The sequence below is a fragment of the Mus caroli genome, unplaced genomic scaffold, assembly GCF_978045245.1.
Source record: "Mus caroli unplaced genomic scaffold, Mus_caroli_1 scaffold_3, whole genome shotgun sequence".
NCBI classification, from domain to species: domain Eukaryota; kingdom Metazoa; phylum Chordata; class Mammalia; order Rodentia; family Muridae; genus Mus; species Mus caroli.
In genome coordinates this window covers 13,128,784-13,272,962 of record NW_028227258.1, presented here as the reverse complement: position 1 = coordinate 13,272,962, position 144,179 = coordinate 13,128,784, and the positions used below count along the sequence as shown (strand labels likewise).

The 144,179-nt window shown below is 40.9% G+C and overlaps 1 protein-coding gene across 4 annotated transcripts; it reads right to left on the bottom strand.

The window, feature by feature from the left end:
* Positions 1–26,216: 26,216 nt before the first annotated feature.
* Positions 26,217–107,300, bottom strand: Prkacb (protein kinase cAMP-activated catalytic subunit beta). Of its 4 annotated transcripts, none has more exons than XM_021157560.3 (10): positions 107,051–107,300; positions 54,209–54,270; positions 52,317–52,445; positions 47,830–47,928; positions 46,861–46,943; positions 44,272–44,398; positions 42,961–43,056; positions 41,729–41,851; positions 34,318–34,482; positions 26,217–29,352 (listed from the first exon to the last, which is right to left on the bottom strand). In XM_021157560.3, the coding sequence occupies exons 1-10, from the start codon at positions 107,094–107,096 to the stop codon at positions 29,227–29,229; spliced, it is 1,056 nt and encodes a 351-aa protein (XP_021013219.1). In that variant the 5' UTR covers positions 107,097–107,300; the 3' UTR covers positions 26,217–29,226. The 4 variants fall into 4 exon arrangements, with proteins under 4 accessions (XP_021013219.1, XP_029330793.1, XP_029330794.1 ...); XM_029474933.2 differs by lacking the exon at positions 107,051–107,300 and adding an exon at positions 78,115–78,360; XM_029474934.2 differs by lacking the exon at positions 107,051–107,300 and adding an exon at positions 67,386–67,512.
* Between the last annotated feature and the right edge of the window lie 36,879 nt (positions 107,301–144,179).

Here is a 144,179-nt window from a genome sequence, read left to right as displayed (position 1 = left end):
CCACAATAGCCTTAACAACGTGGCTGGAGATTATGGGCTTTGTGAGGCTGCTAGTCAAGATCTGAGGGGTGGGGGGCTGTGTTTGCTTATGCTGCTGTGAACTGAAATATCCATTTCTTGTTACAAGACCCTCTCCATAGATTCCATTGCAAGGATGGAGGCAGGAAGAAAGGAAGAAGGGAGAAACAGCAATCCCTTCAAGGAAACCCTTATTTCTGCCCTGGTATTTTTCACAAGTATATATGGAGGGACCACACAAAGGGGTGAGCACTACTGATCAGTGAGCATCTTACAAGCAGGTACTTGTTGCTGCCATGTCGGCCTAACATGGGAGACAAGCAAGGATAAAGCCAGCTTGGGAGGGGAGGGCCGGAACAAGTGACAACTCTTGTTACCCAAGGAACCTAGACATAATCTCTTTTTAGACAGGGTGCCTTTCTGAGGCTTAGTCATGGGAATGAATGACTAAGAACACTGGAGTAATTCAGTAGGCAGGAAGTGGGCCTCAGTAAAGTCAGTAATGTCAGGACAAATTCAGGGGATGGTATGGTGGCAAAGCAAGTAGAGGAGAGGCCCCAGGGAGCTGCTTTGAGATGGATGGAGAACATTAAATGAACCCACAGTGCTGGTGTGTTGTGAATAAGGATTAAGATGTCTGATTCTAATATGCTGTATTTCTAGAACTTTCAGCTTCAAATTACTGATGAAGGGAGTCTAGACTAAGTTCAGGAAGGACACTGAGGGGTCTGTTCGAAGGACCTGTGTCCTCTCACAGATGAGAACTCTACTTTGTGTTTTTTTTTTATGTTCCAATCTGTGCTGAATGATATTTTCTAGATAGTTTGTTTGTTTGTATTACTACCATCCCTGTAGCTACGTTCTCTACGTTCGCTCGTGATGAGCACAGCTTCTTATAGTGTTAGCCCTAAGCCCAGAGGAGATCATGTAAGTGAATATGAGAGTCATGAAAAGGTTTATAAACATGGAAAGGTTTGTGAACATACAATGATCCAACGTTAGTTCATAAGAAATGTGGAATGAACTGGAGATGTTTCTGGCAGCGTGCACCTGTGTCATACATGTAGATTCCCAACAGCCTTGCTGTTGACACACAAATGAACCTTCCATGCATGCCAGGCAGTGCAGCACTAGCGAACAGCACGTCTCGAACATCCCAGCTCAGACTGGAGACTATGTGTGAGAAGAACTTCAGTGTTTTTACTGGGCATGCCAAGTTCTCTGCTCGTATGGAAACAATGATTTAATTATGGACAACAACAACTTTTTAATATTCCCTACTGCCATTCTTTAGCTTGCATCAAATGAATCTGTCTTTGGATTGTATTGAGTTAGAGCGTTTGAGCTGCTGAGTTGGGTTGCATAAATAACTGTGAAATGAGTTCTGGCTTTGTAATAAGAAAGCATTTCCAATGATTTCTGAAATGTCCCTAAACATATGTTTGTCATCTTGTACTGTCTATTTATGTGGAGCGGGAATTCTCAGCACTGACAATTATAAAACCAAAATATCAATTAATGCTGAACATTTTTAAAGACACTTCCTGTCTTTCAGAGTCAAATATTCGGTCCCAAGTCAAGCCTTGGCATGAGAATAAATAAATAGATCTGTCTCTTCATCACAATGTAGATTTGGTTTTGATTTAATAAGTGGCAAAATTATATGTCTACCAAAGAACTGTTTTCAAATAAATGTCTTTCCATTTAGTGTCAGTAAGTGTTTGGTTTGTATACCTGGTTTAAAAGCTGATGGTGGCATGGTGGTATCTTGGACACGAAGGAGCCATGATGAGAAATGTCTGAGAAGCCCGCTGCAGAGCAGTCTGCACTTTGTATCATGTACTGATTGCTTTGGATCCTGTTCAAACCCAACCAGAAATTCGATGTTCTCCTTGCTCTACTGCCGACCAAGCAATGGGGAAAGGCACACGGTTTCTACTTTACAGATGTGTAGATGAGCGGTGAGCAGTGAGAACTTGAACTCAGAGTCACTCTGTGTGTAACTGATGATCACAGTTCTCAGTTCCCCATGCCCTTACTGGACAGCCACCTGCCGTAGCATCCTAGAGCAACAGAGACACTTCCGTGGTGGATCTGTGTTTTACGGGCTGATTATGTATTCGAGAGAGAAATACATGAAACAGGAGCATATTCCTGAATCCTTACCTTCGGGGAAGAGTCAAATGGCCTTTTCCTGCTACACACATACACACATCCACACATCCACATATTGGGAATGCTTAAATATACCCCCACCCTTAGAATTCTCCTCCTGTTTTTCCCATTTCTAAAAAAAAAAAAAAGTGAGGAACTGTTTTTATTTTCTTAAAGACTATGAAATTGTTCATTTTCCTGTCAAAGGAAAGCATTCTGCAGTAGCCAGACGGCCCTTCGGGCGTAGGATTCTTGCAAAGTGAGTTTTCCCACAGTGTTTTTTTGGTTTTTTTGTTTTTTTTTTTCTAACTAAGCGAAGAGAAAAAGGAGTAGGTGGATGAAAGCTGCTGGGGGCAGTTATGCCTTTTTCTCAAGGAAGGAGCTCATAATGACAATACATTATCTGGGAAAGCTTGTTATTTATGTGATACTCAAATTTTACATGGTTCTCCTGTCTGCGGCTGTGCAATGGAATATGAGAGAGCAAAGGAAAAGCAGACATGATCAGAGTTGTCTTCCGCCCCCAGGCTGGTCATTGTCCCAAAGAGCAGGACTCCCGAAGAGAAGCTCTGGAAAGGTCAGAATGTGAGGACACGGGGTCCTGCAGAGGCAGGAGGAACTTCACAGCCTCACGGAGGCTGTCTGAAACGTTTCAGAGGAAGCAAAAGGATGTGGATAAATATAGACTTTCACCTTGAAATGCCACAGAGGCAATCAAAGCAGCCATAGCGGGTGAGGATTGGCTGGTGTTCAGTGCTTCTCCTTCAGGCCTTATGTGAGTTTCCAAGCAACGGAGATGCTCAAATCTAGGGAAGGAAGGATGTGAGTGACAGGCAGGGCAGAGTCAGGTGCTGGATGTCCTAGCTTGCAAAGATAGCTCTGAACATGGCAAGTGCCTTTCCCTTGCCAGGGCTCTGTTTACAGCCACACCATTTCCCATTCTGTGTGATTTTGCCAGCTAGCCACCCTTTTCACCTCCTCCTCCTCCTCCTCCTCCTCCTCCTCCTCCTCCTCCTCCTCCTCCTCCTCCTCCTCTTCCTCTTCTCTGGACATTGTCATAAGTCTTACTCGCCTTATTTTGTCATTACTATGATTGAATACCACAAGGGTGCCTTGCAAAAAACCCAACGTTTACTCAGGTTTCTGGAGTTTGGAAGATGTAAAGTTAAAAGGCTACATTTGATGTGGAACTTCCTTTTTAAAATACTGACAATAATTTGTTTAAATGTCAAGACTGTGAGCTGGGGATTTTGGTGCCCCACTGCAGGGAGCCAACACCAGTAGATTATGGCTGAACTTACATATCTGTCAGCTTTTATGATGGTTGGAAATGCTTTTTAATTTTTTTCAACTTATTTTTGAGATTTTGATATATTGACAATGTTTCTCCCCTTCCTTTCTGTTGGCATTAGAAACGGCCAGGCTGGTCTTTGTTGTAGCTTGCTTGGTTCACAGCCAGGTAAGATTGTTGATGGCTTCTTTCCCAGGTCCTTGCATGGCACCCTCTGACTCTGTGCAACCTAAATGGTGGGGTGGAAGCTTCCGTGTCCTGTGACAAAAACGCGTGGCATCTTTAGCGATAGGGTCTTATTGTTGTGTTCTGGTGGGCAACCAAGAGCAATGGCAAATTCTTGTATTGTTTTTTAAGATTTTGGGGATCCCTTTGCTCAATAATGCAGATGGGGATATTACACATCTGGTGCTGGTATCTATGTCTTTCAGGAGGAAAAATACTAATCCTTCTCAAATATAAGGTAATTCCATTCAAACTCTTAAATACATTTATTCGGAAGCTTATGAAGGCGTAGGTTTCATGTGGATCTTTCTGGCGACTTTTGTGTTGCTTTGTCTTTTCTTCACCCCACCTTTCCTTGTCTCCCAATCCTTACCCCACTGAAATCTTCCCAACACATTATTTGCCTTTCTTCCTTCATAACAGGTCCTGTTACCCCTGCCCTTTGACAAAGGCTTCTTTCTACAGGCATTCCAAGTTAACCCACAATAGAGAAATATGTTCAAAAATTAATTGAGCATGTGTGCATGAATGAATGTATATGGGTGTTCACGAGTATGTAGAGTCACAAGACAACTTGAGGAAGTTGTTATTTCCTACCACAAGAGTCGCAGGGATCTACAATAGCTCAACAGACTTAGGAATAATTACTTTTACCCACTGAGCCACCTTGACACCCCAAAAGCAATGACCCATGAATTCATTAATTGGCTAAATTTAAGAGCTGCTGTCTTCATGACCCAATCAATTCCCAAAACCCTTACTCAAAAATACCGTTTATAAGTGACTTTGAGGATTAGGGTCACTTTCATTATCCAATTGCCACACAACTTAGTAGGGGAAAGTAGGTTGCATTTGCCACGTGTTGTCCTGACTAAGGAAGCATCAAGCAGGACTGAGCATCATTCATTTTGGGGAATACAATGCTCCTGGCTGCTTAAAGCATGGATCTTAACACAATTACTTGGTCTTGTTTGGGCTTTCTAATTAAAGTTGATTTAATTTAAACTCAGACACTAAGTTTTCTCTCTCAACACATAGTTCCTTTTATTGATCATTTTTTCCCATCTAGATGAAATGTAAATTAAATTAAAGAAAGAAGCTCCTGAGACTTCCCATCTGATTGTACCCAGTAAGGTGCTTAGGTACCTACTGGCTACTTGGCAGTACAAATGTCAACACGCACAACCTCATGGTTCTGTTTTCTTCTCTTTCTGTGATGAAAACACTATGACAAGAAAGCATCTTGGGGGTGACAGGTATGGAAGTGTAGCCAGGCAGACAAGAAAGCATGTCACTGCCCAGGAGAAACGGTCCTTGGGCTGCAGGGAGGCTCAGGCCGTGGTTGCCCGGCATGCCTGGGACATGGAGTCACCACTGCTGCTGTGGCCACTCATGCTGCTCACCCTGCTAGTGAGAGGGGAGCACATGGCAGCTGCCCATGGGCTGTGAGTGGGTACCAGGTATCAGTTACGAACAGTGTGTCCAACAAAGGCATTGAATGAAATTCCCAAATAATTAATACAAATATTATGTTGAGGGGAGGGGGAAACGACTGGGAAAGAAAGGGTTTATTTTGGCTTACAACTCCCGGATCACAACCCATCTCTGAGGGAAGTCAGGAAAATAACTCAAGTCAGGAACCTAGAAGCAGGAACTGATGCCAAGACGTTGGAGGAATGAGGCTTACAATGAGATCAAAGCAAAAGCAAAACGCGTTAGTGTAAATAGCTCAATATCCAAAGTCTACGACTCACTCCTGATTTCCTAGGCTCCTAATGTGTTGGGTAGCCCCGCCTCTCCAGCTCTGCCATTTGCAGCACATTGTACAACTTGTCTTGCAGACTCAGGGCTACTGATGGATAAGACAGTAACAGTCCCCAGTAGTAATCTTAGCTTCTAAATGCGTGAAGATTTATAGCATCCCAGGGTCCAGTCTGCACAGATTTAACGACTGTTCATCCGTGGCAAACCAGCCTAGGGCCAGAAGGAAGTCTGCAGGCAAATTCAGTCTTCACTTTGAAACTCATCCATCTGCCATAATCAAGAGATCCATTCTTCCAGGCTCTCAAGGGCCAGCACTTCTTAGTCATTACAAAATGTTGATTTAGCAATCTTAGGGACGATTTTCTATTTGCTAAAGTTGTCTACATTTTATATGGGCTCTGACTGCTTAAAATCCATTTGATGACATTAGTGAATGAGATGTCCTCTGAAAGGTTCTCAGAGGACTGAAAGTTTGTAAGTGTGTTTCGGGACAAACCACTAAAGGCTTATTATTTTGCCTCTACCCAGGGGCACAGCTAGTCCTAGAGGGTGCTCCTTATACGCATGGGTGGCAGGAATAATCATGCTGGCGCTATGTGTGCTGAGGTCCAAATGGACATGGTCCTATGCCCTCTAGTTTGGCTCTAACCTTCTCCTTCAATTTGTCCATTTGTTGGTTCATTCAGTTGAGAGCTGATTTTGGCTGACCAGCGCCTTCCATATTGCCTCTCTGTTTTGTTTCCTATTCTTTGATCTGACTGCTTCTTAAAAAAAAAAATCAGCCTTAGTAGCTCTCCCGCTCACCGAGTCTGTAATCCATCCAGAAAAATGACTCCTGAACCCTGCTGCCCCTACCAGGACCACTCAATGTTTCAGGGAATCCTTAGCGCTACCTGAAAGAATCTATGACTCTTCTGGTTATGAGGTATGAAATGAGACAAGATGGAGGGTAAGTGGAAGTCCTTCTGACCAGTGAGGCCCAGCAAAGCACACATATAAAGGTAGAGGCACTTTGCTCAGAAAATAGGGCGTGCTAATGGAGACATTTCAAGACCAATAGTGATTGTTCTATACTCCTATGCTATTTTCGAGGAAACATAAAATTTTGATGATTTATTGAGTTCTTATTTTTGTCAAATATAAATTTGACAAAATAATGACACATTGCACATGCACATTACTTTACTAGGGATTTAAAATTGGTATTAAGTGATGGCTTTCTAGAGATTATAATTTAGCATGTGCTGGTCTCTTTGAACACGGGATTACAAAGCACGGCACCAGAGTCTATGTTCACATATCTTAATTGGATCTTTTGTAGCTGAGTTGGCTCAGAAATCCACTTCCTTTTCATTTGCAGATTTTAAATATTCAACTTTTAAATTCTTTCCAGGGTGTTAATTATCAGAAATTTAACATTTAGAAAATACTGTAGGTTAAAGCATCAGGGAAGGTCTATTCACTGTATCCAGGTGGCTCTGCTCCAAGGATTCCCAGTTGCTATCCCACCCAAAAGACAGAAAACAAGAGTGCAAAGAGAAAGAACTAATAATGGGCATTTGCACTGTGCCCTTCAACCTGATGCAGCTGGCAATTTTCCAAGTCACCTCTCCCATCCTTTAATAGCAAAACCAAGTGCATATGCCTAGTGTGTATTTATTCAGAAAGCAAATGACTTATTTGGCTTCATTTGGGGGAACCTTCCCTGGTGGCAAGAGACTGGAAAAAATTTCCCATCAGCTGAGAGATGCTGAACCCTTTATGTTACTGTACACCATTCAGCAAGAAGATATTCCTGTGTAAGACCCTGTTGACTTCCTCTTAACAGAAGACAGCAGATGCGAAGCACTCAGCTCTCTCAAGACAGCAGAGACATCTCCACTGGTCTCTAGTTCTGCCTAGAAATGGACTTCACATGGCACAGTAGAAGTACCCTCCCTGGAAGAATCTGAGGTTGATTTGGGCTGCTCCAACTACATTGCCATGCTAGTGATTGCTGTGAATTCAGTTTCTTTCCTATAACATAGGAGAAGTAACATCATACTGGAAGGGCTTATGACAGGAATGACTAAGATGTTCTTTTTAAATTGAAACTGGTCTGAATATTTTACAGAGCATTATGGAGACCTCATTTTTCCAGGTACTCAGTTAGAAGGGCAAGGAGGGGAGTGGGTGACATTTGTAATGGATTTGAGTCTGAGCCGCTCCAGTGTCATAATGAGACTCCGAGCTCTGAGTAATGCCTTTTGAAAATTAATAACATTTTTCCTCCTGTGTGAACCTTGACCTTCCACTGTTTGCTTGAGTGCCTCCTTATGGGTCCTCCGTGTCCTCCTGGAAGGGACAATACTAGAATGAGTCAGAATGATTTTCCTTTGTGTCCACAGGGAGCTCAGAGTTCATTCTCAAAGGTCCTATCTCTAGGCTGGGAGCTAGCTGCCTGAGTGCCATCCAGACCCAAGTATTTGAAGCATGAGTATAGGGTCTTTAAAGCAAAAAGGAGTTCTTGCAGACGTTGATGGTGTATTTGAGGACCTCTAGAAATCTTTAGGTATTAAGTAATGATGTTTATTCACAACTGTACCAGGTGGTTTCATGACATAAAATAGAATCTTAGGACAAAGCCTTAATACCCCAGCCCCTCACCATGTGGGCACTCTGAGCATATTCATCAACATTGTGAGAACCCCCATCCTCCTTTGTAGCACAGGAGCGAAGATAACTATTTATGAATGTAATGAAACAGTAAGTGGGATGTCAGACTTAACATGCCCCTCCTTATGCAGTAGGAACCCCCACAGGACAGTTCTTTATAAGCCTGAGAACACATGGAGACAGCCACAAGGAATCAATCAGGCTACAGAACGTTTGCCAGAAGTGCAGCCTGCATGTCCTTCACCATTCACATGTGACAAACCAGGCTTTCTTACAGTACCAGTGGGTTTCCTGTCCATGGGGCCTGGCTACTTGAGATGTGAATAAGTGGTGTCACCTAAACCCTCCGGCAAAGAGACCCTCCTTTTGTTCCTCTTCAGCATCTTTTCTGAGATTCTTGCAAGTCTGTGCACAGAGCTTCCTGATTACAAAGCCAACAGAGAGGGATATGAAGAAGAAAGAGGGAATATGAAGAGGGAGAAGAAAAAGAAGAGAAGAAGGAGAAAGACATGATGAAAGAAGGGAAGGAGAGAGAAAGGCAGGCAGAGATAGGGAGAATATTGACTGTTTCTCTGAGGTACAGCCATGCCTGGAGGTTTCCATATGCATGGGTTGATCAGTTCTACTTTCTACTTTGGCTGGTTGGGTTTTCTGTTATTCACAACTAAGGAAGATAAAATTTACAGTGGCATCTGGACTTTATATGTCCCCAAGAAAGGACAATGCCTATGTGGTGTGTTGCCAGAGCTAAGAAGAGTCCCTGGTACAGGGTAAGTGATTGGGATTATTTATTGATTAATCCCACCTGGACTTGGGCTTGGTCACATTGCCTCGATCATCCCTGTCTTTGTTCCATTTATTTTCTGTTTTCTGTGTTTCAGGTCTCTTCCTTTCTTGGATAAGGTAATTGCTGAGTTCTCTTTAATCCTGGAAATAGAAGCAAGCAAATGACAACATAAAAAAAAAATCTTCCTTCATTATGCTGGTTGTTTCTAGCTTCTTGACCTACTTTTCCATCGTGTCTGAGATTTTCTAAGGCATGATATTAACCCATTGTAGCAAGACTTCTGTTGCAGCTCTTCTGAAGCTGTTCCAGTAGTTGGGACCTAACCTGGATGAGAGCGTGTGGCATGCTGCCAGCTTCATTTTCTTCCTTCCTCCCAGGCCAACGGACTCCCTTCTGCTTAGACAGCAGGACACGTCTCAGCTTCCCAGATCTTAGCTCTAAGATCTTCTGTGTGTCTGTAGCTCATCCTGGGATTCAAGGCACATGTTAACATGTAACTGAGGTTGTTTGTTTATTTGTGTTTTTCTCTTGCTTCAGAGTTTGATGGTACTACCTTCTCTCTCCTAGGCCTCAGTGGTTTTCCTCAAGTGCCAAAACACATCAATCCTCCATCAAACACCATGTCGAGGGGCCAGAAGATATCACATTATGACTTTGAAAATTATGGTTGCTACCTCAGCCTTTCCCTTTGATTAGTGCTCAGCTCCTGTCAGACCAGGCTCTGAGGAGAGCTCAGAACTGGGGATATGCTCTGCAGTAGTCACAATTAAGAGAGAGATGTATTTCATTTGACCTGGACTAGTGGGCTACTACTGTAGGAAGTTTCAGGAGAGGAAGTATGAAAGGGAGTTTGTCACACTGATTCAGACATCTCTTCATAGATTAATCCTGGCTGTTCTGATGCTCTAAGAAGCCGCAGAGGATTCCAGACATCTAAGTAGAGCTCCAGCCATATGAAAAATTGTTGTGTATAAGAAATCCAAGTTATTTAATTTGCATAGGCCTTAATGAATCTGCTCATTCTGTTAGCGTTAGAAAACATTACAGAATAAACAATGTCCATTCAATGTATCTAGCCATCAAATATTTAGCAAGCACCTCCATCCCACAAAGAGTTTATTATCTACATAGATGCAAAAAAAAAAAATCATGTAGATAAATAGAATGTGTGGCTTAACAGAAATATCACATGGTTTCCTGTGTGGAACAGCTCCACAGAGACTAAGGTGAGAGTCCAGGTAATAGGTGTGAGGGGTGTAGATAACTCATAAGACACCAGGTCATTGGCTTCATTGCTGACCAAACCTGGCTGCATGTCAGCATCTTGTACAGTAGCTTCCTTCATGTGACCCTTGGGGAATCATATTCTCCAAGGATGTGTCCTTGGTTTGATCATTGATAGGATTGCAACTTGCTTTCCTAACTGGACATGAAAGGTCACTGACTCCTGATAACATCTAGGGACTGAGCAGGTGGTGGTGGCTCCCTTCATATAGTGCTTGCCACAGTCACACAAGAACATGAATTTGGTATCCAGAACCCATGTAAAAAAGCTGGGTTTAGTAGCACTGGATTGTATTCCCAGTGCCGGGGAATGAGAGACAAATGGATCCCTAAGACTTCCTGGTTGTCCATTGTAGCCTAATCAACAACTCCAAATTCAGTAAGAAATCTTATCTTAAAAATCAAGGTAGACAGCTCCTGAGGAAAGATACTGGAAAAACTTGACCTCTCACTTCTATTTGAAAATGTATGATCAGCGGGAGCCATCTTGGTTACGGGACTCCGCTGAACTTAGTCTGCACAGGTGAGAGTGTGCACCACAGAAGCTGACAGCTTCTGGGACAGGCGGGAGCCACAGAGCTACTGAGGCAGCACCCTTTTCGGGCCCCAGACATCCGGCCACCTTCCTGGCTAGAGGACAGGTGTCCACACAGCCCATGAGGTTTTTGCCTCTAGATTGGCGGTAGCCATCTTGGTTCCGGGACTCCACCGAACATAGTCTGCACAGGATTCTGTGACCCGCCAAAACAACACAGCTTCTGGAAAGGTCCTGTTTTGGGCCTTCATCTTCGGCCAGGAGGAGGTCCAAACACCAGATATCTGTGCACCTTCCCTGTAAGAGGAGAGCTTGCCTGCAGAGAGTGCTCTGACCACGGAAACTCAGAGGAGAGAGCCTGTCTCCCAGGTCTGCTGATAGAGGCTAACAGAATCACCAGAAGAACAATCTCTAAACAGACAACTATAACAACTAACTCCAGAGATTACCAGATGGCGAAAGGTAAACGTAATAATCTTACTAACAGAAACCAAGACCACTCACCATCATCAGAACCCAGCACTCCCACTTCGCCCAGTACAGGGCACCCTAACACACCGGAAAAGCTAGACCCAGATATAAAAGCATATCTCATGATGATGGTAGAGGACATCAAGAAGGACTTTAATAACACACTTAAAGAAATACAGGAGAACACTGCTAAATAGGTAGAAGACATTAAAGAGGAAGCACAAAAATCCCTTAAAGAATTGCAGGAGAACACTGCTAAACAGGTAGAAGACATTAAAGAAGAAGCACAAAAATCCCTTAAAGAATTGCAGGAAAACCAGACCAAACAGGTGATGGAATTGAATAAAACCATCCAAGACCTAAAAATGGAAGTAGACACAATAAAGAAAACCCAAATTGAGGCAACGCTGGAGATAGAACCCTACGAAAGAAATCAGGAACCATAGATGCGAGCATCAGCAACAGAATACAAGAGATGGAAGAGAGAATCTCAGGTGCAGAAGACTCCATAGAGAACATCGGCACAACAATCAAAGAAAATACAAAATCCAAAAAGATCCTAACTCAAAACATCTAGGAAATCCAGGACACAATGAGAAGACCAAACCTATGGATAATAGGAGTAGATGAGAATGAAGATTTTCAACTCAAAGGACTGGCAAATGTCTTCAATAAAATTATAGAAGAAAATTTCCCAAATCTAAAGAAAGAGATGCCCATGAACATACAAGAAGCCTTCAGAACTCCAAATAGACTGGACCAGAAAAGAAATTCCTTCCGACACATAATAATCAGAACAACAAATGCACTAAATAAAGATAGAATACTAAAAGCAGTAAGGGAAAAAGGTCAAGTAACATACAAAGGCAAGCCTATCAGAATTACACCAGATTTTTCACCAGAGACTATGAAAGCCAGAAGGGCCTGGACAGATGTTATACAGAAACTAAGAGAACACAAATTCCAGCCCAGGCTACTATACCCAGCCAAACTCTCAATTAACATAGATGGAGAAACCAAAGTATTCCACGACAAAACCAAATTCACACATTATCTTTCCACGAATCCAGCCCTTCAAAGGATAATAACAGAAAAAAACCAATACAAGGATAGAAACCACGTCCTAGAAAAAGCAAGAAGGTAATCCCTCAACAAACCTAAAAGAAGACAGCCACAAGAACAGAATGCCAACTCTAACAACAAAAATAAAAGGAAGCAACAATTACTTTTCCTTAATATCTCTTAATATCAATGGACTCAATTCCCCAATAAAAAGACATAGACTAACAGACTGGCTACACAAACAGGACCCAACATTTTGCTGCTTACAGGAAACTCATCTCAGAGAAAAAGATAGACACTACCTCAGAATGAAAGGCTGGAAAACAATTTTCCAAGCAAATGGTAGGAAGAAACAAGCTGAAGTAGCCATCCTAATATCTAATAAAATCGACTTCCAACCCAAAGTGATCAAAAAAGACAAGGAAGGGTACTTCATACTCATCAAAGGTAAAATCCTCCAAGAGGAACTATCAATTCTGAATATCTATGCTCCAAATACAAGGGCAGCCACATTCATTAAAGATACTTTAGTAAAGCTCAAAGCACACATTGTACCTCACACAATAATAGTGGGAGACTTCAACACACCACTTTCACCAATGGACAGATCACAGAAGCAGAAACTAAACAGGGACACAGTGAAACTTACAGAGGTTATGAAACAAATGGATCTGACAGATATCTACAGAACATTTTATCCTAAAACAAAAGGATATACCTTCTTCTCAGCACCTCACAGTACCTTCTCCAAAATTGACCACATAATTGGTCACAAAACAAGCCTCAACATATACAAAAATATTGAAATTGTCCCATGCATCCTATCAGATCACCATGGACTAAGGCTGATCTTCAATAACAAAATAAATAATAGAAAGCCAACACACACGTAGAAACTAAACAACACTCTTCTCAATGATACCTTGGTCAAGGAAGGAATAAAGAAAGAAATTAAGGACTTTTTGGAGTTTAATGAAAATGAAGCCACAACATACCCAAACTTATGGGACACAATGAAAGCATTTCTAAGAGGGAAACTCATAGCTCTGAGTGCCTCCAAAAAGAAACTAGAGAGAGCACACATTAGCAGCTTAACAACACACCTAAAAGTGAATCAAATTCACTCAAGAGGAGTAGACAGCAGGAAATAATCAAACTCAGGGGTGAAATCAACCAAGTGGAAACAAGAACTATTCAAAGAATCAACCAATCAAGGAGCTGACTCTTTGAGAAAATCAACAAGATATATAAACCCTTAGCCAAACTCACTAGAGGGCACAGGGAAAGTATTCTAATTAACAAAATCAGAAATGAAAAGGGAGACATAACAACAGGTCCTGAAGAAATCCAAAACACCATCAGATCCTTCTACCAAAGGCTATACTCAACAAAACTGGGGAACCTGGATGAAATGGACAAGTTTCTAGACAGATACCAGGTACCAAAGTTAAATCAAGATCAGGTTAATGATCTAAACAGCCCCATATCCCCTAAAGAAATAGAAGCAGTCATTAATAGTCTCTCAACCAAAAAAAAGCCCAGGACCAGATGGGTTTAGTGCAGAGTTCTATCAGACCTTCAAAGAAGATCTAATCCCAGTTCTTCACAAACTATTCCACAAAATAGAAACAGAAGGTACTCTACTCAACCCATTCTATGAAGCCACAATTACTCTGATACCTAAACCACAAAAAGACCCAACAAAGATAGTGAACTTCAGACCAATTTCCCTTATGAATATCGATGCAAAAAATCCTCAATAAAGTTCTCGCTAACCGAATCCAAGAACACATCAAAACAATCATCCATCCTGACCAAGTAGGTTTCATCCCAGGGATGCAAGGATGGTTCAATATACGGAAATCTATCAATGTAATCCAGTATATAAACAAACTCAAAGAAAAAAACCACATGATCATCTCGTTAGATGCTTAGAAAGCATTTGACAAAATCCAACACCCATTCATGATAAAAGTCTTGGAAAGATCAGGAATTCAAGGCCCATACCTAACCATGATAAAAGCAATCTACAACAAACCAGTAGCCAACATCAAAGCAAATGGTGAGAAGCTGGAAGAAATCCCACTAAAATCAGGGACTAGACAAGGCTGTCCACTCTCTCCCTACCTATTCAACATTGTACTTGAAGTCCTAGCCAGAGCAATTCGACAACAAAAGGAGATCAAGGGGATACAAATTGGAAAAGAAGAAGTCAAAATATCACTCTTTGCAGATGATATGATAGTATACATAAGTGACCCTAAAAATTCCACCAGAGAACTCCTAAGCCTGATAAACAGCTTCAATGAAGTAGCTGGATATAAAATTAACTCAAGTAAGTCAATGGCCTTTCTGTACACAAAGGAAAAACAGGCTGAGAAGGAAATTAGGGAAACAACACCCGTCTCAATAGTCACAAACAATATAAAATACCTTGGCGTGACTCTAACTAAGGAAGTGAAAGATCTGTATGACAAGAACTTCAAGTCTCTGAAGAAAGAAATTAAAGAAGATCTCAGAAGATGGAAAGATCTCCCATGCTCATGGATTGGCAGGATCAACATTGTAAAAATGGCTATCTTGCCAAAAGCAATCTACAGATTCAATGCAATCCCCATCAAAGTTCCAACTCAATTCTTCAACGAATTAGAAAGTGCAATCTGTAAATTCATCTGGAACAACAAAAAACCTAGGATAGCAAAAACTCTTCTCAAGGATAAAAGAACCTCTGGTGGAATCACCATGCCTGACCTAAAGCTGTACTACAGAGAAATTGTGATTAAAAACTGCATGGTACTGGTATAACGACAGACAAGTAGACCAATGGAACAGAATTGAAGACCCTGAGACGAACCCACACACCTATGGTCACTTGATCTTTGACAAGGGAGCAAAAACCATCCAGTGGAAAAAAGACAGCATTTTCAACAAATGGTGCTGGCACAACTGGTGGTTATCATGTAGAAGAATGCGAATCGATCCATTCCTATCTCCTTGTACTAAGGTCAAATCTAAGTGGATTAAGGAACTCCACATAAAACCAGAGACACTGAAACTTATAGAGGAGAAAGTATGGAAAAGCCTCGAAGATATGGGTACAGGGGAAACATTCCTGAATAGAACAGCAAAGGCTTGCGCTGTAAGATCGAGAATCGATAAATGGGACCTTATAAAGTTGCAAAGCTTCTGCAAGGCAAAAGACACCGTCAATAAGACAAAAAGACCACCAACAGATTGGGAAAGGATCTTTACCTATCCTAAATCAGATAGGGGACTAATATCCAATATATATAAAGAACTCAAGAAGGTGGACTCCAGAAAATCAAATAACCCCATTAAAAAATGGGGCTCAGAACTGAACAAAGAATTCTCACCTGAGGAATACCGAATGGCAGAGAAGCACCTGAAAAAATGTTCAACATCCTTAATCATTAGGGAAATGCAACTCAAAACAACCCTGAGATTCTACCTCACACCAGTCAGAATGGCTAAGATCAAAAATTCAGGTGACAGCAGATGCTGGCGAGGATGTGGAGAAAGAGGAACACTCCTTTATTGTTGGTGGGATTGCAAGCTTGTACAACCACTCTGGAAATCAGTTTGGCGGTTCCTCAGGAAATTGGACATAGTACTACCGGAGGATCCAGCAATACCTCTCCTGGGCATATATCCAGAAGATGTCCCAACCGGTAAGAAGGACACATGCTCCACTATGTTCATAGCAGCCTTATTTATAATAGCCAGAAGCTGGAAAGAACCCAGATGCCCCTCAGCAGAGGAATGGATACAGAAAATGTGGTACATTTACACAATGGAGTACTACTCAGCTATTAAAAGGAATGAATTTATGAAATTCCTAGGCAAATGGATAGACCTGGAGGGCATCATCCTGAGTGAGGTAACACAATTACAAAGGAACTCACACAATATGTACTCACTGATAAGTGGATATTAAAATCTTAGGATACCCAAGATATAAGATACAATTTGTTAAACGCATGAAACTCAAGAAGAACGAAGACCAAAGTGTGGACACTGTGCCCCTTCTTAGAATTGGGAACAAAACACCCATGGAAAGAATTACAGAGATAAAGTTTGGAGCTGTGACGAAAGGATGGACCATCTAAAGACTGCCATATCCAGGGATCCATCCCATAATCAGCTTCCAAACGCTGACGCCATTGCATACACTAGCAAGATTTTGCTGAAAGGACCCAGATATAGCTGTCTCTTGTGAGACAAGGCCGGGGCCTAACAAACACAGAAATGGATGCTCACAGTCAGCTATTGGATGGATCACAGGGCCCTCAATGGAGGAGCTAGAGAAAGTACCCAAGGAGCTAAAGGGATCTGCAACCCTACAGGTGGAACATTATGAACTAACCAGTACCCCAGAGCTCTTGACTCTAGCTGCATATGTATCAAAAGATGGCCTAGTCAGCCATCACTGGAAAGAGAGGCCCATTGGACTTGCAAACTTTATATGCCCCAGTACAGGGGAACACCAGGGCCAAAAAGTGGGAGTGGGTGGGTAGGGGAGTGGGGGGGGGAGTGTATTGGGGACTTTTTGGATAGTATTGGAAATGTAAATGAGGAAAATACCTAATTAAAAAAAGGGGAAAAAAAAAAGAAAATGTATGCGCGCGCAAACACCCCCCCACCCCACTCCCCACACAAATGGGCCCTGTCTTGACTCTTTATGCATACTATCTGGCATTATCTTTAGATTATGTTTAGAAAGCCTCATTGAGTAAAGTTAACGTGTCTAGAGCTCTGTTCTGTGGGCTCCAGGGGACTCACTACCAGCCTCCAAGGTCAGGCCCTCCTCTATTTCACAGTAATTACTGGTCAGGTATCTCTCTCAATGTTTCAGTCCCACCATGCTTCTGACTACATTGCCCATGGGTCCTCCTTTCCTGCCTTCCTCTGCCATTTTTAAACATTCTTTTACTCCTCTATCTTCAATCAGGCCAAATCCTCCATGACTCCTAGTCTCCTCTTCCTCTTGTCTCCATCTTTCAAGGGTTAAGACTTCAGGGATTGGATTGGGTCACCAGGGGGAACTCTAGTCACTGTTTTAAAGACAGCTGATGAGGCATTTTAGTTCTCTGTCTGTTTACGTTCTCTTTGTCATTTATCGTCAGGCAGTGCACACAGCCATGTTTGGGAGCAACTCTCTCCCTGCAGGCCTTCTTACTGTTTTTTCTTTTTAACCCTCTCTTCGTAAGTTCAGGCTGTCTGATAGGCCAAGAGAGTGGAGCTGGAGGGAGGATAAAATATGGTGCTAGATTATGCCAGACAGAATCTGTCATACTGGAATGGGATCCCAGTTTTCCCAGATCTTTCTCTTTCAGAGAAGCAAAGTTCTCATTCTTTGCGACATCCTTTGACTTTAAAATTTTAACAATGGGCTTGTTAAATATGTCAAAGCTTTATGTAAGCAAATCAATCCTCCTGCATCCACGGCTATGTCTGGCCTTGGGACGTGCATTTGTAACCTCCCCTCCCTTTTCCCCTGGAAATGATCTCATCATGACCAAAGATTCAACCGTTAGCATGAACTATGCATGGTAGCCTGCAAGGATGTCTGTCCATCCAGATGTCTGTGATGAGCCGAGGCCATCCCAACTGCATACTGGACAGCTCTGTCAATTCAGACCTGCTTCTCAAACTGAGACCCCAGGCCCTCCTTCCCTAATGTGCTCTGCCATCATTCCCTCCAGCATACTCTGCAGCTGGTCTGAATTCCCTTCTTACTAGATTCTCACAAGACACTTAGTGCATCTTTTAGGATCCATGTTGTTCTCTGCTTCCAGCCTACTCCAACAAGATGCTATAAAGAACACCACAAAACAAAACCCCTAGGATTTCTGTCTTATAATTCTGAAGGCCAGGTGTCTCAGACTACGGTGCCTTCACTGTGGTGCTATGGCATCAAGGGGTGACTCCTGTGAATTGGTTCTTCCTCTATCATGTGCATTCCTGGGATTGAACTCTGGTTACCATGCTTGGAGGCACTACTCTCTACCTGCTGAGCCATCTCAAAGCCTTTATGACTCTTTTCTATTTAGCATCCTCCAATAGTTCCCAACAATCTGGAGGGTCAACCACACAATCCTTGTATCACTTGCTGGCTGCCTCTCATGATAGGATTGAATAGCCTTCTACCTTATCATTTCTTCGGTGCTTACTGCTATGGCCGAACCTTCATCATAGCTCCCTACACACCTAAGAGCATTGACCTGGAATGCCCTCCCCCACTGAGAGACTGGGGCCCCCTGGAGTCTTACAGTAAAGCAGAAGGTGCCTGTGTGTTGTAAGGTGTTCCTTGTATTTTTTCTGCAGTAGCTCTGAGCTTTCCTGATGTGATTTTCATCTTTTATGTCTCCTATGGTTTTATTTGTTCTCAGTTTTGTTTTGTATCAGTTTTGTGTCACAACTTCTCAGCTCAGAGTACACACACACACACACACACACACACACAGAGTAATATTTCTGAGGGAACAAATGAATGAACAAGGACTCATCGAGGCAGATGGCATCTGTCCTATTTACCATCAAAATTCCTCCCGAGGAGGTGTCATTCTTTGACGTGTTTCTTGTCCCTCTTTCCAAATCAGTTGCTGCCTTCCGCCAGCTGCAGAGCTCTTTGAATGATTTCAAATGTGGGATTCAAAATTGGCTGCCAAGAAATGCTACTTCATCTCTATTCTAGAGTAATATGATTTTTCCTCTGACCCAGGGAAAACATCAGTTCTAGGTAAGGGGATTTTTTTTTCCAGTGACAGAAAGGAGTTAACAGGAACAGACTTGAAATTTGCTCATTCCTTTGGTATTGCAAAGGTGTCCCGAGGCTGCTCTCTTGTTCAGAGTGCATAGGCAAAGGCCACAAGGTCAGGGTTTTAATTATATAGTGCCAGGAAGCGTCCGCATGGGTCAAAGTTGCAGACTTTTGCAATATTATTCCAGGTCTAGTCATGACATGACAATCACAATGCATTGCTTTTAGTCCCAGAGCAAATTGGTCATCCTTCCAAAGCTAGGAGGCACAGACACAAAGGGATAGGTCTACAGGCTTGTACCAGGGCCCAGTGACCAGGTGCTATATTTTTAAAATGTCTGAGCTTTCATCTAATTTTCATAGGCATTCTGGGGAAAGGAAAATAATGAACCTATGTATGACCTTAGACCATAATGTACTTCGGATGCTGCTTTGAAAAGAAACATACTAAAATATGAATTGTATTTTTTACAAGCGAGGAGGCAGAGAGCAACAGTCTTGGCAGATTTGACAGAAGCAGCGGAAGGTCTGGTTGGACTTGACTCTGGGAAGATACTACTTGGAAGTCTATGTTCATTATAGTTTCTGCTTCTGACGCAGACAACGGCCGGCCATAGAATCACAATTTTTGTGCTTCTGTGTCATAGTCAACAAATTCTTCCAGCTCATCCTCTACTTCTGATGACTCTTCCTTGGGCCAATGTGTCCAGAGTATTCTCAGCCCAACGACACTTTATGGAAGGTACATCCAGGTTGATAGAGAGGCCCAAGATCAGCCCTACCTGTCAGAACCACAGCCTGTCTGATAAGAGGAAGCCAGCAAGGAGACATACAGGAGCCACAGGACAGCACAAGAGCTCTCTCAGGTGACCAACTCAACAGTTCCTTAGGCTGGCACGATTCACATGATGGTGTGATCTGGTGTTCCATGCACACCCCTGGGTATCTGTGAGTTCAGAAGCATCACCCTTTGTTTGCTCATTTACAACGTGTGAGAATGTAGGTGATTGGGGGGACTGTTATTAAAGGCACCATTCAAATCTGCTGTAATGTTAAATCAAAATATATCCATCAGGATCTTGGGTGTCTGAGTTATTTGCAACTAAATACCAGCTGCTACATTACAACAGATGATGGTACACCCATGTGTTCAGAGTTATTGTGCCTGAGAATCACTGCATAGGAGGGACAGAGGCCAAAGCTGTTGTAAGGAGAGGGCTCATTGGAGGCTAGGCTAGGGAAGACCAGGCTGTCGCATGCATAATAGTGATGCCCAGACGAGTGTCTACCCTAATGTGATGCCTGACATAGGGACTCATGCCAGAGTTGCTCTCCAGTTACCACCCTAAGTCCAGTCAGTCTTTCCTTGATGAAATGAGGACAGAATGTCAAGCCCTTCCCTTCTTTTTATCGGGAGACCCATACATTGCCTCAGTTGTATGAACGATTAATTAAAAAATAGACTGTATTTTCTCTGTCCTGAGTTGGGTATGTGATATGGCCAGTCGTGGTTGTCATCTTGACCACATCTGGAATCATCTACAACTCAAGCTGCGGGGCCTGCCTGTGAGGCACTTTCTTAATTGGATCATTTCAAGTGGAAGGATCACCTTAAATGTAGGCTTTGCTTTCTGACGGCAGCCCACATAAAAGGACATGGAAGAAGGGCACTTTTGTTTTGACTGCTTGCCTTCAGTCTCCTGGTAAGCTCATTTCTCCCATGGCTAAGACATTCCTTCACTGGCATTAGACCCATACTCTTCTAGACTTCAACATGGATTGAAGACCAGCAGCTTTCTAGGAATCCACCAGGACTCCAGCACCAGTTTGGAACTGCTGAGACATCCAGTCTTGTAGACTGAACAACTGCCTGACTTGGCCTTTCTGTCAGGAGACATCTATTGTTGGATTATCAAGACCACAGCCTGTAATAATAATATTACTCTATAATAAAATAATACTCTAATAAATTATATGTGATTTATTATATACAGATATAAATATATTATGTATAAGGAATATATTTTTGATTTATATAATACTCATGCATGTGTGTTCACGTGTGAGTACACACATCGGCATGTGCACACACACACACACACACACACACACACTATCAGTTCTATTTCTTTAGAGAACCATGACTAATATAGTATAAGATAAATTTGTCACTTATTTGTGTTTGGATTTTCTGAATCTTTACATATTATTTGCTCTCATGACACTTTCTCCTCAGAGGGCGATGATTTCTCAGAACGGAGAAAGGTAAAAGGGGGAAAGAATAAAAACCATAAAACCCCAAAGAAGGATTTAGGAGAAGTAAACATTCCTTTGTTTCTCTTGTCCATAAATTTTTTAGAATAGATTAAGATAAAAGCATAATCTTTCCCCAGAGCATAATTAGTTTAGTACAAATTGATTATTAATATTTTCAGATAGGGTCTGCCTTGTAGCCTAGGCTATCCCAGGATGTTTATATAGCCAAGTAATTCTTCACTCTCCCAAGTGCTGGGATTATAAGCATGCCTGGCTGCAGTGATTACTGGGGTTCTTTCTAAAGATGTAGATGCTAGTGAGCATCAGTTCCTGTCCTGTTTCTGCTTTTCCATGCACACAGCTCTCCCAGACGCCTACTCATGGCATTTCTTTTCACAACCCAGGAGGCTTGGAAGCTGGAAGGCAGAGTCCTTGTTGGGCTTGCTCCAGTGCTCAAGAGGCCTCCATCTCCTCCCTCTTTGGAAATGCTATCGTAGAGTGTGGCTGCTGCTTTAATCTTCTGCCTCTGAAGAACGTTTACTGAAGATCAGTCAGTTCTGAGAAAATGGCTCAGAGGCAGGCAGGGGTGTAGGTCCGATGACATCCTCAGATCTTCTCATCCACTTAGAGAGAAGACAGCAAGTGGATTTGCTGCTGGTGTGTCCTGGCATCCCTGTCCTTACTAAATCTGCTTAGCACTGATTGATCCGTCTATGACCGGCCAGTGAGAGGTCTGGCCTTCTTGTAGCACTGTCACTGGGTTTAACATAGCAAAAAGCTGAAGTGGAAATCAAAACTGATAAAGTTCCCTTCCCTGTAAAAGATTTACAAAATCATAACAAACGCTTGTGCCATTGGAGTCACCTTTCAACCACAGGTTTAAATTTAGACAGTCTGCCATCCACAGCAAAGGAAGAAACTGGATGTTTCTAGTCCTCTCTCATTTCCTTCTTTTGTGGCCTTCAAGGTCTTCCTTCCTTCCTTCCTTCCTTCCTTCTTCCCCCCTCTCTTCCTTCCTGCTTTCTTTCTTTCTTTCTCTATGTTGTTTTTTTTTTAAAAAAAGTCTGTTTGCTAAAGTTTGAAGCACATCAGCTCTATAATTACAGTGACCACAGCTGCTTTGTTTACACTGAGTCATGGTCACCTGGTCCCCATCATTGCTAGTCACCCAGTTCTTTTTATCCACACCCGCTTGGATATGAAGGAAGGGTTGAAGAATTTCTCACTCTTCTGTTTACTTAAAGGAACCTGTCTTGTGACTTTTAAGTGCAGTACCATCTTAGCTGGGTATAATACTCTTGCCTCATACATTTCCATCCTGCACCAATGTAGCCACTGTATAGTTTGAGTATTAGTAAAGAGGCATCTGAAGACGCAAGTTCTTTCCTGCTCTTGTCTTGGACTAGCTTGACTGCTTGCTGGTTTGTTTGTTCATTTATATTTAGACAGTTTTACATATTCCAGGCTGGCTAAGGTCTTACTTATACAGCTGTGGATAACCTTGAACATATGCTCCTTCTCTTCCCATCCCTCCAGTGCTGGGAATACAGCTGTGTGACACTACTCAGTTTTTTATTCAGTGCTAGGAATTGACTATCATGCACAAAATTTTGTCACAATTAAAAATCTTCCAAAATATGGCTTAGTGTTGAGAGATCTACTTCTGCTCCAAGAAAAACAGAGTGCCCTTTCAATATGTAAACTGTTTTTCCTTTATTTTAAAGAAATGCTTCTACAAAACATTTGATACCCTTTCTAGATCCATTCAGTAGCTTCTCAATTGAGGAATGTCAACAGCAGATTGATCTTCATTTTCTGTATCATTTGGCACTTCTGCCAGTTCTTATCTTTTCCTGTTTGCTGTAAGGACTTCACTGTAGTCAGAATGTTTTCTCTGTGTTAGTTAAGTCTGTCCTTTGCCTTTTAAAAATCACTGTGTTTTCTATTGTGAAGGTCTGATCTGGGGAGTTGTTAATCTTGTTTTTATTGTGACTTCTGTACTTAAAGATGTTGAGAACATGCTCTGTCCTTGCCATGTGCTTTGGAAGAGACAGTGGAGGGAAAGAAGAAAGGTGTGAATGCCTTCACAGATCTGCCCAACAAGTATTCTCAGCTAAGTCTGAAAAGTAGTGTTTATCTCATGTCCCATTCCTAATGAACATGTAAACATATTTGGGGGTTTGTCTCTCTTTTTGTTTTCCATTCACACTTCTCAGACTCCTTTCCCCAAAACACAGTTGTAGGGCTCTAATAAGGATCTGTTCACAGAAAGCTCTTTCATCTGGAAGAATCATTGTTTTATCCTAGGTTTTTCCTTCACAGTGATGTCTGGTTATGGAGTACAGGGTAGTATAGGAATGGTGACCCTAGGAACAACAGTCAAGAAATCAGAAGCCCCTCTACTATTAAATAGATCAGAGAGATTACACATGGAAAGAAGAGACAGATTACACAGCCAGACAACCGAACTTTACAGGACAAAAGAATGAGTACACGTTACCTTCTAAACCTTCTGGCTTAGAAAGCCTACTAAAAATAGAATGGTGGATAAGGAAGTGACCCCAAGATGAGCATCAGCAGTGCTTTCTGTCAGTCCTAGGAGAAACAAAGAGACAGAGGCTGCAGAGATGAGGAGCTGCAACCCCACAGTAAAGTGGGAAGCCATGGTGGTGGGTATGAGCCGGGCAATGGAGAAGAGCCACAAGATGGTGCAGAAGCAGAGAGAGCCTTTGGTTACCTTTCTCCTATTCTTTAGTCTTTTATAATCATTCCACCAGTCAGGCCTCCCTGGACCACAGAGGGCTAGTCAGCACGGCATAGTCTCTCCACACTTGCTAACCAAGAGTTAGTTGCAGAGGTAACTTGAAAAAAAAAAAAGGCTTTGTTCACAACGTTGGCTCTCTACCTTCGGTTGTCTCAGGTTAATAAGAAATCACTCCTTCATAGATAATCTAATTAAGACTTCGTTGCAAGAATATTGCTTTTTGTTCTGTCTGGCAGGCTATGGGCCACTGATTCAGAGCTGAGCTCTTCTTATGTTGAGGATGTTTCATCTGTAAGTTCCTCACTGCTGCCATCTCTATATTCTCCTTTAGAACAATTAGTTATGCCCTAGAGTGAAATCAACATGCTTGCTCATATTTTCCATTGTTAGCATTCTCCCTGTGGAGTGGGAGAGACGACTTGTTAGTTAACTTTGCTGCTCTTGCAAAGGACCCAAACTTGGTTCCAAACACTCATACAGCAGCCCTCAACCACCTGTACCACCTGTACCTGTTTCACGTCTATACAGGCATCTGTACTTACCCGAGTATACCTTTCACAGGAACACAGACAATTCAAAATACAACTTACCCTCTTAAAGAGAATTACAGTAGTGGATGGACTTAAGGATGTTCAACTGGTCTCAAAAAATGGGACATGAGCCTGGGTTAGCTAGATAGGCCTCAGATGATCACAAGGCAGTGTTCTCCCTTGGAGTTGGGGACCAAACCCCAGGCCTTGTACACACAGGAAAAGTAAAACCTCTGAGGTGTACCACCAGCTCCATCGCTTTAGCCCAGTGAGCCTGCTGCGGATTATAGGCAGCTGCAAAGTAATGCACCTAGTAGCTTAAGTCACTCAATCTATAAAGATTGGTTAGAGCAGCAACAGAAAACCAATACCTTAAGGTCACTACCCCTTCTCCTGAGAAATACACAGGGAGGAGGATCCAGCTAGTTATGGGCAGCATCAGTTAATGGACGAGCTGACTCTAAGTTTAATGGAATTAATGTGCTGTGACTTTTCATGTTCAATTTGAACTGCTCTAAGAGATTAGCTTAATACTCAGTGACAATCTATCTGGGAATTAACAGGGATTTGAGTGTCCCAGTAGCTCTCCTAGAATCAGGAGAGAAGACACCTTGAGCTTCATGAATATACCTCTCTCTCCACCTTTTAAAAACACCAGTTCAGTCAGAGTATGGGCATTCGCAGTTAGTTCTGTGGGTGTTTGAATTTGCTAGCATCATCACATCAGAGCTCTGTGGACTGCTGGCACAAACTTCTTGCAGTTCTGGAGTCTGCAAGACCAAGATCTGGTGGACGTGACATCTGTGGAGACACCACGCTCATCAGCTGATCTCAGCACAGGCTTCATCATGTGTGCACCACCATGCTTGGCAACAGGTCAGTCCTGTCTATAGCGCAATTTAAATGGAGCCCCTCTGAGCACAGACTAGTAAGCACATATCCAGAAAAGCTAAAATGAAAACAAATGTTTATCTTTACATCCAACACTTGTGCATAAACAAAATTTATTAATTAGATCTCAAATAATAGTAGTGATAGGATAAAGACATGCCCAGACTTTTATGAGAAAGAGAGAATGGGAATTTGTATTAAGCCCTGATAATGACTAAAATACTTAGTACTGGAGACAGAAAGAATCATATTAGAAAATGCAGCAAGTGTTTGCAAAGACCATCAAACAGAATTGCAAGCTATTAAAACAATGACCTAAAACTGGTAATTTCTCAAGACAAACTGCTGCTGCAGCCATACATGGTGAACCATAAGGTTTACCTGTAAGGGTGGAAGTGAGCTCCCAAGAGGCCCTGAAGAATAAAGCCCAAGCTCCCAGCTCACTGCCAATGAGAGTGAGGGCCCTTGCAGCAGCAAATATATACACATGAGCATTCCCACTGTCATGAGTAATCTGAAGCCAAATGAAGTACGAAGACATCTTAGCAACACCAGGTTGTGTGTAGCAGTGTCACAATAAAGGTATAATTGGAATAGTCTATTGGTTATTCACAGTTACTTTGCTAGGATCTCAGCCCCAAATATCACCCCAAATATCTGAAAATTAGGAATCCATAACCATTTTTTTTTTTTACATCAGCAGGAAAGAAGCACAGGACAACGGGCATCGGACAGAAGACTCAATAGCTTTTATCCTTTGAAGATACTTTAATTTTGCGGTTATTGATGAATTAAAAAACACATTTTCAGCATTTCCTAGCTATAGTAGCGCATAGGAAATTGCACTCTAAACGAAGAACTAATTAATGAAATAACACACCTTACGTCTTACATTGAAAGCTTACAGTTTACAAGGTGCCTTTACATACATTATTTCATTTGATTCTTACAACAAGCAGAAGGAAAGAAAAACAGTCAGTGGGAAAAGATAACCATCTATTTTTAGGCTTACAATGAGCATTTTTTTTTTTTTCAGACCAAGGGGCAATCAGTACAGGTACACACCAAGAACAAGACAGCAATAACCGTAAGCCACAGCTTCTTTTTGGTAGGCTGACAGTTTGATATCAAGTGTCTATTTAGCATCAGTGAGGGAGGAAGGAAGGAATGGAACAGACAAGGCCTTCCTGATAGTCAAAGGGTTTTCAGCACACTGTGGAGGTAAGAGGGAGGACAAACAGAAACGTGTCGCTATCAAAGCTTACTTCACAGCGGGATACCCTTGAGAATATTGGCTGAGGAGGGAATCCTGACCTACCTCAGGGAGTCAGGGGGTCCCACAACGTGCCTGCTTCTGCCCTCTGTCTGCACAACGCCACTCCAACAAGTCTCCCTCAGTCCAGGGCTCTGTCCTATACAATGTCATCTCTTGATTTAATGGGCAAAACATCATTTCTTCTGTCTTACGTAATATACTTTGAATAAAATACTGGTTTTTGCCACTGACTTACTATTTCAAGTTTTTAAAGAAAGTCTTTTCAGCTGTGGCTAAAAATGGGAATTTTAGGCATGTTAAAAATACTCCAATTTAGTGTACTTGGTTAGTCAGAAACAGAGCCCTTGCCCCAGCTGATGGTTTGCTCATGCACTTCCAACAGAGACAATAAAATGGAATGGCTGAGAAGCCCCAGAAACCCAGGGCTCATCTACTTGGGTGGGTTCTAGCTGGGCACTAATAATTTTATAGAAAAAAATATTTTTAGGATTCATAGAAATCTGTTCATCAATTTTTGAAAACTAAATTATAATAATCAAATTGTCATCCCCACGATTTATTGAAATAATTTTACATTAATATACAACAACGCTACCAGAGAATTTGTAGCATACATAGAACACATGATTAGCATGTTCTTGGGTTTAAATGAAATACAAAAAAGTAAATAAAGTATTTTATACAAATGATGCTTTCAGTTTATTAACACGATGACAAATCCTTGTTACATAGAACTTGCTACAGCAGAGTGTTTCAATTTTTCTTGCACATTTTAAATACAGGTGGAGCAACTGAAATCATGATTTGTTACTGTGGGACATTGCCATGCAGAAACACTTGACAAACAAAACACATGCAGATAGGTGGAGAGAAGGTCTCCGAGAGGATTTTCAATGTCTTCAAGGGTTTGCTGAGGGTGTGTGTGCATATGACTAGGACTGCTGTCAATGACCTACCTGCACCAGTAAGGAGGCAGATAGAGAGGCTCTATATACAACAGGGTTTGTCTGACTTAAAACAATCTTATATCCTTGGAGATTCATCACGAAATGAAATATTTTAAACTATTTGGGTAAGTGGACTATTTAAGGTAGGTCACTGATACAGAGATAAAATGAGGTGAGAAAATTAAAAGTAATGAAAATATAGTAAAAAAAAAAGTGAAGCCATTTACTCACAAAGGAACACTGAACTAAATGTGCAAGAGTGCTTGAAATTTCCTCACGATGGCAACAGTGTTAAGTCAATTGGCAAAATATATAGAAAAATTAAGGAAAAGCCAAATATGAAAACTGTATCTGCACGATCATATACTCTGTCTATGGAGAGAAGGATGAGGTTAGCAATTCTGACGTACTTAAGGATATCACACCTCAGAATGAAATACAAATGTGGCAGTGTCTCAAGCTTTGCATTCTCCTGTCACTAGCCAGGCAGGGATACGGCAGAGCTGCAGCAGTGCCTGCCTGCTGTCTTCTTCCTTCAGAAGAGGACGCAACAGCAACTGCTTTGCTTGTTTTCTTACCTGGTATGAACCAAAGCAAACAGACAAGTTCCCTTAAAGGAGAGAACCTCTAAGCTGCAAGCAGGTATGAAGGCTTCTGCTGACTTAGCATTTATCCAAATCCATGTTTGCTCTTTTCCCTTAAGAGCCCACCGATGAGGACAGAGAAACCTCCCAAAGTGTCATTTATCAGTCACACTTTCCTCAAATACTGGCGGAAGCCCCCATGGAAGAGCGAAGGCTCAGAAACCTTAGTCCTCTATCCTAACCCACAGAGATGTCGGTACCAAGGGAGACAGCTGCAGCGAGGAGCCATGCCCCTCACTTATCTGTCTGGTCACTTACTATCTCACGAGAGAAGAGCACTAGAAGGCCCAGGGGAACGCAGCCTCTCGTCCAGGAGTCCTCACTGCTCTCTAGGCGCTCTGACTTACTGCTGCATCAGTGACCCCTGAGAAGTTATCCTTACTTATGCAGATTCCATGCTGACAAGACATTCCATCTTCAAAATTACTAAGAGTTTTGGCAAAACTGAATTCAAGCTACTCAAAATAAAAATAATCATTAGAGAGTTTATCTTCAAGCCACTGGTCAGCAAAAATATTGCTCAAAACTACAAAAAGCAACATGTAGCTTTCCTTTTAAATATCACACAGCCATAACACTGCCCATCTGAAACACCAGGAAAATAAAGGGAGCACTGGTCAGAGAAGTGAATGAGAAGGATGTAGGAGGGTGGAGAAAAACCAAACCAGGAGGACGTGGTGCACACCGTGTTATGGCAGACGATGCTGCGGAGCCGTGCCTGGGGACACAGGTGGTTGCAGAGCGAGCGCACACTGATGACGCAGGAAAGACCTCACGCAGTTGCTGGAATGAAGGGATTGGAACCCGCTCCAACAAGCAGGTCTCGGCTCCACCTTCCACCTCCACAGCGTGCAAGGGCTGAGTGTGAGCTCCAGGCTATCTTTCTCCTCCCTAAAATTCACAAAATTCCTTTCCACATTTTTCTGTTATAGACACACGGATTTCTTCTTCTTCATAGTCATCGAAGTTGCTGGTATCGCCAGAGCCTCTGAACTTTGGTATGAATGGAGCCTCAACCTGTAATCGACACCAGGAGGCAAGTGAGAGAAAGAACTCCTCAGACACTTCCAAACACCAAGAACAATGCTTTCCCAGCATAGCTCACACCGGCATCTTTAAACACAGGAAGTGCTTGAAGTGCGATCCACAGAAGTTAGCTAGAGCCTCACATTTTCACTGAGAACCACAAACACGAGTACAGACCAACCAGAGAACAGCATCAGAGTGTGGGCTCCAGGCTCGAGAGAACTACTCTCCATTTTATTTTATTTTTATCAATTTATTTCCAAGACTTTCAGTATTTTCTCCAACTTCCTTTCTTCTGTGGTTAATACACTTTATACTTTCATTGTCTTTTCTAATTGCTAAGCTTACTTAAAACCTCTGACTATGAAAAGTCTAAGTTAGAGACATCTCACAGAATCACAGAACTCAAATTCTAAACATTTTCTTTTTTTTTTTTTTTTTTGACTCTGAAAATCAAGTCTTTTTTTCCATATAATCTTCTGTATCCCTAATATATGTAAGGAAAACCTTTGAGAGCTGACATGACTGCAGCGTTACGCCACAGCCACTGGATTGACAATCACACACAGCTGTCCCCATGTCCACTTCCCCACACTGCAAGGAAGCCAAAGCAACCATTTTCATTCCTGTTTTAACGATTACAAAACAGAGCTGACTGAATTTATATCACTAATAAATGACTGAAGCAGGGATCAAACTCTCAAGGGTTTTTTCTTCTGTGTACAGCAGTGATCTCATTAAGTATTTTCTAGTATATCATTACATGGATATTTATTTACTTATTTATTTATTTTTTCATGACTTTTAATCAATATATCTTAGGTTATAGATAACACAGACACATGAGCTGGGCGTGGTGGCGCACGCCTTTAATCCCAGCACTAGGAAGGCAGAGGTAGGGGATTTCTGAGTTAGAGGCCAGCCTGGTCTACAAGGTGAGTTCCAGGACAGCCAGGGCTATGCAGAGAAACAAACACCTCCTCAACCCCCAGCCCTGCCAAACTAAGAAATCACAACCCATGTCACAGAACTATATACTTTAGTACAGCACTGACTAACAATAAACATAATAATAAAGATGATAAAAACAATAACTTTACAGAAAAATGTCAGTTTCTAAAACTGGCTGGAGAAAAGTAAGTACTTTCCCCCCCTAAAATTTACAAGGGACAAATACACATAATCCTGTAAGGACAGCTGCAGCCACACGGGGACCTTCACACTGCCCAGTGCCAGGGAACATTGGAATAAAGACAGAGGCATGGGATGTTTACAAATAGAGTCAAATGTACAATGGTTTAGCACTTGTAATTACTCAATAATGCTAATAATAATGTAACAATAAAAACATTAGATCTCTCAGTCCAGGAAGGAACAGGTATCAAGCAGACTCTTTCCCAGTGTTCTGCCGTGTATAGTAAGGCACTGAGTGGGAAGTATGCCAAGCAGCAAATGTGAGGGAAGACTGAAGCTTGCCACTGAGCTCACAGCCAGGTGGACTGCAGGGATGAGAAGGAAGGAAGGAGCTGGAAGACACCTAGTGTCAACACAGGTCCCCTCACCAAGTTATCTGGATAGGAACCAGGACCTACTGATCTAGTCTTTCTCAACATTCCGAGATCCCTGTTGAATTCTCCACCTTCCCTGGCACTTTAAAGGAATAAAGCTTATGCTTACATAGTTTACAGTGAGCTCAAGGTCATACTGCAATGCACTTGATCTGACTCAGGCTCACAGCTCCCCAGGTCTCTCTCCTCATCTCTCTCCCCCTCCACTCCTCTTCTCTTTCTCTCCCCCCCCCCTTCTTTCTCCTTCCTGTAGAAATAGCCTTCCTCTTTCCCAAATGCTCAAAGCTACAAGGTAACAGGTGCCCTGTAAAATCTGAATGTTTTATGAAATATGGTATTTAATGCTCTGTACCTTCCTATAATTCCAGCACCTGGGAAGCCAAGGCCAGATGATTCCCCACGACACCCAGCAGGGGTGTTAAGAATATGCCTATGTAGTTCCAAACCAACTTGAGTTAGAGAGTGAGAATCTGTGTCACGCAAATGACCCCCACAAAACCCAGAAAAAAAAGAGGGGGAAGATTTTCAAATAGCAATGTGCTGAAATTTGAACCTGGTGAAGCTGGGATCAAATTGAGACGCTATGTGGTAGCACTGATATTTAAAACAGTTATCCTATTTGGGGGTCATGTTTCTAATTAGTAAAATGAAAACATAATAAAACAAAACATGCATTCTCCTTTTAACAGGAAAACCTCAAAGACTGATCAAAACCCTTCTATTAACCATGAGGAACTGTCTTCATTCGAGCAAATCTAGAAGGGGCACGCAGCATGCTTTATAAGCTGGACAGGCTGTTTTAGTCACAGGGTCCTTATTTGTGGCTACTGAAAAGTGCTGAGCTAAAGGCACTCAGCACAATTCTTCATCTTGGCTGAGCCTTGGGACTCTGTGGGGCACAGTGCCTGTACTTACTGTTTTGTTTTGGCCTTGCTATGCTATTAGATGAATTTTAAAATTTTATAACTTTGTTTTTACAATCTTTTAAACTTTTAATGAATTACTAAAACTGTTTTCAATATAAAATGGCATTTTAAATTATTTTTCCTCAGGAAATGTGGTCTGTAGTTGTTCATTATGAAATGTGGCAAGACTCTGAGACATCAGACGCTGTGGGTTTTGTGGAGGTGGGGAGGGAGGAAGCTAAATATATACGCTGCACCCGAGTTATCTTTAACTTAGCGTCCGAGAGGGAAAGGGGAGAGAAAGTTAATGGAACACAGTCTTTTCTCCAATTCCCCAGTTTATTGCCATGGTGGAGTAATTACTACTAAGTAGCACACTGGTGTTACTGCGGCCCTTTGCACTGAGAGCCTGGGAAGTGCAGCCAGTCTCTTCAAAACACTGCTGCTCAGCCAGTAGTCCTCTATTTCATCATGTGCTACATTAGCGGTAGAGAGGCACTAAGGCTGCATTCACACCTATGGTTCACATCGCTTGACCTTCTAACATTTAAGAGTCTTCTGGGAAGCAAGCAAGCAGATAAGACCATCTAGACACTCAGGTACAAAGCACTCACTAGATTCCTCCCAAATTTATTAGCAGCACAACAGGCTGATTTGCCTTCCAGTTCTTGAACTCTGAGGTCTAAGCTGGAGGAGTAAGGCAGACTTCACTAATCACTTAGCACTTTGAAGAGTACCTAGAACCAGCACAGGGTCCAGGCTACTATTTGGAAGAATGTTAAGCAATTCAATAAAAAGTGGAGGACACACATGAAGAACAGTTACATGTGTGTAAAAACAGTGGAGGACAGTTGCATGTGTGTAAGACAGTGGGGGACAGTTGCACTTGTGTAAGACGGTGGGAGTCACTTGCCTGTCTATAAGACAGAGGGGGACAGTTGCACTTGTGTAAGAGACTGGAGGACAGTTGCATGTTTGTAAAGACAGTGGAAGACAGTTGCAATGTGTAAAGGAAGAGGACAGTTGCATGTGTATAAGACAGTGGAGGACAGCTGCACATGTGTAAGACAGTGAAGGACAGCTGCATGTGTGTAAAGACAGAGTGGGACAGCTGCACATGTGTAAGACAGTGGAGGACAGTTGCACTTGTGTAAAGACAGTGGAGGACAGCTGCACGTGTGTAAGACAGTGGAGGACAGCTGCATGTGTGTAAAGACAGAGTGGGACAGCTGCACATGTGTAAAACAGTGGAGGACAGTTGCACTTGTGTAAAGACAGTGGAGGACAGCTGCACGTGTGTAAGACAGTGGGGGACAGCTGCACATGTATAAGACAGCGAGGGACAGTTGCACGTGTGTAAAGACAGAGTGGGACAGCTGCACATGTGTAAGACAGTGGGGAACAGCTGCACGTGTGTAAGACAGTGGGGGACAGTTGCACGTGTGTAAGACAGTGGGGGACAGTTGCACTTGTGTAAGACAGTGGGGGACAGTTGCACATGTATAAGACAGTGGGGGACAGCTGCATTTGTGTAAGACAGTGGAGGACAGCTGCACGTGTGTAAGACAGTGGAGGACAGCTGCATGTGTGTAAAGACAGAGTGGGACAGCTGCACGTGTGTAAGACGGTGGAGGACAGCTGCACGTGTGTAAGACAGTGGAGGACAGCTGCACGTGTGTAAGACAGTAGAGGACAGCTGCACGTGTGTAAGACAGTGGGGGACAGCTGCACGTGTGTAAGACAGTGGAGGACAGCTGCACGTGTGTAAGACAGTGGGGGACAGTTGCATGTGCAGAACAATGAGGAGCTGAGCAACATGCAGGCACAAGCACCAGTGGCTGTTGCCTGGGAAAGGGTATAAAACAAGGAAGGTAAAGTTTCTATTCTCATGAAATATTTGAAAATGAGAGAGAGTATACAGAATAGCAAGGAAGGACTAGCTTCAGAGAAAATATCAGCGAAGTAATAATTGAGTTCTTAAGCACTCAGTGGACTCTGGAGGATCAGCAAAATGGGGAACGCCTCTGGGAGTGGAGAGGCAGACATGCAGGATCTGTGGAAAGCTTGAATCTTTCTAGGGAAACTCTGTAGAGAAGTTGCAATTTTAGTAAATGTCCACAGCAAGGCTAAAATGAGAGAAAACATTCCCAGAACTTAAGTTGATTTCTGTGTGGCTATGTGCTGAATTTGGATTATATTCATTTATATACTATCATTTAAATGTGGCTTTTATCAGTTCTGAAAAGCAAGCCTGTAGAATACTGTCTAAAATCCTATTTCCACAGTATTGTCAAGATTCAGTATGAACAGTAAAAATCGACAAGGGAAGCCATATATGTGTTCTCTTTTATCTAAGAGAAGTTCCTTTGAGATCCTGCAGAGATTAGTTTAAAATAATTATAAATATGCTAAAGTTGAAAGCATCTCTGCTACATGATAAATCACACCTTCTCAAAGGCATTAAACGAGGAACAGAACCACACCTTTCTCTGATAAATAGCAATCCAGTCAGTTGTGGCAAACCACTTGTGGGTCTTTATGTCACTCACGCCGTTCTTCAGGTTCCCGAATCGCTTTGTCAGATCCACCTGCAGCAGGTTCCGCAGAAGGTCCTTGAGATCGGAGCTGAAGTGTGATGGGAACCGGACCTGCAAGAACACGGCAGGGGGTGAAGCACAATCACGGCTGCTGGACATTTCTGTTCTGATTGCATATAGGCTTTATTCAGTGACTGATCGTTATGAAAACAGAAGGTAGTGGTGACCGCCAAACACTTTTCATGACAAACCAGTGTCTGCAGTTATCTTAAAGCATGAACATGATTTAGGTAAAGAACTAAAACTTCCCTGAAAGCCTTGCTTCAGTTGTATTAGGAACACAAAGTGGTCTCCAGAAGCATAAAGCACACATGGAGTCAACACTATCAGAAGGCTCAGCCATTTTCAAAAGAGATGCCCTTGGACCTCAATACAAACACTTTCCGAGATGTACAATTTAACTTTGTAATCTACGTGGAACATGTAGCATATGTTTGAGAAGAGGTCCTCCAAGGAAGACTCTGAAAAGGGTTGTAAACACCCACACTGCCTTTCCCAGCATAGGGATCCATTACAGTTAGACATGAAACAAAAACTTTTAAGCAGAATTTTGCTATTGGGAAATAACACAGCAATGCTAGGAATACATACCCAGGAGACACAATATTAAAAATGCAGGTTTTGCGGGGGAGGGGGTAGGTAGGCTATGGTGCCCACTTTACAGGCACAGGTAAAGCAACTGATATGTATGATGACCAAATTGCTTAAGACTGCAGACCCAGGCGGTAGAGCTGCATTTGCTAACAGATGTTCCAACATCAGCACAAACCCTTCTCATTGCCCTGCCTCACCGTCATGACTAACAGACTAAAATGGTATCCAGAGCTGTTGAGAAGGCTGAAAGGTTAGACTTAAAAATGTTCTGTAACGTTCATCTTTCCTACTAGAAGCAATTACTACAAGATGAGGAGTATCTACTCTCTATTGTAAAAACAGCAAGACAGCTTATGAAATGAACAAGAAGTTCTTGAAAGATAAAACACAAAGGGAGTGGTGAGGACACGTAGCAGTGCTGGCGAGCATGACAAGCAGAGGGACCTTACACTGCGGGATGGACACGACTCAGCCACTACGAAGCAGCAAGGAGGCTCCGCAGTAGCAAACTACAGCTACTCCAAAGCTCAGCTGTATCACCCATGGGGAGTGGGGATCTGGCAAAGGAACCAAGTCAGGATAGCCCCAGAGGTCCTTGCATATTCCTATCTGCTCAAGCACCGCAGTCACCTAGGAGTCAGTCAACAGGTAGAATTGCCTAAGGAAAACAGGACCCATGAGCCCCACTTGAAAATATGTTTTCTCTCGGTGGATCCTAGATTTTTCTATCACTCCTCACAGACTTTTATTCTGAAGACTATGGAAATCAAGGAAAAGATTTTTCCTTTATCACTTTGGTTTTGGCTCTGGGGACTGAACCCAGGGCCTGAAGCATGCTGAGATGGAATGTAACCTTAGACTGTGACTGCAGCCTTCCATCACAGGGTTTTGTAGAAGTGACAGGATGGGACTTGTTTTCAAGGAACCAACTGCTCTAGTGGCTTATGTAAGATAACAGTGGTGGCAGTAGACAGGTAAAAAGTATATTCAAAAGCATAGCCAACCGTTTCCCCTGTATGGGGGACACAGAGTCACAAGTTACAAAAGCTATCAAGCTATTTCTTTTATGTTCTCAATTCCTGACTGCAAAGGTAGGCTCATGTGATGCTGCCCAGAATGGCCGTGTGCACCCTGCCTCAATCTCCTGAGCAGCAAGGGTGACAGAAATCTACAGTACTCGGGTCAGAAGAACCACCCTGACTTTCAGGCTCAACTTGAATGATATACATAGTCTATGGCCTATAGAAAACCCGTTTACCCTTTTTAGTTTCAATCTGTCCAATTATAATAGGAGGAAATATATTTTACTTGACAGTATGAAAAAGCATAACATTTATAAAAGCAACTTTTGTTATGCCCAATAGTAATGCACTTCCCATATCTTTAAGGGTTTCCATTAGATACCACTTTAATCAAAGAAGAAGCCTAGATGATAGAAAATCATAATTTAATGTTTCCAAAATACTGAAATACAGTCATGTCAAAACTTTGATAGAATAGGAGAAAATGGCTGACCCTAACCATGTTTTATAGGATCAGCGCTGTGCATTCAGCTGATATCCTAAGTGACTTGTAACACATTCCATGGAACACTCAGCTTGGGATGAGCAGACCTGACAGATTCTTGTGCTCTTGGAACCAATTACAGTCTCATGCTTTTCAATTTTAAAATAATCATTATTTTCTACAAATTTAAATATGTAAATTTATTTCTCAAAGGTGAAGTAACATTTAAAAAGCAAGTCATTGCATGTTGTCATGGTATCTATAACTTATATTCACTAATTAGTCTTACTGACCCTGCTCCCATCTAGCAATAAAGTAATTCTGAATCAAATTTGTCTTCACAGACTATCAGAAGTTATAAAAGGGATTTCTGGCGCATGGAGGGGCATCTTGTTAGTATTCTACAGTTATTGGCACGGGGGAAAGATTATATAACTGGCAGATTTCTGTGCTCTGAATAGACTTGCTGGGGTTAAGGCGTCTCATCGAAGAGCTTCCACAGGGCACCAAGTGGCACTCTATTAACTTCCGGTCACAGCACACTAGATTACGTTTTAAGAAACCATTTCTCTGAATCAGCTATTGCAATCTCAATAAAGGATTTATTTAGCAGGGAAAAAAGTTATACATTAATTAAATTCTCAAAGATAAAGCATTTTCATACCCTAGGCCTTCTATACATGTGTCAATATTCACATCCCTGTGGTCCTCAGGGGAAAGTGAATCAGCCTGCACCCGTCAGTGGAACGAGGGCTGGGGCAGGAAAGCACAGCTGTAGACGCAGTGCCATGGCTGTGGTGTCTCTAAGGGAATACAGCAAATCTACAGATGGGCGCAGAGGGCTACTGGTCACTCCTCAATCCTTTTCCTCCCCCAAAACAGTCAGTGTTATAAGTGTCTGCTCAGCAGAGCAGTACAAGACTATCTGGAAGCCAGTCCTGACAGATCAGGAAGTCACCAGAACACAACGGGAAAAACGGCCTGGGTTTTATGAAGAGAGCACAACTGCTTTTTATTTCACAAACCCACCATTTAGGGGCCAGGGACGTGGCTCAGCTGTAGAGCGCTTTTCTAGAATGCATGAAGCCCTAGGTTTAACCTTGCTTCCAAGTTCTGTGTTTGTCAGGACCTCGAGTGAGTGGTACCAGTGGTACTGTAGGAAACTGCCCTCAAGTACAGTTGGCTCTTGGTGCACAGATCTACAGACACATGGTTTGTCTGAATGTGAGCTGTCACTCTCAGAGCCCAGGAAGGCATTGTGTGGTAAGGAGAGGGTACGTGGGTGACAAGCTGCCAGTGAGAACGCTGAGTCTCCCATGGCTGGCACTGATATGTGACACTTCACATGTATGAGCTTTGGTGAGTTGATGCTGAGGCAGGAAAATGCATCCCTGCGGTCACAGGTGGCCCCTGGAGACCTACCAGTCTACCTCATGACTGTCACAAATCTAAACCCAATTACCATATGTGCTGGGCCTTCTGAGTCCTCCCAGAGTTACTGAACCTGGAGAGAGATTTTGGGATCCATTAGCAGAGGGAATGACCTTTGGGCTACTAATCAGTTATCTATCATGTGAATGCTAATGTCCCTTCAGCAAGTATTCATGAACTCCCTGATCAGTATACATTGACGTGCATGCTTCTACATTTCCTGCGGTATCTTGCTGCTCATGAAGAACAGACAAATATTTACAAAAATTATATATAGTAAACCTCAGCTATTTTCCAGTACGTAAGTCAGGCTCTAGAATTAGGTTTTCTGTAACAGCTGTTACTTGATTATTCTGTTCTCACATACCATTTTTGAACACAATATTGATTTTTATATTCCCATTAGCAACACAGCCAGATAGGATTGCCATGGAAACCATACATGACTCTCATTATACACTACTGGCATGCAGGCATCAAATATAAAGACTATATACAGAAACACAGTGCATGCATTGCTAGGATGGGCACAGTCAGTGCAGGATTGCAAATCCTTTCTCTTAACTGCATTTCCCTGAATCTTAATAGTCATGAATAATCTGACATTTAAATGCCACCTCCTCTGTTTTTCAAAGGCAAAATATGTGCAGGTGAGAGTATAAAAGCTGACCATCTATCATTCTGTGCATTTAAAAATACTAGTTTGGGTTAAAATACTGTAATAGAAAAATTGCTTAACAATTCAATATTCAAATGTATGTATATAAGTGAATTGATCACTTAATAATTTTTGTTTTAAAATTTTAACATTGCACCTATTTTATAACAGGGTTTCAGGCTAGGATGGAATATTATCATATTGAGTAATTTGCTGCTATTCCTTTTGTTCCTTTCTGCTGTCTCCACACTGAGCCCAGTTTGCTCTTAAGCTCCTTAACATCTTCCCTGTTCTCCCAAAGTTAAGAGCACAGGAGCACACCACCTTTCCTGGCATAAAAACCAAATTGAAATTAAAACTACAAATATAGAATACCCAAATATAAGACTAAAATTGGATTTTAATGAGATGAGCTATGAAAATTAAAAGCTAGTTAACATCCAATTTGGATTTTGTGTACTAATAGAGGCAGTAACAGTCTTGCAGTATGGACAGACAGCCTTCTGCTTGGATCTGAAGTTGAAACAGCATTGTGGGAGAACTGGGGACTATGACTTGTATGTTACATCGTACAGATTCTAAAAGGATGAGGTGGTAACATGGCATGTGACCTCAGGCAGGGAAACGGTAGAAACTAACAGGGGAGAGGATCAGACCTTCAGCTAAATACGACAGCATCGACCATCCACTCGCTATACTTCCAAATACATGATGAACACCATCCTACAATGATGTCATATATTATGCTATTTTAAAAGTGTGATTACACTTTACATGGTTATCTATTTAGAACATATTCACTTATTGAATACAAAATATTAAAATTAGACATGAAATGAAAAAATTCACAAACAGCCGAAATCATATTACCCAAGGGAAAATGCCCATTAAACTGAGGCCAATCATACCAAGACACATGCATTTGTTTTAACTGGAGCTACTGTTCTAAGTAAACATAAATTTACTTTACATAGCATGTTTGTTATAATTTGATTTCTTTTATGAAGAAGAAATAAAAGTTGTATAGTAAAGGTTCAGAAATTTTATAATTACCTCCATTAAATTATTTAAAACATTCCCATAATTTCCAAATTTCTGTTCTGGCTATATTTCTATTCTAGATTAATAAAATACCCTCCTCTTATAGTTTTATATATTTCAGTTTTCTCAACTGTCTTCATGATCTTGGGCTCTTATTCTCTTCTGAATAGTATTTACTTTTCACATTCTTTCTTTTTAAAGATTTACTTACTTATTCTTTTTATGCACACGTGTGTACCTGCATGACTTTATCTGTACCTTGTGTGCAGAAGCCTGTGGAGGTCAGGATAGAGCATCAGATTCCCCCAGAACTTAAGTTACCAGAGGCCCTGAGCTGCCATGTGGATGCTGGGAACCACGCCCTGGAGCTCTGCAAGTCCAGTGAGGTGAGCAGTGTCTCTTGCCCAGCCTTCTTCAAACAGCGTCACTTCCTTCTCTACCAGCTTTCCCACCATGCTTCCCTTCATGCACACTAAATGATCTGACGGTGACTTTCATGCTCTGAGATAACCACCGTGATGGTTGAGAGCCCTGAGGTACAGAGGTTCAAGTGTAACTAGAGCAGCAGAGCTTCAGTCCCTCAGAAGAAAGGCTGCAATCCGCTGCCTGCATCATGCCAACGCTGTTCCTCTTTGAACACTAGTCTCAGCTTATTTACTTGCAAGAGGTATCTGCTTTTTACCTGTGACAAAGTTAAGGTTAATGCCAATTGTAAGCCCACTAATTTGTAAATTCTATTCTGGCATCAAAGCATCTCAAGAAAATGTAATAAAATACCAGGAAAAAATTCTCCTAACTCTCCTAGAGAGCATCCACACTGTGAGATTTGGAAATGACAATGCTATGTAGGGCAGCAATCCCCAGTTGCTGGATAGACAGTCTACTGAGTCTTTCCTAGCAGTCTCATTGTGGCTGCAATTAATTTAAGTTTGGATCCTAGCATAAAGGATAAATTACTACGTTATTGGATATTCATGGTAACTTGTGAATATTTAACATTGTAAAATTTAAACTCATTGATGCTAAGCTCAGCTTTCCGAAATGTGGATCTGGTTGGTTAGAAAGAAATGGAGATTTTACTTCCAGGCTGATCAGATTTATCTCTGCCTACGAGAGTTATAAAATACAACAATAACCAAAACGGTAAATGTATGCACCCCAGGGCAATATTAGTTAGAGCTACAGGTCCATTCTTCAATAAAAACAAAAGGGTGAGTGAGGGGTGTGGAGTAAGTGCTAAACAGGGTGCCTCCTCCTGTGAATCCAGAAGTTAATTACATGGCCTTCTTTCTGTGGGGGAGGGCACATGAGTGCCTTCCAGAGGACAATGCACAAGAACTGACTGCCAGAATCCTTCTGTCTGTGAACTCAGGCTTAGAGAAGCTGCCCTTCCTTCCCTGCAGAGCGATCTCTCAACTCCCAAAGCTTCCAATGCTTGTTTTCCTTCTCTACTGATAATGGCAGTAGTAATTTCAGAAAAGTCTCAAGCATGAGCTAAGGTGAGAAGGAATGACTTTAAGCAAATACTTTTGGAAGAAAAATTAGAGACTAAAAATGCACAAGAAAAGTTTATGGAATAATTTTGGACAGTGTTACATGCTCAGTCCACTCATGATCAAGGATCATTATTTCCTACTTGCTAAAAATCAGCCCCAACTATAATCCCATTAAACATAAGCAATTCTGTTGAACTCAATTCTGTGAATTCTTCTTTGAAAAGGCCCATCCAGGTTATTTTGACTTTTAATTTTGATGTAATTCAAATAAGACACCTATTTTTAGAACAGTTACATAAAGACAGCTCCTAAAACTCTAAGTATAAATTAACGTGAGATTACTTCTGGTTTACAGGAATACTGAGAATGATTACAATCACAGGTAGCTGGCTTCTTCTTCTGACCCTGCTGACCTGGTTGCACAGTAGCTTTTTAGTCTAGAGGAGCAGCAATACAGAGTCTCTATCTCCCAGCAGCTTGGGGCAGTGACCTGACATCATGATATGGCTCGAATCTGCAGCTTTAACTTCACGCACACACCACCAAGGGGGGGAGAAGTAATGAGACTTACCTTTCCAGAAACAATCTTCTCATAGATCTGAATTGGCTGGTCAGCAAAGAATGGAGGGTAGCCAGCAGCCATCTCATAGATCAGCACGCCCAGTGCCCACCAGTCCACCGCCTTATTGTAACCCTGGGATAGAGCAACATCATCGAACACTAAGACACCAGTGATTTCAAAATGATCTGGAAATGTATGAACATGATTGTAGCAGTTTTTAGCAGCTGTGTAGAACAGAATATGATAAATGAATAAAACCTATCAGCGCAAGTTTAATTAAATGAAGCAAAGAATTTCCAGATATTGGAATGTGTTATTGGGAAGGACTGTTAAATCTGAGTCCTAAAAATCACTGAGAATAACACTGACAGCAGAAAGGGAATTAGAGCAAAGTGCCGCGTGAGGCCCATGCTAGGCCACAACCCTATGCATTAGGTGTGCAACAGTATAGCTAGGGAAGTCAGAAATTCTAAAACAAAATAGGATTATTGGAATAGCAAAGGATGGAACCGACTTCCGAACAGCCTCCATTCTGGGGTCTGGAAGGCAGAAACACTTGACATAATCACATCTATTTCCGTATCTTCTGAAAACTTAAAATTTACTGTGGCCTCTAATCAGCAGTAGTGTCCAAGTACATGTGAATTTTGCTACTTGCTTGTCTATGTTTTACCCCCAGGGAGAGGCATGCTTACAGAGTACACTGTGAGGAAAGACCAGTCCGAGGCTCTGACCTGCTTCGTTTGCCATGTGCTCTATCAAGCTCACTAAAAAGCACATGCTGAGCAATGTGTACAAGTGATAATGTTCAGATCAACACAGTCTCAATACGGAATACATTCATGCAGCATTTGCTATCAGCCATGGTCTGTGCCAACTGAAGATTATAACGGAATGGCAAAGCTCACCTGTTGTTAAGATGTTTCAAACATCCCTTCACTTAGGTGGTGAGTTTGAAACAAAGGAAGAACTGTCAACTGACCCGCCTTGTCTCTAGCTCAGCATCTGGGAAGGGCCTAGAACAAGCCTTCTGCACTGGGACCCTTCCTGGTGGGAAGAACCAGGACTGCCTGGGCTGCACTGAAGGTTGAGTCATTACTCTGCTTCATCAGGACTCAGAGTCAAAACTAACACAACTTAGAGATGTGTGACCAGCGCTAGGCAGACTGCCCCGGCAGGTTTGGATTTATAACTTAAAGGACTGCGAGCTTCTGCCTGTGTGTGCCAGTCACACCCAGTACCTTGCTGAGGATGATCTCCGGGGCCAGGTACTCTGGGGTGCCACACAATGTCCAAGTCCTGCCCTTGACTCTTTTGGCGAACCCGAAATCTGTGACCTATGAAGGGAAACAGGAATGTGAAAACTCACTCACAGAGCACAGAGGTCCTGTACTCAAATCCAAAGTTAAGAATTCAGGATTAAAATAATATACATGAAAAAAAAAGTCCACATGATTAACAGTAATTCATGAAACCCTATCTCTTCTCAAAACAAAAACAACTCTCGTGTGGCAGGACACAGACTATGCACCTCACAAATGAACAAGAGGAGCAAAGGTAAAGGCCCAATACACAGTAAGTGCTGGTGAAACACCCCAAAGTCCTGCCTGGCTCTGCCTGTGACGTGGGTCATCCTCTGTGGACACGCCTCTGACAGGTAAGCCATAGAAAGCCGTGGCCTCAAGCTATTAAAGGAACTGGAGAAAAGATAGCCATTAACTGCTGGGTCTGCAGTTAGGTCTCAGCCAGTCACGTATTTGAGTGGTAAACACTGCTAGACTTTCTGGGTTAATATTCTAATTTTTCCATTCCTGACTATGTGCCTGGCCATGACTGAGACACATTAACTTTGAGATTAGGAGTATTTATCATTCACATGGTTAATATTAGTATTAAAAGAGGCAACACAGATTGACTATTGCTTATCCAAAGTATTTGGTACCAAGAGTGCTTCAAGGTTTGGATTTTTCCAGTTTTTTTAATAATTCCAAATGAGCAGCGAGATCCTGGTGATGAGCCAGACACAGATTTCATGTTTTGTAGACGATGCACAGTCACAGCCTGGAGGAACTGCAAACACTATCATCAGGGCGCCTGACTCTGATCACACCTGTCACATGAAGTCACCTGAGCAATTCTCCACTTAGGGTGAGACATCAATATACAAACGAATTTCTGACTGGACCAGTTTTGATTGGGGTTTTCAGACTGAAAGGCTAGAGCTACACATACAGGATTTCCGGCACCCACGACTACTCACACAGTTAGCCACACTGTTTCTTTTGGCAGGAGCCTAAGCTTAGCTCACAGCCACTGATTCTAGGGAATACAAACAGGCCCCTCCTTCATGTGTGATGTACTCACCTGTAAAGGCAGAGCTGTCAATTCACTTCAAGCCTTTTAGATAGAACCAACTTTCTCCTTCAAACCAAACCAAACGACCAACCAGACAACCAACCAACACATCCATCAAACACTGACAGCTGAGGCAAGATGTGTGAAGCTACTTCAGTGTCTGCCAAATGCGTCCATGCCATGTGATCCAATCCTACCTGGATGTAACCCTGGTGGTCAATTAAGAGGTTTTCCGGCTTGAGATCTCTGTAGATGAGGTCGAGGGAATGAAGGTACTCAAATGTTAGCACAATCTGGGCTGCATAGAAACGGGCGTGGGGCTCACTGGAAAAGAGAAAGCAGTTTCCTGTAGAAACGGGTGAAGAATGCTCGCTCGTGGATTATACACTAAATGCAAACGGAGTGGATGCATTTGGGGAGAGGGTTTCCTTATTCAAATATTGGTGAAGAATTTGTCATTTTCCAAACATCTATTGCCTTCAAATAACACACCTTATTGCAAGTTATCATTGCCCAAACTGGGAGCTGGTGATGCCATTGTAAATACAGCTGCCCTTGAGAGGATGGTCTAGAAGAGCCCCCACCGCAGTTCCCAGGTCCCAGGCTCCACTCACTTTCCTACCACAGCTCAGGGGTTTAAGGAGTTTCATTATACAGAACTGGTTAGCTGCATTCATCTGAAGATCAACACTGTCCCTACTCACTGACTGGCACACACTCGGCATCATATAAAATCCTGGTAAGAACACACACAATCCCATCTAGAACTATACAGGCAATCTTGTCACTCGAGTTTCCTAATCTCCAACCGGGCATGTTTATAGTCACATAGACACAATCTGTGTGTTTGTAAAAACCAGGTGAAGTTCTTGTACCTAAGTCATATATCTAGAATATTAGTGTAATTTTCATGCTATAACCTTAGAATTATTTGAAAATGGTATACCAAATTTCTAATTGGAATTTTCAAAAACATTCATTGAGTGTTTGCTAATCTGTCTGATAATTTTTTATGATTTTCAGACTTGTGTCTTTAGTAACCAACCTCAATTACTGATAGAATTTCAAGGGATGGCAGCAGAATCAGAGCTACCTAAGAAGATGCGGACACCTGCTGCTCTTTGTGCCCATCAGCATATCCCACAGGTCCTTCCTTGCCACACTCACTTCAGGGGCCCAAGAAAAACTGGCTAATTTTTGGAATAAGCAGAGGTATTTTACAATGCCTCTCCAGTTTTAGCCAGGTCCCAACAAGAAAATAAAGAATGAGGGGGGCTCTGGAGTAGATACTGGGGGACTGACTCCTCCCTGGTTTGGGGCATGCAACCTCAGAAGCTCTGAGACTTTGATCTGGAAGACCCCATTATATCCTCTCTCCTCATCTGTAAATATGAGGTCTGCTTGGTGTTGCTTGTGTGAAGAACTATAGCGAATGTACCAATGCAGTAATGAAAATGGTGAAATGTAAGGACATATTCCAAATGCCATGCATTAGAGCAGCTTTAAGTGAAGAACCAGGCTAAGACAAGACTCAAATGACTGACCAGACTGATAAAGTCACACTGAGCCATTACTTAAGTCCCCTGTAAGAATATGCAGTGCTTCGGGTTCACATACAGCAAATGAGAGCTCAGGGTTATTTTAGTCAGCTTGCTTTCCTTACCGCTCCAGGTGGGGCAGCCTCACAGTAAAGAGATGAGTGCTTACAGAACAGGAGCAGTGCGTTTAGAGGACAGGTTTGGGCGTGACATGTCAGTGTAAGCAAAGAATGACTACAGGGACAAGAGCATGGTTGCAATACTTTAAGTATATAGGGCTTCCTTAGAGTCACAGAACAAAGAACGAAGCAAAACCACTTAAACAGGGTGATTGGAAAGAGGTGAAGACAGGACGGAAAAGAAGATCATCAATGTCAAAGAGTAGCCACATTTCACTACACAGTCTCCATACACACTAGGTTTCCCTTGCACTAAAGGTCAATAAATGCCTCTTGGCTTAGGCTCAGGCAGCTCACATAACAAACGGCTGCTTCTGTGTTATTCTCTTGTGATGACACAACTCTACGATCTATTATGAGTCAGTCATCAGTCCATGGAAACTCACACTTCCGTTTAACTGAATTCTGAATACTGAGTGAAACTTATTCTGGTCTTAATCTTAGATACATTTTATAAATGATTACTAATTAACAGTTGTCGCTATGAACCTTGTACATAGATAAAAAGTGAAGCATGTTAGTAATAACTTGGTACATTACTAATTATGTATGTAAATGTAATTGTGTATGCAATTTGTATATACATTTAAGGAACTCAACATGACAAAAGCTTTAATATAAGTCTAAAAAGACTTTATAACACAACCTCATCCATCACCATAATCACTATTACTTTTATGTCTTCTTCCTCATATTCACTCATTTAAATTTCTGTTATAAATGCCCACTAAGTATTATTAGGAATTACATAGCATGTGTTGTTATATATCTCAAATACTATTATTTTTTTCAAAACATGTTGTTGTTTTTTTTAATTTAAATTTTTTATTTTTAGAAATTCTTCAAATCAAGTCACAATACTTACCAGTGGAAGAATATTTAAATTAGTTTCATGGTGTTCTCATTTGAAATGTAAAGCTCATATATGTGATAGCTTCCTATTACTGTGCTCACCTAATACTTTCTATGGATAAAATATGAGTTAATTTAATCAGGTGTGTTTTTGGCTTAAAATGAGCACAAGCATGGGAAGACTGAAGGGAGGAAGAATTGCGTGCGCACTGGTTACCTGAACCTTCCAATTCTTCTTAGATGTGAGAACATTTCTCCCCCAGGAACATACTCCATAACCATGTATAAATTAGAATTATCCTAGGAACAAATAACAAGTACCAATTATAAAACATTTTAAGATGACAGCATGTTCAATTAGAAAGGGCAAAGTCAAAATCCATTTAACAGATCAATAGAAATGAGTGGGAGAGACACAAAATAAAAAGTGCTCTAGTTTTCCACACTCATCTCTACCCCCTTAGTATTCCAGCCACAAAGAAACCTGAGACTTTTGCTGTTCCTCTTCTTGAAGGGGACATTTAATTCAGAATAATGAAATATTACAATGACATACTAGCATAGCATATGCAAAGAAATAATAACATTGAAAACAATTTGGAAAAGCTAATAAGACTATTTACATTTTCTGTTTGAAAGCTGGATGGCTGTACTACGTTAAGGACTAGGCAGGAGCAAGGTGCCACCTGTGACTCAGCAGTCCTGAGAAGCATCACTCCACAGAACCAGGGCAGCTCGGATTTAAAGCATCAACCCTCCACTTTATCTGACTTAGCAACAGTGGCACAGAGGTTGTTCTCCCTGGTTAGCAAAGTAACAGCAACAATAAAACCACAAAGCCCAGAGTACAAATTAGTACACGAAGGAAAATCTCCAGGTCATAACAGGAAGGGTTTAAGCTCTGCAGAACATGTATAGCATCTTCATTTGAATGAGCCTAAGACTGACTAGGAAGATGTCCACCCGTGCATCACTGCTCCAGAAAGAAGCAGAACTCCCTCAACACTGCCCAAGCTCACAAGCACAATGGGCTAATCACACACAATCCAAGGGCTTTAAGTGTTTGCTCATGTCTACTCTCTAGTTTTATCATTTTACTAGGCTTCTCCTACTGTTTCACATGTCAAAAGCATATCTGGGTGGAAATACCTTCACTAGGTATTTCCTAATGGGGCGGGCGACTGACCTTAAAAGAGTACTCCAGCCGCACAAGGAACGGGAACTCCACCGCTTGCAGGATCCGCTTCTCATTCAGAGTGTGCTCTATCTGCTTCAGCTTAACAACCTGCAAGGGCAAGGCAGAGACGTCAGTGTATTTCAACAAATTTAAATGTTGTTATCATTTCAAAGAAAAATATCTTGCATGTAATAACCACAACGGATGAACAGAATTACTAGACCTCAATAAAGAAAATAGTAACAATCAGGGTGTTAAGAGTCAAGCTTGCAGCCTAGCAGAGTCCCAGTCTCTGTCTTCTCGGCAGGTATGCTCCAGCTGTGCTGAAATGTGTCTACTATCCCAACATACGAGAGGCAGACTCAGGAAGAGTACCATAAATTCAAGGCTAGTTTAGGCTATGTAGTGAGATACTGTCCCAAAACAAAACAAAACACAGTCAACTATAAATCAAGTTAAAAACAAGGGTTAAATAGGAACAAAAAATAGGCCCATTGCTTTAAAAGGTACTATTTGAAAAATATTTGCTGCTAACAACATGATCAAATCATTATCTCAGTAAGTAGCAGAAAATTAAAGATCAAAGAAGTCAACTATATTCACATGAGATATAATATGATTAAGATTGACATTAATTCAAAATATATAAACTGGTAAGGCATATATGCTTAGCCACTTTTTAATGTAAAAGCTTAAATAATTAGCTACTTAAACTGAATTGACTTTCAACTGTGCTCATCTACTATATATACACCATCAACACTGACACTGAAGGGACAGGTTAAGAAGTGTCTGCCTTCACGCTGCAGAGGATTTACCTGTAAATAGCAATCCATGAGCGGCCGGCAAATGACAGCCATGATTTCATAAGCTGTCAGCAGAGAAACTGCTTACTTGAGGCTGAGGACAGAATCCTCATCTCTAAAATTATGATGCTTTAAAATGTCATAGTATATGACACAAGTCACGTGGTTAATTTACTGCCTGACACACAGTAAAGCTCAAAAAAAAGTCAGCTGTTACTACAACTTATTTAAAAAAACAGTAAGAGCTGAGATGACTTTAAAGGCTCAGGAGAGCTGGAAGGAAAGCTGGGTCCAGGTTACCCCTAGAACCAGTCCCAGAAGGGAAAACACGTGGAGACAAGCAAGAATGCTGGTTTCATTTAGCGATGGATGCTTAAGGATAGACAGTGCTTCTGAAAACGTGGTAAAGAACATGTCAGAGAAAACTTTAGATAGAGTTCCTATATTAGGTTCAAAATTCATATACAGGCCACACAGCATCCCCTTCCCCTCAGAAAATCATGTATCCTTTCAATCAGAGGAGTAGCCACAGAGAGCACGTATGACGGCATGAGGTGAGAGACTCCTGTGTAGTTTGGGTGACAATTATGACAGGCTAGGAAGTAGGAAGCTAGAGCTCAACTCGGACTTAATAAACTTAATAAATGTCACAGGCTTTCAGACGAGTCAAAGAAATGCTATGGTAGAGTAAAATACCTGTGTCAGAGAGAAAGGAAATACAAGAAAGAAGTCTAGAGCTTGTGAATCATGGTGTTGCTATAAAAAACTAGCTGACATTGACTGGGCATCAAACAAGGAAGACCCTTGGAGATAAAGTACATTTTAAAGAGACAATGAAGAGGAATAAGGCATGAAATCGGATAAACCTCAGCCAACATCCTAGTCTACCTTACTAGCTGTCAGACACTGGGAAATAATGTCACGCAGTGGTTAGCTTAGAAAAGGGACAATACCACATGCAACTGTGAAGACTTACTGATACAACAGGTGCATGCTTGTTACATGTGTGTATATATGCAGACATGTGTGAATATTTGCACATGTGTACATATGTTTGCCTGTGCTCGTGTGTGTGTGTGTGTGTGAGTGTGTGTGTGTGTGTATGCTAGCAGTATCTGACGCACTGTAGAAAGAAGTAATGTGACTGCCTCAATTTCTGTACTGATTTCAATCCCATGGACTCTCTAAGGCCAGAGAAGCTAAGCGTAACTAACTGAATGATTTTTATGATCTTACTGTCAAAGAGGGTTATTATAGCTTGTTATTTTATTACTTATCTCAAGCTAATGAAATAAACAAAAATCCAAATATAAAAGTTTTCATAGTAATTTATGCCAAGACACAGTGTATTGCAGTAACAGAAATGACATCAACTTGCAGGTACTTTTCTGCAAAATACCCATTACCATTCCCATGATTTATCCACGAGGTAGCCATCTTAGTAAATTACTTCACAGGTTCTAAAGTATGAAAAGGAGAAGCTAAATATGTCTTTCCAGTTATTTTAAAAATGAGCATGTAAATATCATTACCTTTTCAATATCTTTGAAATAAAGCATTTTATGAATTCTTTAAGAAAGATAACATATTAGAAGCTATTCTGACAGTATTTAATACACATTATAATGACAAGTTTATAAATAAAAGCTGAAGCTGAAGCCTCTTGTTTTTTGTTCCCAGTGTGAGCAGGTGAGCTGGTAACCCTTTGAGATCCATAACCTCATCATCGGAATATAGACAGGAATTAAATGGCCAGGGAAACGCCATGTGCACTCAGACTGTACAGCTTAGGAACAAAGCGCCTGAGAAAGGGTTGAGGTTGTTGGATAAGAATATATAAGGAGAAAAGGTAACATGAGCAAAGGGAGAGACAGACAGACAGATGGACACAGACATACAGACAGGGTGGGGGGGCAGGCAGACAGAGAGAGAGAGAAAAAGAGAGAGAGCGCCAGTCTAGAGCCTGGAGAAATGAAATTCTCAAAGAACATGGGAGAAATCAAATGAAGAGAGGAAAAGAAATGCTAGGAAGTCCGCAGAAGTAGGGACAGGATCAGAAGAGAGGCCCACTTCCAGGGGCTGGCATGGGACCATGTCAGGAGGAGAGGCCAAATGGTCACCTGCTCCAAGAAAAGCCAAGTAAGATAAGCAGAGGGCACTGGAGTTGGTGATTTGGTTACTAGCTTGGTGACCCTTGGCAGAGACAATGCAGGAAGACAGTGAGGAGACGGATTGGGAACATCTGAAGTGTGGGGTTAGAACAGTCAGGAAGTGAGTTAGTGAAACCACTGTTTAAGAAGAACAGTTCGAATATGTGTGACTGAGGGCAGTTGACAATGATGTGTGTATCATTACCATTAATTCCAGAGAGATGTAAGCCAGTATTTGTTTTTCATGTGAGAGATTAATCTAGTTTCAATTAAAATGAAGGTTGGGACAGTCTGATGCTATGGTGCCCAACATGTGTAGTTATTTAACATAAAATATGTCCAATCAAAACGTAAAATACACAACAGATTTTGAAATCTTAGTATGAACCACAATAATTCTATATTTGTTAAGCATTAAACACTGGGCCATTAAACAAACTAGCCTTTAAAATCTATTTCTTATTTCTTAAAATATGGTATGGTTATTAGGTAATGTAGAGTCAGAAGTAGAGCTTCTTTTTTTTTTTTTTTTTTTTTTTTTTTAAAGACACACAATTGTTATTTATTTAAAAATAAATAAATAATTAAACCAGTAGTTTCCAACCTGTAGTCCCTGACCCTTTCCTCCCAAGTGTCATGTGGTCATGATTTTATCCAAACAATAGAAATCTTGACTATACGACACTGAACAACTAGAAGGGTGTCTTTTTCAGAGGAGATGTATATGTTTTTTTTTTTTTTTTTTTTAGATTGAAAGAAATGTTTATATTTTATGTAAAATTGAAGTTATAATTTCTTACATTGGTATAGAATTTATATATTGATACAGATTTAATATTTTCAAGTTACTCCACATCTGTTCCCTGGCACACATTCCCACAGGTCAGTTACACTACATGTCTGTCCCTTGGCTACTTCTCCACTGTTCTGCTAACAGTTTTCTAGTAGGATCCCAGTAGGCCCAGAAGCCAGTCTGTGTAAGGCAAGCACTAAGGAACACGTACCAGTATTCCTCTGTTTTTGCCTAAATTGTTACGTGATTACAAGAAAACACTTACTACTTAAGGTCATAAGTGCTAAGTGCCTCAGACAACCTGATTTATTATACTGGCTCAGAAACAATGAGAAGTTCTTTTATGTAGAATATAGGTTTTACAGTTTTTCCACAATTTGATATTTTAAATTGATCAAACCCAGTCATGTCAGTAAGGCAGCATCTGCTTCAAACTGCAATGGAGGAACATGAACTAAAGTCACAAAGTTTCCGTTAATAATTGGTCTGCAAGTGCAGCATGAGGGGTACCTGTTCTGCACATACGAGTCCCATACTGTTAGTGCACAGAGATATATGTTATCTATTGAGAATTATAGAAATGACATGTTCTCAGACACTAAATCCCACATAACTACTTCATAACAAAGTCATAATAAATAATACAACTGCAAACAGCAACCTCAAGTATCATTTGAAGGTGTCAGTGGCAGGCATTCTCACTGACTGTATTTTAAAGTGAAGGGGGTAGGCCATGAGGTCACCAACCTTCTGCTTGTCTAAGATCTTCATGGCGTAGTACTGCTCAGTGGCTTTATGCTTCACCAGCATGACTCTTCCAAAGGAACCCGTCCCAAGGGTTTTCTTCCTCTCAAAATCCTCCAGCCCAGCATTACTCTATACAAGTATTAAAAAATATAATAAGGTTTTAAATTAGAAATTCCCACAAGACTACAATTATTATCACTTCAGTGTTCTATAATCAGGGTAAACAATTTAATTTGTAACTATCCATGTAGAAACAATGCATATATACTCTTTAAATTTCAGGCCATTAATTCTATATTCTCCTTTGATTAATAAAAATCCAATAATAAAGAAAATTCTGTAAAATGGAATATAAAAATAAAGGAAATAAGAGCCTTGGATAAAATATTAATGGTCATATTTCACTTCCAATGTGAGTCCATAACACAGCTAATAAATTACTTGTACATTTTAAGAACTATAAACCCATAGTCAAATAACATGTGTGGTCAAAGAATATCTGTAAATAACTGTACAAATGAAAACTAAGAGATAAGTTCTTTCATGCCTCCACGGAAAGTGGTGCTGTGTCTGCATGTACTTAGAGAACTAGACAACACCCATAGTACTAGATGAAAGCCAAACAACCAGACATGAGCTGCAGAAGTAAGCAGTAGTCATAGAACTAGGTAGCAGCTGTGAAACTAGATAACAGCCTTAGGACTTGGTAAGAGTCATACAACTAGGTAATGGTCCCAGACCAGTGTATGGTCCCAGACTTTCTCCTTGACTGTGATAACCCAGCATTACCTAAAACAGGAAGGGAAGAAATGTCTTCATTGCACAAAGACCCGAAGCCAGAGTCTCAGAACAATAATCAGATTCTTCTCCTAGTTGAATAGATGCTTTGTTAAGCAAACATCTTTGTTTGGCTTTGACTAGTGCACAGAAGCAAAAAATTAGAGGCATCAATCTATTCAATTTGTTGCTGCTACAACAAAACTAAATTGCTAGGAACAAATTACGTGCTAGCAACAAGTAGTAATTGCTGACCCATCTGTTCACTAGGCTTCGTTATGAAAACACCCAAGAAAATCTCAGAAAATTTTTCCAAGGCTCAATCTGCAGCCTTAGCTTGAGCTAAGCCTGACGTGACATGGCTCTTCTATGTGCAGAGGACCAGGACACTGCCGTGTCCACTGCAGTCATTTAATCTCCACAGCAACACAAATGCTGCTTTGAAGAGACACCTTACTGAATCATTACAGAAAGAAAGCAAGATTATATTTTACTTATAAATGTGTTTGCACTGTATGTTCATTTCACATTTAGGGAAATTATTATCAAAAATAAAAATTCTTATAATGCTGATTGAATTAACGCTGTGCTTTTACATCTAGTTGTTGGTTTTCCTGACACAGGAGGACTGCACTGGCTAATGCAGTCATAGTCAAGCAGCGGGAACAGTGTACAGGAGCCACCTCTTCATGTCTGATCACTGCTTTCCTTCACAGCGGAAAAGAATGATCTCCTTGCTGCCTTTGTAATGTTTCATGTGACAAATAGTATAGCAATTTGGAATTAGTATCAACACAACAGTCTTAGCATACAGCTTGGTGGTAGAAATTTTGTCTGGTATACATGAGGCCCTGTGTTCAATTCCCAGGCTGTGCCAAGAAACGAAACAACCAAACTTCTCCCTTGAGGGATTCTATGAGAAGATGGCTGCTTCTCCGATGTAGGTATCCATACAATTATCAATTAATGAATTATAGCACAGCATTATGGTGGAATTTCCACCATATTATATGTTTACTATTAACACTTAAAAACTAAAATTTGTGAAGTAGCAATAAGTTAAACAAGAATCATGAATTCACTTCCAATTGCAGAAAAACATACAGCTTCCTTACCGGGGGAGGGTTCTCCCATTTCCTCAGAAAGTCTTCTTTGGCTTTGGCTAGAAACTCTTTCACTGGAAAAAAAGAAAAGAAAATAGACAGAGTCTGGTAAGAATGCGTATATTGCATAAAGAAGACACATCCCATGTGGCTATATGAAATACAGATATCCTTGTGTGAGCAACTGTTGTAAGGACACTGCATCCCTCTCAGTGTGATAGCCCAGGGGGCTACTGGTGTCTCCACTTCTAAAGGCCTCAACTATTGCTCTACATAGGGGCCACTCTGACACCATCATACCCAGGAACCACAATGCTCAGAAAACATACTGAAGTTGTTTACAAGCTATCAACTGATGACAACCTAGTGACTGACTAAGCCGTGAGTGGGGTCAATGGAAGCTGGAGTGCGAGCTGAGCATAGTCAACCTGAGAACTGGTTGTGGGAAAAGGCAGTTCTAGGTACAGGCTGTGCGCATTAGATCTGTGGTCTCTGCACCAGCAGAGAGCAGAGGAGAAACCACAGACTAACAGGTACAGACAGGATCTACAAACCCATAAAGCCCAAAAGGAACAAAACACTAATTACAATACAAACTACTTTAAAAACTAGCTGTGAACTTATAACAAAAATTAAACTGAATGCCTGATTTAAAATTTACATTAAAATAAAGTCAAACAGAAGAAGATGTTTACATAATGGTTAATAATAGCTGTATTTGTAGAGCTGTGGTTTATATTGTTAAATTTGTTAACCAAAGATGAGTCACTTAAGAGTATGTCCTGTTTACACACTCCTCCCACAAATTCACTAACAAGGGCTCCTGTTTTTAAAACAAATTTTTAATGGTTTAGAAACAAATAACTGTAAACATTTAAAAATGATATATTCTTATTTTTATGTGAAAAATGAGAATAAAATTGGATTACACAAGATCCCTTTACTCTCTCTTTTGTTCAGCAGAATCCTGGCATTTCCCTGCGTGGCTCTATGGAGGAGAGAGCAGGGTGACAGGCCACAGAACGTAAGATGCTGGGGAAGATGAGCTGTTGCATCAGCCACTACTTTAGAAACAAAGAATGGCTGGAATACAGCCAGAATCACGCTAGGCATGATGGGGTCTGCAATCCCAGTTTGTCGAAGGCTGAGACGGGTGCACTACAGTATATGTTCGAGACCAGCCTGGGCTACACTGTGATTTCTAGGCAAGGCTAGGCTATAGGGCAAGGACTCTTGTCTCACACAAACAACAACAAAACGATCCTAACAAATCCCCAAATAGGGCAAAGCAGAGACCTGGAGTGCACAGCAAGGACCTGATACGTCTTACGGTGTGCATTACTCTTTCTCGTTTTCTCTACAGGACAACACTTATGGCCCAGCACAAACCAAAACGGCGCTTGCCATTCTGTTCTGCCATTTTAATATGCTGACAACGAGGAGAATCAATAATAAAGGGTAGTTTTGAGAGAACGCCAGCTTATGCATTTCTGGAAATAGCGCTTTACTACTTTCTAAGTAGTGTATTATACAGAATTTGCAAAATACTTATTTTAAAAATTAGAGAAAATTAACTTTCAGAGTTAAAATTCTCATGTACCAAAGCAGTAAATTAACTGATGCATATAATTATCAACACATGATCTAATTCATTATAGGCCTGGAAAAGTCACGAGGTTTTGGGTTGTAGTCTGAACTCTGATCTTTGGGAAGTTAGTATACTAGCAGCAGCTGGAGAGAGCTCGTTTGTTTTGTGTCTGCTCCAGGATTCCAACCAGGGGATCTCACATTAACTGACTAGCATGTTTCTTACCACTAAGCTCCATCCCAGGCTCAAAAAGGCTGGCTTTATATTTTATAACTAAGTTTTTTGTTTATTTGTTTTGTGTTCATGGAATAGAGATGTCTGCACATGGCCATGACTTGGAAATAATGGGTGTAAGTTAAATTAGAAACAAAACACATCAGGATATATAACTGTGGTTTCTGAAAAAAAGCTCTATTTGGTGATTCTGAAAATAATACATCTCTGAATTTCTTCTGAAAAATATTTCAGTTCCCATGTATAAGAGAACTGTGCAAGTTATGGTGCAAACTCTCCAGGTACCTGCTGAGTTCAGATCGACCGGAGAAGGAAGAAGTGGAGAGAGAGAGAACCTGAGTGTCCTGCTGCAGCTGCTGTTGTGTTACCATGAGGAGGTTTGAAGGGAACGGAGGCGAGTGAGCAGTGAGAACAGATGACAAAGGCGGGGAACAGTCTCTTCTTCTGTGTCTGTGATGAGCTCCAGGAGAGAGGTTTTGATGCTTCTCAGTATTCACTTGTGCTTTGAAATGTTCTCTGTACTCATGAGTAGTCTAAGTTTACTGACAAGCCACACTGGGGCAAGCAAACAGCCAGACAAGTTTTATGTGAAAACATTACTGAGATGCATACTACGCACTGGTAAAATAATAAGTTCTAGTACCATTTTAACATATAAAGGCATTTTCTTTTAGAATTGAGGATATATCAGTTATAATGTTACTAAATAATATCATGAAGAAGGCTGTTCCTAAAACACGCTTTTGTCATATGCAGTATGTACAAACATGGAATTTCTAGCATGTATGTACACTATTTAGATGCAAAGACAAAGAAAATCAGCTCTCAATAAAATAGTTGTGATTGATTCTCTTTAATTGATCTTTAAACAACAGACAATTCACAGGGATTTGCCATGGACGTTTATTATTTTCAGACATGGGTGGACTTAACCTCTAACTGCTTTTCTATAGGCACTGCCAACCTCACTACCCACTGAGATGTTAGTAGGTAGTGAAGCAGAGGGAGGGATGGTACTCAGGCTCACACACTGGACCCCATTCCATTCAATGGACCATAAAGCAAGCACTGTGAGGTTCTCGGTTTTCAGTTTTCTTCTCTTCTATTACATGATCTGTATACACATTTAACCATTTGAAGCAGTGAGACAGGCTAATACACAGTGGAATACTTCATAGCTGTGTGATCAGGAACCTTCAGCAAAGCTTGTAACTAACTGACGACTATCCTTAGAACCAACACTTCAGGGAACGTTTTTTCTGCAATTGTGTTTTTCTCTGTATTGTTTAATAATGGAGCAAAAGAGGGCACACCAAAAAACTCAATCAATTCATTCATGGACAATTTTACTTATCCAAATAAAATAATTTTCTCTTCAATTTTTGTCATTTCTAGAATCTACAATGCTGTACTCTGAAAGAGCATACCAAATGAATCTATATGCTTACCCAGGGTTTCTTAGTCACCTACCCAAGATATGAGGAAAGATGCAAAAAGAGACAAGTCCCATGGACTTCCACAGTTACAGAAAAAAAATCTACTCATTTCTTAGCACTTTCTGTTGCCAGCACCGATGTCTTTGTACAGTAGTTGGAAGCAAGTCACAACTTAAGAGTCAGATTTTTTCTTTTTTTTTTTTTTCTTTTTTTTGGGGGGGGAGGGGGTTACAAGACAGGGTCTCTCTATGTAGTCCTGGCTGTCCTGGAACTCACTCTGTAGACCAGGCTGGCCTTGAACTCAGAGATCCACCTGCCTCTGCCTCCCAAGTGCTGGGATTAAAGGCGTGCACCACCCCACCCGGCCTAGCGTTCATTTTAAATAGGAAATTTAACTAGCACTTCAAGTATGGTATAATTTTACCTACGCAGTTGACAATGAACAAGAATGTTTCAGTAGTCACCGAGAACAAACCCACATGGCTCTGTACTTGATAAACTGAATAGCTGCTAATCTGTCATGACACTCCGTGAGTCACACTGTGCAAGGTCTAACTGCCAGATATCATCATGACCATCTCATGTGCAGAACGTGTACATTTATTACTGAAGATGAGACACAGTGCTATAGATGCTGACCTGTAGAGTCTCTAACAAGATGCATCTCATCTTCCCCATCACACCTTGTACAATAGAAGGACAACAGTCAGTCAACGTGTATTAGAAAACAAGAGAGAGGACAAAGAAAACAAACCCTCAGACTATAAACTGCCTACAACAAAAGCACAACTAAATATTTTTTCACTCAAACTGTATCTTTTCAAAAGCCACTCTTCAACCAAGAGCCTCTTGCAAACTCTGATAGCACTCGTAATTTTAAGGAAAATTAGAATGAAACAAATTTTGGTATCAAACAGTTGTTAGTTTTATTTTTTTTATCCTTTAAAGTGTACTATTTAAATATATGTAGCCAAATAAATGAGTTTTTACATTAACATCTTATTTCTACCAATATTTTAGAACAAATATATATAAATGACTTTATCCTAACAGCGTTTTATAAGTGTAATTTAAGAATCATTCAATTTTCATATTATGCTTCTTCCTTTTCTGATATAGGTGGTAGGCAACTCCTTTTTAATAAAACAAGCATTTACTATTATTCTTTCTATTCAGTTATTTGCATGTTTTTATTTTTATATTTTTAAGTATTTTGATTTAATACTTAAAAATAAAACATTTTTGTGATAAAGCAGATGATTTAATTGTTATTTTATGTAATATCTTTCAGATAATAAATCTAACACCATGAAGCTGAGAAAGTTGTAGTAGGGACAGAAGACATGTGAATGTGTATCACTTGGACAGCAAGCTGAAACATCATTGAAAACACATTCGTGCCGAACTTTGAGTCTAAAGAGTTGCTCTGACTGGCAAGGTTGTAAGAGAGGACACTGCAGGCCGAGGTGATCTTGTATAACAGAAGTTCATTGTTTTAGACAGGAAAGCTAGAAGCATGAACCTAGAACATCTTGTCTGCAGCTACATCAAGGGAAAGATGCCCATGCCCACTGCTCCTCACCTCTGCACTGTCAATCAGGACCATGGGAGGGGAGGGGCTTGGTCCTGTTGGGGCTCCATACCCCAGAGAAGGAGGATGCTAGAGGGGTGAGGTGGGAGTGGATGGGTTAGCAGTCTCTTAAGGCAACGGGGAGGGGAGTAGGGTGGGGTGTTCGTGGAGGGTAAACCGGGAAGGGGGACATTTGAAATGTAAACAAATAAAATAATTTTAAAAAAAGACTAAGAGTAAGATAAAAAAAAGGCAAGAGCCAGAACTGTCATTATTCATAAGTGACTGCCACTCAGGACAATTCAAGAGACTCTCTACCACTGTGACCTTAGAACCCACAACTGGGGTGGGTATAGCTTTAATCTCTTCTTTAAAAATGGTTTCCATGAAAAGATTTAGCTCTTGTCTATACTTTCTATTCTACTACCTTTCACTCAGGTTTGTTATTCACCACCCACCCCCATCCCCCAAGTTCTGATTTATCTGTGCTGGATTTTCACCAACTGATCTGCTTACACAGTTCTTTTCCTGAACACTTCACAAGCTATCTTAAAAAATGAGCTCAAAATCTATTTCAGCCACACTATAAATTTCAATATATAGTTGAATTTTAATTTATAAAAGTTACTTCTTGGCTCATGACTTACTGGTATTTTGTAAGTCCATAAAGTGTGATAGTTTGTATATGCTTGGCCCAGGGAGTGGCACTATTAGAAGGTGTGGCCTTGTTGGAGTAGGATTGGCACTGTGGGTGTGGGCCCTCATCCTAGCTGCCTGGAAGTCAGTATTCTGCTAGCAGCCTTCAGATGAAGATGTAGAATTCTCAGCTCCTCCTGAACTGTCTGGATATTACCATGTTCCTGATGATACCGGACTGAACTTCTGTACCTGTAAGCCAGCCCCAATTAAATGTTGTCCTTTATAAGACTTCCCTTGTTCATGGGGTCTGTTCACACCAGTAAAACCCTAAGAAAATAAGCAAACATATTTTTGTTTATTAATGAGCCTTTATTGACTAAGCTCAATTACACTATGTCAAATATTATAAGTAAGTAAACATATCTCCACTCTTTGGAATTTGTTGAATATGCTTAATTATGTAATAAGCAGTCTTTATATTTCTCCTTATTCTCGTAATGACTATAAGAAATCTCTATGTAATCTATAAATTTTATATTTTATAATTTTTCCTATATAGGCCAGTCTTGTTTTATATATTTTTGAGAACTCTCTCTCTATATATAATCTATAAATTTTATATTTTGTAATTTCTCCTAAATAAGCCAGTTGTGTTTTGTGCATTTTGAGACTCGGAGGCACATGTGGTTTTCATTTCTTCTTGTCATTGATGTTAAATGGGGACCCATAAATGACTTGAATCTCTGAGATCTTACTATAAAATAAAATAATTGGATGCTCTTATAAAGGTCCAGACCCTTACAAGCGTGAACTAAAACTTGAACATTGCTTTACCTGAGGAAAGTTGAAGGGATTGTCCTAGCAGAGGTTTTGTATTTGTTTCTGCTGGTATCAGTGCATTACCAGCCTGGATCTGTTCCAACAGTATGTTTTACTGTCAGTCCATAGACTACAAAATTAATATACATTAAACCTGAAATGTTTTTGAGAGGAATCTGGTGATTGTCATTTCTTGGAAGAGGCATCCTACATGAACAAACACACATCCCACCCCTGACCAGGCACTCAAGCAAAGACATGTTAACTTCCTGTGTATCTTGCCAGCAGAGGTTGAGTTTTCTAAGCAACACAACCACTGAGATGACCATCTTCTCAGGATCCTGACTGCCCACAGGGCTGGAGAAAATCTCATGACGGACAGACTTAAGGGCTTATCTTCTGTTTTTGTGAGGACATTTACAGGAGAGTCCTTAGCTGGGCAAGGTGGCATAGACTTTAGTCCCAGTGCTTAGGAGACAGATCTCTGTGAGCTTGAGGCCAGTTTGGTCTACACAGTGAGTTCCACAACAGCCATTTACATAGTGAGACCCTGTCTCAACCCCACCAAAAAGGAGGAAAGACCTTTGGTCGGGGAGGTATGAAGTCTCTTCAGTGCAGTCAGTCAGCTCCTTTATGGCTCCTTTCCAGTTCCCACCTTCTTTTCTGCACCCTGGGAATTTAATTCTAGTGAATTTAGAATTCTCTTAAAGTGTCCTTGTCAGTCTTCAGCATTCTAAGATATTGGATCTTCACTATGTTTTCCCCTTAGAAGGAGCTCTAAGTTATGTGGTCACCTTTCTAGATTTTTCTCTCTCATCACTGGAAAGCTTCACGTGAGATTTTAAGATGTAAAGAGACCTAGATGTTTGACAATTGATTTGTTACCTTAAAATTCAAAACTGCCACCAGAAAGCGCATGGTGCTGATAGCTTACTGATTTTGTCAAAGCACGATGACTTCTGATTGGCAGATTCAGGCTTTTAAGTTTTGCTTTAAGTTTTCCCACATGCTAGGTGTGCAGTGGTGCTGTTGGGGGGTCCCTGGCACCAAAACAAAAACTTGTTTTCATTAGTTAATTATAAAACAAAACAAACAACAACTATTTTCTCTTCTGACCACTGCCTCATGTGAACACTGCTCAGTGCATCTGTAGACTGACTGCTTTTATATAACACAGTGTTCACTTTGTAGGCTTTCCTGTTTGTTTGCTGCGACAGGGCTTTGCTGCACCAGTTCTGTGTATTTTGAGGCAGGATCTGGCTGAAGAGCTTAGGCTGGCCTCAAACTCTCCTGAGCCTAGAGTGCAGGCTGTACTGCCAATTTTTCTTATTTATATTTATCTGTGGTTGCATGCACGTGTGGTGCATGTGTGTGTGTGCAGGTGCATATAGAGATGAGATATCATTCCACTCCCACACCCCCGACCCGTGCCACCATCTTATGGCTTTGAGACTGAATCACTCTCTGAACCACAGAAAGTTGTTTTGGCTATCATAGCTGGCCACCAGTTTCTGCCCTCAGTGCTGTGGTTACAGGCTCATGAAGCCATGCTGAGCTTTTATGTGGGTCTTGGAATCTTAGCTCAGGCCTTCATGCTTGCACACACTCTTTCTTACGGAGCCGCCTCCTGGGCTATACACATTAAGTCTGATCTTACCCATTACCTTCATGAGGCTGGCTCTTCACCTCATTCATTTACTTTCCTACAATGAGCAGTGTACACTCTCCTGATCTAATTCAGCTTGCTTGTTATCTTGTAAGCACCACATGAATTTTCTCATCATTTTTCCTTATCATAATATTATGCTTCTTTTCTATTCTATTTTCAGCCCCTTTTTTCATCCCAGCCTTGTTCTTATTAAAAGATTCACTTTATTTATGAATGTGTATGTAAATGCCGATGTGTATGTGCACATGTACATACACATCATGTGCTGGTGCCATGGATCTTTGGGAGTTGGAATTACAGACGATTGTATGCTGCCTGGGATGGGTGCTGGGACTTGAATTCAGGTCCTTACGACTGAGCAGAAAAGGCTTATAACTGCTGAGCCGTGTCTCCAGTCCCTTCAGGATTATTTCCTCTGTCTTATTTCATAGATTTTATGTTCACTCAAAACAGTGAAGAATTAATTTAGATGCTATCTGTAGTTTTTTAAACAAATATTTCTGAATATAAGTTCATCCTTTTCCTATCGAAGGCTGTGATTTTATCCTTTAATCATGTATCATGTGTAACCCTTTTTATAGGCTCCACTTTCCTTTCTTTCTTTTTTTTTTTTTTTTTTTTTGCTTATTTATCCACAAACAATGGGAAGGTTTTAAAATCTTTACACAGGATCTAAAACAACGTAGTATATTTTTCTTTGGATCTCTCATTTTCTATATAGGTGTTATTAAAATTAAGTTCTGGATATTTTTCTCTGTATGCACATATGTATGTGTATTAATTAAATAATCCAGCAACTTTCAGAAATGTGGTTGTAGAGGTTGGGGAGATGTTCAGCAGTCAAGGGTACTGGCTGCTCTTGCAGAGGACCCAGGCTCAGTTCTCAGCACCCACGAGGAGGCTCACAAGCATCTGAAGCTCCAGTTCCTGATGGAGATCTGATGTCTGGTCACTGTAGTCACATACATGCAAGCAGGCCAACACTCAGACTCATTAACAACAACAAAGAAATGTGCAAGTGTCTAAGATCACAAGGAACTTGCTGGTATTGGTGCCAGCACAGCAAGGGAGAGCCCTGTTGTACCCAGAAAACAAAGGCCATCCTTTCAATTTGCAATGACCTAATGAATTCCTGGCTGTCCCAACAGGGCTAGGAGGAGCACAGAAGCAACGGGCAGTGTTGTCCTGCACTCATTTCCTCACAAGCTTCATCCCGGGAAATCAGTGAGGATGAAATGGGTGCTTCTCTTACTGGAAGGCAAGTAATCCAGAGCACAACCCGCTCTAGAACAGTCCTCATCTGGCCTGTCCTTTCCTGGGCAGAGGTCCGTCCTCACCTGGGGGCTAAAGCAGCACTTTCAGTGTTCTGCTCGTGTGTTGTCGGTCTGACAGAGGAGAGGGCGTTAAGCAGCTGCTCACTCCTGCTTAGGTCCGCACACTTCCGAGAACCACTATTTAATGCTTTCTTCTTCACACTGACACTCAGTGAGCTGAACCAGGAAGCAAGCTCCCTGAGGAGCTTAGAATTTGTACAGATTTGCAGTGTGTCACATGATGTTTCCATATGTGGATGCACTGTGTGATGTGCAAATCAGAGTGAGCGGGTCTGTCTCCTCCTGCCTATTTTTGCAGTGAGATCATAAGAAATCTTCTTCCACTGAAACAACAGAATGCAGAATCATCCTCTCTAGTCATCCCACTGTGAACAGAAGACCCGCTCTTGCTCCCCTTATCAGCTGTAACAAAGGACCTGTTGATTAGTGTTTCTGCTCCACAGCTTGCTGGCTCCGGTTTTTCGAACAGGAATTGGTATATGAACCAGGAGTGCACAGTAACTCAATGTGTCAGATGACTCAGCTCCATCTTACACAAACAGTTCTGTAACCTGCTACATGCTGTGATGATAGAACATCAGACACAGAGAAAATAAAGAAATCACGTGGTCTCAGAAAGAAAAGTCGAGAAAGGTGTTATAATTCCAGGCTCCTTCACCAGTGCCAGTGCTGGTCCTTGTCAAAGCTTAGCTCTTCCTTTGCCTCAGAAGGCAACGGTGCCTATTGTTGTGTATGCTCTGCCATGTCGTCTAGTCGGAGGGCCGTATGGAACCCAGCTGAATTTGAGGAGAACTCCTTTACAATGTTTTCACAAAACTTGCTTAACAAGAGAAAATCCTCACCAAATGAAAGCAACTTACAAGGGGGCAGCCCAGGCTCTTCTCCCATTTACAAGCAATCTTTCGATGCCAGAGAGGAAAGAACATACGAGAACAATTAAAGTCCTCAAGGGATGGCTTTCACTTAAGATCCAGATCTAAAGTCAGAGACTCACAGGCAAAATATATAATCTGCTTTTGTGCTTTGAAAGTACAGCAACATCATCTTCAGAGTTTGTAATGGAGGTACTGAAAGCTATTACTGTTCGTGTGATTTCTACAAGGAATATAACTATGGGAGGTCATTACTCATACATGATGCACAGGTGGATCTCCCCTAACTTGCTAAGGATTCCAGATTTGCAATTTCAGAATTGCAAGTTTCACATTGTACTAAGAAATGGACTTATTTCAATTTAAAAATCAGTATGAAAGTCATCTAAAGAAGCATGAAACATGAAGTCAGTCAGTGTCAGGGCGCTGAAGAGAGAGACTGATGCCCAGTTCTAAAGGCCTTCCTCGTGCTACTGGGCCTGGAGAAAACTCCTGATGTACAATCAATGGATCTAAATGAGCATATACACAACCAGGGTGACAAGTTACAAACAACCCCAGATTCTGGCTTTACTTCTCATGAGGGTTGTGGAGTCACTAAGAGAAGTGAGGATCAGAGATAAAGGGACAGATGTTAAGGGAGAAAGACGAAGCTGATTCTTGTAATGGATGTCTCAGGTAGTGACTGAGGCGTGGGCAGGGATGAGATCACTCAGAAAATGCAGCACTGAGAGGGCCAACGGCAGATAGATTCTCAGAGAAGAAGAACATGGAATTATCAGGAAGGAAAAAGAAAAGCTTTACAGCTATTTCCACATAAACATAGCTGTATACACCACATAGAGAAACTCATCGTAATTTTAGACTCAGATAAAACGGCCCATTATTTTTATTAATGAAGCCACACTTATAATTTCCCATATTTTAAATGGCTAGAGCAGTCAAGTCACAGCGGGGTGAATTTATTTAGGACTGAACCTCCTCGGAGAAGCCAATGTCTACTTGTTACTAGCACACTTGTGTGGTAGAAAAGGCTGTAGGGAAGGCAACTATGATCAAGCACATAAACCTTTCAGCCATAGCTTAAAACAAGAAAGGAGCAGCAGCAACGTCCTCCACTGAAAACATCAGATGGCAAGATCCAACAGCACCACTGTGGGTGGTAAAAATTCTAAGGTTATGTGCAAACTTTTAAAGGAAACATAGCTTTATTCAAATAAATAAATAGCATGATAACCAGCTTTCATATCTGCAGAATTCTAAGAAATGTCAACACATTGATCTCACAGTATCAGCCCAAATTTCAAGAACTAAATCAGAATATCTACTCTGGAAACAAGAACATAACTGCCCAGTCAATTCTTAACATTTTGCATGTAAGACAACTCCTTGTGTATCAACCGCCACTCTATAACATGGTAATTTTAGACTGCAGCAGGATAAAGAGCACTTCCTCCTTTTAATGAAGTCATCTCTACTTATGAAGAAAAGGTTCTTTGGCTTTGAATGCCTTCACTATACCAATAAAAAAAAATCTTTCTGATCCAGAAGCCAACCCTACATGTCTTAGGCAAGAACCCTGTCATCACAGGGCCACATAACGCTCCCCTTATGAGGGCCACCTGGACCAGCCCTTTCCGGCTCAGCAGAGATGCTAATGAGTGATGCTCTGAGCAAACACTCTCTCTGACAACAGGGTGTCTATTTTTAGCTGCAGGTTTGCTTGAAGTGAACAGCTCCTGCCCTATGGTAAGCTGCAGTACACACTATGGCAGATTTTCTCGGAAAAAAAAAATAAATAAAAGCACTTTTGAACATCCTAAGAAAAATAAACAGTCATAGCAAAAGATAAATTTTTCACAAGCAATTTAGTTTCATAAATCATTTTCCCAAACTAATTTTAACAAAGCCTCCAAAGCCAAAACATACATATTTATTTCATCCTTAATTCACTATTTTAAACTACTTACAATTAAAAGCAACCCTCAAAAAAAAAATCAATACAATTTTGGCAGCATCTTATTTTCAGAATTAGTATTTAAAAAATAGTGCCCAAAGGAAGCTAACAAAAAATAGTATTTGAATGACATGTTAAATATGGATATCTTGAACACCAAATACTAAAATAAAAACCTCCTTTGCAGTATATATGTATTCTCCCTATTTTTACAATACAGAAAACAAGAGCAGTTCTAGTGAACAGAGATCAACCATAGAGACAATCAGAGCTGGAATGCTGGAGCTGTCAGCACTGACTGTTTACAGCTCCTAATGGCTTTCACAGGCTCTTTACAATAATGCCTACTTTAAAAGCATCAACACAAAGGTCATTACTACAACTCTCACTTTTATAACCTTGTCTACAAAATATTTTTCCTTGTACAATTAAATATTTTTTAAAAATATATAGCTGAAAAGTCCCCGAGACCAACTCACCATTCATGATGACAGGCAACGTCTCCAGAGCATATTGCTCAGAACAACAGCCCGACTGCCTGCAAAGGGAGTTATGCTAATCTCTGGAGGCAGCGATGGTGTAAACACATACGCTGGAGCTGGAGCAGGCAGCAGAAAACCAAGAGCTCTCTTTTGTTTTAAAAGAAAAGCCCCCAAAGCAACGCCCAAATGCCCAGTAGGAGGTACTACTAGATAAGAGAATAATGCCAAAGATGTTTTATGTAACTGAGGTTTAGCTTTTTTTCCCCAGCTAGCTATCCCAGCTTCCTTCATATACCTCCAGAATAACTCAAAATGGCAGAGAGAAAATGCAAACCAGGATGTATACGATACACTCAATGCTATCAGCATGAGCTGTTACCACGGCAACATCAGACCAGCATTATCAGTTTCCTTCTAACCAAGAGGTAGCTTCCCTGAAGCTTTAACCAACTAAAGCAAATAAACTACCTTTTTATTTTAGGGTAGCGTGATCTCCACATTACGACATTCTCTACATGTAAGCACGGAGCTACCCTCTTCCCACACCTCTCAAGCCTATCTTTAAATGCTGTTTGCTTCACATACTCACACAAGCCCATGTTGGATCCAGCGAGGAACGACAGCAGAGTGATTGCGCCTAAATGCCTTTCATTAGAGCAGCTCCTACTGCTGCGGACCTCACGGAGACTCAAGAGCTGTGTGCTGTTGCTAGTGACTATTGGCGATGAATCTTATTGCCCAGATCGCTGACAGCTTTCATTTTTCACGAGCCAAAAGCTATACTGCGGCACAAATGTTAACTATTTAAACATTCTGTACCATGGGAGAAGTATAATATAATGCTATCTAAATCTTCTTTTATAAAGGAAAATCAGGGAATAGCACTTGTAAATTTCCATTAAATTCAGCATTAAGTATCTGATATTACCCAGATATTATTTTTAAAAGACCACACACAACAAATTTACTAGTAACCATTATCCAAGAGTGACATTCCTCTCATGATACAGTACTCTGAGGACAGACTGTATGGCAAGGTGGGTAGGTTGGGTGGCACGATGAGCAGGGTGTTCTAATCTCAGAGACCTCTGATTTGCAGCACTGGTAAGAGGAAGGGACTAGAGAACTGGGGCTGAAGCAGAACTTCAGCAGGTGAATCTGCACCTTTAAAGCTGCCAGAAAAGGTGGTGGCACTTGTGGTGATGAACAGTCAGTCAACAAACCTCCCCAAGAAACAACAGATAGCTGGACAGGGGTGCAGGAAAGGACTTGCACTGCTCTGGTACAGGCCCATTACAGACACGCTGGGAAGGAAGCATTTTAGGAGGCAGTACTGGACTCTGGGTAAGAATACTCAAGTCTGCGGTGTTCTTGTCTGCTCAGATCTCTCCAGCTTGGTCTGGAAGGCTTAGCAGTGACACCATCAGAGAGAGGTCCCAAAGTCTACACTGTAAAAAAAAAAAAGTGAAGTGGAAGGAATCAGTCGGCAAATGCCCAGCTCCAGTAGCAAATGTCCGAGCAGAGGCAGGCAGCACTGATGGTCTAGACAGAGCTTTAGCAAGGAAATGGCTGCACAGGGCGTTATGAGCCCCACTTGAGATCCAAAATTTAAAGCTGTTATGGACCAAATGTGTACTTCCTGATCACGTGGCCCACCAGCATGATTTCAGATAGCATACAACACCGAGTTCTGGGACTCAGGGTAACATCAAATCAGAATTGAGAGATGTGCAGCACATACCATGAAGGATATTAAATCTACAAACTGGACTAAAGATGGTGAACATGAAATGAAAACATAAATCCTTGGAGGAAAAAGATTAAATAGAATACAGTTACTACAAATATCTTATTTTAAGCCCCTGATTTTTGCCCAAACATACATCATTCACGATGAGAATAACAAGCAGGAATGGCATTTATGTACAGCTAAAAAGTATTTGCAACTGGCTAGTGAAATGTTAGATGAAATAAAAGGGAACTGTTTAAAGACTTGATGAGAATAATACAGATGGAAATGTCAGTACAGAAAAGAGAAATGTGGAAAAACAAAAAGTAGACATTTGACAAATTAATAGAAAAACTTAAACTCACTCTAATATTAACACCCCATTTCAGAAGGAAAATGGCCCTAACTCTGTAAATGTGAGCTGAAGATAGATGAGTAACTATGAAGAACAAACTCCAAGGAAAGTACAAGTCTCACACAGGCATCCAATCTGAGGGCCCAACATACAGCTAAGAGGAAACAAGAGGAAAGAGAGGAAACGTTTAAAAGAACAGTGACTGACAATGTCCTACTGAAAGAAGAGCCCCCAGTCTACAAGGCAGGTGAAGCTAGCAGTTAAGCTAATGCTAACTGGGACAAACACAAAGACACCCACACCTAGACACTTCAAATTCATGTTACTGAACAATGAAAACAAAGGAAGAAATCTTCATTTGTAGCAAGAGAAAAATCAGTACTAATGTACAACGGAAAAACAATTCAATTGAGTGCTAACTTCTCAAGTAGAACTAAGAGTGGCCAGAAGACAGTGAACTGATAGTTAGAAATGCTAGAAGAAACAAGAAACAAAACTGCCCAGTAATAACTGTAGATCCAGGAAAACGATCACCCACAAACGTAAAATTCCAGGAAAAATTATAATAGAGAACATGTGTTTTAAGTACAAATGCACAGTGGAGTTTTCAGATGACAACGAAGCCATTAAAGGATAAGCTGACAGGAAGGGACAAAGAATACCGAAAAAGCAAACTAAAACAGAAACGTATGTACACCTACATGCATATATACATACACAGATAAAGGTTAAACACAGTCTTATATATGTGGCTGTGTATGTGGTGGTATCAAACCTTAAACTGCTAGGTAAGAGTTCAAAAATGTACAGATGCAATACAGATGAAGATAATAATAATAATCAAATTTAGATAAGACATTTATTGGTTCAAAGAAGTTCTATTTAACTAGAGAATTATGTCAATCATATCCTAAAATAGATTGTTATCAGATAAAGTCATTAAAAACCAAAAGGCATCTACTAAGAAAAATATTTTAACACAGCTATAACAGGATGAACCTTGCCCAAAAAACAAGCAACAACGGCTCTCACTGACTTCTACTTATGCGCCTGAGTTCCTTCTTTCATGCCCAGTCAGTCAACGTGCTTATTGGAAGAGTGGTAACACAGCCCACGTGCTGAAGGTGCGTGATGAACACAACACTAGGGGATTAAGTCACACACAAGAGAAAATGATGCAGTGCACAAATGCAGTGTAAGTGTGAACTTGAGGTTGCTGCTCACATAGCCTGACATACTGCTTCAGAGTAGACTTTCTAACATATAAACAGAAGGCTGTGTTCTAAAATAATGTTAAATACTATAGTACCAAAACACACAAGCCAGCAGCAGATCTGCCTACTCTCATCACTACACATTATCTATGGGCTGTAATTCTATGAGGTGCACCTTTCTACAACGCTCAGAGCAGTAACTTTGCTGATGATGGTATTTCTATAAAGACAGGAACAATGCATTGACTATGGGATTAGCACAGCTACAGCACCACTATGCAATATGAAGGTCTGTACTTCATGAGGATGGAGTGGAGCTGCAACCACAGAGGACGACGCTCACTGTTCACTGAAACTCAATGATGCAAAGCAGGGCTCGAGTTGGTGACTTCAGGCTCTTCTCTTAATAAATCATAGGAAAAGTAGACAGGAAGTGAATACGGATAGATCAAACTTGTACAACGACACTGAAAACTCATACACATAAAATGAAGTGCTAAAAGTCAGCAGAATGTTATTCTTTTACAATGTACATGAAAATGCTCTGTGTTCATATGCAAGACAAAATAATAAATGAATTAATTCAAAAGGCTTGTTCAATCTTTTAAAATACATTCTCTTATCAAGTATAATTAAGGGCTTGCAAGATGGTTGAGTGAAAGGCATCTGGCACCAAGCCTGATGACCTGAGTTCGATCCCCAGGCCCCACAGCGTGGCTGGCGAGAACCAGCTCCTATAAGGGGTTGCTCCTCTTACTTCCACATCTATGCCATGGCATGCACACACACACACATACACACACCCCACATATATTCAAAAATTTTTTAAAAAAGCATAATTAAGGAATCAACAACAGGAGAGAATGTGGAAATCCTTAAATCCTCAAACACTGTACCACAAAGAAATCCCAAAGAAAATAAGGAAACATTCTGTAGAGGAAGGAAACAACCGGCACACAGCTCTGGGAGGCTCCCAGGGCTCCATGCTGGCCGCATGTGCCCATGTCCAAGAGGTCTCACAACCTCACAGTAAGTATTATGCTATCATCTGAGAATCAACTGTGGAAATAGAAAACTGTGGGTGATTAGCAGGTCCCAAACTGGTCATTTCTTCCATTTTGTTGAAACTAATGAAAATGGAAGAAATTACTAATAAAATTGAAAATATGAGATTGAAAATTGCAAATCTCACCAATAAAACAGAAGTGCCTGCAAGTCTGCTGAAGGCATTATGACCACGCAGGTTTATCTCAGAAAGGCAAGACAGTTCCATGTTGAAGAGTAATGAATCAAATACATTAGTAACACGAAGGACAAACCACATGAGCACCAGCAAGTGCAGCAGCAGCAGCAGCAGCAGCAGCAAGCTGTCAACTCCAGCAGCCTTAAAATCCTCTCAAGAACTAACAGTAGAAGGGTTCCTCAGCCTGCTGTGCAGAGAAAATTCCAGTGATTTACATCCCACTCGACAGTGAGCGATGAACTGCTTTCCTGTAAGACGGGCACCAAGCACTCCTCTGCATTAACTTTGCAGAGCCAGGGCAACTAGGAGACATAGTAAAGACATCTCCATACATAGCAAGCTTTATGTGAAGACCACAGGATTCAACCTGAAGAGAAGTTTAAAATTATAAAGAAACTACCAATAATCATTTGAAAAATAAGCAGGAAAGAATTTAAAAGTGAAATTCAGAAATGGTCTTATTCACAAAAAAATTAGTAGAAATAAAGCACTTAGAGATGAACTTGGAGGTATCACAGATAGTTACAAACATCTAAAGACATGGAGAGGGACATGTCTGTCGTTAAGATGACAATTTCTTGCAAACTGATCAATGAATCCCACACCATATCTAGAGAAATTCAATAGGCTTTTCTTTAGAGAATGATAAGCTGATTCAGAAATTTGTATGAAAAGATAAAGCCCTCATAATAGCTAAAATAACTTTGGTAAAAGGACAAAATTAATGAAACACTGCTTGATTTCAAAACTCAAGTGAGCAAACCAGTGTGGCTGGCGTAAGAATAAATATCCATCATTCGCTGACACAGAGCTGCCAATTCATAGATAAATGTACATCTCGAGTTCCAACAAAGGGATTAAGATAGTTCAATGGAGGAAAGTTTTCGTAAAAAAATGAAGTAATAAAAACCAGATACACATATAAAATACTACTTTAGTCCATACTTCACAGTAAATATAAAACTGAAAAATGGGCCTGTAGGAGAAAGCAGACTAAAAATATGAATGGGTTTCAGTAAGACAAAGATTTCCTAGGCCTGGCCCAAAAGGCACAGTACACAGGGGAAGAGGAAGATAACACCGACTTCATTAAAGTGCTGACCTTTCTTTCTTCAAAGATATTATTTTAAGAAATGATGAGACATGCCAGAAGCTGAGAGCAAATGTTTGCAAGTTACAAGTCTTTAAAAGAATTTGGACTCAGAATATAGAATAGATTCGTAAGATTTAATAAAAAGAAGACACTTTTTAAAAGTGGACACGTGTCCAAACTAGATAGACAAATGGCTTCTGAGATTGTAAAATTAACCAATACTATTAGTTATTATGGACAGAGAAACTAAAACCTACTGTGAAACCTAAGTTTAAACCTCAAACTGGCCACACCCCAAAGCCTGATGCCACCAAGTCCTACTGAACACATGAAGGGACTCCACTCCTCCCAAGTACAAGGGACGGGTAAAGCAGCACAGCGACTTTGAGAAAGTATACTGGCTGTTTCCTCCTCTTCTTTTTAAAAAAGATTTATTTATTTTATGTATATGAGTACCCTTGTGTTCATACACTCCAGAAGAGGGCATCAGATCCCATTACAGATGGTTGTGAGCCACCATGTGGTTGGTGGGAATTGAACTCACGACCTCGGGAAAAGCAGTCAGTGCTCTTAACCACTGAGGCATCTCTCCAGCGGTGGCTGTTTCTTCAAAATATAAAATATATGACACAATCATTTTTATTCCCAGTCTCCTCCTATATATCTACTAAAATCCCTGTTCATTCAGACTTGTTTTCAAATGTTTATCATAACATTATCCATACAGCCAAACAGTCTAAAAAACAATTCTTTTGTTAGTCAGAACAGATAAAGCAAATGTGTTCTTGTCACACAACACAGGATAATTTAGCAATAAGCAGGAAGCAACTACTTGCATATTCCGCAACATAGATAGAAGATGGCAGAAACAATAGGCTACATACTATATAACTGCAGAGATGTAAAACATCTAGAAAAAGAAATTAACAGAAAGAGGAGGTGGCTGAGTATTTAGAGTTGAGGGAAGAGTGAGAGATCAGCTCCAACTGGATTCAAAGAGACGGTATAATGGGAGAGTGATGCTGGTGCTTAAATGCCTGGCATTGAGATACAGTATTTACTAGAGATGGGTGAGTATTTTCTTATTGTTACTAAATATCTGTAAACCTTTCAAAGAAATGGCAAACACCATAACAGAACAAGTTAGGAGAGTCTATTAGCATAAGTGTAAAGGATATACATTATTAAGATAACAAAGCATTTTCTCAGAGCAGTGTGTCAGAATGAACCCATTGTCTTTATGTTTCCACAGAGTTCAAAATCAAACCACAGACAGACACAACACAAGGACTAAAAGGAACACACTCTCACACCATGAACCTAAGTCTTACTAAAAATAAGCAGAAGATGGTCAGAACATGAAGAAAGGGATTGTGGGTTCTGATAAGAACGAAAGATGGAGGAATGGGGTACTTTGATAGTCTTGTTAAGAGCTAATATCTGAAAGACATTATCTATGAGCAAATCTTCACACAGGAAGAAACTGCAAAAAGAAATTCCTATCACAGTATTGTGAACAAATATGGCCAAGCAGGGAATTCACTATTCGGTTATCATAAATTGTCATATTTGCTATAGTTTTAATAGTGTTAGCCTGAATTAAAGACCAAACACAAACAAACAGAAAGTATGCTCGCTATACCGACTTCTTTGTAGAAGACTAAGCAGATTAAATTATCCCCAATTGCATATTACAGATTCTTTTGGCTCTTTTATCTAATGTGTCATTATATTATGATTTCCCATTTTAACAAATTATGTTAATATGGCTGGAAATATCACTCGCTAACCCATCATGTTCAATTATACTCCCAGCATCACACACACAGACATGGGAAAAGGGAAGGGGACAGGAAAGGGACAGACATGATATAGGCTTCCTATTATTACACCTAACACTCTGAATATTAAGGGTTATATTGCTTCTGATTTCTAATTTCCCCCAGAATCTTTAAATCATAATCTTTAGAATCTTTACAATCATAGTTTTAAAATAATTTATTTTTATATCATGTGTATGAATGTTTTCCTACAAAAATGTATGTGTAGCACATGTGTACCGATGCCTAAGGCCAGAAGAGGTCTTTTGATCTCCGGGAATAGGAATTCCAGGAGGTTGTGGACTGTCCTGTGGGTCTGCGGACTGAAGCCAGGTCCTCTGCAAGAGGAACAAGTCAGTGCTCTTAACTCTGGACAATTTCTCTGACCTCTATACTCAGTTTAGAAACTATGACATAATAAATATTAAAATAGTTTTCTAATGAGTAGAAATTGATTATAATCAATGAGCTCATAAAATAGTTGCAGAATTAAGAAAAGAGATTAAAAATAATTTAGAAGTTACAATTACACAAATTCAACGGACTAACAAATTGGGTTTAAAGAGCTTCAAAAGGGTAAAAATGACAGTCTATGACAGTCACATGAGCTATCAAGTTCTGAGGAAATTCACATCCTAAGTCATTACAGCATTTGCTGTAGAGTGCACTTCACAAAAATTAACTTGTACTCACAAAGAAATTGACAAGCATTTTTGGGAAGTTCAGGCAAAGTGTTGTAAGGTCTTAACACATTTGCTCTTTAAAATGCTGCAGCTTAGACACTGTTAAATGTGAAAATCAATGGCTTACAACACACAAACCTTTGATTACTTTCAGTTTTATATAACTGCTATTGTGATAAAAAATATTTAAAAGGGAAACACAATACATTTTCTAGGAAGACAAGTCAATGAATGTCAATAACCCATTTACTCTGAGTCAGGACAAAAGGAATTCCTCTGTGCTGTTACTATAGCTGAATGTACTTAGGTGTGCACAGAGATAGCTATGACATATTTTATCAATCAGGAACAATTAATTAATTAATTTGAAAGTCAAAGCTGAAATCCCTAGAAACAACTCTGTAGCCGATGCTCTATATTTATTCCTACAGAAACATCCCTGGAGAAGCAAAAACTTTGATTAAAGTTTACTCCATTTCCTATCTTCCATCTGATGAAAGGGGCATGCTTATTATTCTCAGGCTGAAGCAAAAGGATGACAGGCAGTTAAGGCCAGCATAGGCTGCTAAATATCGAGTCCAAAGGTAACCTGAGCCACATTACAAAACAAAATAAAACCAAACACCTTTTCAAAACCCAAAACTCCATTTGCCTAAATTACCCTTTAATCTTTACTCAAGAGTCCATGTACCTAATTGTTAAATTGTGACTTCCACTCTTAGTTGTTTCTTAAAATAGCACTTTGGGATACAGCACCCCTGGGTGTGTCAGGAGACACTGCCTTCCATTTTCTGGTGAAACATGCCATGCACTTAGTAGCTTCCAACAATCCCTGAAAACTCCTTACTGGCCAGAGCTCTTCTATGGTCTAGTGAGATGGCTCAGAGAGTAAAGGCATTTGTCCCTGAACCTGGTGACCTGAGTTTAATCCCCAGGACCTACAATGGTGGAAGAAGATAACCAACTCCTGCAATCTGTCCTCTGGTTTCTACACCCACGACTCCAAATAAGTATTTTTTAAAAATCCATTCCTTAGCACATACACATGTGAACACAGAACTGTTTTCATCAAGCAAAACAAGTAAGTGCAGAAAACAGAAATGACAGGATCACAGTTTCTCTTCTCTGCACTTCCTCCTGTGCATCGCAACAGCAGAGTGCATGCTTACTGTGTCCCTCCTCGCACATGCAATCACAGTGTCTCTTAGAACAGCTGAGGATCTGAAAGGAGAAGAGGGCGAGGAGCACTTACTGAGCTTTCGTTGCTCCTTAGCCATTTCTTACTCCAGCTCATTATTCACAGAGCGCTAACGTTTGGTCCTAATTGTGTTTGTATGCCATGATCCTAGTGCCCTGTTTCTGTCTTTTCTAAAGAAAGGATAAAACCAGTATTTATTAAGAGTCTATTTCTTTAAAAGAAATTATGTATTACAAAACTGTACTCTGTCACTGAATTTAACAATGTTCCAGAAAGTATACTGGTCTTGTACACTTACAGCCTGTTCAGTCTAGTTCAAACAGAACCTCCCATGATTAAATTCCATTATATTCATTCCAAAGCAGAAAATCAACTCTGTCCTCATTTAAAATTAAAAATACCTTTAAAGAACACCAAAGTATCTCCAAAAGAGTTTAGAAGACTGCAATTTATAGAGCAGGGACCAGGCCATGGAGACTTTGTCATACAAGAAGTTGACTACTGAGCTGTCGTTCCAGTTTAACGGTTCACTAAGACAGATATGGAAGTCTTCGTGTATTAACTTCCTGTACAGTGAAGATAACCTGAAGTAATGCAATCTTTCGGGAAGTCGAGCACTGATGGCACAGGGCAGAATCACAGCACCCAGGAAGCTAGGCAGGAGAAGCTACAACTTCCTTGAGTCTACAGCTGCATTGTGAGATCTTGTGTGAAAACACACACACACACACACACACACACACACACACACACACACATGCACGCAGATAGAGATGCGCAGAGACACAGACAGAAGCAGAAAGACACAGACACACAGAGAAACACATGCACACATAAGTACATATATGTACACACAGACACATGCACATATACATATACACACACGCAGATATACATGCACACATACATACAAACACAGAGAGAGAGAGAGAGAGAGAGAAAGAGAGAGAGAGAGAGAGAGAGAGAGAGAGAGAGAGAGAGAGAGAATATGTTGAATGAAAATGGTTTTGTACAAAAATACGCCCTTTTTCATATCTCCCTAAAGTAGCTTCAAGGAGTTAAAAAGCAAGTCTGACATTGTAGAACAGTTGCCGGAGCTTCCCCAGAGCCATCTACATGTACATTTTCATTTTAAAAATGAGTTCTCTTACTTAACTGCTTTACAATCCATGAATCCAAGGAGGCAAATCCTAGCTCTACTTAATGACCATGTAAACGCAGTAGAAAAAGCTCTAATGCCAAGGGCAACAGCTGCTTCTTAGTAGTCAGTCCCCTGCATGCTCCCTGGGAAGGGTCCAAGCTAACATGGGAATGGAGGCATACCGCTGTTGTGTGTGAACTCAGCCTTTAATCTTCTTGCCATCAGAGATACCAAACCATTTTAACACAACAGTCTAAGTCTGACCATTTTAACAGGTCCTAAAGATATGTAATATATTACACAATTTGTTTAATCTATTTTATACATGATATAAAATACAAGGATGTAAGATTTTGATGTTCATCATGTAACAAATATATAAAATTTTACATAGAATAATGTGCTTTTCTTAGAAGGCCTTTTCTGTAAGACTTGGAGTAACTTTTACATATGCATTAAATAAGATGACAAGCCTGATACAATGTACATAAATGTTTCTTTTCACTTCTGAAACATAAGGTCAGTTATAAATAAAAGAAATGTAAAAGTAAGCAGATCATTGTTTATGCTGTAGAACAAAAACCGCGTGACATAGAATAGAAATTAAGTAAGAATAACACTGACATTTTGTTATTGATATTTGTCCTAGGTACTTATAAAATTTTAAAAAAGAACAAAACAGCTCAACTTAATTTTTTATGAACTTTCTCACCATCTTGAAAAAAATCCTTATGCAAATCAAAAAAAGACAAAACTGATTCTTTGCATTTGATCCTGAAACTGCAAGTACTTTAGCTGCTAATTACAATGTATCAGTTTAAAAACAAAACCAAACCACTTACTTGATTTGTCCCATGAGGCAGTGTGCTCAGAGGCCCGAAGGCCGTCATCTTCCAGAGCTGCCCTGTGCTCTTGTGCGGTGCCTCTGGAGTGCCTGTGAAACAGGCGGCTAGCGAACCCCTCCAGCTTCTGGAGGGCGGTGGGCGTGCCACTGTGCTGGCCACAGGACAGTTCTTTGTGAGCTGCCATTCGCGTGCATTTACACTTTAAAGTAACTGCAAGTGTTTTCAGAAGGAGCTCAACTTCCTACCAAGAAGCTAAGAGCTATGCATGTGCTAAACTTCCTGTCAGCAGGGTTTGCAAACCACTACTGCGGCTGTTTCCTGTTAATAGAAAACAGCACATTAGCGAGCCGAGCCTCATCTCTGCTAGACATGCATACTTTAAAACCTGCAATATCTGCTAAAGGTTCTAGGTTTGAGTGTTCTGATACTAATATGCTGGAGAATGAGCACAGTAACTATAAAGGTTCATATACAGAGAAGGATAAAAAGTATTTTTGACAATGTGGAAAACTAGTTAAACATGTATTACAACCCCATGCAAATAACCAGAGGCCAAATAGTAACACGCTAGAATTAGTTTACAGGATGTCAGCTGACAGACTGTATGAATCTTCATAAGTAGTTAACTTTATGAAAAGATATCAATGGAACATGTCATAACTAAGAAAAAAATCTGAATTTCATCATTTCAAAGGAATCAAAGTTGCTAACTCACTGACTCAAGGCTAATACATAAGGAAATTATAGAAACAGCAGACCAGTACCGCCTAATAAATTTATTTATAGATATGTGCCTGTCTATAAATAACATCTGAAAACATTCTAACATTTGGAAAGTATGAGAAAAAAAATCAGATTTAAAACTATATATTATAATTTTATAGGCTATTAGCCATACCAAGAAATTTTAATTGAGAGAAAAGAATCCCTGTCGCTTGGCTAATTGATTGTTAAACCCCTAACACAGAAGACTGCTGCTTCTTTAGTCTTCTAATTTAATGATCTCTTAGAAACATCACATACAATAAAAAAAAAAAAAGTCATGTCCAGTTTGCATGATAAAGATAGCATTTAAGGATTTTGAGTATTTGCCTGTCTACATCATGTGTGTCAGCAATTGATGGTTTTCTCTTTGGAAGTTCAAATAAAGGAAAAGAGGGAAAAGAAAGGGAAAGACGCTTAAAAAGTCTTTGTCCTTCTGAAACATATCTGAATTCCTATTTCCTGTTAAGTATTTTAATGCAATAAATAACAACAATAATGTTAAATAAAATAAGCAGTCACGTCGTCACACTAGAGCAGTACCAGGCAGGTCACAGGCAGGCCTGCCAGGGAGACCCTGAGCAGAAAGCTCTGCCATTGAAACCATGCAGCAGGACCTACAGGACCAACCATTCAACCTTAAAATGTGCTGCTCTTAAAATCGTCAACTGTGTGTAATCAGTGATCTATTAACACATGGAGATACCTTACACAAAACAGAAAGACTGCAGTGACTAACTGTGTCTGGCGCACAGTGACCAGTAGGCAAAAACCAGATGAAAGCGTTCAGTTCCCTTGACTGGCTCTCCTGAGAGAGCTCTGCTCACTGTCATGCTGAGCAGAGTCGCTCTGTCAGCAGAGCACTGCTCCATAGCTGCTACAGAGGAAAGAAGCTGTTCTGCCTCCACCACCCTTGTCACGCCACACTAATATTGGCTGTCTACCAGCTTGTGCTCCTGTTGTATTATTTGAATTCATGAGCACATGATTATATATATGCATATTATTACATATTATAAGATTAATAAAGAATATAAGCATTACTTTTAACATTCCAAAGGTCTAACTAAGATCACCATATACTAGAAAACATCATTGTTAATAACAGGACTCTAATTGTAAATAAACTAGTAAGCACTGAGTAATTTATAGTTAATAATAGAAGTGATATTATTGGACTTTTCAAGGTTTTCTACAGTCAAAGTTTGATTTCATTCTTTTCCGTTCATTAAGTGCAAAGGTAGATTTCTGAAAATGCTCCTGCATTCATGTCTGCTGCATGGGCCTCCCCAGATAAGACTCCCATGGTGGTTGCTTGCCAAACGTAACTAAACATAGTATGTCAGCTATTATGCTTTTTAACAGACATCTAGCCAGACTTATGTTTGATATTGCTTAAATAAAGTCCCACATTTAACACTGGGATTCATTTAACTAAACTATATAAGATTTAAAATTATTATATCAAGAAGGTAACCTTAAACTGAGTATCTTGAAAATGCTATGTTTGATAGTTTTTTGTTCCTTTTGTTCAAAAGACCTTGCAAAACATAGAATATTTAATTTTTTAAATATCTGTCTGTAGTAGTGTGATCAGGAAGCTGTTGCTATGGTGGTGCCAGAGACTTGCTTTTTAGTTTAAAAGAACTCTGCTGGCATCTACTGCCTGAAAGAAACAACTGCAGCTCCAACTAAACGGGAATTACAAGAAACAATAGCAGTTTCTGAAGGTAAACTTGCTGTGAATGCCAAGAGAGGGAACACACACGCGCACACACGCACACACATACACACACACAACACACACATACACACCACACACACACATACACACACATACACACCACACACACACACACCACACACACACACACATACACACACACACACCACACACACACACACGCCACACACACACACCACACACATACACACACACACCAAACACACATACACACCACACACATACACACACACATACACACACACCAAACACACACACCACACACACATACCACACATATACACACACATACACACCACACACACACAGACATACACACACACCACACACACATACACACCACACACACATACACACCACACACACATACACACCACACACACACACACCACACACACACACACACACCACACACACACACACACACATATACACACACACACATACACACCACACACACACACACACACACCACACACACACACACTACACACACACACACACACACACACACACACACACACACACACACACATGGTATACAGGCTTGCACACATCTGATCTGCATATTTAATAGCAAATATCAGCAATATATTTGCTAAATACCATATGTAAGATCTGCATTTGTGATATTAAGGCTCCTATAGTCTTTACAAATGAATAATAGCACTGGTATTATGTGATTCCCACCACCCACCTCAATGCTATTTGGGAACTCAACCAGGGGTCTCAAACATTCTAAACACGAACTGCACCGACAAGATTTATTTTCAGATATTTCAAACACGGTATTTTGAGACAGGACTTTGTTATGTTGCTAAGGCTGGCCTGGAGTTTGAGATCCCTTGTCTCCGAGTCCGTGAGCACTGGGACAGCAGGACTATGGCACTGTGCTCATCTGACCACGCCCACTTCCAGAAGAGGAAACAGCCCTTAGGCTGCATGAGCTGATTCTCCAGAAGGACCTTTCAAGTCAGTTTCAGTTTTTCCGTGGCTGGGGAGGGAGGTGAAAGGGGTGGGCAAGATGGGCTGTTGGACCTATTGCCAAGTGCCAGAGACTCTGCCAGTGTATGCTTTCCTTCAGACGGTCGGTCACCGTGAAGCCTTTCAGTTTCATATCCATATCTATGTTTGCAAACACACCGGGGCCTAGCAAAATTATGTACAGAAGTCTGAAGATTAAGGAAGACATGGGATCATATTTAGTATGTAATGACGTTGCTTTCACGTGGAGGAAAAATGACACAACCATGACCTTGTTATGTAAATATGGATTTACACAGCAAGTGAGAGGCCATGGAAGGCCATTATGAAGGTGCAGCCTTTGTTGCAGTTAATAGCCAAGGCCTGAAGTGGTCATGCAAAGGTGAGGTTTGCCACCATGAAGAGAGTCTATGAGAGGCTATTGGTGAAGCTTAATTGCAGCAGAAGACCCCAGCAGATTGGAGATGCCAGTACCATAGGATGACCACCAAGAACAACAGAAGCAGTGAAGTCAACCAGAGCCTAGAGTACTACAGAGGACAGAGCTGGAGATGTGACCCCAAGCCTTTTGGGGGAACCCAGAGGATCATGTGTGGATCCTAGACACTGGAACAAGAAGCTGTGAAGTGACTTAGAGACCCCAAGATGTTCAAGATGCCAGAGCCATGGGCTATCTGCTGAGGAAAGCTGCTAACAGGGAGTGGAACCAGCTCACAAGAAAGAAGTTTGTTGCAGTCAACAAAGATGAAAAAGGAGTTGGAGATCTGCAGACCATTTTGCCATCAGACTTGGAGATGTAGAGTTTGCCCAGTGGATTTCCTGTCTTGCCTTGGGGAATTACAGTTAAGTGATTGGATGAATCTAAGAAGAAACTTTGAATTCTGAACTGTAAGCCAGCCAAACATATACCCTTTCAAGTATATATACACACTTTATATTGGTTCTGTTTCTCTGGAGAACTCTAATGTAATAGTGTTGTTTATTAACTTCTATAGCCTGGATTTTGCTTAATTATTTGCTCTCTCTTTTATTTTCAAGTTAACCAGCATCTCCACCATTAGGTTTCATCATGGCATTTTCAAATAAACCTTGTTTTTTGCTGACCCTCTCATCTTCTTCTATACCCCAAGCCCATCTTGTTCCTTTGGTCCCTCATCTCCTCTGTGCTTTCATGCCACACTTGTTCTTCCTCACTCTTTCCACATCATCCCAGCTCCTGCTCTCTGTAGTTGGGCAGTTTATGCCCATACTCACCCCCACTTATAAACAAGCACAGACATTATAAACTAAAATCCTTATGAGAAAGAACAACCAAAACACATCACTTGATATAAGTTCACAGCTGCATATATTTGTCTACATATTTCATTGTTTTGGAGCCAAAGTAAATTCCAATGTATATTTAATCTCCTAAGGACCACTTTGTCTAGTCCCTACCTTGTTTCATATACATTTTAAAATTATTTTTTCTAGTTTTTTGAAGATTAGTTTTCTGGAACTTTGATGGGCACTGCATACAATCAATTAGGACCTACCTCACAAACATCACAAGAGGTTTGTTACCTAGGCAATTCTTGATTTGTCGAGATGGGATTAAGTGTAACAGTATTTATATGGTATATTCTCCCCACCCCCTTTCTCCCAATTTTAAACAATCTTCTCCAAAATAGTCAATGGACAAGAAAAAAAAGCACATTGCTGGGTCTTGTAAAGAGTAGTCAGTCATATTTAATGTGATTGCTGGCAAAATTGGATTTCAGTCTACAATTTCTTTTCTGCTGTTCTCCTTATGTTACAATGAACAGACTTGACATGCTAGAAGTGACCCATCTTTGAGGTGAATGCACTAGTTTAATTTGTCTTCATTGTTGTACAAATACAACAATAAGATTCCATGCCCAATGAAGATGATGAGAGCACGCATTGCCTTTGTAACTTTTCTCACGCTTCCTTACTACTTCTCCCTCCTACCAATCAAAATCCCCAGGCAAGCAGAGCTTTTAACAATGCAGATAATTTGCATTCTATAGACTTTTACATATCAAAATTTCTTTCATTAAACTAAGATTTTATTGTACAATAGATTGAGATATACAATGCTACATCAATCCTATGACATCTTGCTTTGCTTTTATGTGGTTGCTTTTTATAATTAGTCAATCGATATTGACACACTAAGGTTAACCAGCTCACTGGTTTTATCTAGTGTCCTTTCTGCTCCAGGATTCCACCCAGGATGCCACACTCCATCAGTACCCATGTCTCTTACACTTCTTCTGGCTGGGACAATCTCTAGATTTTCCTCCTTCCCCCCACACCCTTAGAAATCCAGGAAGCACTGGTTACTTACACTGTAAAATACCCGTCAGCTAGAACTGGCTGTGTTTTCAATGTAGCTCATCACTGCAGACACCTTGACTATTTCCTGTAGCTAGTACAGAGTGTTAGAATATTTTTGTCACCCCAGCTTTCCATACTACATTCTGTGCAAGGAAGTGACTGTGAACAGCACCCTTAAGGAGCTATACTTGACCTCCCTGAGGGCCAAGTGCAATTTAATTTGTCTGTACAGGTAGTGCGGATCTTTGCCCCCATTGAGGTACTAAGTCATCAACTCATATATTTATACTTTGGGCTGTAATTCAACACCATATTATTTATCCACACTCTGGCCACTGGAAGTTCTTCTGATTGCCTCTGTGTCCCTGTGATGTGCTCAAGCACACACATGTCTAAACACATCCTCACTTTCTCTAGTAATCAGGTACCTCCAGCTCATTTCGCATATTCCCTGCCCAAGCCTTAGATTCAGCACTTTCTCCAAGGCCCATGCTTCCCTTCTATTGAACAAAGATATTTGAAATCAAGATCAGGGAAACAAACTGCATGAAACTGGTACATAGACAGATAGGCTGATCAATGGAATAGAACTGAAGACCCAGAAATAAACCCATACACTTATGTACACTTGATCTTTGACAAAGAAGCCAAAACCATGTAATAGAGAAAAGAAAGCAGCTTCTATGAATGGTGCTGATCTAACTGGTAGTCTGTATGTAGAGAAATGAAAATAGATCCGTATTTGTCACCTTGAACAAAGCTCAAATCCAAATGGATCAAGGACCTAAACATAAAACCAGACAGAGTGAATCTAATAGAAGAGAAAGTGGGAAAACAAACAAACAAACAAAAAAACCTCAAACTCATTGGCCTGGCGACATTTCCTGAACAGAACTCAAATGGCTCACGCTCTAAGATAAAAAATTGACAAATAGGAACTCATGAAACTGAAAAGCTTCTGTAAGGCAAAAGACACACTTAATAGGACAAATTGGCAACCTATAGATTGGGAAAAAAAAAAAAACTTTACCAACCCCACATCCGATAAAGGGTTAATATCCAAAATGTATAAAGAACTCTAGAAGCTAACCTCCAAAAAAGCCAAAGAACCCAATTAACAAATGCTGTATGGAGAATTCTCAACTGAGGGATCTCCAATGGCCAGGAAGCACCTAAACGAAGTTCAACATTCTCAGTCATCAGGGAAATGCAAATCACAACAATTCTGATCTTACACCAATCAGAATGATTAAGAACAAAAACTCAGGGGACAGCAGATGCTGGAGAAGATGTGGGGAAAGAAGAACACTCCTCCATTGCTGATGGAATTACAACCACTCTGGAAATCAATCTGGTGGTTCCTCAAAAATTGGAAATAGATCTACTTGAAGACCCAGCTATACCACCCCTGGGCATATACCCAAAAGAAGTTCCAACATATAATAAAAACATGTGCTCCACTCTGCTCACAGCAGCCTTACTTATAATAGCCAGAAGCTGGAAACAACCCAGATGTCCCTCACAGAAGAATGAATATAGAAAATGTGGTACATTTACACAATGGAATACTATTAAAAATGATGAACTCAAGAATTTTGCAGGCAGATAGACTGAACTAGAAAATTTCATCCTGAGTGAGGTAACCCAGACCCAAGAGGGCACACATGGTATATACTCACTGATAAGTGAATATTAGCCTGAAAGCTCAGAATATACACCATATAACTCACAGACTATATGAAGCTTAACAAGAAGGAAGACCAAAGTATGGATGTTTCAGTCCCACTTAGAAGGGGGGACAAAATAATCTTTGGAGGTATTCTTTTTGGAGATTGAAGTCATAGCCTCAAACTTGATAGAGTGAACTATCTGCTCAGCCCTTATAGGACATTTATTGGTCCTCAGTAGAGCAAGTATATTTACAACTACTTTAGGATACTGCATTCCACTATTTTCAATTTATCTATTTTAAATAAGCAAACAGTATTTTCAAAAGTCTCTCTCTCTCCCTTCATCCATCTATCTAGGCCACCTACTTACTAGGTATATACTCCAATCACAAAGCTAAGCCCCCAACTTTTCTTTCCATAAATGTTTTTAGTAACTTGGAAATACTTTGTAAATGTGAAAACATATCAAGGTGTCATAAAACCAGGGATAAAGAGCACTAATATTTTCTGATTTTATTTTAAAGTTCCAACTAGATTTACCACCCACAACATTAGTTTCTGTATTAGAATTTTGCACTGCTTTATCAACTTTCATGTCGATAGTAATTTCCAAGTTATTTTTATTGGGACTGTGATGAATAGATAATAAACTTGACAGTTTTAATATCAGGTAACATCTGAAGGAACTTCAGAATTGTGGTAACGTAGTTGTAAGCATGTTGTGTGATAAACAGCCCTACATGTTACCCTGTAGTAAACAGCTGCCATAACATTCTCTTCCCATAACATTAAGAACATCTCACAACTAAAAACACAGATGTCAGTCTGAGGCTTTGAGGCTCACAGTGAGAATGAGAGCACAGCTTAAGTGACTGATATCTGCAGTATCCCATCCCCAAATACAATCTCCTACCATGATATGAATAATTAGATGACATTCGGCACATAGCAGTATAAGAAATGAAGTCTACCAGAAGGTGGCAGAATGGGGCTATGTAGAATTGAAATTCAAAACTACAAATTCTTTTGTCATTTCTGTAGACTTGGACAACAGATGAAAAACACAAATTTAGACCCTTATACAAAGATGAGCTAAGAATACACAAGAACATTATTTCATATACACAAATCAGGTTATAAAACTCCCACAAAGACCATCCTACCAGCAGAAGAATCTCCATTTGCCTGCTCCCAGAAGCCCATTTATACACCACTAAGAAAATAGGCTCTACCCATCCTCTGTTTCATTTCAATATTGTATGTGAATCTACTAACAACCCCTTGGAGAATTACTACAAATGTTACACAATTTACTCTATTTTGTTTGGTAAGGTTGGTAGTAGTTATCAGTAACAGCAAGATGAAATCCTTCATAATACTATTAAGAAAAGTTGTTTCCGGCGTGGTGGCGCACGCCTTTAATCCCAGCACTCAGGAGGCAGAGGCAGGTGAATTTCTGAGTTCGAGGCCAGCCTGGTCTACGAAGTGAGTTCCAGGACAGCCAGGGCTACACAGAGAAACCCTGTCTCAAAAAACAAAACAAAACAAAATAAAACAAAACAAAACAAGAAAGAAAAGTTGTTTCTATAATGAGAAGGTGTAATAAGGTTTACTATATTTTTCTTCAACTATCACTTGACTGTTCACAACAGATTTGTTCATCTTTGCTTTCCTGATTCCTACTACAGAGCCTAGAACACATAAACACTTAGGACCTGCTGATGAAACATCAACTGAGTAAAACATCAAGGTGAAAACTGAGACTGAAAACCATTAGACAGATACCTAAGACACTAGCATGTAGTTCATGTTACTTTCTCACCTGAAAAAAATGAAACAAAAGAAAAAAAAACAAAACAAAGCAGGTGCTAACAGCTCTCAGGTAGGGAAGGAACCACATACAGACAAACTGGTTGATTTTAAAACTAGATCTGCCAATAGCAGCAATTCCCATAAGGCAATTCATCCCAGAATGAAGGGTCCAGGAGAGAAGAGCTGAGGGGGAAGGCTACAAGGTCTGCAGTAGTATTTAGTGGAGGCAAGTGCGTCATCAAGCCTCACCTGAGGGCTCCACAGAGCATCGGAGCCTTTTGGAGCCACATGAGCCAGGACTTGTTTTTAGGGGATTCACAGTATCTATCAGACCGAGGCACTACATGGAGGACAAAGCGCCTCTTGCCAAAAGATCTGGGAAGAGGCTCCCCATGACAGTCCCAGGGTGATACATTTGTGTGCCGTGAGGAGTACAGAAGGAAAGGAGGGTTGCGAGAGGAAAGGCTGCCTCTGGGAAGAACACACAGAAATATGGTGCAGAGCAGACTGGTCCAGATGAAATCTCAGGAGAGTCCAGCACTGTCAAAGGAGCTAGCGTTTAAAGGGTTTTCAGACACTACACGATTCTGTAAGTATACAGACTTCAGCATCTGTCACTGTTAACTGTGCTTCCTCTCCTTCACACGGTGCATTTTCTCAGGTGCAAGGGAAATAGCTAAGGCATTCTGGAGGGGAATGGAGATGCAGAGGTTATTTTAGCTATACCTAAGAAGATGCTTAGGACCTGCTGATGAAAGTATTACATTACGAAGGCCTAATTTGAATGCATATGAATACAATTTTCATGTCAAAACATTCAAATAAAAGTTAAAATAAAAACACACTGAAATGTTAGATTATTAAAGATGAGTCACAGACTAATAAACCAATATTCTTACACAGAAAAACAAATTATAAGAAGTTTGCAGATCATTTCAAAGCATTAAGTAGGGAAAAATTCCAAACACCTCACTTAGTTACATAATCAATATAAGAAAAATAATATGAGGAATGGAGGCAGGAGAATAGACCAGCTCTTGAGCTATAGGATGAGAGCCTGCTTCAAAACTAAAGACTCAGCAAGCTGCTCAGCAAGTGCTGGCTCCTGCCATCCATGGTCTGAAACCTTAAAAGCTCACACAGGAAAGAAAGCTTACCAAGGACCAGAAAAAATTTGATTTCTTCCACTGCAAAAACACATTTGTGAACTGCAGGGCAGAGACGCTAACAGCAGACCTCACTACTCTATCCCACCAGTCACGATTATAAATCCTAAGAGTTATCATCTCAGGCCGGGCGGTGGTGGCGCACACCTTTAATCCCAGCGCTTGGGAGGCAGAGGCAGGAGGATTTTTAAGTTCAAGGCCAGCCTGGTCTACAAAGTGAGTTCCAGGAGAGCCAGGGCTACACAGAGAAACCCTGTCTCGAAAAAAACGGAAAAAAAAAAAAAAAGATTTATCATCCCTTCATGTACTGCAAGGGAAAAGTCTAGACAGCCAGCTATGGTATGCTTTATTAATTATAATTTTATAGTTATTTATGAAGAGAACTCTTTAGATTTTGATTTAACTTTATATTGTTTTGAGCACATATAAAATTAAAAAACATTAAAAAATATGAACGAATTCCTCAAACCCATTTACATTCAGATACTAACTTCTGAATCAATCTGTGCCTCAGTCATTGCTGAGTTTTTATATCAATATTTATTCTCTTTTATGATATAAAAATAATATAGATAATTTAATGCTGAATTAGTTCTTGCAGGGCTTTATCATTTCCTACATTTTCTTCCAAGCTGTGGCTACTGATCCAGCATTTGTGTATACAACAACGACAAGTGTGCCACAGCTGTCTAGTTGACCATAACTATGAAACCATAGCATTTAGAAAATGTCTAGTATCAACTATCCAATGTTAAAAACGTAACCATGTTAAGAGTCAGTGGGCTATAGCACCATAGTTTATTCACTGGAAAAAGTCTGCCTTTGTGTTTAATAAAGCTAAGACCTTGGGAGAGATGGCTTCTATCATCATAATAAACTCCTTGACACACAGTTGAGAATGCCACTGGGTGCTCTAGAGGCCTCATTCCACTGAAATAAGGAAAGAGAGACCTTTCTTTCTTTGGTGAGGCATCAGCGAGGCATTGTTTCCTGCGGTAAGAAGGGGATGCGGGGTGTGCTGCAAAGCCATGCAATCTTGTGTATCATCTGGAAATGTCAATACTGACAACAAAAACAGAGAAATGACTTCAGCAATCCAGTGATCCTTGATTTACAAAGGTTTACATTTTAAGGGTGCATGTGTCCTTTTTACCGGTTGGGACATCTTCTGGATATATGCCCAGGAGAGGTATTGCTGGATCCTCCGGTAGTACTATGTCCAATTTTCTGAGGAACCGCCAGACTGATTTCCAGAGTGGTTGTACAAGCTTGCAATCCCACCAACAATGGAGGAGTGTTCCTCTTTCTCCACATCCTCGCCAGCATCTGCTGTCACCTGAATTTTTGATCTTAGCCATTCTGACTGGTGTGAGGTGGAATCTCAGGGTTGTTTTGATTTGCATTTCCCTGATGATTAAGGATGTTGAACATTTTTTCAGGTGCTTCTCTGCCATTCGGTATTCCTCAGGTGAGAATTCTTTGTTCAGTTCTGAGCCCCATTTTCTAATGGGGTTATTTGACTTTCTGGAGTCCACCTTCTTGAGTTCTTTATATATATTGGATATTAGTCCCTTATCTGATTTAGGATAGGTGAAGATCCTTTCCCAATCTGTTGGTGGTTTTTTTGTCTTATTGATGGCGTCTTTAGCCTTGCAGAAGCTTTGTAGTTTCATGAGGTCCCACTTGTCAATTCTTGATCTTACAGCACAAGCCATTACTGTTTATTCAGGAATTTTTCCCCTGTGCCCATATCTTCAAGGCTTTTCCCCACTTTCTCCTCTATAAGTTTCAGTGTCTCTGGTTTTATGTGAAGTTCCTTGATCCACTTAGACTTGACCTTAGTACAAGGAGATAGGAATGGATCGATTCGCATTCTTCTACATGTTAACAACCAGTTGTGCCAGCACCATTTGTTGAAAATGCTGTCTTTCTTCCACTGGATGTTTTTAGCTCCCTTGTCGAAGATCAAGTGACCGTAGGTGTGTGGGTTCATTTCTGGGTCTTCAATTCTATTCCATTGGTCTATTTGTCTGTCACTATACCAGTACCATGCAGTTTTTATCACAATTGCTCTGTAGTAGAGCTTTAGGTCCGGCATGGTGATTCCACCAGAGGTTCTTTTATCCTTGAGAAGAGTTTTTGCTATCCTAGGTTTTTTGTTATTCCAGATGAATTTGCAGATTGCACTTTCTAATTCGTTGAAGAATTGATTTGGAATTTTGATGGGGATTGCATTGAATCTGTAGATTGCTTTTGGCAAGATAGCCATTTTTACAATGTTGATCCTGCCAATCCATGAGCATGGGAGATCTTTCCATCTTCTGAGATCTTCTAGAATTTCTTTCTTCAGAGACTTGAAGTTTTTATTATACAGATCTTTCACTTCCTTAGTTAGAGTCACGCCAAGATATTTTATATTATTTGTGACTATTGAGAAGGGTGTTGTTTCCCTAATTTCTTTCTCAGCCTGTTTATTCTTTGTGTAGAGAAAGGCCATTGATTTGTTTGAGTTAATTTTATATCCAGCTACTTCACCGAAGCTGTTTATCAGGCTTAGGAGTTCTCTGGTGGAATTTTTAGGGTCACTTATATATACTATCATATCATCTGCAAAGAGTGATATTTTGACTTCATCTTTTCCAATTTGTATCCCTTTGATCTCCTTTTGTTGTCGAATTGCTCTGGCTAGGACTTCAAGTACAATGTTGAATAGGTATGGAGAAAGTGGACAGCCTTGTCTAGTCCCTGATTTTAGAGGGATTGCTTCAAGCTTCTCACCATTTACTTTGATGTTGGCTACTGGTTTGCTGTAGATTGCTTTTATCATGTTTAGGTATGGGCCTTGAATTCCTGATCTTTCCAAGACTTTTATCATGAATGGGTGTTGGATCTTGTCAAATGCTTTTTCCGCATCTAACGAGATGACCATGTGGTTTTTGTCTTTGAGTTTGTTTATATACTGGATTACGTTAATGGATTTCCGTATATTGAACCATCCCTGCATCCCTGGGATGAAACCTACTTGGTCAGGATGGATGATTGTTTTGATGTGTTCTTGGATTCGGTTAGCAAGAACTTTATTGAGGATTTTTGCATCAATATTCATAAGGGATATTGGTCTGAAGTTTACATTCTTAATTAAAATATTTCCAGCTTAAGAAGGATTTATTAGGAAGTACTATGGAACTCTCAGTGGTGTAAGAGTAACTGTCTGAACTCCTACCATGCCAAGACACCCAGTTTATCTTATACACTGTTGGTAGGAACAAGGGATCAATGATAAAGTTATAAATATAATAGCAATTCTCAACAGGATGACTGACTATACTAGATACCTACAAGTAGCACCTCCTGAATTTTGTGTGTGCACATGTATTTGTGTGAAGTGGAAGGTTAAGGTTTCTTTAACAACTCAGTTGTGTCATGAAACATTTTTCTAGAAGCTGTCTTGTGAGAGGACATGTGATGTTGTGCTGAGAACAGACCCTTGAGAGGGCGCATGGTGTTTAGAAAGAATATAAATGGAACCCCACAGACAGTGAGAGGATGCTTGTGCATTGCTATGCTATGTAATGCTTCGCTGGTCTTAGCCGGTCTGAACTAGTCTCTGTTGGTCTTCACTTTATAGAAACACACCAAAGAACTTCTTGTGGTATTCTGGCCACTTGTGATTTGAGGGAGCCGTGCTGTTCCTGCTGAATCCTGCTACCATTACTGATGCAGGCTTGGTGCTTGCTATAGAACTGCACTGCTGGTATCCTGACAAAAAAGAGAAGAATCGTCCTACGGAACTACTTTTAAACAGGCCCACAACACCCCTTTCCCATTTAACCTTCTTTCCCCCCTACTTCTGGTTGGTGGGTTAGAAGGAAAGTTGAAGCATTTAAGAACCCTAAGTAAAGTAGGTTTTGAAAAAACTCTATGCCTACATTTGTGTGTTTATATAAATAGCAAGGTTTTTTCCTGCCTCCCTCAATATTTTTACATAAGGTATAAGTATGGAAGTTAACAATATTCAGCACCAAAACTGTAAGAAAATCAAGGTGAGTACTATACAGAAAGGACTGGAGCAAGTTCTCAGAGACTGACAGACAGACTGTGGGATCTGGGGGGTCTCTGTTTGGTTCAAAGTTGTGTTTTCATGTGTATGAATGATGGCTGCATTATCTGAGATGGAGCATACAGTGACTGTCCTTGCTGGGGACCAGCAGTAGACCGGTATAAACAGGTAAAGAATAGAGCAGGCTTGAAGGCACAGGGGACTCAGCCCCCAGTCTTCCTTTCTGTGATAGTAGAAGAGGGAAGCTCCAAAGCACCCTTCCTGGACTCTACTGATGAGCTCTGACACACAAGCCAAGCCTCCACTGACTGCTTCTATGCTGCCTGCAGCACCTCTGTGGCAGGCAGCAGTGATCAAGTTACTTGGGCTCCAGCTTCAGAGGAACAGAAAAGGCTACATTAGTATATAAGACAGACCTGACAGAGGCAGAGACAAAGAAAGTCATAAGGATAATTACAGTATTTCAGATATTATTATGCCTAAAGTCAATCTTACTACTTTTGCTCTCAAATTACTTGAAAAATATTTTCTTTCTGGTTTTGCTTTTTTTTTTGAGCCCAGATCTTATTATGTAACCTAACTGGCAAGCCCTGTGGTCCATTCGCCTCTGCTCCACACTGACAGGGTCACAGGTGGTTCCCAGCAGAGGCTCCCTCTCTTTCTGTTTTAGTTCTTTGAGTTAAGTTTCTGTATCTAGAAATGAAAAACAAAGAAAGGAACAAACAAAAGCCCTATTTCCACAATACTCCAAACTCAAGACTGATTTCTATTATCCCACTTTCCTATGTATTAACTACTATTCAAGCTGACTTTTACGAGCCGCTCAGTTGTGAGGGTACCAAGTCTATCTTGCTTTTTTCAGTCACAGAAATGAGTACTATGGATGGTTTGAGCAACTTTAGAGCAAAGTTAATCACAGATCATGTGACAAAGAAAAAAAAGAGAGAATGACAAGGGTGCCAAAAATACTTAGAAATCAGTCCAAGTATCACACTCAAGATCACCAACACTGAGCCGGGCGTGGTGGCACACGCCTTTAATCCCAGCACTCGGGAGGCAGAGACAGGTGGATTTCTGAGTTTGAGGCCACCCTGGTCTACAGAGTGAGTTCCAGGACAGCCAGGGCTATACAAAGAAACCCTGTCTCGAAACACCCCCCCCACCACCACCAAAAAAACCAATGATCCCTAAGATCTGTGTCCAGAAGTGTCCTGGATCCTCCCACTGTAGTCAATGTCATTATCTTCTGACACTCAGTGACCTTGACAGACAGCTGGTTTTCAGGAAACCTTAGGAATCACTGTATGTTATTACCTGATTTTATCCTCAGCATCCAATTAACGGCAAGGAATAACCATAATAAAGAGCCATGGAATTATAATTATATTCCAAATTAAAAATACAGCTAAGACTAAACTAGTGGGTGATGAATAGCAGGCCATGGCTAAGTATTCATTGTAACTTATATAGTAATAATCTGATATTAGAGAAGACCAAATTTAAAATCAACAATTGAGTGCACAGAGTTGAACAGGAGAATCTGAAACAGCACGAAGATCAGCTGTATGACAAACACAAAAACAAGTGACAAGCGCAAAACCTAATCTATTACCAACTACCTCAGTCTATACGGAAACTCTCCAAAACAGAGGGTGTTAGAGCTGATTAATAAAATCTCAATTATTCGAGAAGTACTGAGAAGTTAAAAGCCTACTGAGAAAAGTATGCCATACACATGCTAGCCCGAATTAACAAATGAGCTAAGCCTGACAAACTGAACAGGGAAATATTATAAAGACACCAGTAACTGTAAAAGACAAAGATCTACAAATTATCTGTCTTAAAGTCCAGAAGAACTTAAAATGAACTTTGGCAGACTGAAAAGAAGCACACAGATCCAGTAAGACTCTAAATATTTAGCTATAATTAACAATAAAAGATTATCAATAAAAATAAGTAACACTGATGCACAGCATGACAACTTTATCTAAAACTGCAATGCTTGAGAAATGGGAAAACACTGTAAGCAACAAGTAGAGCGGATACACTCTTCAGAAACCAACAGGATATTTATCAGGAGCAATTATTCCCCTACATAGTGGTGTGTGTGATATTCGATATATATATATATATATATATATATATATATATATATATATATATATATATATATATATCAAGTCCAATTTTGTGTTCATTTTTTATTGGTTATTTTATTTATTGACATTTCAAATGTTATCCCCCTTCCCAGTTTCCCCTCCACAACCCTCCTATCCCCTCCTCCCTTTTCCTGCCTCTATGCGGTGTTTTCCCACCCACCCACCCACTCCTGCCTTAGCACCCTAGCATTCCCCTACCCTGGGTCATCGAGCCTCCATAGTAACCAGGGGGTCCCCTACCAGTGATGCCAGATAAGGCAATTCTCTGCCACATATCCAGCTGGAACCATGGGGTCCCCCATGTTTATTCTTTGGTTGGTGGTTTAGTCCCTGGGAGCTTTGGGAGGTCTGGTTGGTTGATAACTGTTCTTCCTATGGGGTTGCAAACCCCTTCAGATCCTTCAGTCCTTACCCTAAATTCTCTACTGGGGTACCCATGCTCAGTTCAATGTTTGGCTGCCAGCATCCACATCTGTATTGGTCAGGCACTGGCAGAGCCTCTCAGGGGACAGCTATACCAGGCTCCTGTCAGCAAGTGCTTATTAGCATCAGCAATAGTGTCTGAGTTTGGTGTCTACATATAGGATGGATCCCTAGGTGGAACAGCCTCTGGATGGCCTTTCCTTTAATCTCTGTTCCACTCTTTGTCCCTGCACTTCCTTTTGACAGGAGGACTTCTGGATTAATATTTTTGAGGTGGGTGGGTGGCCCCATTTCTCAACTGGGGGCCATGCCTATCTACTGGATATGGTCTCTACAGGTTTAATTTCTCCTTTGTTGGGTAATTCAGCTAATGTCTTCCCTGTTGAATCCTGGGAACCTCTTGGGTTCCTGGCATCTGGGACTTTCTAGTGACCACCCCCAGTCCCCCTCCCCCACTGTTACTCTCCTCCTTTCAAATTCCTGACCCTCTGTACTTCTCCCCCATCTCCTTTATCTGAACCAACCCCCCTTTTCCTTCCCCCTTCTTTCTCCCTCCCAGATGCCTCTAAGTCCAAAAATTTTTAAGACTGAATATCTTTCAAAATATATTCTAATCCCAATGAAACTAAAATAAATAAATAAATAAATAACATAAAAATTTTAAGACCCTCAAACATTTGAAAACAAAACATTACAAAACATTAGTCAAAAAAGTCATAATTATCAAAATATAACAACAAAACTCACTTCTACATAAAGGATCCAAAATGATAATATTTCACAATCAAGCTGAACATTTCCTAGATAGTCAATATTGGATTAATATTCAAAAGTCATAGCTATAAAAAGAACTTTTAACAGACTGCCCATTGTTCTAATTTGTTTTTTGCTGCTGTGATAAATGGCATAACCAAAAGGAACTTGGGAAGCAAAAGATGATAGGCTTTCACTTTCAGGTCACAAGCTTCATTGATGGAATGAAGAAGAAGAACTCAAAGCATGATGCTGGAGGCAAAAGTAATGGTGGAATACTGCTGTTTACTGGCTTGTTCTCTGGTTCGCGCTCAGCCAGCTTTCTTCAAGCAGAGATCACCCTGCTTAGGGATGCTGCCTACCTTCAGTGGGCTGAACCCTCACATAGCAATCAATCATCTATCAGGATAATCTTTTACAAATAAAGTCACAGGCCAATTGGATCTGGGCAATTCTGCCATTAAGATTCCTTCAGATGACTCTGAGCTATGTGAAGCTGACAGCTGAAGTTAACAAGGACACCCATTTTCTATTTTATATGTATAGACTCTTATACATATGAGAAATACACATGTAAGTAGTATATGCTCACACTATTTTCATATGTGTATATATATATGTATATACTACATATATGTGTGTATATGTATATATGTGTATATATGTAGTATATATACTGCATATATGCATGTATATATATATATGCAGTATATGTACTACATACACCACACATACACACATAATTTTGTGTATGCGAGACAAAGAATATCCTTCCTCAATGAGATAAAGGTAATGTTAGAGGCACACTGTGGAAAGAGCATTGAGATCCAGAGCCTTCCTATATCCTTCTGCTTCCTGGCTGCCATGATGTAAAGTTTTGCTGTACCACATACATACTAACCCAATGCTCTGCCTTGTCATAGGTCAAAGGAGCAAAGCCTGCTGACCATGATCTGAGAATCGCTGACATCATAACCCAAAACAAATCTTTCCTCCTTGTAAGTTCTCAGATATGTCACAGTAGGAGTAACAACAAAAATAATCTAATAACACATATACACACTCACACACATACAACTTAGAATTAATAAAATTACCAAGATTCCTAGATAGGTGAATATGAAGTATCTCCAAACTATAAGCTGAGGATGAAACCTGATAAGAGATATACCTGACTTCCTATCTGGTGTTTTCATTGTGATATATGAGGTTAGATTATTATTTGAAGAGGAAGATAGTGCAGAAGCCAGACAGAAGAATGAAACAGGAATCATAAAGGAGAGTTGCTCAGAGAAATGTAGTCTCACTGTCTTGCTGACAACTGTCAGGCTGACAGCCCACTTGAAGATGACAGTGAATTTAGAGCATTCTTCTGCATAGCTTTCTCCAAGTGTTCAATTCTTGGCTGAAAGCACTGAGGAGGAGGAGGAGAGCAGAGTCTCTCAGAGTTGGGTTTATCAAGCAGATGTGATATGAAGACTTGCAAAGGTTCTGGGTTCCATGTCATCCTGACTGGTAAGAAGAAAATGAAGTGCGAATGAGTGGCTGCGTAAAGAACAACTGTTAAAGGCAATCAGAAAGAAGACACTGTGATCAGAGAATTGACAGCTACCCTGGCAATCAGAGAGCAGTTCATTCATATGACAAGGTTCTTAATGAGACGAGGTATCCGAGTGAAGTACAGGGAAGGAGGATACAGATAACAAAGAAGGTTTCTGAGGCCCCGTGATGATGAATAGTTATCCATACAGAATTGGAAACTGCCTAAAATGAATGCCAGGCTTAAAAACCAAAAGAGAATGTGAGGTCCATGCTCTTGGTAAATGAGAAGCAAGCCACAGATTAAATAAAAGCAGTAACTGGTAGCAGTAGTACAGATGAGTGACAAACACCTCAAAAGAAGGAGTTTTCAAAGGTCAAGGAAACCATTTTACAACCATGCCCCACCTCCCCTCCAAAGACCAATTTTCTTCTCCCATTTCAGATATTGTAAATTTGGGGCTAAAGAGATGGCTCAGAGGTTGAGAGCTTGTATGATTAGGTTCCTAACATCCATTTCAGGTGGCTTAAGACTGTCTACAACTCCAGCTTCAAAGGGATCGGACACCTCTGGCCTTCTTAGTCACCTGCACTCATGTGTATACACACACACACATATACACACACGTGCACCCTTTACAAAAGAAGTGACATTACTTTGATACATTAAACTGTACTCTATTAAAGAAAAGCAACCTCATTAGGTTAAGTAGCTATGACCCCCAAATGGTCAATGCAGTACAGATAAAGTAAAGTACTCTCCCATAACACTCACAAAATAGAATTCAATTTATGGATGTTTTGTCTTCATGAATGTATGTGTGCCATGTGCATGCCTGGTGCCCATGGAAGGTAGACGAGGGTGGTAGCTCATCTGGAAAAGGAGTTTGTTACCATGTGGGTATTAGGAATTAAACCTAAGTCCTCTGAAAGGGCGCAAATGCTCTTAACCATTGAGCCATCTCTCCAGCTCCCGAGTTTGCTAGTTTTATCATCCATTAAATCATCCATGACTTTAGTTTCCACCATAGCATGAGCCATCAACCCTGGCACACTCTAGAGTCAAGACACTGAGCAAGCTCTCTGATTCCTGTATGGATGAAAATGTCATATTCCAGATCTGCAGCACACCGGGTCTTTCCTACATGACAGACTTCATCCCTCTGCAACCTTAGGCACAAATGTCAGATTATCACCTATACATTCCCAGAAGAGTTTAATAAAATATGATGTAGTCAATGACTGGCTACTACTTAATAATGACAATCTCCTCTAAAAAGGGCACATACACCCAGTATAACATGGGTCAGTTAATAATGATGAAGATGCAGGGAAACGCAGAGCAGGCTTCGATGACAGAGCGTGGTGATCTGCATACTTTCAGAGTTTTGCATCTATGGAACAAGTCTCCTTTAAGTTTGATCACTTACAGAAAGAATCAAGTGACCTTCCCCCCAGCCAGAGGATGGGGATGGAGGTTTGATGATCTAGGATTTGTGACTGTGCTCTACAAGTCCATGGGAAAGATTTACACCAATGACTCCTGTACTATTTATGCCGAAATGAAGACAGGCAGAAGACTATTGTGACATGGACTGAAAGCCACAGGTTTCAGTCTAAAAGCTTCTGCACTGGTGACTAGACATCAGAGTGGAAGTTCGCCATCAAAACCATACTACTTACAACCCAGGTAGCTAGATTCTAGTACTTTATGAAGATGGCAATTTTAGTCATACAGGGGTATAGGATTCAATAACTGATTTTAATGAAGTCCACACTGCCGAGGAGTTTTTTTTTTTAAATCATAGAGTACAGAAAGCTAACTATGTAGGCATCTCCAGCAGGTAAAGAGAAAAAGCCTTAACTTGTTACAGTCATTCAATGAATAATTGACTTATAAACAATAAGCAAGTGAGTGATAGGCCCTGGTCACTTAGGACTCGGCTGCCTCGCCCTTGAAGCAAGGAAAAGGAATCTTATGGTATGGACACTATCCAGAAGATCCTCTTTTGGCCTCTTTGCTGATGCAGTAAGGGTGATGACCTGTTTCCAGCTGGCACAGAGGATTAGATCCATGTGAGACTTCAACAGAGGAACAGCAGGAAAATTCTTATTCCTGACCAAGGAACTGCTGATGATCACAAACAAAACAAAAACAAAATAAGGAATGAAGGTGTTTAACAAGAAATTTGCCTGTCATGGTACTGCAACTGAGCCTCTCCATAAATATATTTCAGCTACAGAGTGACCAGCCTAAGAACATATGGCAGCTCCTGATAGAGACTGGGCAGGCTGACAAAGTCCAGGAGAGGTACATAGGTTTTAAGTGCTTGCAGCACTCTGAATCATGAGTGAGGATTTTCTTGCAACGAGTACATTTTCCCTTCTGTCACTTGTCACAGGTTTAAAACCTTCACAGCTTGTACAATGTGACCATGTGGGGTCCACTTTTAACTTCGTCTAGTATAACTCCATCACACAGTCAATCGAAAACCATTAAAAAAGGCATCTCCCAACACTGTGGGATAACACTGTTGAAGCTATACTAAAGTCTTGACTGTGTGTGTTCTCTGCCTCATAATTTTCTGTTGTCACCACATGTACTTGTTAGTTTTTAAAAACAATTCTGCTATATTTAATGTCAAATCAATCTAAGTCATTTTATTGTTGACAAAGTTCCCTAGCCATGAAGTCCTGTTACTGTTTCATACAAAGAAGCCGCTCAGCGGTGCTCAAAGCCCTTCTGGTATGTTAGTGGCTTCTACTGACCCTCAACTGCTAAAGAGGCTACACCACAGACTGCCTTGTGCATTCCTCCTTTTCCCTCTGATGGCTTCTGTTTGGGAGACCCCTTTGGTGGTTGCTTATCAGATATCCTGACTAGCAGACATTTACATTACAATGCCTAACAGCAGAAACACTACAGTTATAGCGCAGTAACAAGACAACTTTGATGCTTGGGGTCACACAGCACGAGGAACTGCACTGAAGGTTTGCAGCATTAGGACAGCTGGGGAAGGCTGCTTCACAGCATCTCATAGCTGGTTTTAGACCCTTGGGTTAGGGCTTTTGGGGTCCCTATTGAGATGTAAAGAAAGTTTCCCAGAAGTTCCACAACAGCAGCTTCTTGAGGTACTAGTCTTTAATCCAAAGACTTGAAGCACATACCCTGCACATGAACGATTGCTTACTTTCATTCCTACGCTGTCCCCTCCCATTTACTTCCATGGTAGCCATAGATGTCGGCAGTTTTACAAGTTTTGCCCATTGTTTCATATTCAAAATTTACTGTAGATCATGCAGACGCTGCTAATGTGCTTTAATACTTTTTGGCAGGGCTTCTCTACACACAGGTGGATTAAGCAGCTGTGTGCTCACACAGCTGAGATGAAAACAGTATGGCAATCTTTCTGCCGCTTTCTGCCTGCTTTTAAGGTAATGCTAGTGTTCGCATTAAACTGTATGTAAAACCTGTTCCAAATTACTCTTCTTCCATCTCCCTGCCCCATGGACTCATATGGAACCACACTATAGCAACCTTCCCAGCTACACTGGTAGCTATGTATATGTGTGGTCTCAGAAGGTGCAGGTAGCATGATATGACCCGTAACAACCCAGCAATGGTAGATTCAGTTATACTACTTACACTTGGATAACAGACCTCAGGAGAGATCAGTTTTTGAAAAACCAAAGTAGTTTTTGGTTTTTCCTACCTTCCCTCAAATACAAATAAAAACAAAATGAAGTTTTGCTTCATCTTTGTTTTTACTCAGCAATCCAGTCAAGCAGTGTGTAAGGGAAAGCTGTGTTTGTGTTTTTATTGCAAATAAAATACACACACTGGTAGACACTGTTTCTGCCCTACACATCATGCTGTCCAGTAGAGAAAACAAACGGAGAAACACAGTAACCAGAGTGCTGCACATAGGGTGTGACCCAGGGAACTCAGCAGACAACTGTAAACCACGCGGAAACTCTACACTCTTCCCTATGTAAAGTCCCACAATTCACTTCTGCCCAGCACCGAGGCCTGTGGCCTCTGTCTTCTGAGTTCTTTCATTATACAATCTTTATCCCAACTCCAGAGTCTACCTTTAGTTCTAACAGGCAACTGTCTTTCTAATCGTGACATAGTGTGCTGTTTCCATCCTTTGATTTTCTCCTATAGCCTCTTTGGTAAACATTTCTCATTTCAGTATCCCACTAAGGGTCCACCTCTTTGAAAGTCTTTATTGGACCTTGTCTTAGTGGAAAAGACCATTCCTTCTCTTGGCTCCCCTGCTAACCTTTCATGAAATACTTTTGTTGTTGCTGTTTTAGAATTGGATATAACCCATCTTTATTTTTACATCATCACATATACTCTAACACGTAGGCTTACTTCTGTGTACTGAATAAATGAATGAGTAAATGGATGGAAGAATAAGAAAAAAAAGCTTTATAAAGTATTTTATGTCTGCGCCCAGGTTTCCTGTGATATGACTGAGGGAGCCTATAACTCATGATCCTCCTGCTTCAGCCCATCTATTCCTGGTATTACAGGTGTGTGCCACCACTACAAGATATTCTTGGAAGAGCACGAGTGAGTGAGTGAGTGTGCATGATATGCATGTGAGTGTAACAGAGATCAAAGAAAAATCTCAGCTCTTAGCCCGCAACTTCCACTGTCTGACACAGGGCCTCTGTTGTTTGGGCAGAGTACACACAAGCTAGCTTCCAGGGATTCTCCTAGCCTGGCCTCCCTCTCACCATAAAGGCACAGAAATTACAACTGTGCACTACTGTGTCTGGCTTTCCATGAGTTCTGATGTGAACTCAGGTCCTGCTGCCTGCAGTTTATTCACTGAACTGACTCTGTATTCTTAAACTTAGAAATGATAATGATTGCTTTACTTTGATAATTCGATGGTCTATCACAATTGGCTGTGGTTAACTTCTAACTGTCCATGAGAATCTTGAGCTATTCTCGCTTACCCAGCCTCTCTTTCCTGGTTGTTTCTACCTCTCAGCCATGACTGATCTACCTAAGCCGCTTTCCTGATGCCAGCAGTGAGAAGCAGCAATCTGCCTGTGTCTTTCGGAGGAGCCTGAGTGGAACAGGACAAATGACTCCCAAATGGGAGATGATTCTAAACAGTAATCCATACAAAAATAAAAATCAAAAATAATGAGATCATATGTGTTTATCAGTCAAAGCTGAGTTCATAATTCTGATTATTTTCTTTTAACCCAAAGAAGACTATTTTCAAGTACCTCTGCCAGTTAACTGACAACTCTCTACTTCTAATTACCCTTTAAGAAACTTGTCAATCTGATAAATAACAAGTTCAAAGACATAAGAAGCAAGAGAAAACGAAATTCATTTGTCAACAAATGATCCTAAAAAATTTTCAATCAAATATATATACTTATATTCATAACTAAGTTCCACCAAAGGGAACTTTGTGAGTATATCAAATTACTACATCTTAATTTGTTCACTATGTTTATAAATTGTTATTTATAAGAAATGCTGATGATGTTGAGAAAACATATATCTAGAATTTTGTTCATCTAAATACACTCATGATTACTACCAAATTACCAAAATTATAGAATAAGTGTTGGTTGGTGTTTTTATTATATGTAAAGACAGCTCTTGTCAAAAACAGGCTGTCAATCTACCAAACACCATCTAGACAAATGCAAGGTAAAATATCATTTCTTCAGTGGTGCAGCTGTATTCCAAATTCATTAATAATAGCAATGTAAGCTCAACTGACCTCTTGACTTGCTACCTAACAGGAAGGTACACATTAGAAATGAGGAATAAACTATATAGCAATGAAGGTTTTAAGAGCAGAAAGTTAATTATATATGGTTAATTTGTCATTTTACCAAATTGAAAATGAAATAACTAAAGAAAGTAATTTAGCCCTTCCTCCCATTTTTAGATGATGATATGAATCCAGAAAATGGTACAGGAATGATAATCTTTCTTATTTAAGATAGTTAGCCTATCCAAATAGAGTCATCATCGGAAGCAACACAGTGTGTTATCACTGATAAACTGAAACGATGAACTGGCTATTCTGTGTGTCCTGAACCTGACTTTCTGCTGGGTACTCAAAAAAGACTGCTCACCAGGACCCTTCAGTCAGAGGCTCTGAGACTAGCCTGCCCAAGTTCAAATGTCACTCCCTGATTAACGACTATGCAACCTTTAACAAGTTACACAGCACTTCTTTATCCAGTTTGAAAATGGGGTAACATTAGAGCCATTCCACAGGGTTTGAAATGTATATATGACAATGTGTGCCAAGTGCCAGATTAGTTCTCCAAAATGTTAAGTAGTTTGCATTTGCTGAACTCGATCTAGTAATGACTTTCTTTGATCAGTTTCTACCTACTCTCAAGATCTCTTTTTCCTTTTCTCTTTCTTTTGAGGCAATATCTCACAATGTCACTATTGCTGGCCTCAACTTTATATAGAGCAGGCTAGCCTTGAACTCAAGAGATCAGCCTTCTGCCTCTCCAGTGTTGAGATTTAAGGTGTGTGCCACCTCACCCAGTCTAAGCTTCAAGGTCATTTCCAAAAACCATTATATAATGGTTTTCCTACTCTACTCACGGGAGAAGTAACACCCAGCAGTTTCACCCATTGACCTGGGCATACTTACATCTGTCATACATAGCTCCACAGACAGCTTGGAGATGTAATATAGTTTTTAAAAGAACAAAAAGCATGGAGTTTTTTGTTTGTTTGCTTTTCTTTTTCTTTTTGTATTAATAAGGCTATGTGAGTAACATACTTAACTCAAACATAGAACATTCTTGACTTACAAGGATTGAACACAACTCTGAGACCTGAGCCTCGGTTTCTAAGAGTCTAAGGTTCTGTGTATTAAGTGATGTTTAAATAAGTATACTCAAACTTTGGAAGACATTTATTTCAAGAGTAATTTTAAAAACACATGGAAGACTTATATAATGGTGAAAGTTGTTCTTTGAAACACCCAGTTCTCTGAGGAATTCAAAGTAATTTATGTCTAGAAACTGTGGCGATCAGAATGGAATCTTTTAATTTTGTGGGTATAGGCGCAAGGCCCTGGGTGCTCAAAGCTAACAAGAACAACAAAACCAAAGCAAACTAAAACAACACTGACAAAAAAAACAAAAACAAAAGAAACAAAACAAACCACCCAAACAAAAACAACCTCCCCCAAACCAAACAAAAACAACAACCCCCAAAGCCTGTTCATTTACCTTTATACCCAACTTCATTCTTTGGGAGTATTTTTAGAATTAAGCTCTAGAATTCCCTGTCTGTGGGAGGCACTTCCTCATCAAACTGCAAATCTTACCTTCCTATCTTTAATTAGCTCTTCAAACCAAATACTGTGCTGCTGGTACCGTCTCGTGGTCTAATTTACTCTCAGCTCCACCACTGACACTCTGCCTTTCACCTGATGCTACACAGTAAGTGACACTTTAGGATCTTGTCCACAGGTCTATGAGGAAACCCAAGCAGGTGGTGACTACTCTGAGGGAGGACAGATTAATTAGTGATGCGGAATGTAGTCAGAGCCTCAGAGCTGTTCTTTACTCTCTCGTTGATAACATGATCTCAATTCTTGTTTCTTCAGGTCTGGCACTTGGTTGGGTCTTGAGTTAGGATGATTGCGTAGACTAAACTCTTAAGTGTATCTCTTAAAGTGTATTCTGTGTATCAAGAGAAATTTAAATGATTACATTTAAAATATGAGCCACAAATTTTCAATAACAATTCATCTGAAAAGTACACAGAACAGTTGGGGACAGAGTGGTAAGCCATGTTCTGTCATTAAGTTTTATGACACTGTACCACTTCTTTGCTTCAGAAGAGCACCAGCCCACCTGGCTGACACTTCCCCCTGTGAGCCCTGAGAGCTGAGCCATGACTGTCTCCTATATCCCATGGGACATCTGCTGTCTTCTTTCGACACTTCACAATATTTTTCAAATGATTCTAATGTTCTTCAGTTTCTATAAATAAGCTCATACAAGACTTTGTCATAGCTGCTAGTTTAAATTCATATCGTCTACGGGAAGTGTATGGACTACTGGAGAGTGGACTATCATTAAAAATATAAGAACTGTGCAAGATAGCACTTGCTAAGAAAATTACTGGGCTGATCCAACTATCAAGTACATTTTCATAACACAATTAGCATACATTGTACAAGAGAAATAGGGGAAAAGCAATGTTACATGGATATAGTATTTTGTCATACTTCATTTTTTGTGAGTCTGTACAATTAGTTACTACATTTTCACAATTACTAAAAGTAACAAGGAAGTCCTAATTCTACATTGGCCTTTCAAGTTGTCACATGCTCACCAACAGTTTGCCCTGCTGTTCGCTGCCCTGGAACGAACCTTATTGATGAAACATAACCCATTAAATTTGACTGTTGTTTACATTCCACAAAAGCAATAGCTAGACCCTCTTCTGTCAATTCAACTCTGCTTTGTTCATGAGAATCAAAAGCTATTTGCTTCAAGTTAATTACAAGATTAGCTTCATTCTTCTGTTATAAACACAGACACAATGGAAGACATTACTTACAGAAACACGAACAAATTGTCAGACTTACTTCAAGGACTGAGATGTCATTTACCTATGGCAATGTAACAAAAGTCAGGGACCGTTCTTTAATTATTGTGAATTATAAATTATGAGCCGAATAATGGCAGACAATTTTCTCACAGCCTGTTACACAACACGCGTATATGTGTATGCTTACATATAAAACCACGTTGCTACACAGAAACTCAATTCCCACGACTCTTTTGTCTTGAAATTTTGTACACAGTACCGAATGTCTGAACTTTCAGTTCTCGGAAGAAAGCACTTCAAATCTGAAATGCCTCTAAGTTTTACAGGCATCCTGGCACATTCCTGGATGTCTAGAGTAAAAGAAACGCTGTCTCACTTATTTTTCCTCGAATGGATAAAGTTGCTGCTTGTGTTTATGTCTGCCATCTCTAATCTCTTGGGTGAAAGAAAGAGCCTTAGACACTAAGGGTTAACGTCACCTTTGGAGACCCACACGGACACTCACCTTGTGAGAAAACTGATATACATCCAGGAGAAGGAGAAAAAAGAGCCAAGTCAACCCAAACGTACTACCTGTGGCTCCCTTAAAAGAGGGTCTGGGTGTTGGGGGCTCTGGGAGAAAGAAGAGCTAAGGGTGCGATCACAAAAGGACCATATTTGGGGACGCGTTCCAGACCGTGGCAGCCCTCCGCGCTCTAGTAAGAAAGGGGATCACAGGGACCTCGCTGCCCGCCTTCCCTCTCTCCAGTGAGCCCCGCGGCTTGGCCCTCGCCCCCGAGCCTTCGTGGGGGAGGGGACAGAGGAGGAGGCGGCCGGCCCCCGCGGCCGCTGCAAGGCCCGGCCCGTGGCTCCCGCGCGGCCTTGGGGGACACCGGCCCAGGGCGCTGCACCGCGCGGCGGCCCATCCGGCGGGAACCCAGCCAGGGCCTTCGACTCGACTCACCGCTCTCCACTTCGCTGCCTTTCTTGGCGATCGCAGTGTTCCCCATGACCCGGGAGTCCGCAAGCAGGGATGACGGAGGGGAGGGGACCGGGGCCGTCCCGCCGCCCGCCCCGCAGTCGGCAGCAACTTTGGCTAGGCTCCGGCAGACCCTAGAGCGCGGCGTCCGAGCGCACGGAGGGGCTGGGTGTCCGGGAGAGATGCTGAGAGCTCTCCAGTAGAGACCGGGACCGTGGCGGTGGCGGCGGCGGCAGCGGCGGCGCGCGGACACTCCCCCTTCCCGAGCCCGCCCTCCACGCGCGTCCCCGACACGGCGCGTCCCCAGGAGCCGCACACCCGGACTGCGACCTCCGCCTCTTTCCGGGCGGGCGCGCCGGAAGTGACGCGATCAAGCCCCCCGGCGGGCGAGAGCCCCTCTGTGCGGGGCTGAATTGCTGTCCGGGGTGGATGCTGGGCTTGGCCGCGGAGGCTAAGCTCGAAGTAGCGAGGGACGTGGGAACCGTTAGTTTTGAAGCACCCCAGATCCTTCCTCGGCCTGGCATCCGGTGCCCCAAAGCCGGGCGGGGGGCACAGTGCCAGGGCTCGGCCTGCTCCCGCATCCGTGTGGCGCGCGTTCCGCCCGCGGTGGTTGCTCTCGCTCGATCTTCCTGCGTGGCTGCAGGGACGTGCGTGCCCCCCTCCGTGTCCTGCGGACCCTGCTGACCCTGAGGTCAACGTTGGCTAGGAATGTCTTTTCTCTGCTCCCAGCTCTCATTGGAACTTCTTCCCTTCGCTCTTCTAGGTATTCTCCCAACACACCAGGTCAATCACCAACTTTCTTGACAGCTTATCCCTTCCCGAGTTCCTTCTTCATGGTCTCACCTGATTGCCCTCACAAATTCTGTCAGGCTTTCTAAGGAGAGATATGGGAATGTGTTACCCGTTTTACACAAATATGTTATGTGCATCAACACAGTCACCAATTTCAAAATAAACGCATTCCCAATTGATTGTTGCATTTCCATGCATCTGAGAGTACTTGAGCTTTCCGTGATGTTATTAGAAATTAATCAACTAGCCCTCTGGTAGTTTTTGTTCTTCTTTTTTTTTTTTTTTTTTTTTTTTTAGCTTTTGCTATCAAAAAAAAAAAAAAAAAAGCATTCCAAATTTAGAACAGAAAGATTAACTTCTGGAAGAGCAGAGACCATGTAAATTTATTTTGTGTCTGTAGCACAAACCACAGTTGGCACATAATGAATGGATGGTTGTTGGCTGGAAAGTAACCTAAGGAGATTTCCCAGAACGTTTTTAAAGTTTTGTTATTGGGGAAAAAAAACAGCGGTGAGTGGAAGATTCTAAACAGATTCATACTTCTACTATTGGCAATTATGTTAAATTACCAAGCACGTACACCAAGTATACTGCGTTCTAAGTGTTGTACAAATAGTAATTAGTTTCCTCATAAAGTCCCTATGCAAATGTGGCAAGACTAGCTTGTTTTACTTAAGATCCACGGAGGCACAGAGACATTAAAGGACTTATCCAAAGCTGCACAGCTATTGCCTAATTAGAAGACCTTGAAATGAAGAAGGTAAAGCCATACCATCTCAAAAAGTGCCAGAATAGTATATTTATTGTTTCGATTTAAAATCAATTGAAAGATTATAACTTCAGAATAGACCATTGGTGCTTTTTCATTTCAACAAGCCATATTGTGTGGGGAAGATGTCCTTTACGTACCAAGATAAAAAAAAATAGCCTTAGTCACCAGATACTATTAATTGGTGGATACCACGAACTGGAATAAACTGTGATATAACTCTCGAGCATACCCCTACATATATATCTCTTCAAACCAGGCCAGGAACTTAGTGCACTATCATCGACATATATACTGTATCAGTCACTTCTTCAGATTTTACTATTTGTGAAGATCTTTAAGTACTTGTAAAATTGATAATTTACCTGTTTCTCTGGCTAATCAGCTCTGGCGTTTTGGATTCCTAGATCCAACCAAAGAACCCCCAACAAAAACTGAAGTGGGATAGTGTGGTGGTTTGAATAGGCATCACATCCATAGACTCCTGTGTTTGAATGCTTGGCCGTAGGGAGTGGCTCTATTAGAAAGTGGAGCCTTGGAGGAAGTGTGGCCTTGTGGGGGTGGGCTTTGAGGTCTCCTATGCTCAAGCTAAGGTCAGTGACACAGTCCCTCCTTGCTGCCTCTGAATCAAGATGTAGAGCTCTCAGCTCCATCACCTTTTCTGCCTGTGTGCTACCATGCTTCCCACCATGATATTGGACTAAACCTCTAAAACTGTAAGCCAGCCCCAATTAAATGTCCTTTATAAGAGTTGCCTTGGTCATAGTGTCTCTTCACAGTAATAAAACCCTAATTAAGACAGATAGAAGATAGAAGTGTTCTGTCTCTCTGATAAGCAGCTGGGCTCCAAGTATGGGCTCAATCTTCATGTGGGTCCCCCAACAACTGGAAAGGGGGCTGTCCCTAAATCTATTGCCTGTTTGTGGATCCTGTTTCCCTAACTAGGATGCCTTGTCTGACCTCAGTGGGAGAGGATAAACCTGACTCTACAGAGACTTGATGTGCCAGGGGTGGGGGTGGGGGTGGGCAGGGAGGATACTAGGGGGGGCTCACCCTCTGAGATGTGAAGGGGAGGGGATAGGCAGAGGGACTGTGTGAGAGGAGACTGGGATGGGGGAGCAATCAGGATGTAAAATGAATAAATTAATGGGAAAAGTGTGGCTTTTGTTTCTACTGTAAGTTAGACATCTGTGTAGTGGTGAATTGCATCCCCTCCATAAGAAATGTCACTGAGTTGGAAAGATAGACAATTAGTTTACTCCGTCAGAATGTTGGGTATATTGTTTCCTAAGTTTCCATTAAATACAAACAGAATACCAATACTAAGGAAACACTGTGGCCCATACCGATAATCCCAGACTGAGGAAGCAGAGACAGGTGGATCTCTGAGTTCAAGGTCAGCCTTGTCCACATAGTGAGCTCCAGGGTAGCCAGGGCTACACAGACTCTGTCTCAAAGAGAGACGGGGGTGGGGGGGGGGAGAGAAAAGAAAACAAGTAGACCACAGGATATGAGGTTTTTCGTCAGCATCCAGTGATATCACACCCTTTTCCAGTTTTAGCTTTGTGAATGGGAGTTTTGTATACGTTAAAAGTCTACTAACAAACCATATACACTCCAAATGTTATCGACTTTGTCTGGGAAGGACCTTCCTAGACCCCTTAGAATACTCCTGCTGCCTCCCTAACAGTGACTTTTAATATGTACACAGGCCTGAAGGCTAGCTTAAATGATAAAAGTGTGTATGATTTTTCTCTTCCCTTAACATTATTTTCAATCAGGAGTCGCTAGTAAGAGAGAATCTTTCATTTATCATTCATTTGGAAAAGAGGCCCTTGGCACCTCTTAGAAACGTGGGATCTTAAGAGATGGCTCATCAGGTAAAGCTCTTACTTGGCAAGCTTGAGGACCAGGTTAGTGTTTCTACAGCCTTGCTTACAAGACTGGGGATGCTGGCTACCAGGGAAGGAGGAAGAGGTGGAACCTGAGAGCAAGCTCACTAGCCAGGCTAGGTGAGGCAGACGGTGGAAACTAAGAACTCTAAGTTCATCAAGTCACGCTGCCTCATAGAAGGTTGGGAATGATGGAGGGAGACTCCTAACATCAGTGTGGAGCCTGCACAAGCTAACATATGTGTGCCTCCACACAGGTGTGTCCACGTTATGTGAACATGCATGCACACATATATAAAAGGAAGTTATGTATACCCTCACAACATTCTGATGATAAGTAAATGTTTTTGAAAAAGTCATCTCTTTTTTCTCTGTCCATTTTAAGAGGAAAGTAAATCATTTGTTTATAATATAGAAACCATGATCAGCAGTTTTGAATTTCTTATCCTTTTCATGCTATCATTATGGTTTGTTTATTCTGCCCACTTAGCAATTATTAGGTGTCTGCCCTATTATTAGAGACCCGTGATTGAAAAAAATGTTCAAAGACAGCACCAAATTATGCCTAGTTACTTTTGTCATTCATGCTGGTCACTAGACACATCTGCAGGCTTGATAAGGCGGTGGGGGTATTCTAGGTAATTATGCTTTACAAGTATGGTTATTGATTAGTTAATGTTAATGATCACTGATAATTGTATACATGTCACTTCTGATGATTAGAGAAGCATTCTCAATAGGAAGTCAGCATGCACGTGCGATCTAAAAGACGATCTCAGAATCAGGTTTTTCTGAATTGTACAAATGGCAAAAATCTTCAGCTGTCCAGCTGTTCTGGAGTGGTCGAATGGAGCACTGGCTGCTTTTGGCCACCAGTCACTTTGCTACACCATGAGCAAGCATGAGGTAAGCCTGTACTTCGTCTTTCTACAGGCTGTCACAGCAGGAGGCAGGGCGTACAGAGAAAGATAGTCCTTCCATATCATATTTTCACAACCTATGAGCAGGCAGTGCTGTGTAGACAGGGAAACCAACGTGAACTGCTTTAGAAATTGGTTTTGTTATTGTTGTTGTTGTAAAAACATTCTTGTCTTTTTTTGGGGGGTTGTTTGTTTGTTTGTTTGTTTCGAGGCAGGGTTTCTCTGTATAGCCCTGGTTGTCCTGGAACTCACTTTGTAGACCAGGCTGGCCTCGAACTCAGAAATCCGCCTGCCTCTGCCTCCTGAGTGCTGGGATTAAAGGCGTGCACCACCATGCCTGGCTCATTCTTGTCATTTTTATCTGATCATCACAACAATACCTAACAAAGAAGAGAGGTGACATATAGGATGCATATATAATGCAGTACATATTATTTGCATTTTTTCAAATAAGTAGATGTCAAAAATAAGTAAGTAACGTGGCCAGAGGTTTTCAAGTGGTAAAGTGCCATGACAGTAGCTTATACTTCATCGTTATAGGAAACAGCTATGAACCTGAATCAGTGAGGCTCTGCTGTCTCTGTCCCCAGTTCCCATCAACTCAGGAGTGAGAAAAAAATTTTAAATAGTAAATACACATTCATATTCTAGTTTTTTTCGTATTATTTACTTGATTGCTAAGAATTTCTGAAGTAAATCACCCTCCAACATCATCACGCACAGGAGTGAAAGCACTTAGGTTTTTTTTTTTTTTTCTTTTACCAGGCCAAATAAACAAATTGATTGTTCTGTTTATGGCCAAGCTATTTTGATTTTATATCATATCACATAAATATAAACAGGGACTTATTTTTCCATCAGAGGATTGTAGTTAGCATGAATACTTAGTTCACATAATCTTTCATTGTGGTGTAGTTAGGTCATGAACCAAATTTAATATCAGGTAAAAGGCATAATAATGTTTCCCAAATGAAGATGTCATTTTATAATAAATTAGAAACATAAAAATTGCTCAAATAATTCTAGAACATTATAAAGTTTTTTTGTCAGGCAGAATTAGACTACCATTGTTCAAGATTAACTTGTTATCCAAGGTTTATTATTCACCTTTTACAAGAAAGGAAGTTAGCTTATCTGACTGTGACTAAGTAACTTGCTCGGAGAAAAAAAGGAAACAATAGTTAGAGTCTAAATGGAATTATGGCCTCTCCTTTTTGCAGAGGGATTGAAACACAAACTCAGAATGTTAGTAAAAAAACAAAAACAAAAGCAAACAAAAGAGACAGAGGGAGATGCAACAATATATTTGCCATTTCCTATATGTAAGATAGAGACGATTTATGTGTGACCCAGATGTTCAGATTTTACTAGTGTATTTACAAAAAGTGCACATAAGCCTTGGGTGTGTGGGTGCTGGATTGGGTATATTTTGACCTTTGGTGTGTGGGTGCTGGGTTGTGTATATTTTGACTCATGGATAGAACAAACATAACACCTAAATCTGCAAACCCTTTGCTGCTCTGTGAAATCACCAGATTTATCACAAGGAAGACCTTTCATGATTTGTTGGTTTTTCTTTTTGGAACCTTTTACCAAAGTCAAAGGGGAAAACTGGCCTGTTCTATGAACTTACAATTGTATTCATATTATTAAGTGACAATCCATAGAGTTTGGTATAGTAAGGTAAGAAGAATTGAAGCTTTGGCAGTAGAAAAATCTGGGTATAAGATATCATTCTACTACTCTCTGTGATTTCCATAAACTTTATTTCTATTGGCAATATATATGAAGTTATATAGTTAAATATGTAAAGCACTCAGGATAAGTTTGATTTTAAATAATGAACAAGAGTGATTAAAAATGAAGTGCTATAAAACAGGAAATGAGGAGGAAGAGGAGGAGGAAGAGAAAGAAGAGGAGGAAGGAGGAGGAGAAGAAGGAGAAGAAGGAGAAGAAGGAGAAGAAGAAGAAGGAGAAGGAGAAGGAGAAGGAGAAGGAGAAGAAGAAGAAGAAGAAGAAGAAGAAGAAGAAGAAGAAGAAGAAGAAGAGGAGGAGGAGGAGGAGGAGGAGGAGGAGAAGGAAGAGGAGGAGTCAGAAAAGGTGCCAGTGTAGTTCACAGTCAGAAATTCAAAGGAGCCCTGGAAAGACTCATGGAAGTGGCCCCTACAGAGATGTTCACTGGAAGGCTAAGTAGCTGCCAACACTAAAGACCTGGCATCTCCAAAGAACTGCAGGAGTTAGTGTTTTCTCTTGATTTGGCCAAGGGAATCAAACAAGAGACAGAACAACCATCCATCCCCAGCCCTTTTCAGTCTGAACATTTTGTGTTTACCCAGAAGCAGGTAACTAGTCGGCAGTCTCATGAGACTCATTCGCAAGGGAGCAGGATTACCTGGAAGATTGGAATGAAACTGAACAAATACAAAGTCTGCTGTGTGAGCAGCATCAGCGGAGCATCAGTCTCCTCGTGTGACTGTCATGGAGAGTTCCTCCCTCCTCCAAAGGAACCTGACTTTATCCTCATGTCATAGTCTTTGTGGGAGTTGGTTTTTTTTTAAAGTTATAGGTGTAAGTCTCATGCTGTTACCTATATGAAGAGGATGATAATGTACTCCCTAGAATATGTCTGTGGTAATTATTGTCTCTTCAGTGACAGGGAAATTAAGATATCTAGTTAGTACTATAAAAATAGGACATGATCTTGGAGTATTTATGTAGGCACAACGTAATCACAAAGTTCTTCAGCAGTTGGTCAGGGAGGCAGAAGGACACATTGGATGATGTGATGTGAGGAGGACTGGGCACCTCTTCTGGCTTTCAGGATGGAAGAAGGCAAGAGCCGCAGATGGGAGTGGCCTATAGACGCTGGGGAAAGCAAGGGAAGGTCTCACCGCTGGAGATGCTCATCCAGTCATGGAGACGTGGTGATGTATGACGAGGAGATCCGGGTCAAAGTTCTGACCAACAAACTACGAATTGCTTTTGTATTGCTTTAGTAGCTTATGATAATTTATTGTATTTAATAATTTAGAATAGATTCAACAGAAAGTTAGGATGAATGATTTGCTAGTTTCCCTGGATATAGGATTCCAAGCCAGTGGTCAGTGACCTTCACAGCATTGTTGGACACACTGGAAATTCTTATATTTAAGATTCAGACAGGATAAAGAGTGGAAGTACTTTTAACTCTTTTTAAAATTGTTCTGATAGATAATTCTTTAAGTTGCAATTAATGAAAATGAAGTTAAGTATGCTTCCTTGATTTCTGACCTGAAAGTCCAAATGGTTATTTAGGTAAAGTCTTCAGAATAGGACAGGACCATTATAAAGATAAATGTAGTTTTCCTTTTTTTTTTAACTTTGAAATTGACAATTACTTTAGTATTAATTTGCAAATCATTGACTTTATACTGCATGCTACTTGAAACCACAATTGTTTTGTTAGAAATGACAAGCTGTCCTAAATAAGGGATTATTTCATGAGCATCTATGCAAGTTTAGGGGCCAGAGGGAGCTGAATCCATGTCTAAGGAGGAGGGAACAAAAAAATTAGCAAGCTGTGCGGAGTCTGAAATTATGTGGGGTGATAAGAGCCAGTGCAGACAATGCAGATCCAGCATCGGATTCAGAGTTGTCTCCAAGGCAGCACTGAAGGTCGCCCACAGTTCTTCAGAGTAAGTTCTCCCACACGCAGCATCCTTGCCTTTGAGGTTGCTCTGAACAAGATGATAAAAGTGAGCATGTAGCCTCTGACTGGAAAGAATTGCAGAGAAAGAATCATAAGCTGCAAACAACAGAAATTTCCACAGTGCCCGAAGGATCTGTGGGAAAAAAAATAATCAAAACCTTATATACAATCAGGAAGCATTGATTTGCTAGCTGTTTTACAGAAAGTTAAATACCCGGTACGCAGCTGATTTCTTGTCTACAGAATCACAAGCATTGCTATCAAACCATAACTTGAGATTGAGTGCAGCCCTTCTCTATTGTAGCAGATTCAGAGCAATCCACCTTTAATACAGTGTAATCTGGAGCCCAGCTTAGTGCTGCACACCTTTAATCTTAGTATTTAGTAGGCAAAGGCAGGAGGATCTCTATGAGTTGGAGGCTGACCTGGTCTGGGCAGCAAGTTTTAAGATACCTGGAGCTACGTAGAAAGAACCAGTCTCAAAGGGCTAAAAGTGGGAGCTGGAGAGAAACAAAAGTGTATGGTCTCTGTGTGAGCTTTAATGCTTATGTATTCAGTGTGACTTTGTGTTCATTTTAATGAAATAAAACCACCACAGCCTATCAATTGCCTAGATCAGCAATCCTTACACATGGTTGATCAGTAAACCCTTGCAAGTACTGAGGTTTGTAGTGGGTTTAAGGATTTATTGAAGATTTGTCTAGTATATTTTTAATTCATTCCCTGTCTGTCTGTCTGTCGGTCTGTCTCTCTGTCTCTCTCTGTCTCTGTCTCTCTGTCTCTGTCTCTCTGTCTCTGTCTCTCTGTCTCTCTGTCTCTCTGTCTCTGTCTCTGTCTCTCTCTCTCTCTCTCTCTGTATGTATGTATGTATGTATGTGTGTGTGTGAGTAGTATGGGAATTAGTGCAGAAAGTACTGAATTGGGAAAACTAAAGTCTTTGGAGTGTACAATGGACCAGGTCCTAGACAAGGCATTCAGATCCACTCATTCAGTCTCTAAACTGCTGTCCATCGTGCCTCCACCACCACCCCAGCTGCCAGATGATGCTGAACTACAGGTGTTAAGCTTTCACCTGGAGGAGGTGACCGTGTCGGCCTGGTAGTTAGTCTAGACACGATCTTATACCTTTTCTTCCACCCCTCAAATGGTTGCAAACTGTGAAGTCGACCAATCTAAAAGTATCGTACAAGTATACATGTGCAATCCCAGCAATGTGGTGACAGCAAACTAAAGCCCCAAAGAGGAGCAGAAAATTACCATACTTGGCAGGTGTTTATGTGAACCTCCCCAGGTGTCTGTCTTCACACACAGATTACTCCTGAATGAGTCATTGACTCATCTCCCCTTGTATTTGATGTAGGTTTGTTTGTTGAGATTTATTGTAAAAGGTCAGGATTGATTTTACACCTTGCATCTTCCACCCCACTACATTTCCAAAGTGGTCGTGTTGTGCTGCGTGCGTGCTTACAAGTTGTGTTAATGTGGCCGTACCTTGTGGTGTATGCTTTGTATTCAGAGTACTCCTTGAATATTATTTATTTGGATTATGTTTCTGTAAGAACCCTTGCTTATAAACACATACACTGAATGATGTGTATAATTTAGTTAGGTGTATAGCAAATAGTTGAATAGAAGGTTGTAGATAGAGTTTGTGGAGTTGAGCATATTCATTTTTCACGGGCAGTAGCAACCCATTCTAAAACGTAAATGTATCAACTTATAATAAACCAGTTGTGGCTAGTGATAAGTTTTTGCCTTTGTGTGTGATATCATGTTTGAAAGTTACCTATGCATCCTTTATGTGAAATTCCTGGTTGTACTTTTACTCACTTCTCTAGAACCATTAGCCAACCTTCTTTCTTGGAGCCTTGAGTAGTTCCTGAATTCTAATCCTTTGTAATCCTATATAGGGTGTAATAAATAGCATTCTCACTGCCCATGTTATTTTTGATGTGTATAATGTTTCTTAAGCTTCGTGAAAAATAACTAATGTATCCACATGCGCACTAAGACTTAAAAACTGTTTGCACATATATGAAGTTGTCACCGCAGTCACAATAATGAGCATAGACCCCTCCCTCACAAGTTTTAGCATACCCCTTTGTAATCTTTACCCCATGGCTCTCCTCACCTACCCAACCCCAGACAATAATTAATTGTCTCTGAGTTTCTATAGATTTATGCAACGCATTTAATTTTAATATTGGGCTTATGTTGTAAACGTCCTTCTGTGGCTTTTCTTCTTGTCCTTAGAATCATCATTTTCAGATTAAAATGCTGTTTGGTGTATCAAGAATTACCTCATTTTTTATTGCCCACAGTATTCCACTTTATGGTTTGCTTTCTACAAATACTTGCTGATAATCATTTATATTGTTTTGGGCCATTACTAAAAATCTACTATGAATATTCATGTGCAGGGTTACCATATGGGATGTCCATTCATTATGATGCATAAATTCTAGATATGGACTGGCTTGATCATAACACATTATTTTTAAAGGATAAACAAACTTTTCCTAATGTATTCTATCGTTCCCAACGTGTTTTTGACTGCTTCATACCCTTGTCTGCCCTCCTGTGTGGTCCTTCCTCTTTTAATTCTTTCTTGTGTTCTGACATGCTAAGATGGTGTTGTGACTGTAATTCACATTCCCTTAGTGATTCCTAATGTTGAATGTCTTTTTCTTGCTCTCTTGCTATCTATATATTCTTATTAAAACATCTGTTTAAATTTTCTTCCCATTTTTAAAGTTAAAATTTACTGTAGTCGCCAAGCGTGGTGGCGCACACCTTTAATCCCAGCACTCAGGAGGCAGAGGCAGGTGGATTTCTAAGTTTGAGGCCAGCCTGGTCTACAAAGTGAGTTCCAGGACAGCCAGGGCTATACAGAGAAGCCCTGTCTTGAAAAACAAAACAAAAAAAAATTACTGTAGACAATTTATACAGCATAAAACTTTACATATTTTTGTAGCAATATGTGGTACTTCAATAATGCTAAAGACATCCATTTTTTGTTGTTGTTGAACATTCTAATGCCTTTTTTCTGTGTTTTAGAAATACACAGCCCATTATTATCTAAATCAAGCTACTGTGTTTCTCAGTTGTATCTAACTCTATCCATTGATTTGCCTCTTTCCATCCTTACATCCTTTGGGATCTCTCCAGCCTCTGGTGAGCACCTTTCTGCTTTCAACTTCTACTGTGTCAAGTGTTTCTGTTCCACCTAGGAAAGTGGCTATTTGCTAACGTCTTATTTCATTTAACACAGTGGCATTCAATTGTATTCAGATTGTCTTAAGTTTCTGTAATAAAATATCCTTACAAATAAACTTAAGGAAGAAACGGTTTATTCTAGCTCACAGTTTATGGATACAGCCCACCATGGTGGTGAGGTCAAGACAGCAAGAATTCCTCAGAGCTGGCTACAAAGCCCCCACAGTCAAGAAACAGACAGTAGTCAGAGTTTGCATGCTACTCCATCTTCATCTGCTACTCCCCATCTTCATCTGCTACTCCCCATCTTCATCTGCTACTCCTCATCTTCATCTGCCTTACAGAGTCCAGGATCTCCTCTCCATGGGCTAGTCCTGCACACAGTCAAGATGAATCTTCCCACACCAGTTAATATCATCGAGGAAATTCTCCACAGCCTCTCAGTTTCCTATCCCCAGTGATTCTATCAAGTAGACAGATAGCATTAACCATCATACATAGGGTCACATACGACAAGATGTCATTCTCTTCCACGACTAAATAATACTGCACTGTGTATAACGTACTGTCTTTCTCTGTCCACCCATTCACTCATGGATGGGTTAAGTTGTTTTGATGTCTTGATTATTGTGAACAGTATTGCAATAAACATGAGATGCAGACGTAGTTAGCATACTGATGTAATTGTATTTGGATATGTACTGGATCATGTGATAGTCCTATTTCAAAAATTTAATGGCATTCCTTTTCCACAGTGACAGTGCTAACATTCATTCCTACCATCACGTGTGAGAGTTCCCTTTTTGGCCACATTCTCACCGTCATGTAGCTTTGGTGGTTTTAATAATAACCTTCCATCCCTGAGTGAGGTGATTGCTTTGATTTCTCTGATAATCAGTTACTGTTAGTCATTTTCCCATATACCCGTGGGCCATTTGTATGTTAAAAAAATCTTTGTCTATTGCCCATTGTCTAGTCAGGTTACTTGATTTTGCAGTTGAGTTTTTCAGTTTATTTTGCATTATATATCCAGTTTATATTTATAAATATTCTATATTTGCCAAGGACCTGCCCAGCCTTAGGGGAACATGCTGAGGTGGCACACAGAGTTGGACGAGGGCCAAAAGACTGGTGATCTGTGGCCTTGAAACTTTCTCTAACTGTACTGGATGCTATTAACTGCTGGCTTCTGGAGACTAACACTCTCTTGCTTATTCTGTGGCTGAAAATCGCTGACTTCTTTTCTCTTTAACTCTCTGTGGTTTCTTTTTTCATTATCTCTCTGTGCTTTATTTTTACTTTATAAACCTCTGTGCTTTATTAAATGTTGTATAAATGTTTTATAATTATTACTTCTCTATAATTCATTAAGTGCTGAAAACAACTCTTTATTAACTCTTTATTACTGTTCTGTGCTAAAAACTTAACCCTTTCTTGTGCTTAAATAAGTGCTAATATCTGGTGACTAACACTTGCTACTTAGCAGTGGGGAATTAAATAAAAGGATTTATTGCTAGATGACTCTCTTCTCTGGCCAGGCTGGTTGAACCAGAGAGAAAACGGAAAGGAAAGATGTCACTAACATATACCCCCGATGAAACAGAAAATGGCTACATCCCCACATTTGGATGCATGGATGGATTGGTGGTTGGGTGGGTAGCACAGAGTCTCTCAAGCCAAACTCTCATCTTTATTTCTTTTCACTGGCATTTTTAATAGACAAAAGTTCTTAGAAGATAGCCTCCTAGATAAAATGTCACACAAAAGGGAGTTACAAAAGGATGTTGATATTAAGTTCGAAGCAGTGTTTCATTCTATGTGCTCATTGTAAGTTCAAAGCAACAATTTCATATAGCCTTGACTTACCATAGTGCACACCTGTGGCTTCATCCTTGGACCTGAATGTTTTTCCTTGAATGCAAATTTGTTCCAAGTCTATTTCTCTTTTTAGTGTAAATATGAGACATCATTATATTTCTTATCATATAGCCTTTACTTACTATATGAGTAGTGGGCACATTCTAGTCTTGATTCTAACTTTATTACAATTTTCTAGCAAAACATCTAACACCATCTCTTAAAACTTTCTTCCTGAAATTATTTGAATCAAATCAAGAATTCTATTAAGTCATTAATTCATCTAAACAGCATTAATTCATGAAAGTTCATCTTTATGTTGATCTGCAGGAAATCTGCTCAATAGGGTGGGCTAATCCCCAGGAACTATTATTTTAATTTAATAATGACAGGAAAGGCATGGAAGCTTGCAGGAAGCAATCCTGAGATGAAGACTCTTTGGGACCTTGCTTCATAGAGCTCGCCTATCACAGACCATGCAAAAGCAGTGTGTCACCTCCAGGAAGGCCACCTACTAGCCTTAGTTTTCCCCAGATGGCTCCTGACTTATACTGCATTAATGTATATAGTATTTGTTAAATGTATAGCTTGAATACATTGTCTCCCTTTCTGTAGATTGTCTCTCCTCGCTGTTGATTGGTCCTTGCCTGAGGATGTTACGGTGTGATGACTTCCCATTTTTCTACTTTCTTTTTATTCCTAATGCTTTGGGGTTGTATCCCCTTCCAGAATCCTTATCAGTGACAATGTCTTAAAACATTTTCTCTATGTTCTCTTCTAGGCATTTCAAGGTATCAAGCCTTGTGTTTAAGCATTTAATCCATTTAGACTTGAGTGTTGTACCTGGTGGGAGACAGGTGTCTACTTTCATTCATTTGTGTATGGATATCCAGTTTTTCCACCACCCTATTGAAAATATGGTACTTTCTTAAATTAATGCTATTTGTACCTCCAAAGAAAGTTCATACGTGTACACAAATGCACAAACAAATAAAAAGGTATCCCATGTTCAAAATTGTAAATATATAAGAATATGGTCTTCAAAAGACTACTAGAGGGAGTGCAGAGATGAGTCAGTACAGTGCTTTCTCCAGAAGCAGGAGAGCCTGAGTGTGGAGCACCCACTATATAAAATCAGCACATTTGTGGCCCCAGTGCTGTGAGTCAGAAATCAACCGATCCCTGAGCTCACTTGCCAATATCCAAGCTGAACTGGTGAGCTCCAGGATCAGTGAAAGACCCTGTCTCTCTGAGAGAGATTGAGAAAGACGTTGGACATTAACCTCTGACAACACATTAACACACAGGTGAATGAAAACATGCATACATCACACACATACACATGCACACATACACATGTACACATACACATGCACACATACACAACACACAAACACATGTATACATTAGACGTAATAAGATACTTTTATCATGGCTTAAGAATCACCACACACTCATTTTAAAATTAACTGAATTCCTATATTTTAGCAACAAACAAGTAGAAATTTAGAAATTTTAAGTATATCTTACAATAGCATCACATATATTCAGTGCACAGGATTAAGTCTATACGGAATTGAAAGGTCTGTAAACTCAACACTCCAAGATGTTATGAGAAGTTGAGAACCAACAAGGTGACACAGTGCCGAGAGGTTGAAAGACTTAGCCTCACTAAAGTGTCGGCTGCTCCCGGACTCACCCTCAAACTCAACACAATCTCAAGAAAAATCAGAAAAAGATTTCTTCTTGTAAAATTGGCTAGTTGGCTAAAATTCTCATATAAAAATGCAAAAGTTAGCATGACTTTGAAGACAGAAGCGACTTGGAAGACTTTAACAAACTTGGAGGCATGATGAAGCTATGACACTAGTAACTATTGGTGCAAATACAGATGAGTTGAGAATAACCAGTGTAGAAACAGAGCACACAGAAGACGAAAGAACACATGGTTTAGTAGTCTACACTACAACGTTTAGATATCCAAATTAAAAAAGAACTTTGATCCACACCTTATGCTCCTCTAAAACGGAACTCAAATGTGGTCCTATATTTTAAATGAAACCTATTAAGAGTATTTCCAGTTATACATTTTAATTATATTGTTTTATAATTTTTAGGGCGTGTGTGTGTGTGTGTGTGTGCCCATGTTCGCCAGCTGAAGTTACAGGCAGTTTTAGTCATCTGGTATGAGCACTGGGAATGGAACTTGGGTCTTCAGTAGTTGTGCTCTTAACCACTGAGCCCCTGTCTCCAGTTATAGTTTACTAGTTTGTTATTGCTATATTATCATCAGAATCTATCCTTCATATAATTTCTGCTTTGATTTTTTTCAGTGTGCTTTGTGACAAATTTCAGCTTACTTTTGTACATGTCATCTGTCATAAGTCTACATAAAAGAATGTGTTCTGCGGTATTTTATATTTCCTCTATGCTGTTAGGTCTGCTAACCATGTTGTTCAAGTATTCTGTCTACTCCTGTTTGGGGCATTTAACCTACTAAACACTGACAGAAGCATGCTACAATTTCCCACCTGGATCAGGATGTATTTTCTTTATAACATCTCCAACTTTTGTTCCCCGGGTGCCCTCCAGGCAGTGCCGTTGGAAGTGTCAAATGATAGAGTTCACCCATTTATTCATACATCAAACACTCTCTGCACTTGTGTTCCCTGTCAGTTCTTGCGCTTCTGTCTAAGGATAATGATACCAAAGAATCAATCTAAGGGGGAAGACTGAGAAAGAAATGCTTTGAAGCCAGGGTGATGGGTGGGGCTTTTCTCATGCAGTGTTGCGAGTGTGTGCTGGCAAGCAAGGGCTCATTGAAAGGGAATGATTTAACTCCCATTTGGGAAGAGCACCCCCAAAGGAAGGAGCATCCGCTGTACTTGGACACTGGAGTGGAAATGGCAGTTGGTCAGAGGATTTGAGAAGTATCCAACAGTGGATGGAAAGAGTCCTTCAAATTTTGTGTCGTGGAAACTTAGTTCCTGATTTCCTTTGTTGAGTAGTAGAAACTTAGTTCCTGATTTTCTGAGCTGACGATGCTTGGTGTTGGGGGATTTTGGAAAGAAGTTGAGGTTGAGTGAGATGAGGAGAATGAAACCCCCATTATGACACCAGTGACTTTGGAAGTGGAGGAAGAGTGACTGGTCCTGTCCCCGAGCCTTGCAAGTGGAGCATCTGCCATATTCCGACAGTCAGAAGATCGCAGCCAGACTCTGGCATCCTGATCTCGGGCTTCCCAGGTTCTAGAATAGTGATGATGCTTTTATTTTTCAACTAACATCCTGTTATTTTTTTTTAAATGATGAAAGATAGATGGGAACAGACAAGAAAGCACAGCGAAGAGAGCTAGCAAGCACAGGCTGGCTCAGAACAGAGGCAGGCAAAAGGGGACGAGGCAGCTGGGGAAGGTGGAGAGAGATGTAAAGATCTCGGAACACATCCTAGTGCATTTCCTTTCATGAGAATGATTACATTCTCGTCACTACGTACAGAACAACACGAGAGAAGCCCCTGCCTTCAGTGGAAGGTAGTGGTGGAGGAAATTTACAGAGAATGTCCAAGTCAGATTGTCAAAAACAATTCTGGTGTTGATAACAAATGAATGATGAAAGCCCCAGACAGACTGCCAGCTCCTTTCCAGCGTCCCTCTTCTTCCTGATGTATGCACAATATGAGTAGGCTTATTTATTCACCAATCTATTCATTTTCAAATATTGCTTCCTAAGGCTCCCTCACAACTAAGACTGGTAGGCACACGATCCAATTTTGGTAAAGAAGATGAACTTTTAGGGTCTCTGAGAAAGTTTCCCATCTTTCCACAGACTCCTGCCCCTTCCTTATGCTTGCTTATTCTGCATGACGGAGCACAAAACCAAGCCCCTCTCTCCGGTGAGAGGTGAGATAGAGAGGCTTAGTCTTTGAGAACAGCATTACATCTCTGGAACGCACAAGTCCTTTACCATCTACTGATTAGGTAGATGTTACTTGCAGCTGATGAACACAGTCTAGGATAATGTGTAATGAATATCTATTTTTTTTCTCTGTGCTTTAAATTCTACCTTGATTCCAGACCCGGAGTCCCACTCTCTGTGCTGCACAGCCTCACACAATGCTCCTTCCTTTGCATTTTCTCACCACACAGTGGTTTTTCTTTTTACTTTATTTTATAATTTTAACATGTTTTAAGTCTAATTGCCTTATTGGCTGCATATGGTTTTTTGTGGACAACAGAAATTTTACAGGTTTTTTTCATCATACAAAACATGCACTGCTCTGGCTAATTTCACATCAACTTGAGTCAGGCTAGAGTCATCTGAGAGGCGAGAACCCCAATTGAGAAAACACCTCCACAAGATGTGGCTGTAGGCACGCTTATAGAGCATTTTAATTAGTGATCAGTATGGGAGAGGCCAGCCCACTGAGGGTGAGGCTGTTGCTGGGCTGGTGGTCCAGGGTTCTACAAGAAAGCAGGCTGAGCAAGCCATGAGAAGCAAACCAGTAAACAGCGCCCCTTCATGGCCTCTGCATCAGCCCCTGCCTTTAGGTTTCTACCCTGTTTGAGTTTCTATCCTGACTTCCTTCGGTGATGGACTACAACGTGGAAGTGTAAGTCAAATAAATAACGCCTTTCCTTCCCAACTTGCTTTTGGCCAGGATGTATCATCATAGCAAAAGAAACCCTGACTAGGAGAGGTAGCTTGAATCTGAACTATATGGCTATTCCTTTCCATCTAATTTCTTGTTTTAATAAAAATGTTTCACGTGGTGTGTGTGTGTGTGTGTGTGTGTGTGTGTGTGATGTGTACAAATATGTATGGCTGTGCGCACCTGTTTAGTACATAGGAAAGACAGAAGAAGATGCCTCACCTGATTTTCAATGAGCCTGGAGCTAAGCTGACAACCTGCAAGCTCTGTGGATCCTCCTGCCTTTGCCCCTCTCCAGAGCACCAGAGTCACATAGTCACGCCCACTTTTTGCATAGCCACGCGCACCTTTTGTCTGAGTGCGGAGGATACCTGATCAGGTTGTGCTGAGGTGCTGTTACCCATGAGTACCTCCCAAGCCCCTGTCCTCCCCAGCCCCTGTCCTCCCCAGCCCCTGTCCTCCCCAGCCCCTGTCCTCCCCAGCCCCTGTCCTCGGGTGTCTTTGATACAGTTGGAGAACAACATGACCACCTGCGTAGAACAGCTTTGATGTTATTTTCCTGTAAGTCATTTCAATGAATAACACAAACCAAGTGAAGCAGCAAGTGAAGGGACTATTAGTGGTTCAAAACCAGCCCCAGATGTGTAAAATGTCAATTCCGATTTAAACACGTGAATAAAGTACCATCGATATAGGATCCTCTGCATATTTGGTTCACCATTGTTGCAAAGAATGTCGATGCTGTGTCTAAGACTTTTTAATGGTTTGGGGATATTGTATGGGAGTATTCATTTGAAGGGTTTGGAGAATATTTTAGCAAACGAGGACTACATCTCTCAAAGCACATATAAAACTTTGGCCAGCAAAAAATATTGACTTAGTATAACTTAGTAAAAAGGCAGAAAATACCAAATTGGAAAAGAAATATTGAATATATACATACCCCAGATTTCTAGTTTCAAAATGTGATGATAAATTAAAGGCTTAATCACCGTCCAGAGGAACTGTGAGTATGAGAAGCAGTGACTCTCAAAAATTTACGGATGCTGCAGGCATCGAGTCCCTGCCCTCTGGTGCACGCTCTGCATTAGGCAAGGACATGAACCAAATCTCTCACTTATGCCCACAGACCCAGCTGCACCATGCATGGTGGTCTGTGAAATGTCAGAGTGGAAAATGTGCCAGGACCTGTAGTGTTGAGAGAGCAAAAGACTTAACACAGTCTCGGAGGACTGTGATTTGAACGATTGGACTAAATAGCAATTCTCTTTATGAACTTAGTTGCTTTGTGTAAAATAATTGATTATTATAGATTATCTTGTTATTGTAAAAGTATAAATATTCTAAGTATTCATTTTTAGACAATAAAAACTTGCGAAAACAACACAATGATTGTGTACTTTGAATAATAAGGTAAATAAATCCAAAATTCATAATGTTTCTCCAGTGTTTTTAAAAGGCTATATTTAGAAAGAGCACTATATACAGATTTCTCATTTTAGAGTTGCTGACAGAATAAAAACATTTTATGAGAGACAAAGAAATAGACTTGGATTCCAGAATTCCATTCCTTATAGAATGTGCTTTCTGTACTCGACATTTGGAAGAGCAAATAGATGATCAACGGTGGGGCATCACATGGGCCATGGTTAACAAAAGGGCTTATCAAGGTCTTCCATTTACAGTCTCATTTTATAAACGTTTACATGACCCCAGATAACACACACACACGTATATATAAACAAAATATTGTCTGATAGTAAGTTATTAAGATTTTTATTTTAAAATAATGATTTGGCATACATGTCATTTGATCACTTATTAAAGATGTAAGCAAATGGGCATACTACAGAGATGGGTGGTGATCTTTTCATGAAGAATTAGATCCTGGTTTAGGAGTTGATCCTGCAGAGAATAGAACATCTTGGATATTTTCAGAGTTGATAAATATTTTACTTTTGGAATCACTCATGCTGAGAATGAAGTTTCCTGTAAATACGTTACTACATATGGGCAGTATGGCAGAAATATGTTTAGGGCAATTTCAGGAATGTTTGGATATTTTGACCTAAACCCCAGATCAAGATTCATAGAATTATTTTTTTTAATAGAACGCAAGCCAGCAACTTAAACAACAATTTTTAAAATAAAACTAACACATCATAATCCTAACATACACTAGTTTAATATTTACTTGCTGAGAAATGATGGTAGAAAATGTCATCTTTGCTTCCCAAAACTTAGCCACCATGTTTCTGAAACAGCAGAAAAGTTTTCCATGTAGTAAACTCACAATAATTCATAACATAGAATGGTCTTCAATCCACTCTATTTTGGGCAGAGCCCGTTGGTGTTTTGTGGTACTGAGGGCATGTGCTATGCAAAGTGAGACTGTTGTGTGTTCAGAGCCAAGGCCACCGTGATGCTACATCATGCCACACAGGCACTCACTACCAGAAACACCTGACATTTATTATGGTTTTGGATTAACTTTTGTTGTTAACAATTTCACAACCTTTTTATCGTTGCCAGATTTCAGCCCCCACCTCCATTCAGTCATGTGATTCTACATGAGGTCACAACCACAGTTTCAGAGGTTGGGGAAAATAACTTAACAGCACCTAGAAGAGTAAGAATGTGATAGGCAAACCATTCAAAGTACAAAGTTAAAGCTAGAGAGAAGGCTCAGTGGGTAGGAACCCTTGCGGCTCTTGCAGAGGACCTGGATTTCGTTCCCATTGTTCACACGGTGGCTTCCAATTCTGTAATCCCAGTCCTTGAGTCTGGTCTCTCCTGGCATTTGTCTGGCATTTACATGGTAAAACATGCCTGTGTGCAGCAAAACCACCCAAACATAAACATGCAAACAAAACAAATACTTCAATAGAGCACAGCTCTGAGAGTCCATCTAGCTCTGTAGCTCACAGAAATAGTAGAACCTGATAAACAGAGAAAGAGAGAAGAGACGTGTGGATGAGTAGAGCAGATGCTGGGCTGAAGAGCTCAGACTAGGTCTAGTTGCTTCATAGCCTCAGAGCTGAAGTGCCCCAGACAGGTGGACGGAGCTCCGGCGCTCAGGCTCTGTCTAGTTGCTGTGACAATGCTTTATACTTCTAGTCCATCAACCCTCTTACCCTCACATCCTAAATTCCTAGAATAGGGCAACTTAGTGTGTTAGTTACTTCTCCTGTTGCTACAACAAAACACCTAACAAAGCAAGTTAAAGGAAGTAAGGAAGGGTTTTTCTGGCTCTCAATTAAAGGTACAGTTCATCACCACAGCAGGGAACTGGAGGCAGCAGATCAGTTTACAACCACAGGCAGGAGGCAGAGAGCGATGAGTGTTCAGTGCACTCCCTTTTTTCTTTAGTATAGGATCCTAACCTGAAGTAGGGTCCATGAGAATGGCCCCATAGGTTCATATATTCAAAAGCATAATCCCCAGTTGGTGAAACCATTTTGGGAAAGATTAGCAGCATGGCCTTGTTGGAGGAGGTGTGTCACTAGGCTTTGAGGTTTCAAAAGTCCATGCCAGGCCCAGCCTCTCTGTGTAAGCTCTAAGCTACCAATTCCATGCCATGCCCACCTCTCTACTGCCATGTTCCACACCAAGATGGTCATCACTCATTCTCTAAAACTGTAAGCAAGCCCCCAAATTAAACCCTTTCTTATAAGTACTTTGGTTACAGTGTGTCATCGTGATAATAGAAATATCTAAGGCTGTTCACAGTTAAGCTGGGCCTTTCCAATTCAGTTACCCTTGCCCAGGTAATTTCTCACAGGAATGCCCAGAGCCCCATCTTCTGAGTTTAGACACTAGCTAATATGACAATATTAGCTAACACAATTAGTATATAACTTATGGAGTCGCTGCAAAGATAAAATGTATCGAACATACAAAGTACCAAGTGTTACATATGCTGCAAAATAAATACTAAGTAGGGATAGACCAGCAGCCCAGTCCAGTAACATTGCTAGCAATGTTCTTATAGCTTCCTTTCAAACGGGCTTCAGCTAGAGGATAAGCATACATGCAGTATGTACAGTAAGGGTTCTCATACAAGGATTGCACTTCCCCTATCTGGAAGGTGGCCTACAATTTTGTGTCACACTAAATAGCCACCTGTTTGGTATCTGAGATGCTGGCTGGTAGAATGCTGGCTGACAACTGGGGGCAGATGAATTAAAGCCTCCCGGGGCAGTTAGAGTGTTCTGCTGCAGAGACCTGGATGAGCCGGAAAAGCTACTGTCCTAGTGACAGGCCCATCAACAATTTCACCTGGGAAATCAGTGGCATAGGCACCCTCAAAGACAAATGGTGAACAGGGCAGAATACAGGCTGTAATATCAGTGCCTCAGAAGAATCACATAAAGAATTTAATAATTGAAAAATCAACATCACACACACACTGTGTGTCTGTGTGTGTATATATATATATATATATATATATATATATATATGTATATATATATATGTATATATAGTGTGTATATATGTATATATATATGTGTATGTGTATTATATATATGTGTGTATATATGTATATATATGTGTATTATATATATGTATGTATATATATATATATGTATTTATATATATGTATATTTATATTCCCTGAAAGAGGAACCAGGGAAATCTCAGAAGGAACAATTAGAAAAGCACTTGAAAAAGGGACCAGAATTCAGTTTACTGAATTAGAAATTAGCACATGATTTCCAGCCGGTAGGACTTTTCACATTTTGTGCACATCTAACGTTATAGCTTTGTGGGCTAGGTAACTCAGCTTCATGGTAATGTTATGGCTTATGGTGGGATATCAGTTTTTACCAAGGCCATCACTGTAGAATTCTATCTTAATCCTTTATAGCACTTATGCCCCTAAACATTTCTTGAGATAGAATATTTGTTGGCATTCTCCATACACCAGCACGGGAATTTCTTAGTCCAATCAGTATAATGCAATCAGCATGATAATGCAGAACCTTGAGGAAGTGAAAGGCTATCTGGATTCCTGCAAAACATGTTATCCACTGGGCTAGTGAGTTAATATCTCCCAAGGCTACTCAACGATGGTATATGCTTCCCTTACTGTCTTCAAGCAAAGTGCTTTCAGTGAGTAATATTAACAGCAATGGAATAAAAGAAACTTTCTAGATCAATAGTTGCTTATCAGGTAACATGAAGATGTGTTAACTTGGGCAAGGAATGCTACTACATTGGGCAGCAGTGATTCAGGTTATAGTTCAGTTTCTGAGACTTAACCACCCATCTCTGAATTCCATGTTACCTGCAATATCCAGCAGACATTGGAATGTCTGGTATGGTAGACTTCCTTCATCCTTTAGGCTCTGCTGCTGGTATTAAGTGGAAACTTAAGGGTTCTTTGGAGAGTCAGTTGTGTTGGATGGTGGGCCAAACACATGAAGGATTGTTTTCCTGAATGGACACAGGTGAAAGGCTAAGCAGACTCTGAGGGAATGTTTCACTGAAGCAGACACAGGAGAAAGGATGTTCTGCTAAAACAAGCACATGAAAGGACACATGATGAGGGCTTCTTTGCTAACAACATGAATGTATTGGTTTGCCTTATATTGCATATCTGAGCTGCATTTGTCAGGACTCCATAGAAAGAAACACACCAAAAACTTCTGGTGGTGTGCTGCAGTTTCTTGCTGTTTCCTTGGACTTAGGCTGATTGGCAGAATGGTGTCAGCTGAGGCAAGACATGTGCTAAGGAAAGACACATGGAGGAGACCTGATGTTTGGAGGGAGTATAAATAAGACAGTGATGGAGGCTGAGCTAGGCTTGCTGGTACAGCTAGCTCTACAATGCTTGTCCTGTCTTTGCTGATTGTCGCTTTGCTGAGAGAGGCAGAGCCAAGAACTTTTCCCAGTGTTCCTGTTGGCCCTGGTCCCTCCTGCTGACTAGTGCCGAGGGTGAGGCCTGGCTGTCTCTGCTAGGTATCTATCACAGCTGCTGGTCTGTGGTTGCTACCCCGACTCTACTGTACTGGACTGCTGGTCTATCCCTAAAGTGTTTGAGAATGGATCGAACTGCCACTGCTGGCTGACTCCTGTGAACTAAATTGCCAATTTCCAGACAACACAGACAGGAGTTTCTCCAAAGAACTGTTTAAAAAGGAGGGTAAAGCACTTAAGAGCCGCCATTGAAAGTAGACTTTGAAAAAAAAATCAGTTATACTGGCACCAATCTTTCCCGTCTTTTCCAGATATGCGAGACTGCTTGCTATTGAACAGGGTTTTCCTGTGTAAAGTTCCAAGTGTCCTTTATGTTAAGCTAAGACTGTAGGTATAATGGAGAGGACTGGGAGAAGCATGGAAGACTACGCATGGCAGAGGCAGGATCAGACGTATGTCACTAAAACAAATGACTTGGACAGTGATGTGGAGGACGGATTTGGGGCAAATTAGGTAATCACTAGAAATAAGAGTCACATTGGGACTGCAGAGATGGCTCAGCGGGTAAAGAGTTTGCTGGGTAAGCAAGAGGGCAGGAGTTCATATCCACAGAATCCACACAAAAGGCTGAGTGGGTATAGTGAGCCTTCTACCTACAGCTCATAAGGAAGAGTCAAGGCATCGTTGGGGAAAGCTGTATAGCCAGACTAGCTGAGGCCACAATCTCCTGGCTCAGCAAAGACGTCCTACCTTACCACGAAAAGTGGGGTATACTCAAGGAAGACACTGGACGCCGACCTCTGACCTCCACATCTACACACACACACAAAGATATATACATACATGTGTATATATCTTTGTGTGTATAGTCAAACTCTGGCCTCCACTTTCATGCACATACATGTACATGTACACCTGTGCACACCTGTACTCACACATATGACCACATACACCTACACATGGAAATAACAAAGAAGAAATCTGAGTACTATTGGCAGGAAGTATGAGAATCTTGAACTGGACCAGGCCCATAGTGCTAGAGACGGAGAAGAAAGCCCCCATAGAGATCAATAGGCTGAGACTTAGCAGATGGCTGACTAAAAGGCTCGATGGGCAGAAGCACTCAGGCGATCACCATCCCTGGGACGAGAACCTAACGGAGTGTTTTAGAAATGCACACTGAGGTCATCCCTGCTTGCTGCTCCTGATATCTGTGACCATGGACAACTCGATTGTCTTTGTCGAGCCTCAATTTCTCATCTGTGAAACTGAGCTGATCGTAGCACATCAATCACAGGACAGTTGGAAGAGGTAGACACTGTCACCAGAGACAGGTTTTAGAGACCACTGGAAGCACTTTAGGGAGCTGGGGAATACATTAAAGATGGACCAATATGCAATTTTACTGATACTGTGTTCCTGGAATAGCAGGCCAGATGGGGAAAAGAGTGTAGGTGTCTCTAGGGTTTCTGCAAAAGGAATATTCAGGAAAATGTGTGTACAAGAAAAATAAAGCCCTTCTCTCCCACTGTGCTGACTAGTGTTATGTCCACTTGGCACAACCTTTTGTCACCTGAGCAGATGGAACCTCAATGGAGAAAATAAAAGATTGAGCTGTAAGACATTTTCTTAATTAGTGATTGATGTCAGAGGGCCCAGCCCGAAGTGGGTGTGGCCACCCCTGGGCTGGTGTTCCTGGGTTCTGTAAGAAAACCGACTGAGTAAACCATGAGGAACAAGCCAGTAAACCATGACTTTCTATGGCCTCATACTCAACTCCTGCCTCTAGGTTCCTGCCCTGGTTGAGTTCCTGTCCTGGCTTCCTTCAGTGATGAACAATAATATAGAAGCAATAATATAGAAGCATAAGCCAAACAAATGTTTGCTTCCCAAGTTGTTTTGGGTCATGGTGTTTCACCTCGGCCGTGGAAACCCAAGTTCTGTTTTGTTTCACACATGTTTATCCCTCTGGACCCTTTCACTCTCTTTAATTTCCTTTTAATCCCATTTTATTTTATTGTGTGTTTGTTTGGTGTTAGTGTATGTGTTTGAACACATTTGTGAGTATAGAACAGAGAGGTCAGACTATATAGCATCTTTCTCCATGGTTTTCTGCTCTAGCTTGTGAGAGAGTCTCATAGTGAACTCATAGCTTGCTGGATTGGCTAGGTTGACTGGCTAATGAACTCTGGGCCTCTTCCTGTCTTTGCTGAGATTACAGACAGGTGTGCTGCAGTGCCTGGATTTTCCATGAATTCTGAGGATTAAACTCAGGAAATCTGCCTAGCACTTCTTCAGTTTCTAATAGAAATCAACCATTCTTAATTTTAAAGTGTTATGCATGTATGATGTGTGTGTGTGTGTGTGTGTGTGTGTGTGTGTGTACATGCTCACATGTGTAAGAGTAGGTAAGTGTGGGTGGAGGCCCAAAGTTGATGTTGGATATTATACTTGATCATATTCTTTTTTTTTTTTTTTTTTTTTTTGGTTTTTCGAGACAGGGTTTTTCTGTGTAGCCCCGGTTGTCCTGGAACTCATTTTGTAGACCAGGCTGGCCTCGAACTCAGAAATCCACCTGCCTCTGCCTCCCGAGTGCTGGGATTAAAGGTGCGACACCACGCCCGCTGATCATACTCCATTTTATGAACTGGTTCTCTCCTGGAACTCATAGCTTGCCGATTCTTGTCAGTCTTGAGAGCCAGCTTGCCTGGAGATCCCTTTTCTCTGTGTCCTGAGTACTGAAATGACAGAAAGCTGCCATGTCTTCCCAACGTTTATGTAGCAGTCAGGTCTACACTGCAAGGCAAGGAGCTGTGAATTGTTAATCTGCTCTGAGCTCCTGGTGGGTTCAAGCTTGTCTCTGCACCTGCCCAAGAGCTCTGGATTCACGAAAGAAACACACACACACACACACACACACACTCTCAGTGTTTATATTCCGATATGCCTTAACTAGTTCAATTGTTGGGCACTTTCCGAACCTCCCCACAGCTAGCACACACTCCCCTCCCATATTCCTGAGTTAACACTTTCTAAACCTGTGTTTTATCTTTGCTGCTCCAGACCCAAGCATGGGAGTGGTCCCCGGGACTGCTTCCCTGACTCTTACATGTCCATAGGCTCTTAATTCTGACTTCTCTGCTTCCCCACCATGGCATGGTCCATCCTACACCCCTCTCATGGTGGAATCCCCTCTTTTCTCCCCTGCATTTCTTTTTTCTGGAATCCTAAAGTCCCACCTATTTCACCCAGCCCAAACATTGGCTGCTGGCTCTTTATTGCTCAATCAGAAACAGGGACAGGGACCCTCAGCGACTGAACATGTGGATTCCTGTGTGATTTGGGGAGCTGAAATAAGACAAAGCATTAAAATCAATTCCCAACAAGACAGGTGCTTAACTCACTCAGCCACTTCTGCAGCAGAAGGGTTTAATTCCGTATTTTTCATGGTCGACTTTTAAAATCTCTATGCAGCCACACAAACACATACAATTTCTCTGTAAATCATCAATCCTTAAATTTCAGAATTAATTTTCTAAATTGGAATACAAAGCAATAAGCTGTGTTATATGGGATTTATATGCATACGCCATGATACACATTTGATTTTAACCCTTCCTTCCTCACTGCCTTCCCACACAGACAACATTCCCTCTGCTTTTCAGACACACACATTCCATCATGCTCTCTCCTTTCCTGTCCTTCCTTCCTGCGAGAACTGTCCTCTCCTCTATGAGTTTTCATTATACTTCATGTTTGGCACTTGTACATATGTGTAAGTCTATATTCCAGGCAAGTGGCTGCATTGTCTCAAAGAAAGGGGAGATGGCACCTTGAAGACCATTTATCAATGTTGTTCTCAGGTCTACACACACACCACACACACACACACACACACACACACACACACACACACACACACTTCAGTGAAAGACAGACCAAGCTACAACAAGATGCAAAGAAAAGGGGAGAAGGGCATTGTTGGCTTGTTTAGTATAACAGAATACTTGAGCCTGACTCCACATTCAAGGGCAAGGAAAGGAGTTGGTTTTGTTTGGGTTGTTGTTTAGCTCACACTTCTGGGGTGGTGTGGAATCACAATAAATATATCACAGTAGCAGGAATGTGTGTGGGACAGAACAAGCCCATGGCCAGACAGGAAACCAGAGAGTGACTCAGAGGTCAAGATGATTCTTATAATAACTTGATCTTATGAGAACAAAGTTAGGGTCTCATAGGAACTAACTCTTTCCGACCATGACCACAGCACCTCCACTAATGTAATGATTTGCAATTGAATCCTATCTTTCATAAAAGGTCCCCACCATTTCCCATCACTGCCACACCAAACACTATAATTCCAGAATTTGGGCCCTAGAGTGACAGTTTCAATGTCATCCCTGTCAACAGCTCATCTTAGTCGCTAACTGCTTCCATGGCCCTAGGCAGGCTCACTCCAGTGTGTAAGACACTGAGGTCTCTGCAGCTTTTCCCACCCTTCTGTAAGGCATGCATGTGTTAGCATATGCTTTCTCGATCTCCTCCAGCCTCATTGACCTAAAACAGTATATTTAAGGCTGTCACATATCAAAATACAACATGATATGCATGATACTACATAGCACAGTATGAACAATTGTGGGAAGAAATCTGATCCACTCATAATAAGTGCTACAATATTCAGTCTAGTGTGATCAAGTAGTCCCAACTACCACAGTGCCAAATCCAGGATTTAAGATGAGTAAAAATTGATGACACCCATAGTTATTTCTATATATCAGTGTCTTCATCAGAAATAGAGATGGGTAAACGGAATCTTCAAAGCCTTTAAAATTTTGGTTATTTTGTTAATTTTGTTGTTGTTGTTCTTGTTCTGGGCATTTGGCTTTTGGAGATAGTTCTCAGTGTGTAGCTGTGGCTGCCCTTGAACTCTGTGTGGAACAGGCTGGTTTCAAACTCACAGAGATTCACCTGCCTCTGTCTCCCAAGAGCTGAAATCAAAGGTGCATACCAGCACCTCTGGTGTGTTAACCACACTCTTCCAAAGGTTGTTTATGAGCTCTGTCTCAAAAGATCAAGGCTATTAACGGAAGCTACAGGGAAGCTAAATAAATAGAACCAGGTTCAAATTTACATAAACAATGCAAAGATCTGGATAGTGAGGACTACGTAAGTGTCTTCTCAACTTTTCCTGAAAGAAGTGGACTCCAGGGGAGAGATTGCTGACTCGACATCTTTCCCCCAGGTCTGTCTGCCAGGGAGAGATTGGTGATTTGCCATCTTTCCCCAGGCCTGTCTGCCAGTTTTGTGAAGGCTGCACAGCTGGATACGATGGAGAAAACACAGGGTGCTGCATCTGTGGAGGGTGGAGGGGTGGACTTGGGGTCTGTCTGCCTTCAGAAAAGACTCTCCTGTGTTGTCTGCAGATGTGACTGGCATTGATTTCAGTCTGTTGTAGCTTCCTGCTCTCTTTCGTTCACTCAGAAATGTGTGTTTCTTTGGTGTTTGTTATATGAGAAGCCCATTAGTGTTGAGTTCCAGGCGAGTAGGGTCAATATAAAGGCTGCCTAGACTTTATTTGCTTTCTGTTCCGTTACTCAGTTCTATGCTGCAACATTTAGGTAATGATAATATAGAATGCTAATCTACTGAGCTTTGGCAGTGAACCATGGAAGGGGTGCAGAAGATAGCGCTAGGGAACCCGGATGAACTCACTGAAATAGCAAACTTAGTGTGTGTGTTCGTGAGGGATACTTTAAGAAAATGAGATTCTGTTGCCTTAGGAAGAGAACGATTTTGTAAAGCTTGAGACAGTTTCCCCTCTTGGTATAAATAGATGACGTGCAGTGATCACTGTGTCCTGAGAATACTGTGGCACCTTTGGTCTTGGCTGTAACTTAAGGCCAAAGGGTAAGTTCAAAGGCTGTGCAGAGTAAACCTCACACGATTATTTATTGTGAGCCAGCTTTCTACCCTGCGCTTCTAAGGAAACTACCATGTTTGGAATCTTGAGAGTGAGCCCAGAGGTCACCAAGGACAGCATGCTGTTTACTTGGCAATGGGTTGGTTTCCTTAAGAATCTGGCCTTTTAGTGAAATGCTTGCCTGGGACACTTGGGTTCTTGAATATGATGGACCACGCTGGCTTCACTTCTGCCATCAGGCAAGAGATTTGGGGAGTAAGGGGGAGAGGTGTGTGGACACCAGAGAGAGTGGATCACAGAAAACTTGAATAATACAGTCGCTAGGTTTGTATCCTGGGGGAAGTTATTTAATATTTTGAAAATATTAGTTTTCCTACTTCTGTTAGTACCCAAAGACTAATGCTGCCTTCAACCTTGGTTAGAGAAGCCTCTTCTATTTATTTATTTATTTATTTATTTATTTATTTATTTATTTAGCCACACAAGGTAGTTAATATTGGAACTCAAAATGGATCAAAGTATTGAGAGCCATTGACTGCTGAGTGTTCAACCCTCTATGGGGACCTCTGTATCATTCGCTTTGAGGCTCAGGGAGCATCAATAAAACACATCAGCATGCAAGTGGAACAGATAGAAGTGTGGAAGACTGGGAAGTGCTCGCTCCGCAAAGCATTTTCTGGACATGCCATGATGCTGTGCTTGCAGCAGCTCACAGCAGCTCACAGCAGCTCACAGCAGCTCACAGCAGCTCACAGCAGCTCACAGCAGCTCACAGCAGCTCACAGCAGCTCACAGCAGCTCACAGCAGCTCACAGCAGCTCACAGCAGCTCACAGCAGCTCACAGCAGCTGGTGTTACCTGTACAGGGTGGGGTCTTGAGCTTTTCAACATGAGTAAGGCAGGATCTCCTGGGGGCCCACTCTTCTTGGGGGAACTACAGGCAGTTAATGGATACCGGGAGAGTCTGTTGTTTTCTTCAGTGGTCTAGTTGGGTTGATAAATCCCATAAACCCTTGTAAATAACTCCTCCCCCATGCTCATACAAGCAACCCTAATTAAACTCAGTAGAACACAATAAAAAAAAAGATGTGAAAACAGGAAGGAAATTTGTTTAAAAAAACAAAACAAAACAAAAAAAAAACCCAAAACAAATCAGCAGAAGGAGAAGCGAGTTAGGCCAACAAAGGTGAAAATGACCAAAATTATCACATATATGCATGACATTGCCAAATAGTGTTCTTAAAATATCGGTTTTTCTATATATTAGATGGATACACATGGAAATACTTTATGTGTGTAATGTGCTTGCTGAGCCTTTAACATTCAGTTTTGTAAAATTTATTATTAGCTTGTAAAAAAAATGCTGCAATAATCTATCAAATTTGTAGCTTTAGAGAATCCTTTAGAGAAAAGGATGTTGGTTAAATTTCTTTAAATAAAAAACAGAGGTGGATCTGATACACTGAGTTGTTGATATTAACACATTGTTTCACTATAATTATCATCTGGATATTTTAGTCTTATTCGTAATTAGACTTGCAAATTACAATTAGCAGAGGAAGGTGACAGTCACCAGGAATGACAACCAGAAAGCCTTGAGCTGTGTTCCTCACTGCGTGAAGACTGAGAGTCTGGTGGGATAACAATGGCCATGCTCCCTCTTCTTGTTTGGTGGCTATGCCAAATACCACACTTTGCACAAGAGGCTAATAAGAGTTTGTAGCCTGCAAACTCCATCATAAACCTAAGCTCGAAATGAGTAGAGCTAATATTTGAATCTGTGCGTGTGCATGCACGTGTGTGTGTGCGTGTATGTGTGCATGTGTGCAGGTCAGGCTTCACTTTTTGGTGTTGCTTCTCAGGTGCTGTCTACCTTGGTTTTGAGACAGAGTCTCTCACTGATTGGAACCTGTCAAATTGGAGAGGCTCCCTAGCAAACACGTTTCAGAGGCCCGCCTTTATCTTCTTCCCCAGCTTCAGGCTTGTGAATGCATTCTGCTGTGCTGGCTTTGTAACATGGGTTCCGGAGATGAAACTAAGTCTCCGTGTTTGAAAAACAAGCAACTGAAGCATCTCTCTTTTTCAGTCTGCTTTGCTGTGGTTTAGTTTGAATGACTCCTACCCTCTGTGAAAAAGAGATGACTTTGTGGAACCTGAGCGAGATAAACCAGTTAATCCTTGGACCCGTCATCGCTCCTTATGAAGTTCTGGAGAATAGCCATGTGTGACATAATTAATAGAGTTTTCCCTCACACTTCAAAGGCTGCATATAAAAATGGAGACACAGAGACCATGTGTGGTCCTATTTGCTTCTGTGGCTCCTGGAGTTCACTCAGCCTGTGCTTGACTTGTTTCAGGGACAGGGTTGGGGTGGGGTTGAGGGGGGCAGGGAGAGGTGTAGGGAGAGGGGAAGACTCCATTGGCTCAGAGGCTTGCTAAGTGCACTGCACACTTCTCTGCTGGAGAGTCCAGGAAGGCAGTCTCCTGGCAGTGAGGCTCTTGGTGATGCTGGCACTGCTGATTCTGATGATAAAATCCCAACCTTAATGTGGGACCAGCTGAACCCAGAAGAACAAATGAGCAGAGGGAACTTGCAAGTCCCAAGTTAAACAACAGGACTTGCTCATTTTTGTCATGGAAGTCCCAAATATTAGCTTTGTTTCTTACTGAGTTTCCTGTACAACAACCCTTTACTAATTGCCTGATTCTCCAGTGTCCTAAGATTTGAACCTACGACCTGGACCAACAGTCAGTGTTAACAGGAGATACGAAGCTAGGGCTGCAGAATGGCTTAGTAGTAAATTACTGAACTTTAGCCTAAGCATTAAAAATAGTAAAATAAAATAATATAATGGCATACTCAGATTAAGTGTCTTTGGAGAATGGCATAGTTACCGAATTAAAATGTGCATAACTTTTTCACCCTTACAATGGGTTATTTTTTGATCAGGAGACCTTTCAAGTCTTCAATCAGATATATTTTTGGCTGGTTTTGGTCTTCTAGGTAAGTCCTACCTAATCATGAAAGCCTGTGCACCTTGGACTGACAGGGACCCCAGCTTTCTTTCATGGAGCCTATTTATAGCATGAACCTATGTGCTGGAACATGCAGTGACAATTACCATAGACAGCCTGGCTCTATGCAGGTACCAATGGATGAATGATTCAGATCTGATGTCTACTTTTCCAACACCAACATTTAAGCATCAGGTAAAACCTCTAGAGCCATAACCCAGTTCTTAGGGAAATGTAGGGAGATGTTAATTGAGATTAACTCATTGCCTGACAGAGGAAGAGATTAAAACCAAAGTTAACTTGAGTTATAGAAAACAATTTGGCCAGGGGAGAGTGAATAGATGTTGATACAAACACAGCTCCTGTTTCCTGATTCTTGAGCTCTTTGTATTTACCGGGTAAGAATCTTGTGACTGATGGCCTGTCTGGGTAGCTGGGTGGAAATGAGTCTCCAGGTCTGTTGGGCATGAAGAAGAGGGAAACCAGCACACCCTTACTCCCGAGGCTCAGGCAAAGAGCATCATGATGGAATTAGCTAGAACTGAAAGCAGCGGCCACTGAGACTGTTGGGTGGTTGGAAGTCTCTGGGTTTCAGGACAGAAGACAATGTTGGCTCCGATCTCCTTGTCCTCACAAGGCCATGAAAGAACTATGCCGGAAGCTACTTCCTGTTTCCAAGGATGTGAGAGTACATGGAGATCTGTGAGCAGGGGAGTTTCCTTCAGGGTCTACAATGGGATGTGGAGGCCACTGCTTGGAACCAGAGGCCTCTGCTCTTAGAGAAAGCTTCCTCTTCCAGGGCCTGTGGGACTCCTGTGATTCTGGACCAGCACTGCTGCGCTCCCTAGTTTTGTTGGTTTGTTTTTGTTGTTGTCATTTGTTTTGCTTTGTCAACTTGATACAAACTCCAGTCATCTGAAAGGACAAAACACCAGCTGAGAAAATAGTTCTTCTTCCACAAGAACTGCCTGGAGGCAAGCCTGTGGGGCTGCTTTTTTTGATAAATGATCGATGTGGGAGGGTACAGCCCACGGTGGGTAGTGCTATCCCTTAGGTGGGTGGTTCAGGATCCAATGAGAAAGCAGACTAGATAAACCAAGAGGAGCAGACCAGTAATCAGATTCCTTCATGGGCTCTGCTTCAGTTCCTGCCTCCAGGATTCTTCCCGTGACCCTGGAACATGAGAGTACCTGAAATAAACCCTTTCCTCCTCAAGTAGAAACCCTAAGACACCCTATGAGCGGATAGAGGAAACCAGCTGTCTTCCAGCTCAGAGAACAGCCATTAAAACCAGCCATTAGCACCGCTATAGTGCTGCCAAGGGAGACAGAGAATATAAATAATTAAGAACAGCATCAGTGCATCTTTCTGGATGTGGAGCCGTGGCTTCCCATGTCCAATTTCAGGAAAATAATTACGGAAGAAAGTCTATACTGAAATGTGTACATGTGGTCCAAGGTCCATGTCTATTAAATATGTCAAAGCATGAGGTCAAACACCCAGCTGGTGAGACAAAATTCTCCTGGCTGTGCTGGACTCCGGCTGCAGATCATGCGGCTCTTTGGGAGCTCTGGGGCACTCTTCCCATTAGTGAAAAATTCTCACAAAACCCTGCTTAACTCTAACACTGTTACACCAAAACATTGGTAATTATATTTTGACATATGAATTTAGGGCGTGATATATGTTCACATCATAGAACATTTTTGTAGAGAACATTTCATTTCTTCAATAGAACATGTAAATATATAGATAAATATATTTCTTATCTCAATAAAATATTTATAGAAATTATGCACATAATCAAAAGAAACTCTCTTTTTTCTTTTTTTTTGAGACAGGGTTTCTCTGTGTAGTCCTGACTGTTCTGGAACTCACTAGGTAGACCAGGCTGGCCTCCAACTCAGAAATCTGCCTGCCTCTGCCTCCCAAATACTGGGATTATAGGCGTGCGCCACCACTGCCTGGCTCAAAAGAAACTCTTAATAAGTTACAACTTACACAGGTTACAGTCTCATTCTACTCCAATTGAAAATTAAGAAACACACAATGAAGTGAAAATTTTAAAATATTAAAGACATAGTAGTCCAAAGATCTTGGGAAATTGAATCCTTCTAAAACAACGGAGTGCAAATAAAATGGTAGAGCAGAGATAATTTTTAATGAAAAATTGAATCCTTCTAAAACAACGGAGTGCAAATAAAATGGTAGAGCAGAGATAATTTTTAATGAAAAATTTATAAAACCATAACATACACATAAGAATTAAGAACAAGATACAAACAACAACAATAGCAATCCCCTGAAGTAGATCAATAGAAGAGACTGTCTGCCATTGAAAAGCCTACAGTCAGATGAACTCAGTGTTGAACTTAAGAGTTATTAAAGGAGATCCTTCCAATCTTATTTTAATTATTATAGGTGTTAGAAATAGGAGTGCTCCTTGGATAATTTTGTGAAGTCAGCATAACAATACCTGCAAAAGCAACAGCAGCCTCTGAAAAGACAGATCTGCTTTCTTCCTAGTATAGATGCCAAAGACACGAGAAACACGCCAAAGGCTACGACAGAGGAAGAGTGTCCACTCCAAAGTGGGCTTTAACAACGGAAGGAAATGCTGCTCAGTTCAAGAAGTCTGGCTACATACAGATTACCAGCCATTATCAATAGGTTGTGAAGGGGAATTTAACAGAGGGCAAGTCAGCAGAGGAAAAGGAAATGCTAAGCAAAATAGGAAGCAAATGAACACAGTTAGGGAAGGCACACTAATAACAGTTTATGTACAAAACATTAAGTCTTTACCCATCATGGGGAGTCAGTCACACAAGCATCTCTATAATCACGTACACTGGCATCTCTAGCAACCAATGAGACAAAGGGATTCATGACAGAAAAGAGATGAAGTTACCTTTCCTGAATATATGCCTCCCCACTTTTTAGAAAATTCTCTTGAGGCTTCCATGATGAAACGCGACCTTTGGTTGCATTGGATAAACAAAATAAACTGCAGAGAACACTGGCCCCTGCCTATCTAGGGAAATAGCACTTAGTGATTTGGGAAGAACATTCGATTCAGAAGATAGATGTTGTATGTAACATTCTGAGGTGAGTCCAGTAAGAAAGGTACAGGGCGCAGAGCATGAAAACTACAAACACCTATCGCCTTCTAGGTGAGAAATGACAGTATTATAAACACGTCAATTCTCCAAAAATTATACACATATAAAACAATTTGAAGCACTATTTTCCGTAAGAGGGCTCTCTGGGTAAAGGCACTTGCTATGAAGCTTGCTGACCTAAGTCTGACACCCAAGACCACATGCTGGAAGGAGAAAAATCACTCCTTTAACGTGTCTCTGACCTCCATACGGGTGCTGGGTCATGCATACATAAGTAAGTGCAATAAAGTAATATTGAAAAGAACACAGAAAGCTGTCCTACACGCAGTAGATACATTTCTAGTTAGTTTAAATAACTATTTCTTGTTCCCTGTTCAGTTAATGGTTGGGGTAAAGAGTTAAGTCTGGAAGACTGGAGAGACTGGCTGAGGAATAGGGAGACACAGACAATGGAGGGAAGACAGAAGGGGTGGGAGAAAGAGAGGAGAGAGAGGGAGATGGAGGAAGGGAGAGGGGCTCTCCATTATTCTTGTTTTGCTTGACCCTGAGCCCTTGAATCAACTAAGGGGCATCACAAAACAGAGATTCCAGATTTCGTCCTAAGCTCCTGAGAGAAACTGCACAAAGCTTTCGGGAGTCACTGGCTAGATGCATGCTCAACTATCACCCATTTCAGACTCTGAGAACCTAAACAGTGTTTCCCATGAGAGCCTTAGCATCTAATCCTCATGTGAGAAATGACTCATCTCTCTCAGAAATTAACGGTGCAAATAGATGTCAAACTAAGTATGACTGAACACACTGGTGTCAACCTCTATGCCCAACACTTGGTAGGCTGTCGGAATTCACAGCGAGACTGTGTCAAGAAACCAAAAATAAATACACAAGTATGAAAGAGATTGGCATGGAACTCACGGCTTGCTTTCTGAGCGGCAGATTACCACAATGGTAGGTGAGGGGGATGCCAGGCCTTGGCTCAAGCTGGAAAGCAGCTTCTCGACTAGGGTTGCCGTTTTTATCTAGTGGTTTCCTTTGTCTCTATGATGGATGGGTTGTAATATTTACCCCAGATACACAAATCATTTACTAAGTACTAGCTCAAGGCAGACCAGGAAAACCTACACGATTCACATCTTCAACTGAGAATTTGGGATGGCGCAAACGTTGGCCTCATCTGACATGTATCAGAGACGGAGTGAATATGCTCTGATAAGCCTTCCGCATTGAGCAGCTTACCACGACTTAATTTTGTCAAAGGCATCAAGCACTGTGTTCACCTTTCTTAGCATCATTTCAAAGCAACACTTTTAAAGATTCTCAGATCATGCTTGTTTGTGAATACAAATGAATTTGC

Coding starts and splice junctions, on each gene's coding strand:
- Prkacb (XM_029474933.2), bottom strand. CDS start 78,301: ATGGCAGCTCACAAAGAACTGTCCTGTGGCCAGCACAGTGGCACGCCC. Junction 44,399..46,860: donor AGAAGAATTGGAAGGTTCAG/GTAACCAGTGCG, acceptor TCTCTTTTCCAG/TGAGCCCCACGCCCGTTTCT. Junction 29,353..34,317: donor TTGCTATTTATCAGAGAAAG/GTGTGGTTCTGT, acceptor TGTCGATTACAG/GTTGAGGCTCCATTCATACC.